At 44.1% G+C, this 113,574-nt stretch overlaps 1 protein-coding gene across 2 annotated transcripts; it reads right to left on the bottom strand.

Annotated features, from left to right (window-relative positions):
- Positions 1-12,243: 12,243 nt before the first annotated feature.
- LOC129327117 (neurogenic locus notch homolog protein 2-like) lies at positions 12,244-93,311 on the bottom strand. Of its 2 annotated transcripts, XM_054975557.1 has the most exons (34): positions 93,129-93,311; positions 80,624-80,705; positions 65,528-65,670; positions 64,984-65,319; positions 64,278-64,400; positions 63,634-63,867; positions 63,207-63,362; positions 62,760-62,945; positions 58,540-58,653; positions 57,072-57,185; positions 55,455-55,688; positions 55,113-55,223; positions 54,658-54,850; positions 54,280-54,425; positions 53,313-53,426; positions 51,909-52,028; positions 51,513-51,665; positions 50,622-50,850; positions 48,968-49,169; positions 48,543-48,696; positions 47,714-47,898; positions 45,971-46,103; positions 44,704-44,955; positions 42,969-43,081; positions 41,683-42,209; positions 40,970-41,290; positions 39,900-40,048; positions 34,284-34,500; positions 33,773-33,857; positions 33,381-33,543; positions 32,846-33,150; positions 32,391-32,538; positions 31,354-31,451; positions 28,523-31,121 (listed from the first exon to the last, which is right to left on the bottom strand). In XM_054975557.1, the coding sequence occupies exons 1-34, from the start codon at positions 93,223-93,225 to the stop codon at positions 29,877-29,879; spliced, it is 7,182 nt and encodes a 2,393-aa protein (XP_054831532.1). In that variant the 5' UTR covers positions 93,226-93,311; the 3' UTR covers positions 28,523-29,876. The 2 variants fall into 2 exon arrangements, with proteins under 2 accessions (XP_054831533.1, XP_054831532.1); XM_054975558.1 differs by lacking the exons at positions 28,523-31,121; positions 31,354-31,451; positions 32,391-32,538; ... (2 more) ...; positions 33,773-33,857; positions 34,284-34,500 and adding an exon at positions 12,244-12,579.
- Between the last annotated feature and the right edge of the window lie 20,263 nt (positions 93,312-113,574).

Genomic DNA, 113,574 nt, shown 5'->3' with positions numbered 1-113,574 from the left:
TGAGGTCAGGAAAAAAATGAGGAGGAGAGACGTAAATACTAGACAGTGCGGGGGGAAGTAGATACCCCCCCCATATTACATTTAAGGGTTACCCTATGAAGGGGTTGGCAGCAGATTCGGAGACAAACAAAAGAAAGTACTGCACGCAATGCAGAATTCACAGATGCTTCCACCAGATGTGGTGGTGATGGCTCCTAGCTCAGACATGACTGTATAGCTGCGACAAACCCGGTCCTTCGGATTCGTATAAAGCAGACGATGGAGGAAATGTGTAAAATGCAGCAGAGCTGAGCCTGTACAGCTTCATTATCTCCTACTGGGCCTCCCAGAAGCAATGGGCTAGGCACTGTTGGAAATAAGATGCTAAGCTAGATAGTACAGTGGTCTGACCCTCTTACGTTCATATTACTGTCAAAATGAAGTTGCTAGTGGTAGGGTGGGAAGGTTTGAACCCAGAACTGGGGCTTTCTCCTGTCCTGGATGGAGGTTTGTAGTTTGGGAGTGCTACTAGACACAAACCTCAGTTAAACAGGTGGCAGTGATGACCTGGGGCACCTTTCACCAGTTGTGGCTGCTGAGCCAGCTACAGCCCTCCCTGTACCAGAAAGATCTTGTAGCGGTGGTGCATGCCCTGATAACATATAGATTAGATTGCTGCAATGTGCTCTGCATGGGGCTGCCCTTGAAGAGTGTCTGGAAGCTGCAATAGGTACAGAATGCTGTGGTGAGACTGTTGACTGGAGTGGGTTGCAAGGACCATGTCACTTCAGTCTTACTCCATCCACACTGGCTCCCAATTTGCTTCTGGGCCCAGTTCAAGGTGCTGATACTGATCTTTAAAGCCCTATATGGCTTGGGGCTAGCATACTTTAAGAACTTCCTTCTCCTATATGAACCTACCCTTCAACTCCAGTCATCTTCAAAGGCCTTGCTTCTAGTTCCATCTGAGGCCAAACATGTAGTAACCTGAGAAAGGGCTGCCTTTGTTGAGACACCAAAACTTTCATACTCCCCTCTGTCCCCCCCCCCCCCCCCCGTCCTTGTTTTCTGCCAGCAGGTCAAGACTTTTCTGTTTTGTTTGGCTTACCCCCAGTGAACACTTACTGGCCCTCCTGCCTGGTTGTGTTTGTTTCTATGTTGGTGTGTTTTTATTGTCTATATATATATATGTGCTGTTTTAATGTTTTTAAAGCCCATAATGCCTTGATATTTGCTGCCTTGTGGACCCTATTTGGGGGAAAGGTGGCATAAAAATATTTTAAGTTGATTAATAGCTTAATAATTTGGGATTTGGAAGACTATGTATGTGGCATCACCGTCTTCAAATCAGACAGATGACTTTGAACCTGTAGACAATACTACTGTGCTATCTGTTGGTGTAGATGTGCTCCTACTGGGAGTTTTCGCACCATTTAGTATGTTCATGTCAAATTACTTATGTTTTGTTTCTGCAATGCTTCATATCTGTATTTGATTTTTTTAAATTTCTGCAATCCATACCCCATTGTATTTTTAATTGGATGTACCAGCCGTTGATTGTATTGACTTACTGTGTAATCTGCCTTTAGTCTCAGTGGGAAAGTGAGACTATAAATAACAAATAAAATGGGATTTGAGAGAAAATTCCCATTGCCTTCGTGTGCGGAAATTATGCGTTTGCACGGCCTATTCTGTAGCATTCTGTGTCATCATTTCTGAGTAGGGAACACTGGGCCTGTCAGAAAGAAGTGTACTTAGCATCCACTAATATATTACAATATTATTTTTGAATAACTAAACTAAAATAAGGCATTTGTCTTGTTACGTGAAAACTCGTAGCAAGCTAGACGCATATTAAGAGTAGTTGTTGGAATGCCTGGTGTATATTTTTATTTTTCTGTGTAATACCAGATCGAACAATGAAAAAGGACCCACAGCCCTTTTGGCCTCGGAAAACATAGTAAAGATGAAGGCATGAAGTTTTTGCAGCCCAGTCCTATTCTTGTTACTCATAAGAAACTTCTGCTGCATTCAGTGGGATTTACTCCCACATAAGTGAACGTAAGATTACAGATTACCTCTCATCCATTGCCATGGGGAAAGGATACTATGAAAGTTCTGTTATAAGGCTGCTTTATATGCTACATTATATTGTTCTGCTTTGGAAATAATGTTTACGTTATTACATGTACTGATTGCACCTGCACATACTTATGTTATTGACATATGGGAGGAAGCTGTGGTAAACTGCACATGCACGCTATGTGTATATACAACAAAATGCATGTGAATGTCACTGCGAAGCCTGCATTTTATTTCCTGCACAAAACCAGTGCTTTCCATGTAGGAAAAGTATAAATTATGAAAAGAAACTGAGAAATCACTAAAAACAGATCTTCATTCCACAGCATCGGTCATCAATACCACGGCCCAACCCTGGAACATATACAGTAATAATGATTGTTGCATCTGAGTCTGTGCAGAAGGATCAAATGGCCATTACTGACCTATGAGGAGGTCAGGCTTCCATGCAGGTCTGTATTACCTATGCTGGGGAGTGTAACTGAGAGCATAAGCAACTGATGCTTTGAAAACTCGTTGATACTTTAAAGACCGTTAAAACTTCTTAAGAAGCAACTTTTGCATTTAATGTGTTGATTCCCTTTGTACTAGCCAAGTGGGAGAAGTAACCATCAGATTCTCTTGGGTCACAAGTACTGGGAAGGAGGAGAGGCTGATAATATTTTCAGGATTGCTTTACCTGCTTGTATGTACATGTGCATAGATTTTAGGGTTTTTCAAATTCAGTTCGGACATCGCACACACAAATATTCTAAGAAAACGCCCATGGCACACCTTCTTTTCTGTCCCTCCCCTTAACCCACCCAATGCCTGGAGCACTGTGAGGCCTACCAACCCACCCTGTTCACCACAGGATAAACATCCTCTGCTATCAGATGTTTTAAAAATTGAGAATGTATTTTGAGACCTACCACGTTTCCATTAGGTGGGTTTGTTTCCCATTTGGGACCGAAGGCATGTTTTCCAGATGTCTTTATTTTATAGGACTTTCCATATGTCAGAGTCCAAAAAACAAACTGTTCAATAAATGGTCCCAAGAAATAGGCAATTCTGAAATTACTGTGGATATGAAACCTCATACTTCCAGCTCTGTGGAGACACAAAGATTAAGCACACTATCTCCCCCCCCCCAAACCACCACCACATTTGATCCTTTGGAGTCCTCATCTTTGATACTGGCCTAGATCCAACCACATTCCAAAAATGGAAGAGTACTTAAATCTTCTTAAACGAGGGTGGTAATTTCTGCTTACTCCCTCTTCCCACTACAGATCTCCACTATGCAGTTCCTAAAAGTCTATTGGCCCCTTCCTCAAAACAAAATTTCAAGGAGCTCAATGGGCTGCAGCAGGAAGAAGGAAGTGGTGGAAATCACTGCTCTCTAACGACACTGAATTCAAGCCAATAATTTTGAATGTATGGTTTTGCCATGTTAAAATTGAGTATAAAGAGACCACTGAATTTAAGCAGAAATTTAAGACTTAAGTTTATTTCCAGTGATCTTGCATTGCAGCGGTCAGTTGGACCTGGGCTTTTTAACAGTGCAGTCCTAAGCAGAGTTACTATCTAGAAGGGTGCTACTCTGTTTAGGATTGCACTGCAAGTTATGTATATCTTTAAGCACATTTACTTGGAAACATTCCCTTGATTGCACTAATTTCCAGCTGTGCATAAGATTATCCACCATGGAGGACTCCTAAAATTACAAGTAATCTCAAGAAGACTGCAGAGATCTGTTCCCAGGAGAAAATGGCAGAATCTTTGGCATTGCAACCCTGCTGAGCTCCCTCCCTTCCACAGACTCTGCGTTGCCCTTAAATGTCCAGGAATTTCCCATGCCACAGTTGGCAACCCTAGCTGTGCATCATCATAGACACTCAGGCAATCCAGTTGAATTTAAACCAATGGGTTAGTAGACCATGCTGATGAATCTGGAATTTGGCCAGTGGTATTTAGCTTCTAGCAGGCTTGCAATCCCCAAAAACTGAGGAGGAAAAGATCAGCTTTTGATTGAATTTTAAAGGAAATGGATTCTAATTTTCTGGATAATCACTAAATTACTTGTTTATATAGATTGCTAAAGTGCAGAATAATTCACGTCTTTTACACAAGAGCTTAAAAAAGACCTGTGGGATATGATCAGGGTTCTAACTCAGAGCACAGGGATTCCACTTAGTTGTCATGGCTAACAGCCATTAATGGATCGCGCCTCCATAGATTTGCTTAATATCGCCATCTCTAACAACATAGTCCTAAGCAGAGTTACATTCTTCTAACTGAAGTCAGTGGTCTTTGAAGGGTGTAACTATGCTTTGGACTGACTGGTCTCTACGTAAATGAGGAGAGCAGCCAAACCAGTCCACCTGCTGACAAGGGGGGGCTTTACATAATTGGATATCTATTCAGGTATACAGGAAATATAGTAAAAACCAACCTAATAAGAAGTGAAAATTGTTCCAGAAGCAATGGCATGTTTACAGATGCTGAACATCAGCAAAAGGGATGGAAGCAAGCAGCCTGCTTAAGTCCCTGAGAAATCATAGAGGGGATGAGACAGTCCTAGAATTGATTGTTTTGCTTCAGTATCTGTGCTATGTCTTGGATCCTTGCTAATGCTATGTCTTTAAACTTGTATATGTTTATCTTATGGTATTGTATTGAAATGTACTTACTTGATACTGATTGTATTAACCTCATACTGTGTAATCCGCCTTGAGTCTCAGTGAGAAAGGCGGTCTATAAATGACGTAAATAAATAAATAAATTGGGGAAGTGCAGGGGGAATTTCCACACTGTTTTCCCTTCTGGGTTTCCAGAGACTCCCAGCGTGTGCCCTTTTAAAACCATCTAAACCAGTGGCCACCACCACATTTTGTGGCAGCGAGTTCTGTATGTTAATCATGCCTTGTGCAAAGGAATGTTTTGTGTGTCCTCTCCAGTAAAAAAGTACAGAGACTCAGAGTGTAATATTATTTTTTTTTAAATCAGCAACAATAATAGACAACCTTTTATTTGGACTAACTAAACATTGTCAATGAGTGAGCAAAGCTTCTGAGTTCCCCAGAACTCTTTTACAAGCTAGATATTAAAAAAATAAAAGACTGGTGGTTTGGGTGCAATGGGAAAGCTCCATAGTCTGCAGTTTTTAACAGTCGTACGATTGAGTTACAAGAATTATGCACTTTATGGGTTGACTGTTAATATGTGATGATCGCTTTTTATAGAAGTGTGTATTAAGTACATTTGTAAAAAGCAATATTATAATTTTTAAAATTAATAGTTTAAAAATAAGATGAAGTACAGGAGGAGGAGTTATGCAGGCTTAATTAGTTTAGACTGTACTACTAAGTCCAAGACATGTTTCAGGTTGCACCAAGGGCATTTAGGACAGAGGAGCAAACAGTGGCTTTCTCCCTTTGGAGATGTATTGCAAGCAATAACTAAATCTACTGCCAAACAACGTCAGAGTTTTGACTGATTTCTAGTACCATGACATAGGAAGATCAATTTGAAAAAAATCTAATTCAACCAAGATGTAGATATCAAGGACTTGCTTCAACCAACTAGATTCTATTCTCTTTATATATGCCTGCATTTTTACCACCTGCCTTTATCTCATTCCTTAAGTCTTTTAAGTTTTCTGGTGAAGTTTGACTTCATCACTTTTTAAAGGCCTGAGTCCAACCACCTGTAAGAACTTGGTTTTTGAAATAGAAAAAGGAACCTACATCTGTTTTATGGATTTAATCTTATAGACGTATGCAGTTGGTTTCCATTCTCATAGGCTGAATCAAAAAGGTGCGGATTTTCATGTTGCAGGGCAAAGTCTTGTATTGGCACTGTGGTGGAATGTAGTGCAAACCTCCTGTTTGTAAATCATTAATAGATTTGTGAAATAAGTAGCCAAAATAAGCTCCAAGAGCCTTTGGTCACCTCCAAAGCAAGTAAGCCTGTCCTCTGGAACACTTTGACAGGTGCATTTATAAATGCTTTAGAAAAGAGCACTTCTAGCTAAGAGCATGCGAAGGAGACCTTATTTCACATCCTTCCCATGCTCTGGGGGTCCCTTAGCAAAGAAGTTGATAGACTAGCTTTAATGTAGAAGATTTTTACCTCTTTGTATTAGTATCGTTTCAGTTCTCCTTTCTGAATCAGTTGTCTGGGCCAGAAGACATAGCTTATCCTTCACAAGGCAAATGTGAACTGATTGAGACTGCGGGGCAAAAGAGTTCCCAAAGAATAAGACTCCACCACCCCACCCATCCACAACTAATTAGCCATGGTACTATTCCATAAGCTCTTGAGACCCTCCCCATGTCATGTCGCAAACTTGAGTCATAGGTAGTGGTCCTCCTATCTATACTTTTTTGAGAAAAAAATCAATTGAAATCAACTAGTCTTCCTTTCAAGTAAAAAGAGCGTAGGGATCTTGTTGTGGATGCCTATTTCAGAAGTAGCTATGCTGTGAAGGTCAGTTTTGCATATCCCTTACCATAAAACAGACCGTAGCACCAGATCTTTAGTGTACCGATGAAGATAGTTTCAGGTGGATAGCTGTGTTGGTCTGTTGAAGAGCAAGATCCAGGTCCAACAGCACCGTAAAGGACAACTAGGTTTCCAAGGTATGAGCTTTCAAGAATCAAAGCTCCCTTTCCTCATATCTCTGAAATCTAGTTAGTCTTTAAGAAGCTAGTGTACCTGTAATTTTTCCTCAGTAGGGCCAAAAAGCAGGTGCGGGGACAGGGTTGACTTTGAAAGAGGAAAGGTGGTTAGTAGAAGGGAATGAATCTCTTCACACACTAGTCTTCTCCTGTAAATCATAGCTCCAGTAGCTACACATAACATATAGTTAGAATAGCTGTACTGAATACCAAGAGCAGCTAAGGGCCACCTGTTCTCTGGAAAGGGACACAGATCCAAGTTCTATAGACAAGAGACCATACAGTTCTTGTAGAACTCAAGAAGAGTTCTCAGGAAAAGGAGATATCAATGTGCCTGAATGACCACCATCACCATTTAAATTGTGCCAGTCTGTCTCACATATAGAACAGATCACCTTTCTATTACATTATCTCACAATTTCTCCACAAAGTCGAGCATAGAATCCGTGGCTCTCCCTTTCTCCATTTTATCTTCACACCAACCGTGTGAGGTAGGGTACAATGAAGGAGTGATTAGGCCAGGGTCACTCGATGAGTTTCATGACTGAGTGGCAATTTAAACTTAGCTCTCTCTCTCATCCTAGTTGTTTACTGTAAGCTAAACTATGCAATCCAGTCAGTGAAGGCTGGAACACAATAGACAATCTCTCCATTTCTTCACATAATTGAGGGGTTGGAGAGTATGTTTGGCACAGAGAAGAGTGCCCCCTGCTGACTGAATTCCCTTGCAGTCTTTTATGCATCCCCCACCCTCCCCTCCCTATGCCAGCTCAGACATGAAGCTGTTTATCCTGAAATCTGCCATGGAAGCAGCTCATGGAATATTGCCAGCTATTTTACTGAGGCAAGTACAACTGCCAAAGTATGTCTGTCTCATATTTGTACACTGTTCTGTTATTATAGCTGAGCAGTGGTACAGGTATACTTTAAAGAAGGAAAACAATGCTCTTTAGAGTAGGGATGACTGAATAGAGGAAAATACAGCACAGTTTCAGCCTTTTTTTTAAATGATAGGAATGTCTGTGTTATCAGTTGACTAAGTGGTTTATGCTGCAATCCTAAGAACACTTTCCTGGAAGCAAACCTTATTCAATAAAATGGGACTTATTTCTGTGTAGAAGCGTTTAGGATTATTTCCTTTGTTACCACTGAATTGCGTCCACACTTCCCCAAATATAATCATTCCTTCCAAGAGAGTTTGCTAATGCCACATTATCTGGTGTTAATAGTTCTTGTCCAGCCGCCCACCCCCACCCCCATATAAGGACAGCATCAGAAATTACTTGCCTCCTCAACAAAGAATAGGGCTGAACCAGGGGCCTACAGTAGTTTGAGACAGAAAATCAGTCTTTAGCCCAGATAATGGTTAAGGTAGAAGATGTATTTCTACTAATGAAGACATGCGGATCTGGCTCCTTTAGCTGTCTCAGCAGAAGACTGCACAGGAACTGTATGTAAGCTGCTCTTTGGAGGAAAAATGGGAGATAACAGTAATCAATGATCTGAACATGGAACAAGTAATCAGCTCAATTGTTTTTACTTTATATACCCAAACCTGCCTTCTTCTCCTTGTCTCTTTCCCTTCCCCACCAGTCTTTTTCTCCTCTTCCTCCCACGTCCCTCTCTTTCTCATCCCTCCAAAATAATTTGTGATGCCCTCATTGACCCATCTGGGCAAGATGACCCAGTTGAAGATCCAATGGGCTACAGCAGAGATGACCAACTTTAGTCTCAGAAACCAGAATCCCACCCATTGAGCTGTAAAGTCTTATTGTTGCAAGGAGAAAAGAAAATCAAAACACCTTGCAGCTGCTGTAAGACCTAGTTGCTGAGCCTCTGCCTCGTGCCTTTCTTGAAGAAAACCTCTTTTGGTTCTTAGCCTGAGGATCCTAACATAGAACTGTGAGGAAGAATTGTTGGCAGAGATGGAAAGACTATAAAACAGAAGCCTTTCCCCCCTCCTGTTTGTTTATTTACATTGTATTCTTGTATTGTAAGCTGGTTTGGGTCCTCATCTGGAACTCCAGATGTATATGTGATAGGGTTGCCAAGTCCAGGCTGTGAAATTCCTGGAGATTTGGGGGGTGAAGCCTGGAGAGGGTGGGGTTTGGGGAGGGGAGTGGCCTCAGTGGGGTATATTTCCATAGAGTCCACCCTTCAAAGCTGCCATTTTCTCCAGGGGAACTGATCTCTGCTGCCTGGAGATCAGTTGTAATTCCAGGAGATCTCCAGCTATCACCTGGAGGCTGGCAAACCTAATATTTGACCTAAAGAACCACTGCAAGAAGAGGCAATGTGGATCCAGACCATCGTGCTGGGAATGAGGATCAGTCACACACTCTCAGCCTAACCTACCTCACAGGGTTGTTGTGAGAATAAAATGGAGGAGAGGAGAACAATATCAACTGCTTTGTGCCCCCAACTAGGGAGAGAGCCAGGGTATAAATGAAGTAAAAAATAATAAAATAAAAATTTCTCTCCAGTTCCTTAGATGAAACTCTTCAGGTTCTGGAGTACGGGTCTCAGTTTCTGAACAGTTACAGAACATCATGGAGGTCAGGAGAGCCCCCACTCTCCTGGCTTTCTGCAAATGATGCAAAACCAGATTATTCAAAAAGGCTTTCTACTCAAACAGGAGAGCTGTATTGTAGGGAGGGGGTCTCAGATGCTTCACTAATGAGTTAGGGACCATAGGCTTCACCACTATGTTTCCTTGCATATTATCTGTTGCTTTAAATATGTACTATCTGTGCTTTATGTTGTTTAATGTCAGTCCTAGAATTGCTTATATTCTGTTTCAGCATTTCTTCAAGTCTTATTGGATTCTTGCTAATGCTATGTCTCTGTAAACCTGTTATTTATTTACCCGACGGCATTGTTTATGGAAATGTCCTTGACGCTGTATGGAAATGTCCTTGATACTGTATGGAAATGTCCTTGATACTGGTTGTACTAATCCCACACTGTGTAATCTGCCTTGAGTCTCAGGGAGAAAGGCTGACTATAAATAAATAAAATTAAGTAACACTAAATGCTGAATGGAAGTTTGCCAGCCTCTTTCCCACCCAATCTCTTCCTCTGTAGTTCGGCTGAATTCCCCTTTCCTCCATTCTTCTGTAGCATGAAACAAGAACATATGTGAAGGGGTGAGAGAATGAATGGACTATAGCAGTACCTCTTTGGGAAGAGGTCAGGGAATACTGTTTGGCACTCAATTTTCCCACCACAGGGCCCTCAAGGTATTAGATCATAAAAGATCAGTTAATGTACAGTCCCAGGAACAATGAGATAAGAGTAAATGCTAAGAAGTGGGGATTTTGACTGTTAAGGTTGGCATGTGGGGACTTTTTCATTACTTGACCTCTCTTCTGACCTTGTGGCTGCATCAACACAGTTCCCTCATTACCATTTCCCACGTTTTGTTTTACCTTTTCCAGCCTCCCTGTTTGCTATTTATACATTTTACAGCACCTTCTCAGTTTCATTCTCAGCTGAGAACAACCACCCAGAAGTATCAGCACTGAAACCAAGCAAATGTGCTTAAGGGTGGAGAGGATTTGGGAAGTATTCTCAAGGGATGAAGGGATCAAGAGAAAGAATGAGATTGAATGTCATTGTTTTTATGCTAGTGTGGTGAATCTAGGTTATGTAGGAGTATAAAATGTGTTAATTAAATACATCTATGAAACAATATAGGTTTTAAATGCTTCATGATCTAATAGACATTCTGTCCAGGATTCCAGTTTGATGTTGTATCTGGAAGCAGTGTAGGATAATGGTTAGACTATCAGAGTAGGGCTGGAAAGGCCCGTGTTCAAGTTCTCATTCAGCCATGGAATCACTGAATAATCTCAAGACCAGACATTCTCTCTGCCTAACCTACATCACAAATTTGGCATAAGGATAACATGGAGGACAGGAAAAGCATGTATGCTTCCTTAGAGGAAGGGCAGGGTAAGATGTTATACGCGCATGATTGACAGATTATAACTTTTTACTCCTTCATGCTTGTAGAAGCTCTTTCATTAGGGAAGGCTAGATCCTGCAAAACAACTGAGCAAACAGCTGTGCATTTTCTTGTGCTTTAAAGTGATTTCTGGAAAGCCTGCAATAGCTCTGGGCTGGAAAGGACATAGTGTTGCCTATAAACTCCACCCAATAAATTGCCGAGGTATAAAGAATCATTCTGGTCCCAGTAGCTGAAAAGTCTGTGTTGCTTTGGACTATTTATGCAATTCTTGTAATACACAGAGACTGCTTGGTGGTACTCTTGGTTTTTGATTAAAGAATTGTTCTGCAAATTGAAGAAATGTGGATAGACGGCTCATTTTGCAAGTGAGCTGATATTGAGGCAAGACTAGATAACAGGAACAGGCCTACAATGTGGGTGAGAAGATGAAAAGTACCTGGCACAGCAACCCTCCACTTTGTTGTGCATTCTGGTCTGAAAAGAGACAGGTGATGAATTGCAAGTGGATAAATTAAAAAAAACCCTCTAATCATATACTCTTCTGGGAGTGGGAGAAGTACCTTACAGGCCTAGAAGTTACTACTGAATAGACTTTAAAAAGGAATGGCTTTGCCTTAATTTCTAATGGAAATGTTATGTTAAGTTTGAAGAGAGGCAACTGGCATGTTGGGAAGGAAGAGGCTTCAACAAACGGTATAAAATCTATTGTACAAGAGTTCAGAACATTACATGTTCTGAATGCTTACATTTCCATCAGGGCTCATTTCAAGGGGGAACGTGCAGGAACACAGTACCAGCAGTTCCCCAAAGAGGTCACATCAGGTGGCCCAGCCCACCTAACTCTCAGCCATTTGGGCCCGTTTCAGCCTGGATTGGGGCCGAAACAGCCCAGATTGGGCCTCTTAACAGGTGGTGGATCACTCTCCCACTCAGCAGCAGCCTGATCCTGACCATTTTGGGCCCCTTTTCAGCCATTTTCAGCCCCTTTTTGCCATTTTGGGCCCAATTTTGGCCCTGAATGGCCAGGATTGGGTCCAAAACAGCCAGGATAGGTGATGTCAGGGGGTGTGGCATATGCAAATCAGTTATGCTAATACACTTCTGGTGCTGTCAAGGGGCATGGCATATGCTAATGAGTTCCTCCAGCTCTTTTTCTACAAAATGACCCCTTGATATCATTGTAATAGGTCTATCATTGTAATAGAAACAGAGCTGGAAGGGATCCCAAGGGTCATCTAGTTCAACCCCCTGCACAATGCAGGAAATTCAGTTACTGCCCCACCCATCCCCAGTGACCCCTGCTCTATGCCCAGAGGAAGGCAAAACCCCTCCAGGATCCCTGGACCAGTCTGGCCTGGAGAAAAATTCCTTCCTAACCCCAAAGTGGTGATTGGCATTACCTTGGGCATATAAGAAATGGCCACGAGAGCCAAGCACTGGCTCATCCCTTCATGCCCTCCCATTCACAATCTGCCTAAATTCATACTGGGTCATAGAATCAGCATTGCTGTCAGATGACCATCTAGCCTCTTCTTTAAAACCTCCAGAGGACGAGAGCCTACCACCTCAGGAGAAAGCCTGTTCCACCGAGGACCCACTCTAACTGACAGGAAGTTCTTCCTAATGCTTAGCCAAAAACTTTTTTGATTTAATTTGAACCCATTGGTTCTCATCCTACCTTCTGGGGCAACAGAAAACAACAACACTCCATCCTCTATGTGACACCCCTTCAAATACTTGAAAATGGCTATCATACCACCTCTCAGTCATCTTCTATCAGCTCTTTCAACCTTTCTTCATAGGACTTGGTCTCCAGATCCCTCACCATCTTTGTTGCCCTTCTTTGAACGAGCTCCAGCTGTTCACATCCTTCTTGAACTGTGGTGCCTAAAAGTGAACACAGTACTCCAAGTGAGGTCTTACCTTCATGGCTGGTTGTATCATTTAAGCAAGCAAAAAATAAGGAAGATTTTGATCACAGGAAGTTTGGCTGTCCTGGGAAGTCCTGGGCTTAGAGCAGGCTGTCTACTGTAGGTAGTAAAGAAAGCAGGCCTGAGAGAAATTGGTTGTTGCTAAGAAGCAGTGAGGCAGCGTTTGTGATGTTTAGATAAGGAGCAATTGGAGCTCATTCATACCAGCTTGGGAGGACAGGCCAAGATGCACAATTGACTTGCCTGATATTTTAGTTAGAAAACATGTAGTTAACCTGAGAAAACACACACCTGTGTATTATCAAATTTATATGCAATTTCTTAAAGTGAAAAGAATAGAAATGTTGCTCTAATGTACATATGTCAGGAGCAGCAGTTAAATAAAAATAGCCGCATACAGAAAAGAAAATGGGGAAGTTCACTCACAAATGATCAAATCCAGACTGTATTTGGATTACTCTGTCAGCCACAACTCTTGAAGTCAAATTTTCCACAAAAACTAAAATGTCGTTATGGCTTCCACTAGTTCAGTGAATAAGAAGGCACCAGAATTCTGTTTGTGCTTCTTCCCACCTCCAATGCTTTCCCTACAATTCAACACATCTGTCAGCCATCATAAGACAGACTATGTTGTACCACTTTCATGGAAGTCTTCCTCTGCCTGCTACAAGTGTACGTAGTTAATATAAATGTGCACAAAATACCGCAAAGTTATATATCTCTGGAAATAGCTGCCTCTTTGTAGGGTTATAGGATAGCAAACAGATGTGCTTAGTGTAGCTGATTAGATGCAATGGCAGTAAGAGGGGGGTGGGTAAGAGAGAATCCTTGGCTGTGCTATTTACAAGAAACATGGAAACTATTGTACAAAGAGGAACGGAGAGTCAAAGGTGTTTTCTTTATTTTTTATTTTGGGACTTTTTGCATTGCTCTCTCTCCTCCAACTTACAGTCAAAACAACAACTTTTTGAGGTTAGGTTTGGCTGAGAGATTAAGACAGGCCCAGAGTCTCCTGATGAACTTCCATGGCAGAGCAGGGGTTCAAACCTGATCATCCCCGGTCCTAGTCCAACACTCTAACCACCACACTACACCTACTCACATGGGGACAGGGCTGTGTGATTTTCCCATTGCTGCTGCAGCTATTGATACAGGACAGCAGCAATGAGGCTTCCACATTTTCCCTGCTTCAGGCTCCCAGCAGCAGCTATTTCCCTATACCAGTAGGGCTTTTCCCCCAGTTTGTTTAATCAACAGTTTACTATAATTATATTGATATACAAATCTGTATACCAGGTTCTTTGAATTCCCAGCTTTCATTTTTTTAAAAAAAGTAAGTCTCTATCCTCTATCATTGCAGATATATGCCTTTCCTCTTATATCTCCACGACAAAAAGGGCTAGAGATTTACTTTTTCAAAATGAACTGGGAATTCCAATTATCTGATATACTTATTGTTATAAAGATAATGAATAGTCAATTTTCAAAAAGCCCCCTGGGAGAGGAGGAGGAGGGAAAATGGTTGCCATGTGGGCAGGAGTGAGAAAATCTGCATTTCTCACTCACACAGCAGCCAACCAGATTTTTCTGCAGTCTTTCCCAAAACTTCACAATAAAGCAGGATTGAGAAAAGCTGGGGAGACCCTGGGAGCCGGAGGGGTGCACAAATTCACCACAATGCTGTAGGTAAGTGGGTATAAGCCACTTCTCAACAGCATCAAACTCAGGGAAAATGTAGAAATGGCCATAGTCTCTTTCTTCCCCCTCCCCATCTGGTGCCTGCATGAACTATGGTAAAGTGGAGCTGCTACAGATCCCTGAAAATATGTTCACAATGCTGTTTTTGAATAGCTTGAAAGAAAGTTTTCTTACAAATTGTATGTGTCTTTGGCTCTACTTGGTATTCCTATCTTTGCAAATCAGTATATGAAGGTATCCACCTAAGTAATCTTACATTTTAATATTTTAAGCTGTTTGCCACCTTTAAAGAAAACCTATATAAAATGTTTTATAGGTGGTATGTGACATCAGAAAAATTAGCAAAGATGTATCCTGAAGTACCCAATAAGTGCTGGAAGAGTAAAGAGAAAATGGGCACCTTTTTCCATATATGGTAGCTATGTAAAAAAGCAAATAAATACTGGAAAGGGATACATGAATTGTTGCAAGAGGTGCTAGAAACAAATATACCCTTTAAACCGGAAATGCTCCTACTAAATATAATACCGGAGGAGTTAAATAGGGAAAACAGATATTTGATAATCCATATAATAACAGCAGCAAGAATAGTATACCGGGCTGGAACTAGGGTTGCCAGCGCCCAGGGCAACCCTTGTCCAAGACCCTCGCACGCGTGTGCAGAGCACTTGCGCTCCCGGTGCTGCGTGATGACATTTCGGTGACGTCATCATGCAGGGCAGAGTGGTGGAGGCAGCGTGCGGGGCTGGGAAGCCACCCGTGCCTTTCGCCTCCCCACAGGCAAATGGCACAGGAGGCCTCACAGCCCCCTGTACTGCCTTTCGCCTGCCCTGCAGGACAGGGGGCGGCCGGCTTGCCTCGCACCCCCTGTCCTACAGGGCAGGCAAAAGGCAGCACAGGCGTCCGCGCTGCCTTTTGCCTGCCCTGCAGGACAGGGGTGAATGGCACGGGCAGCTGCAGTGCCTTCTGCCTGCCCTGCAGGACAGGGGGCGCATGGCAAGCCGGCTGCCCCCTATCCTGCGAGGCAGGCGAAAGGCAGCGTGGGGGGCTGCGAGGCTGCCTGTGCTGCTGTCCGCTCACTCCCAGCAGCTGCAAGGCTGCCCGCACGCTCCGGGGGGGGGCTGTGAGGCTGCCCGCGCTGCTGCCTGCGCGCTCCTGGCAGCTGCTCCCAGCGCCCCCTCCCTGGCAGCGTTGGGGGAAGACTACCCCCTGCCCCTCCCCTCGATCCAGCCCTGATAGTATATGCCAGATACTGGAAAAACACAGATATACCAACTAAAGAAGAATTGATAGAGAAAATCTTAGAGATGGCAGAAATGGACACACTGACAGAATTAATAAAAGAAAAAAACAGACTTGATGGGAAACAAAAATGGACCCCGTTTTATTGATGGGTTAAACAGAAGCATAAAATAGAGACACAACTATATGTTAGCAAAGCACAATCAAATGAATAAGGAGAGTAAAGAAGTATTAGAATTTTAAAAAGCAGACTTATAGTGATAATAGCTTAGTGGAAAATAATATAATTATGATGGAACTTGTAGAGATGAAATGAAATGTATAATATATAACGTATCCAAAGAATGTAAGACGTTTGATCAACTTCATTATCAGAGCAAGATGGAACTAAAACAAATAAAAAATATATTAAAAATATATTTTAAGCTGTTCAGTTTGCTTTTGTACAACACACATTTATTTTAATACAAGTATTTCTGTTTGCAATGACAAACCACCGCGGCTTCTTACTTGTCATGAAAGTTTGTTGCTGTGGTCACCATAAGTTGGTTGTGACTTGATGGCATTTCTGTTTGCACCCATCTTTTCAAAAGATCCAGCCTCCATCACTTTCTAGAAGCCTGCTTCATGTTCAGATTACCTCAGGGAATTTAGAACTTTGAATAAGGCAGACGGGGGTGGGAGAGTGGGCCTTAATTTTTTTCCATATTACCTGCGTTAATTTTGTGGTTTCTCTGTTAGTTCTAAGCAGTTAGGTAATGAGAGTTAGGAAACATTAGCCCTTGTCAGTAAATTAAAATTGTCTACAGGCTTGGGTGAGTACTTTACTCTCACATACATATGTGTGGGAGGAGTATTAAAAGCTATCCAAACAATACCTCCCCCCACCCCCAAAAAACCAACCTATGCATGCTCCATCCAGGAAGGTGAACAATGTGGTTTACCTGGCTGTTCTAAAGCTGAGCTGTTCGTTCCTCCAGCTTTTACTTGGAAGTCTCTGCTCTGGATTTTCCAAAAGAGAAAAAGCTTCTACGTGGCTGCTGCGTGGCTTTCGGCAACAGGGTCCCAGATTTGTAACCCTTGACGATGAGTCTCGGGCAACACTCCAGGGTATCTTACCCCACACTTTGTGAACCTCCCCTTTACAGACACTTGTGGGTTTTTGTGTAAGCAAGGTCTCTGGGGAAATTGAGGGACTCTCCAAGTATCATTTTTGTGACAGTTTATGGTGCTGTGGATGACTTTTTTTTAATAAAACACAAGTAATTCAAAATATCAGTTTTCTAATAACTCTGCATTCCATTGCTGGACTAGTGTGAAGCCTGACTGGTCCTTTCAAAGGGAAAGAGCCATAGCCATGGGAGAGTAAACCCAGTGTACTGTAAGGAAGCAGGGGCTGAATGCAGAGCCTTTCCTGCTATTGGTACCAGGCTCTTGAAGGTATTTGGGCTTCCTTGCCCTATAATATTCCTGTTGTGACAGCAAAGTCTGGATTTGGCTGAGCAAAGAGTTCTTTCATTGCTCATTTGACAAACACGAAGCAGATATCCCGTTAAGTTGCAGGCAAATTCTGAAAATGATGAACACATAAAGGATGAACTGATGGGACACTGGAGCAGCTTACAAATAGTATTGAAATCAGGAACATCTGTGACAAGGGATAATAACACTGACTTTGTTCATCGCTCTGGGTGGGCACTAATCTTTCCAGAAGAGTGATATACAAATGACCTGTTGTTATTATTTTGTGGATTCACTGTATGATGATAACTACAACTATACAGGGGAAGGAGCCACTCACCTGCAGAATCCAGTCTGCCACATTTCCACATCTAATCATAAGTATAGGGTGGTTGTAAAGCTCATCTTGCCAGTTCACTGCATGACTAGTTAGTAACCTACAGCAAGTTGCAAAAACTAACACAGTAGATAGCCATTTATACCCGGTTACTACATAGCCTCTCTCTTGGAAAACAAAGCTATCACATAAGCCTGTTAAGGGGCATCCCTAAGCATCTTCATGGGAACTTCCGCTTGTCCTTACAAGCCTGCAATTGCAAGAGTTGCTTGCATTTATCCAGATGTAAAGTGCAATGTTCATATGCTTTATGCAAACACTCTGAGTGCTTAAATAGGGGGAGGGAGGCAAGGTAGAAGAGGGCTTCTGACAGAAGGCACTCTTACACTTGTAGAAAATAACAGGGGGTTGAAGATCAGTAGGATGCAATGGGGACTCTTAGGTCATGGCACTGGCTTTGCCTGAACCTCCAACCCAAACTCCTCCCTGCTGTAGTTGCTTCAAAGACAAAACCAGGTTGCCTTTCCCCTTCTTAACCACTTTCCACTGAAACACCATGGTGGGAGGGGGGGATTGGGCTCAAAGGAAGCTTTCCTTAGCCCAGCCTTCCTTCTACTTGCGGCAGGAGAGAAAGGGGGACAAACTGTTTGCCCCCTCCCCTTCCTTTGCCAGCTCCTTCTGGTTCCCAGTTGTATACTCTGACAGTTGCCTAGTCTTGAAGGAGGAACTGCACTCTTGCACAAGTTCCCTACTGCAGTGTTAATTGCTCATCTAATGAGGCCACTCATTTGTGCAGATTCTTTGCTTCTTAGAACTTGGGAATTGTCAGAGTGAGAGTGACAGCTTAAAACAATTGGAAACAGAGCCAAAATTGACTGACCCGGCTGAAAAATATTGCTCCCACCAACCCCCAACCCCCAACAGATGTGCCAATGGTCCAAACATAGATTCCACTGATCACCACTACTGCATCTTGATGAGTGCTGATTCTAACCCTTCCTTCCCAGAAGAGGTGCAGAGAAGCATCTAGGCGCACATTTGACCTATTTCCTGAGCTGGATGAGGTTGGTGGGCAGCTCTGTGCTTCTGTGCAACTCTTGAGTTTGTGTTTAGTAAGCTCAGTAGAGGTTTTGATGGAATGTTCCCTTAAAATAAGGATATCTGGCAAGACTACTGAGATCAGGATTCTTTTTACGCTATGACACATTTGCCAACATGCGCGGCTTAACCCCACCCCAGTATGCACACAGGCACATCCACTGTGAAGGCACCAGGGCCATACAGGCCTCAGCAGGCCCTGGCAGCCAGCATCTCTCCCACCCCGAAACACATGTTGGCACACCCTTGGCTTGTTTCCCAAAGTCTGTCTCCTAGGGGCTACTGCCTACTCCACCTCCCAACAGACAGGCTTGTCAGGTGTGCCACTGTTGTCCGACAAGATGCTCCAACAGAGTCATGGCCCGTCAGCTGCCTAGTGCAGTCCGGCATCCTCAGATGACCTGAAATACAAGCATCAAGAAACACTCGTTCCCTGGATTATGGCAACAGCATTGCTGTTTGGAGTATCATACTGTTACATTGGCATTATATGTCTACAAAGATGTCACAGATAATGTAGCATCTCCCCCTCCCATGTCCTATCCTAAATCCAGTTTTGCATGATCCTGTCCTGTGTTTCATGAAACTCTCGTAGGCATGCAATCTAATTTAATCAGACTGCAGGGGGCAGAGAAAGTTAATCCCCTGGCATGGGGTTCGCATTCCCCAAAGGCTCTGTACCAGCCATGTGATATACACACCCCCGTCTAAAAGGTAAGAGGATTAAATGGCCCAGACATGTCCAATTAAAGCTCTATGAGCAGAGATGGAAAAGGTCTCCCAGAAGGCTGTAACCTGGATTGTTCCTTACGGGACAAACAGGACTGTAAAACCTCAAAGCCCAATACTCAGATCTTGACAAAACAAAAAAAAACCCTCTCTTCAACCTATTTTTTCCGAGTACTGCAAAAACAGACAGCATAGTGCCAGAGCTCTCTCCTTGGTTGGCTGTATTGCAATCTGCAAGTTGGATGAAAAAATTCTCCTTTCAGGACACTGACTCTGATGTTAATAAAGCATTTTATACACGCATATCCTCATTTCTTCTCTCCCACCCCTCCTTTGTACATACATCATTAAACTTTATTATGCTAGTTTAAAGCTTTGTAAGTTGTGATCACCAGCTCTTGCTGAAACTGGCTGACTTGTACAAGTTGTGCGGACAGGTAGCCACCCTGGTAGATGAACTTAAAGAGTTTTTACATGTATGAGTTGCCAGATTTCAATTATCTTTCCACCCTCTTTTTGTGTGTGTGGTCGGGGTATGAAATGCTTGCACACATTTATCATGTGTGAACAACCAGCCCTCTAAACCTAATCTGAGAGGAATTTGAAGGTCACCATATCCCTGTGGAGACAAAAGCGATCCTCTGGGAAGGTTCTGCAGTCCAGTTATACAGACTTCTATGAGTTAGAGAGAAAGGAGTGAATGAAGGACCTCCACCCAAAGGCCTCTTTGCATCCTTGCAAATGACAGCGCTTACCACTCAAGAAGCCATTAAGCAGCTTGTATATTTTTTTACAGTAGAACAGGTCAAAAAGTACATTTGTGTACTCAGTGCTTGTTAATTTGTATCTTGCTAATGTTGTGTCCTGCTAATGCTGTGGTTTTATTTTTAGAAGAAAGTCCCAGTACTAAGTTCATGGCTGAAAGCAAGCTCCTTTATGCACCTCCTTTATATGTCTCTCACCCCAAAATGTTATCTGGTTGGATTTATTTATTTAAAACATGTATCTTCTTAATTTTATTATTCAGTCACACAACAGATACATATTACTGTACATTAACAAAATGAAACATACAAAGAAAAACCAAAAAAGCAAATACAAATGAAATTTAAATAAAATAATTAAAAAGCAAAAAGGAACTAAATTAAAAATATTGTTAATATACAAATGTGTTGCCTAGCAACTCCCAAAATGGCCGAGATCTCAGAACATAGTTTCAGCAGGTGTTCTTTCCTCAAAGCTATGGGCATTTTTTTCTATTATTTTGGGAAGTTTCAATCCCTCAACTTTTTTTTTAAGATTTCACATTTTTCTGCAAGCTTGGGGCATCCTTCAAGTTCGTAGAGAAATTTCCCATCTGACCCTGGCTCCATTTGTGGATTTTTTGATCCACACACTGTGGCCCAGTTTGGCATTAGATATATGATCGTTTGTTTTATAGTTTTACTGTGATATTTTTGTAGCTTTATCAACTGTGTACGCAATATTTATTAAATCACATCTTTCTATAAATTTCTAGGACTAAGTAGATGATGAAAAGTTGTTTAGACTGGCAAAAGATATAAATGGATTCCAAACAGCATAAAAGGATCTGCAGCAACTCAATTAAAACATTTCTAAACTCATCATTTCTCCAATCTAGTCTGAAATCAAGTTGAGTAACAACGTAAAATTTAAAAAATAGATCAAAAACTAATACTTAAAAAAATCTACCAGAAACAAACTTTCAGAAAACCTAGAAGCAGGGAGTCTTCTAGGGTTCAGTCTCAAAAAATGCTGTGTGGCCTTAGTTTTCTTACGTACCGAGCCTCAAAGGGTTCTGGGCCTAGAATTAGGCAGTTCCATTGCTCCTCAGAAAACAGAGGCAGGCTGATAAAAGTCTTGATACAGGGACTTGAAGCACTGCTGTTACAAACCAAGTAAACAGAGAGAAGTTTGCTTGTTGCAGTTTATGGAGCAGCAGGACCAAACCCAACAGGCCACAAAAAGGTTCTGTAACCTAAGTTCTGGAGGATTTATACTGCCTGGTTGGGGATTTCGACCATGGATAATCACTCTCCCTGTAAAGAACTGCGAAGACCAGTTTACACAAGAGAGCCAGTGGGGGAAAACACTTTGAACTGCTGCACCCAACAATGGTTACTCATAGGGGAACAGTGTGTGTGCAATAGAGTTTCCAGCACAAGACTGGCAGCTGGTATGAGAGTAACCTATATTGCTGATGATGTACTGACACTCTAGCATTGACTAAACTCTGTGCTTTAACCATTTTGAATTTTGACAGAATGCTACAGCATTGCTGGCAACACAATAACAGCACTTCCAGGACACTGAGGATTGGGCTCCCTACCCCACCCACATTTTCCTCCTGCTGCCCAGCAGAGTAGTGGTAGAAATGACAAGCCGGGGGCAGGATGTCTCCTACCTGAAGCAGGAGCCTTATTGTGTGATTTGGGTTACTCTCACCCTGTAATCACAAATTTTTTTTCACTGTGGATAGTGTCTAGCTTATGAGATATAGCATATGAGATACAATCACTTTCCCAAGGCCAGTTCCAAATGTCACCAAATTAATCTGTGTTCATGGCAGCAAAATGAGTGTTTCACAATAACCAAACTTGAAACACTATATTAGAAAACTAACATAGGTACCTTCCTATGATGAAGTCAAAACTCTGTGGTTTTCTCATTGTGCTGTTCCTGTCAATTCAGAGCAGAACCACAAGTGACAAAAGGCACAGGTTGGACACTTGTCAGCTTCCCTCAAGTTTTGATGGGAAATGTAGGCATCCTAGTCTTGCAGCTTGGCTCTCTGACTGCTGTCCAATGGACTTTTCAACTGTCACTTGTCCAACATTCCGCCAAGCTGCCTACATTTCCCATCAAAACTTGAGGGAAGCTGACAAGTGTCCAATCTGTGCCTTTTGTCACTTGTGGTTCTGCTCTCAGTCAGGCAGCAATGGACCTTCCGCATTGCAGGTTTTCTTGTATCCCCCACCCCCGCTCTAGTCCTCTGTGGTGTCCATTCCCCCCTACACCACCATAGTTGTTTGTTTTTAAATCAGTAATTGATATAGCCCTATAACGATCTATCTCTGAGGTCTTCTGAATTCCCAGCTTTTTAAAAACTATGTCTCTAACCATTTCATTCCAAAGATTTCTCCACACTGAAAAGGAGTCTTTTTTTAATGAAAGCTGAGAATTCAGAGGTTGAGATACAGAATGTAACACTAAAATCAGTAACTGATAAATTGTTATAAAAACCCTGAAAACCCTCTAGTGACATAGGGAGGAAATGGATACCACAGGGGACTAGGGCAGGGGAAATAGCACCAATATTATTGGGACCCGGAAAGATCAAGACGTTTTCATCCATACAGCAGCCATCTTGGGTTTGCTGCAATCTTTCCTAAATTATCATAGTAGAGCAGGTTTTAGGGAAGATTTCAGGAAAGCTGGAAGGAGCATGAGAGTACCACAATGTTTTGTGGAAGGGGGCAGCGGGGGCAGTGAGGAAGAAGCCTTAAATTGTAAAGGAAAACATCATTATTAATTATTAAAATGGTTGATATGTGGGAGTTACTTTTCTACACTAGTAGATATGCCTATGAGGAGGTAAATAGTCTCCTGAGAAATCTCATTATTTGTGCCATCCTATTGACAACTATAACACTTTACTTCAGTTCTTCCTTGGATCAGTTTTCCTTTGCAGAGATACATTTTTACCTCAGTATGTTAGATTGGCTGGGCTAAGAAGGTATCCCAATGGCAAAAATGAGCAGATTTCTAGATATATTTTTTTAAAATATACTTTTCTGTTTACAGGAAAATTGGTTACTAAAGTGCAGGTGACAATGTCCTAAAAGGACACAGTTGTTGAACCCCTTCTCTAAGCAAAAAACAAAAAAACTTGCAACCAGGCTGGAATTTCCCCCCAGCTTATTTCCAGAGAGATTTTTAATATTTTCCCTAGCTCCTGCACAACCTTTCTGTCAGGGAGGCTATTTTACATTTGGTACGTTTCCCTGTTCCATTTCTTTGCTGTAGCTTGCTTTCTGAGAGTGATTACATTCACAGGAGTAGCCATGATTGTGTGTGTGTTATGTGCTGTCAAGTCGCCCCCAACCTATGGCAACCCTATGAATGAAAGATCTCCAAAACGTCCTATCATTAACACACTTGCTCAGATCTTGCCAACTGGAGGAGGTTGTTTCTTTTATTGAGTCAAGCCATCTCATTTTGCGTCTTCCTCTTTTCCTACGGCCTTCTACTTTTCCTAGCATTATTGACTTTTCCAGAGAATCTTGTCTTCTCGTGTTTTTACAATCTAAATATTGTAGTAGTCCAAAGACTAACCAGTTTATTGTGACATAATCTTGTGAAGGCCAGAGCCAACTTGATCATACACAAATGCACTCACCTAAGAGGTAGGTTTATATACTCTGTATTTCTCCTGTTGTTCAGCATTAAGGCCCCTAACTCTCTGAAATCAGGATTTATTTACCTACATGGCTGGTTCAAAAACAGACATGAAACAGATCACAGAACTCTGTCAATCTTAAAAGGCAAATTGTGTGCCCGTGCATCTACAGTCTGGACATGGGCCACACAGGAAGGGAAGAGGGGGATCTAACCCTTCATTTCTAGCTTGATTTCACTAATAGAAACCAAAGTTTTCTGTTTTGTGATTGCCATTTTAAAGAGATTAGCTTTAAAAAGGCACATCATCACCCCCTTTGAAACCACTGAAAATGGTGTAGGGAGCCGTTTAGATTTGTGAAACTGAGCAGAGGTTGAAGGGATAAATCCCTTCTTATCTGCTTGTGCAGCCTTGCTGCAAATCGTGGCCATGTGTGCCGTTCCATTTTTGCAGACTGATGGTTATCTGACCTGTGCAATGTCTGTTTTGGTCCTTATGACAGCCCCTTCATGCATCTCCAAAAGTAAATTCTGTCCCACAAAACTGTATACCACAATAAATGGTACAATACAATATTTTGTATTGTATTGTATTTATGTATTGTATTACTTAAGAAAGTAATAGAAGAGTCAGTAGTTTAGAACAATTGGTGGTGGAAATTTTATTATCTCTGCTGCCACACAGTGGTAAGCAGTGCTGTCAGCAGCAGGGGGGAAATTAACAAAGGAGGAACTAAAAAGACCAGGGAATGGTTGACGGAAGTAGATTAATAGCAGGCCTAAAGGAAAAGCAGAATTTTGCACTTTTCTTGAAGCATGATTATTCTTTAACCACAAAGAGCATTTTTAAAATGGACAAGGTATATTAAAGTAACTTCATGGACATTTCTTAGTATAGCCTTTCCCAGATGGTGCCGTATACCACAGAGGAACAACCCACTATATTCTTGCATTCATAACTGATGCAGACAATAAAAGAACTGTGTTCTTTGGGTGGAGATTGTCTACAAAAGGTTTTACAAAAGGCCACTAGTAGCCATGATGTCAAGGAGGAGCAGCCTAAATATAGGTTTAGAAAATCTCTTACCATCTTATTTGGGTATATTATCCCACTTCTTTCCAAGGTACCTTTTTTCCTTGAAACAACAGGTGTGGGCCATTAATAGGAAATGGACCCATCCTTGCATCCACTGCCAATCTTCAGGGTCAGGTGGCATAGTTCATTCTTCAGAACTGTCCAGAGGATTGGCTTGCAATGTCCCCAGGTGAGGACTGCAGATCTTGGCCTTGGCATCCTATCCAGGACCTCCGGAACCCCCTCCTCCACTACTCCTGAGTTGGAAATGCTTAAATGGCATAAATTGCAACAACAAAAAGGGTCTGTATTCAAATAGTGGTCATGCTACCTCCCACATCTAGAGTCATGGGGGGGGGCATCCTTGATGCAAGTTGTACATTGCAAAACCTTTTCAACATTACTAATAAAAAGTTGGGAGCTAGAGACAACTGTATAATGCCAGCTAGAGTGCATTGTACTTACAAAGCAGGGTTTGACATCGTGGAGACCCTGTGCTACCCAATCAGGCTGCAAAGACTAGCAGCCTGTAGCTCATGAATAGCTGTTGCTCTATACAAAGTATCTACTTTATTCCTCAGAGGTTACCTAGAGATGTCCCTCACCCATCCAAACACATTCCACATTCAAATCAACCACTGGATGGTATAATCAGCAACGAGGATACAAAACGGCTCCTCATTCTGCAGCAAGCTGTGAGAGTTGAAAGCTGCCATGTTTTTAATATATGCACATGCAAATCATATACAGGAGAATTTCCGTATCCTGCTATGACTTAAGTATCTGAAAGAAAACAGTAGAATAGTAGAATTCTTAAGATGAAGCTGTTCTGATGGTCCCTCCTTTAAAGCCTCAAGGGACTGAGCTAAGCCCCACTATCAGCAAGCAGACCACTGGAACAACAGATTGGAAGGTGTCCCTTGTGTTTACTCTCTTGCTGCCTCGCAATTTCAAATGCCACACAAAGTCTCCAGAGTGAGACTCAATGACCTTATTTCCTTGTTGCCTTCTATGCAAACAGCAGTTGTGAGAATTATAGTGATAACATGAAGTACTTTGAACATTATAAAGCGCTATATTAATTTTATTATCGTTTCTCCTTTTTTCTAGTATCTTAAGCATGGGTGTGCACACGCGCAGGCGCAAACACACTCAGCCACATTCGTCCAGGTTAATTAGCTGTCATGCTGGGTAATTGATGTTTGAATGGTAGGTACGTAAAGGTAGTCCCCTGTGCAAGCACAGAGTTATTACTGACCTATGGGGGGACGTCATATCATGTCACTTTCTTGGCAGACTTTTTACGGGGTGGTTTGCCATTGCCTTCCTCAGTCATCTACACTTTACCCTCAAGAAACTGGGTACTCATTTTACTGACCTTGGAAGGATGGAAGGCTGAGTCAGTCTTGAGCTGCCTACGTGAACCTGGCTTCCGCCAGGATCAAACTCAGGTCATGAGCAGAACTTGGGCTGCAGTACTGCAGCTTACCACTTTGCGCCACGGGGCTCCATGTCTGAATGGTATTTGCTTATTAATCACTTCACTAAACTAACAACAACAACAAAGGCTTGTCATGGGAAAATTTTGCAGTTCTCTGCATTTGAAAAAATCAGACTGGCATCTTGATGGCAAATGGTCAGTAGGGCTAAAACTAATGCAAAAAATGAGGGAGGGGAAACCAGTAGCCAGATGGAAGGCAAGGTCAGCAAGGAGGAAGGGGCACAAGTCAGGAGACAGGCACGAAAAGGCCTAAGGATTTGACCAATTCAAACCTCTGCAACGCTAGACCTCTTGTTTAAGGCAGGTCTTTACTCGACAAGAGATTTTGCTGTTGTTAAAATACATTATTTTCCAATGTGGTATCAGGGCTATTCCAGTTCCTACGTCTTCATTTGGTAGGACCCCACAAGACTACCATATATTCACTTAACTCAGGTTTAAACTTGGCAAACGGCAAGTGCACACACGCTCCAATTTTGACCGTATTAGGATAGTTTCTCCAACAGCAACAAAAATCTACTGGTTTATATTAAATGAACCACCCATGGAACAATATTTTCTCTGCATTTCTCCCCCTCCCACCCCCACCCCCACCCCCAGCAGTCCCTTTTGACCCCAGGAAGATTATTCTGAAGTTACAGGACCCAGCAGGGCATCCACGGGAGTCAGGTAGCGTGCTATGAGGATGGGGGGAAGGGGAGGAATGTGGAAAGAATCCATACACTTTCTGTCTGGTATTTCATTGGATACAAGCCTCTGTTCATTTGAAAATGAAGTTTAGATTTCTGGTATCTTTCATTGGTTCAAGGATCCTGATAAAGAAACAGAAGTTTGTGAGGGATTCATAAGGTTACTTCCACACAAGCCATTTATTCTGGAATTGTCATCATTTGTTCACTCAACAGAGAATGTAGACAGCACTGCTGGCGATCTGCTGTATTCCAGCGTTTTCTTTATAGTCTTCCCGGTTTCATAAATGATTTGTGGCAGTTTTTTTTACATACACAATTGTAGGTTTGGATTATCCAATGAGGACAAAACACTACTCAGGTTTCTCAGAGTTAATGAACACATTAAAATTTTCCTCCTGCTTCCAGCTTAATTAATTCTCTCCAAGCATGGCATTCATTATTAATTATCGGTCCTGTTTGAGCGACAGTGCTTCTCCCTGATGGGGACCTAAAGCACCTTGCATCAGCCTCCTCTCCTCTATTTTATCCTCACAACAACCCTGTGAGGTAAGTTAGGCTGAGAGTAGCTTCCCTGGCACAGCAGGGATTTGAACCTGGGTTTTCCAGATCCTAGTCTGACACTCTAACCACTACATCACACTGGATCTCTGCTTTTCACCTTGCTGGGGGAAAAACATTATTTTTAAAAAAAGTATGGAATTATAATGAAAACACTTGCAATTGAATTGACTGATAAAAGTGAAAAGCCCGTTCTTAAAGCCCCTCCCTCCAAAACAAGAACTGATTCAGGGTGGTGCAGGCAGGCAAAGTACTTAATGAGGCTGTAATCAAAGCAGTAAAAGGAAAATTGCAGATAGAATGGAAGTTTCACTGAGAGAGTTACTTCTAAGAATGCATATAGTCCCATCTTCCTCATAGGAACAGATGCTGGATTTTTATCGGAAATACAGAACTAATATTGTGCCATTCTGTTTGCACTGAATGTGGAAAAAGATTAACTGGTGAAGGTCCCCAGTGTGAAAGCAGTGCAATCTTATGCAGTTACACTAGTTAAGCTAATGGACTTAAGCCTCAGTAACTCTACATAAGATTGGCACCGTCAGCACAACTTCAGTCTTTTGTAGGGGTAATAGTAATGTAACTTTTTCAATATTGCATCTGGCTTATAAAATCTTTAAAGCCCTGGAGTTCCTTAGAAGCGTATCAGAGGCCCCTCAATAAAAGTCTGGAGAAATGAAGGACAAAATCCCCGAAAACAAAGCTCGTCCACTACTGTCAACTTTCCACTCCAAAGTTCAGGTGCAGAGGATATATCTGGAACTGTGGCTGGTGTGTTCTGGGCTCATGTGGAACAGCAGCAAAGCTAGGAAGGCCTGGCCAGCACTGCACATGAACTGTGCATGTGTGCTTTCGTTCTCATGATGAGTCAAAGATGTGAAAAAGACCATCTGAAGGAAAGGATCTAAAGACCACCAACACAGATTGCACAGGCCTGTCCATCCATCTCAGCAATCCTCATTTGGTTCTTTTCTGAATTCCACTTGCATATAGTGGAATATTTGTTTACATTTTTCATATAACAGTCCCAGCCCCAATGTTTGAATAAATCGATAAAATAAAACAAATGACACATGGAGGAAGCAGAGGCCGTTTCCTTATTAGCTATGTTTATTATGCCGCGGCTCAAGCCGCTCTGTACACAAAGCACCCAGCTGCTTTAAAGCTACTTGGTATACACTGGATTTTTTTTAAAAAAAAAGTTTTAAAATGAGCTAGAAATGGTCCTTCTATGGCCGAGGGGTGACTGACACAGGGCCACTCCCCTACTATGCTACACAGCATGGGAAGGGAGGAGGGAGCAGCACTCCACACGGGACCAAGGTCCTGCGCCTAGCCGCTGCTCCCAACTGCAGTATTTACAGCCAGGAATAGCTGGAATGTACAGGGGATGGGGGGAGAGGCAGGGAGTGAGGAAAGTAGGTAGTTGACTGCTGGGCCAGAAGTCTTGGGCAGAACAACAGGAGAAATATTTTGCATTCTCTCAGTACCTTTCATGCCAAAACAAGACACTTGGTGTCGGTGGCTGCCCCCAAGAACCCATAGTACCACAGGGCAAGGAACTTGCCATACAGGAAACACAGCTAACCTAAGCTGAATGTAGATTCAGAACAGAGAGAATATAGGTAGGGGCCAGGCATGAAAACACACACACACACACACACACACACACACGCACACAAAGTGGCTCAGAATACCCTGGAGACTGGAAAATCCCCATGACCATGGCTAGCATTAGCTGAAGCAACTCCCCAAATGTAGGAGTTCAAGGGGACTTGGAGGAAGGGGAATGCTGAAGAATTTAAGATGAATAAATTAACCTGGAATGTGATGAAGTGCCAAGTGTGGAGGGGGGGGGGGGGCGAGGGGCACGTTTAGGGCTCAGCCCTCTGCATGGCAGTGCCAGTCTGGGCTAATGCTGCGTACCCAGTACACAAATACAATGAGCAGAATCCCACCCCAACATGGTGATGGGGAAGCAGGTGCTCGACCCAAGAGGCAGCCCCATGCAGAGGGAGGAGCAAGGGATGCAGTTCTCTCTCTGGTCCTCACTGCTCAAGACCCACCGAGAGAGGAGTGGCACAAGGCATGACATTGAATACATTGTAAAAAATAAAGCGTTTGGAGTAAATGCAAAGTTTATACAAAACTGATTTACTTTTATTTATTTATTTTTTTAAAAAACTCCCCAGAAACCTAGTTGCCAGGGCACTAGGGGACGGGGCAGAGAGCCGGCCTGGACTCTGTGGCAGTGAGGGAATGGGGAGGCCATGCCTTCCCCCTCCCAGAGCAGGCACGTTTTTTTAAAAAAATCTTTTTACACTTAAGTTTTTTCTTATAAAAACACAATTTGGGGAACAACAGATCCCCTGAGGCAGGCACAGGCCCCAATGGGGGCCACAGAGGGACACAGGCCCTGGGATCTGCTCCACCATCCAGCTTCTCATGCAAACACTTGCATCTTAGTGGATGTCTCAGCCGCAGGAAGCTGGGTGTGGCTGGGCCCCAGCACAGAAGGGCTGGGAGTAGATTCTGACCAATCAGATAAGGAGTGAGGAGAGGGGCTGCTCCACTGCTCTGGCGACTCTGGAGAGGGAGTCAGGTAGGGGTGCTCGCTAGGCGGGTGGAGGAAGTGCTTGGGTGTTGCATCTTGCCCCTGTGTGTAACTATGTTGAGAAGGTGGGGTTGGGTAATCCTCCACCCCTGCTGCTTTTAAGTACTGTGGGGGCCCTGCACGTGGTGCCCCCTGGCCCTGGCCCTCCTGGGGTGAGACAGGTTGGTTGGTACGCATGGTGGTTGATGGTGGGGGCATGGGTTGGGTTGGCTCCTTGGTTGGTGCAGGAGGCGGGTTGGGCAATCCCTGGGAGCTGTGCCCCATGGCCATATGGCTAGGCAAAATAAGGCCTGGTGGGAAAGCCTGCCCTGGCTGGTGCAAGTTGGGATGAGAGGCAGCAGGATGCACTACTCCAATGATTGGCTGGCACTGGGAAGTGGGCACACGGGCATGCCAGTCAAACGGCATTGCCACAGGGCTTACCATCCCCAGGCTGAGCCCCATGCGGCCAGGTGGCACCGAGAGGCGGTTCATGGAGAGAAGAGTGCCATCTCCTAGATCACTGAGGCGTGCCAAACTGACAGCAAAGGGTGCCTCCATCATGCCATGGACCATGGGAGTGGAGGGCACTGACAATGAGGCACTGGCCGTGTGGAAGACCCCGGGCGAGGCAGGATTGGGCACATATGGGGAGTCCAGTGAGTCAACAGGGGACAAGGTGACAGAGCTCTCCAGGAGAGTACCTTGGCACTCGAGGTTGAGCTTCTTGCCACGTGCCTTGGCCTCTTTGCTCTCTCGTGCCAGGCTGGCACTGCTGCCTGCTGCTGCATTCTTGGCACTAGGCCGTCGGCTCTTCTTGCCCTGGGGAGTGGGCTTGAGACTGGGTAAAAAGCTATTAGGAGGGCACATGAGAGGGGAGAGGGTGTGACCAGTAGGTAGTGCCCCCTGTGGGCTGCGCACAGTGTTGTAGTCATCCAACAGCCGGACAATGTCATGGTGCAGGCGCTCCTGAGCTACGTCACGTGGCAGCCGATCCATGTGGTCAGTGATCTCACGGTTGGCAAAGTGATCCAGCAGAATTTTGGCTGCCTCATAGCTGCCTTCACGAGCCGCCAGGAACAGTGGTGTTTCCTCCTATTGCAAAGACGACAGATTGATGGGCACATACCACAAGTGTTCTAGAGCAGGGGAAGTGACGGAGCTTGTACAGCTTGCCCTTCTTCCCCAAAACCTTACCATTAGGGCTAGCAGGAACACATTCACAACCATAGAAAGAACCCGTCCTAAGGGCAGGAACAAGCAGGGCTCTCCTAGCTACTGGGGGCACTCGAAGGTGGGAAGGGAATGAGTGCAATCAAGAACTTACTTTGCTGTCCTGCATATCCTTGTTGGCCCCATTCTTCAACAGTGCAATTGTGGCCTCTACATTGTTGACTGCTGCCGCCCAGTGCAGGGCTGATTTACCTGAGATAGAAAGAACATGGTAACTAGTTCCTTGCTGATGATTCTCAAACCCCACCAGAAGCCTTCAACTCTCCTAACACTCCTCACTCTTAAATTACTACCTCCCTCCCTTTTTTCATGCCAAATAGTCTCCTTCCATGCCTCCCATCAACATCAGATCTTCTCCAGACTAGAATCACCTTCCCAACAAATCAACTGTCCTACCATTGAGAGACATATCCAAGCAAACCTCAAGCAGTTACCAAGTTCCCAGCAGCAGCAAGGGGACCAGGCCCAAAGGATCCTGCACATTACGGCTTCCTAGTATGAGCCTCCTAGCCTAGAAGCCTATCCAATTAACTGAACATGAAATACCAAGTCATTATGTAACAAAAAAAAAATTCCATGTTGCCCTCCTGCCTCCTGTGGGGATGTACATAGGGCCGGTCAACCACAGCGGCTGTGGCCAAGCAGGACCCTCACTATCGCCCAAATACGCCAAAGCAAGAAGCAGATAATGGTCAAGTAAATTCCTGCTGTGGACTAGGGAGCTACGATTGGATCTAGATTGTTTTCTGCTACCTGAATTTCCCACTAATTCTCTCTTCTGGCTGCAGGCCTCCAATCTGCCTATCATGCTGTTCCTGAGAGTCCCCTGACCCCCAGGAGCAGCATTTCAAGGACATAAATGGGCTACAGCAGGAAGGGGGAGTAGGAGCCGTGTTCTGCTAACAGAAGAAGTGCCTTGCATGAGTGGAGATTCTGGTCGAGCTCTAATTGCTAGGAAATAAGTTTGGGTGCATGAAAGTATGGCATCACTGGGACAGAAGCCTGTTGTAGCAAATGTAGTTCAGAGGAGGTCTCCTGAAAGCTTATAGTAGAAGATGTTAATATAGAACAGCCAAGCAAAGGGCTGTGTCTGATTGCTATCCAGGCTCTGGAATAAGCCATTTTACATACCCAACTCATCCACAGCGTTGACATCAGCGTGGCAGGCAATCAACTCCTCCACCATGCCTTCTACAGCCAGTCTGGCTGCCAGGATCAGTGCAGTTGAACCATCCCCCATCCGGGCATCCAAGTCTGTAGATCGATTCCGAATCAAGATCTGGCAACAACAGTGAGGCATTAGATAGGAGAGGTGCTAAAATATCCCCTCAAGGGGATGCAACCATGCACACACACGCTGAGTGCTATTAGCCCCACTACAATTCAGATCTCCTCAGCTGCTCTCGCAGTAAGAAGTACAGCCTCTCATTTTCTGTGGGGCCCACAGAAAAAAAACCGATGGGTGACACAGAAAACAACTCCAAGGTGTTAGCAAGACAGGCAAAGTAATGAGAGAGAGATAAATCCCAGACTTAAGCCCCCTCTGATCCAGAGTGTGGAAAGGATATAGTGCAAGGATGGCTCACCTGGAAAACTCCCTGGGCATCAGCAGTCACAGCGGCATGCAGCGGTGTACGCCCAGTGTTGTCCTGCGCATTGGTATCGGCACCAGCATCAAGCAAACGCTTGGCAGCATCTGCCCGTGCATATCTGGCAGCCAAATGTAGTGCAGTCTCGCCTGTGCGATCAGTCTGAGCACTCAGGTTAGCCCCCTGGCAAATTAGGTCGGAGATTATATTGGCAGAGGAGTCATCTGCTTCTTCTTCTTCAGCCAGGTCACTCTCCATGCCGCCACCACAAAAGGAGGCCAACATAAGAGGGGTGAAACCATCTGAAAAAGGAGATCTCAATAAGGGGATGTGGGGAAAAGGAGACCCACACTCTTCTTCCTACAATATTATATATCTAGTCTGGAGCAATTCATGCTGGACTTCTTGCACAAGCAAGGAAGTCAAGCCTATTATATATCCTCTACAAAGACTACATTCCTCAGCGCTTCACACCAATTGCAGTGCAAACTGTACCTTGTGGTCTCATGCTACACCTGCTGTTCCCAATTACCTGGCCCGCGAACATTGACATCCATGCAATCTGTATCGAACTCGCCCTGGGGCGGTGTTAGGGCCATAGAAGGTGGCATGCGGATGTCTGCTGCTACTAAGTGGTGCTGTGTCCACTGACGGCAGTCCACTGGGTCTTCACAATCCATGGCTGGTTCTTCCACCTGGCAGGAAAGAACACAGGTATCCATTTGCCATGGAAAGGCTTCTATTCACCTGCTGCATCAAACTACTTGTGCCGTCCTCAAATAAGCCTGGTCCAAGGCAGCACGCTGAAAGGAACAGTAAAAATGCTAGTGCATGGACGAGAACAGGAAAAGAGAAGCGGGCCAGCTCCAAAGATGAACTGGAATCCCTTTGTGATTCATATTTTCAGTCCAAAATAGGCAATACCTTCAGTCGCTTGACCTCAGGGCATTCTGCTTCTAGCCAGTCTTCTGAGTTATCCCCTATTAGGTTCTCCTCTTTGCCAATATTCCTGAAGGGGAAAGAGGATACCGAATGAACCCGAGCAGTTCAGGACATACACTGGGGAATTTTGGTCTACACCTCCTTCCAAGATTCCACCCATGGATTGGAGGGGAACAGTTCTCGCACCACTACAATAAAAGAAAGCTGTGGCTATCTGTTCTTTGAACACTGGATGCCATCTTATACCAAGCCACACCACCGGTCCACCAAGGTCAGTACTGCCTACTCTGGCAACAGCACTCCAGAGCCTCAGGCAGAGCTCTTTCCCATCACCTACTACCTCATTTTAACTTGAGCTGCCAGGGTCTGGAACTGGGACCTTCTGCAGGCAAAGCAGATATTCTACCACAGCCCCTCCCCAAAGCCCATGCAAACCACCCGAGTGACCATGGAGAGATTTTGGGCAGCACCTCAGTATATAAGAGCTCCTTACTTCATGCCCAAGGCATCCTGGCCCACAGGTTCACGCCGGTTCTTGTTGCTACTCTCTTTCTTCAGGCCGAAACCCTCAGGAAACCAAAGGGTGCTGTGCTCTCTTTTGCGCCGTGCCACCAACACACCCAGCACAAGGATCACCAGGAGGATGAGAGCTGCTACCACCAACAATGGCACTAGCTTGACAGAATCATCCTCGACTGGCAGCCTTTCACCTGCAGCAATAATTTCACCAAATTAAAAGAATGTCAACCGCTTGCTATAACTTCCACTGGGTATCCCATTTTCAACTCAGGGCAGAAGGATCCAACACTAGACTCACCGTGAGGGTTTCTTCTCACCTGCGGATTGGAAGGTATCTTTGAATGGGCTATGTCTCCTACCTACTCTATATACAGGGTTAATGCCAACTTAATTGCAAAGATTTCCACATTCAGCTGGAGGCAGACCCCCAGTTCATGGCTTGTTAAATTGTTGAGGTATATACACTGAAGAAAAAAAACCCTCAGTGCGATAGTAGACATGACACTGGAAGAAGCCAACACCGTTATAGAAAGCAAGAAGTGTTAAGTGAAAGGCATGTAAAGAAGTCTGTAAATAACCCCTCATCTGAACACCTGATAGTCTGACAGTTGAAAAGCAGGAGGGAAAGGTTACCTCCCAATCCACTAATGAGAAGAAACACTCACAATGAGATCAATGTTTTGTTCTCCATTAGCAGAAGGTATCCTTGAACGGGATGTTGAAAAACTGTTTCTTCCCAGGTAGGGGCCATCAAAGGACTACGGGGTGAAATTGGTTGGAGTACGTATCTGCCAAAGGCAGGTTTACTAGAAACACAAAAATCTGACATGTAATGCCTCATGAAAGCTGAAGTAGATGCCCAGGTAGCTGTCTACATATCTCCCCCAGAGGTGCATTTATGAAAAGGGTAGCTGAAGCAGCGGCTTCCATACCAGAATGTGAGATAATTCTTAAAGGAGACAAAATGGTAAGTTTTGAGAAAAATTCCTGTCATGGCAGTAGGATTGTAGGAGACAAAATGAGTGTTCTTCTGAAAGCAACTGTACACCCTAAGTTAATTTTGAAGGCCTGTTGACTGGAATTTGAACAACTTCTGCTTTTGAAGTGTGGGAATATATCTTGGTTTCTGTGGAACCAAGACTTTACTTTTTGGGATGGAAGTTGGATCGGTTCCTAGATTGAGTCCTTTAAGAAGACACAAAGCTCTTTCCTTGCTGAGAGAGCATCCAGCTTTGATGTCCTCTTAGGTATAGTGAGGTGGATCCTACCCCGATCCTACCACTCCACTGAACAAAGTTCATTAAAATATTTATAACCCTACCTTTCCTTTTGGTACAAGTTTGAAACCTTCCTTCAATATAAGAAGCTTAACTCCAAATTAAGTGGTTCTTCAATTGGAGTAAGAACCACTTAATTTGGAAGAAGACTCCTTAGGCAGGAGAAAGGCTACATGGAACATGGTTGGCCCCACCCTATTGATAGCCATTAGGAATGCCACCTTGAGGGACAGTATTCCTTTTTTTTTTTTAATTAAAGGCTGTTTAACTTCAACTCCTACCTATGGACTCTGAGCAAGATTCAGAGACTAAATCCCCCTGATGTCCACTAGGGGCAAAGCTACTGGAACAAGTCTCCACAATATGGCGATTCATGGAACCTTAGGGAGGGGGGGGGGCTGGCACAATAAAAACAAGATGAGTGAAGTGTCTTCTGGAGCCCCTGCTGTGTGCAGTGGCTGGGGGAAGTGATGTGGGTTTTCTGGGAAAATCTGAACAGGAAAACTTTTCAACGTGCCCTAGTTTTTTGTTAGCTTTTTGTTGTTGTTTGCATTGTTTTCCGATTTTGTAATCTTAATTCTACTCCATTGTTTACTGAGGGTCTTTGCTACATAATTTTTTTTAAAAAAAAATTGTAAGCCTCCTTCAATTTCAGGAAGTAAATAAAATAAATCTGATCTAGCATGTTTATTCTGATTTATGTTTAACAAACAGAATTTAAAAGTTTTCCCTATACTGATTTGATGCCCCTAAACTTGAACAGAAATATCTGATTAGGAAAAAAATTAATCAAGTATGGTTAGGGTTAGCTGTGCGAAAAAGTGTGCTTTAAACACCCTATTCAAACATATTTAAAGCTTTATGTGGAAAATATTTTACTGGAATAATGCTTGTAAAAAAATTAAGGCACCATAGCATGTTCTTTCCTTACATTATTTACAGTTAAGAAAATAAGCAGGGAACTCACAAGGATTTGTTGGGGTCATTTCATTTTCTCCAGTATTCTCTTCCTTCTACTATGTTATTTTTCTCTCCTCCTGGTACCCCTATATCCTCTCCCTTTTCCTTGAGTCTTTCTCTCCTTGCTACTTACCAGCCAACCTTTATTTTATCTCCTGCCCCAGTCTTCAGTTTTATTTATTATTTATTTCATTTATACACTGCCTTTCTCCCCACTGGGAACCCAAAGCAACCTACATAATTCTCTTCTCCTCTACTTTATCCTCACAACAACCTTGTGAGGTAGATTAGGTTGAGAGAGAGTGACTGGCCCAAGGTCACCCAGTGACCTTCCATGGCAAAATGGGGATCTGAAGCGGAGTCTCCTACATTCTAGTTTGACACATTAACCATTATAACACACTGACTCTTAAGCTTTCCCTTCTTCCCTCCCCCTGGCAGTTTCTCTCTGGGACAAGTCTGGCCATGGTGCAAAAGCAGCAAGTCCCTCAGGTGAGTTAAGGTGTAGCCTCTGCCAGGCCCAGCCAAATTGCAGAAGTTGTAGAGGCGGCAGTTGCGTGGCATCAAGTTGTCTGGTAGCCACTGCTGCACTTGGGTGAGTTGCGCAAATTGCTTGGTTCAAGTTGCTGGCTGCAATGAATCCTCAAGACCAGGAGTAGACTGGGAGGTCAAAACAGTCCTGGAAAAGCCCTTCTGTTGACTAACAGGAACCAAGGATTGATGGTTGGTGATACTGTTGTGCTTGGCAAACTTCATGTCTTATAGATACAGGTACATTGTGGGGTGTTTTAACCCCTAATGCATCATTTTATTTCAGATTCTTCTGCAAATCTGCAGCTTTTCTCAGGTTTGTAGAAAGACCTGTCCTGTCGGTTCATGGCTCTAGTCACCTGATTTAAGTATCCACAGATGCGGACACATTAAGTTATATTGATGAAAGCAGTAAAACTACTGACACACAAATTTCAGCACAACCCAAGAATTGTGCATGATATGCCATGGACATGGTTGTCTTCTCATCTATTTCAACAAAATGTAACTCTTCCACAGAAGCCACTGGGGCACTTCAACACTTCCATTAGTTTCATATCAGATATAAATCTGATCCAGACCTTTTTGAACCACATTCTCTTTCACCAAACAGTGGTTTTATCAGCAAGCCTACGGGCACAGGAAACTTATCAAATTCTGGGTTTTTTCGCTAATTGTGCTTGTGACTGATTCTCCAGAAGCAAGAGAGTTTGAGAAACAGAAACAAGCTTAGCAGCAGAGTCATTTGTTAATCTGTTACTCCTTTTTGTTGTCTCAATTGAGCTGAAAGCTTTCCAGTTCCATTCACAAGTGTCTTATGCATACCCGTCCAACTTCCACAGCTCAAGAAAGGAACACTGCTATGTCCATGCGGAAAGTGAAACAAAAATTAACCAAATTAAAATTTGGTTTGCTTTCACTGGTAGATAGGGATGCCAAGCTGTTGCCTGGCACCACTTGGGAGCTTTGGGGACGAGGGTGGGGTGGACACAATGTCACACTACATGCCGGTGTCACGACGAGGTGAAAATCCAGATATGACATCAGTGCATTGGCCAAAACCCTGGTTTTCACCCAGATGTGATAATGGCACATAGTGTGACATCATGGCTACCCCCTGTTCTTTCTCTCTTCAACCCAAAAGGCAAGGGAGGGTGTGGGGCCATCCACAGAAGAATGTCCACCCAAAGCTTGCACTTGGCATCCCTAACTGTAGATAAAACAAGAATTTTAACTTTGGTTTTGATTTGACCTGCACAGCCAATCAGGTGAATTCATAAATGGATTTTTATTAGGATCATTTTATGTATCTGTGGGTTTATCCCCCTCCATTTTACAAATCAATAAAACGTGCACACACAGTTTCACACATTTCCTAGGGATAACTGCCTGAAAAAAGTTAACTATAACTTTGCAACAGCATAAAACAATGAATCTTTAGACATGGAAATTTTCTATGGAAAAATTTCCGTGGAAAAATTAAGCACCCACATATCTGGCTAGGGATACAGAGAATGTTCATCAGACTCTATAAAGGAATGGGGCCAAGACTAATGGGACCTCCCAGAACCCCTCCTATGCTCATTAAGACCTGAGAGGAGAGAAGGATGAAGACAACTTTTCTCGCTGCCTTATCTTTTGTTGCTTCTCTTAGTGCCTTTTTCTGTTAAAATCCTCTTTTCCATCCTTAACAACTGCTCACTTTATCCGGATGAATAAATTAGGGTCAAGAAAAGCCCTATCAAAAATAATGGAACAGACTGGGAGGAGAAAAGGGAGATGGGATTGCAGCTGGACCTCTCTCTGGAAAGATTCACTGACTGCCCCATGGGGTCCAACAGTGACTATTCACTGCAGCTAATGAAGATCCTCTTTCTGCTTTGCCACATGCTCTCAAGTCCACCAAAGCCTTGTTTGTGCCTAGGAGTGACACATTCAGGCCCTGACATTGCCAGAGTGTCAGTCTATGGAAGACAGGATACGTTGAAGCTGACTCTAAACCCTTGCAGCAAGAAATCCAGGCTCTTGGGTTTTATTTAGGTATCTTGGCTTCGCCATACATATGTCCATAGGATACACAGAAGCAAACTAAAAGCGTCTGGCTGTACACAGGCTCCTTGTTAAGAATGACGCATTGAGTACATGATACATTATATCTACCCCTCTACATGTTCCCCACCCTCGTAGCCCATCCAGCAGAACCTAATCAGTAGCGGGACGGAAGGAGCTGTCCCAAGGCTGCTGCGGCGAGCCATCCGAGATAAGGGCTCTGCCGTACTGGAATCTGGAAGGCAACAAGGGAACAGGTGCACAAGGCTATTGCAACATATATCTAAAGCTGAGTAACAGTATGGAGGGACTGTGGACAATGGACCTGACACAGAGCCTTGGTGGTGGGGGGAGTAGACTCAGTACCTATTGCCACTGAGGAACAGAGAAAGAGCCCCCAGAGGAAAAAGGATCTCTGCTTACAACACCAGCCCATGGCATTGGAGAGTGAGAGGGTGGTACCATCTAGCTGTGACCTGCACAGCAGTTAGTGCTTCACAAAAGCCACTGGGAAGAGTGCTTGTAGTGTTTCACCATCCTAGAGGCAGACAAGACAGGAGAAGAGAAAGAGACAGGAGGTCTAAGTAACAGCAAGCTCTGGAAGAAAGTTCATGTCACGGAGCAGACAGGATATGCAATTAAATTTGCAATATGCTATCTGTGGAAAGAGTAGAGGGCATAACCCATTCAAGGCATAACCCATTCAAGAGATCCCCTTGTAAAGATACTGCTTTCTCCAACTGTCCCACCCACCCACCAGAAAGTAATTTCACCTTTCACAGACTTGAGGGGATATGGGAACTCCAGGCGCTCAACAGCTGAGAGGGCAGCAAGGTAGTCAGCAGCACTGACTGCATCAGGGAAGCACTTGTCTGAAGCCCGGTAGCAGAGGCGGTTATCGATCTCCAAAGTAACCACAGACCTGGGGGGCGGGCAGTAAATGTTATATGAACTTCCTCTTTGAGCTTCACACTTCTTTGAGCTTTTAGCCACCTCAACAAAATCAACATTCCCAATTCAGCCCCTATTTCACTGACGTCTAGCTTTTCGCATTGATGTTTATTAAGACTTTTTAAGTAAAAGGTTCTTAAGGGGAAATTTTAAATAGCATATCACAGAAAAGATTACTTATCTCAGATTTATCAATCACTTTTAAAGCTCCACTGAATGTGTGTGTCATGATTTCCCATTGCAAAAAGCTTGTTGAGGCTTCCTTTAACTTATTAGAGGTATCCCATTCATTCTAACTACGCTTGCAATGCAGTTGCTTGGCTTTAATTCCAGGTTTTGCGGCTTCCACTGATTACAGAACATCTCAGGAACACCCCCCACACACTTTTTTTTTAAATGGAGTACTCCAGTATCACTGCCTCCAGTATCCTATGAAGGCGATGAATTACACACAATGAAAAGTACTTGGGTGATATCATATCAGAGTTCTTTGAGAATTTGTGGTTCAAAACCCATCTCATTTTGGCAATTTCTCTCTTTCTAACCCCCCTATTTAATCCTAAAACCTCTTTTTTAATTACAAATTTATTAAAATAAACAGGTTACAATCCTAAAACCTCTTCTGGGGTCACTTTTGATTTGTGGCATTTCCTCTGGAATGTCAGATAAATAGCTCAATTCTGTCCTTTCACAGGTATCTTCTTTTGTGAAGACAACTAAGAATAATTTAACTAGACCCCCAAGCCCAATTGCCTTGCGTTGCCACTGAAGGCCCTCCACAAATCCTTCTTGGTGTTTGTTCTTTGAGCCTAAAGAAGAAGACATCACAGCAGCTTGCCTGGTCACCTCTCAAAATGTGTCCTTAAACCTTTGGCTCATCTGTTTTACTCACCCAATAATCTCTCGCTCCAGCTCCCGGCGGTGTCGACCACCTGACCCATAGTACGGCTTAATCATGTAGTTGCCATTCTCATCAAGGCGGAAGCGCAAGGAAGTTCTCAAGATGGCACTAAGCTTCTGGAGGAAGATGGTGCTTGTGCGCAGCAGCTGGTCAGGGTGTAGCAACACAGTGATGACCAACACACCATTAGCCAAGTTCTCAGGCACTTCCTTGGCACAGTCTAACCCATCCCAGCCACATTCTTCGTTGTTACAGCCCTGGTCACAACGCCCATCAGCAAAGTGGTCCGAGCAATATTTCTCATAAACGGGGCTGTGGAAGAGAAAGATGGAAATGTATCACTCCTGAGCCAAAGCTATCCTGTCCTAAGCCACAGTACAGTCCGCTTGTGCATTGTCTGTGAGGCGGCACAACAAGACACTGTGGGTCTGCAAAAGGAGTCCTTCTACAAAAATTCCACAAAGCTAACTACAGAAACTCAACCATTTTTTAGTTGAGAGTTGAGTCTCAAGAAACATCAGTGACTTCCCAGAAGGAAATTAGGCTTGTGTACTACACCCCCAAAACACATATAAAGAGTGTGTCCCATTTTGTTAACCAAAGGTAAGACCCAACATTCTATGGCAATTCTTTACTTAAGCTACATAGGTACAATATATACAGCCAGGGCCTTCCCCATCTCAGGCTAGAGAGCAGTAACTCACTTGCAAGTGTGATAACGTGTCTTGCAGTCAAAGTTGTCATAGAGGCACTCAACACTATTGCAGAGCTCATCACACTGGCTGTTGTTGAAGAACTGCCAACACTGACGAATCTTGCACTGCTTCCAGGGGTCATCAACCAACAAAGAACAGTCGCCCCCATCCCAGTGACAGGCTGGGGTGTTGCACATTTTGTCACAATAGGAATCCCCAGCCCTTGCAGCACATTCCTCCAGGGGGCAATGGGGTTCAGGGGGCATGCGTGGACTCTGGCAACGGGAGCCAGTGAAGTCACCGATACAAATGCACTGGAAGTAGGGAGGCCTAGAAATCTCATGGCAGGCAGCCCCATTTTGGCAGGGCAAGCCAGCACAGCTACTGTTGGCACGGAGGCGGCAGTCAGGTCCAGCCCACCCAGGAGAGCAGAAGCAGCGAGCACCCAGCTGTGTGGTCCGGCAGCTGCCACCATTGAAGCAGAAAAGTTCCCGGCAGGAGAGCATGCTGCGTTCACAGTTGATACCTGAATAGCTCTGGGGAAGGACAATGCTTAGGGTTAAAACAGGAAGCCAGTCAAGCTCAAAAACCTCTTCCATCACTGACCTAGCAACAGAAATTGCTAACATAACCTTCTTACAATGGTCAGCCTGGTAAGAAAACTCTTCTTTCCTCAACAAGCCCTTGTACCTGTGTCTTAGTTCAGAAAGGAGAACTTATATTCCCAGCACTTATAAACGGGATTCTTCTTCTAGGCTCACCAGCATAGTATCTCTTTATCCCTTTAGAAATGCCATTTTTGCTGCCTTTTGTAAGGAACTGTTGTGTAGAGCGCAAATACACCAGCCCTTCTGCTTCTATTTGCATGCTCGAAGAGTAGCAAGACAGTAAGATGAGGTCATAATGTAGACAAAGCTGGTCCATGGCTCTGATCCTTAATTTATTCCTCATATGTTATACCTCCCAGTACTCTATTTCTGTATCTTGTCACCAGCTCTCCAGATCTGCTGCCCATAATCCTGCCCTTGAGACTGGTGAGGTTATAACTCTAGCTCCCCTCTTCCTATCACATGACTTCCTGTTATATAGTTGCAGCTCAATGGTTCCCATGCTCAGTGGATCCCAGATCTTGAATGATCTTCCAAGCAGGTACTGAAAACTATTAACCTTGCATCAAATCTGCTATGTGGGTCCCCCACGAACCTTGTCATTATTACCCTGGCCTAACTCCATAAATTAACGTCTTGTGATGAACTGATCTCTTGTTCTGCATACTTGTGCTACATGACACTTACCGGGAGGCAGTGGCAGGTATATCCTAGAGGCAAATTAACTGCCAGTTTACACTGCCCACCATTCTGGCAAGGCTGAGACTCACACACATTCACAATGTTCTTGCAGTGGCGGCCTGAGGAGAAGAAATACAGAGCATCAATGGTGGAGACTTGCCAATAAACTCTCTTTCCTTCTGCACACACTACATCAAAAGCATGGCAAAGAACACCACCACCTTGCCATGCTGCATCTTAATACCCACTCTTGTAGTTGGCAGATTCTCCTTTCACATAATGGCCAAAGTCCACCTTTTCTTACATTTATTACCCTCTTGCATATTCTTCTTATATGAAGCCCAACTTAAGTCACACATTCAAGACCAAGGGGACAATTCCTTTGCTCCTTGTCCAGCTTGTACAAACACAGCTGAACAGCCATACTCTCTTGCCTGACCTACCTATTACAAGGTTACCTGGTTATATGAAGAAAGGCTCCCCTAATTGTAATGACCATAAGAATATAGTTACGGACAACTGTAAAACACACTAAGCGAGATTCTAGATGAAAACAGATAAGCTGAAGCTGTGAATAACGTTGCAATGCTGTAATAATTATGTTAGTTTATTTATTTTATTTATTCCAAATTTCTATTCCTCCCTCCCTACGAGCGGGCTCAGGGCGGATAACAACATATTAAAATACAATAAAAATTCATCTACATTAAAACATCAGTGTATTTCTATTAACACACATTTAAAACAGGATAGTGGACAGTTGCAAAAAATGTTTTAAAAAGTATAGCAAGTTGAATTCCTACCCAGGACAAAGAATGCAATGCATCCATTGCAAGAAGATTAACAGGATGGCATACAATATCATTTTGGTGCTATGGACCAGTTTTATTATAAGAGACAGACTAAATGGAAAAGCAAATAAACCACACAGGATGTGCAAAGATCAAAGAAACTTCGGTTTTACAGTAATTCATTTCACAGAAGCAGTAGCTGGTCATGAAAAATATGAAAGGCAGAACAATTCAAATAGCATCTTCCAAGCAGACACATATGTTAATCTCCTTCCATTATACTGAGATAAACGGGTCACACTCAAAACCTTGTCTAGGCAACCAAGTCATAGCTGGCATCCTGGTATGATTCAGTCTGTTGCTGCAACAATTAAACTCTAGAGTAACAAGAACTTTATTCTACCACGGTTCCCTTAACAGAAAACCCAGATACTCGTTCTGGAGCTGCTTGCTAAACCAAATCTGTTTTTTTTTAAAAAAAGATTACAGACAGTAATAAGTATAGATGCAGAGGAGTTAGCCGTGTTAGTCTGTGGTAGCAAAATCAAAAAGAGTCCAGTAGCACCTTTAAGACTAACCAATTTTATTGTAGCATAAGCTTTCGAGAATCAAGTTCTCTTCATCAGATGCATGGTTCAGAGACTGGTCAGTCTCTGAACTATGCATCTGACGAAGAGAACTTGATTCTCGAAAGCTTATGCTACAATAAAATTGGTTAGTCTTAAAGGTGCTACTGGACTCTTTTTGATTTTGCTACCACAGACTAACACGGCTAATAAGTATGCCACAGCTTAAGAATAATCGCCATAAAGTCTTCACAAACGTAACGATTTTACCCAATATACTCTTCCTCCTACCACGCTCACCATTGTAGTCCACCTCACATTTTCTTCCCTGAATCCTGCACATATTACACCTCATTTGCACATTTCAATTTTTCATATACTCACCAGTATAACCTGGCTTGCAAATGCACTGGTAATCACTGGCCTCCTGTACACAGTCAAGTGTATTGCGTGGGAGGCAGTGGTTTGACTGGCACTCATTTATGTCCCCCTCACAGCGCTCGCCCGTAAAGCCTGGGGGGCAGCTGCATCCGTAGCCACCCACTCGGTCCACGCACGTCCCATTGTTGAGGCATTTGGGGACCCGGCTGCTAGGATTCACAGCGCAATCATCCTCATTTATTTCACACAGGACACCTAGGATGACAATAAAGTCATCACACCAAAATCTTACAATCTAGAAAGCCCAAGCCATTTCCTCCCATCCAACTGCCTCCCTGGAAAGGCAGACAAACCAAAACAAACCAACCCCATCCCTTTATGAATGGATTACAGATTCTTCTTCCACTACCTGCCCTACAAGAACTAATTCTGAGACTGTATCCCTTCAGAAGTTGCCTTGGGCAAGCCCGTTTTCTCTAACCTGTGCCTTAAGGGAAAATCCAGAGCTCTTCCCCCTGATAACTCAAGAAGAACGTCTACTCAGAACCTAACTAGAAGAGACACTGGGAAATATGTCATCAGATCTTCCCAGAATGTTTTTCTTAAGTCAGGCAGTATCTATGCTGGGCCCCATCTCAGATGGAAGTAGTGGTGGCGGCTTTCATGTTTGCAAAGCATTGCAGATCAAAACCAACAGCCACCGCCATCCACTCCCACACACATTGTTATTAACCCTGAAATAGAAGAAAGACAGGTAAAGAAAGGATGCCTTCCAAGGCAAACAACTGCAGGAGGAGGGATTTGTTTTGACTGACGATACCATTAATCCCTCTCTTAGCCTGAGCCACTGGATTTGAATATTGTGTTTATTTATTTAGACATTTATACTCCTTCTATCCAATGGGACTCACAGCTGTTTACAACATTGTTCTTCCCGCTGCTATTTTCTCCACACAACTACCACCTTGTGAATGAGGTTAGGTTGAGAGAGGGTGTTGATCCCAGGGCAATGCAGCAAGTGTCCCTGGAAGAGTGGGGATTTGAATCTGGGTCTCCCAGATCCCAGTCTGGCACTATAACCACTACACTACACTGGCTTTCTACTCTAGGAACATCTGATCAAAGATCTCCCGTTTAGAGTTTAACAATGCCTTCATCAGTAGAATCCAAAGCTGCTTCCCTTATTCTGGCACTGTCCTAAAATGCGGAATAAAAAATACACACTTTCCATAGCAGAGATCTCCTTACTTAGGTGCCAGTAAGCACTTACCCAGAGTCCCTGGAGGGCAAGAACAAATGTAGCGGCCAATAAGGTCAATGCAAGTCCCGCCATTCTGACAGGGGTGTGACTGGCACTCATCAATATCATATTCACAATTTTCCCCTTTAAAGCCGAGTGGGCACTGGGGTAAAAGAGAAAGAGACAAGTGAAAAAGACAAGTAGGACTCTGAAGTCAGATTTCTGAAAGGAATCTATTAAAATAACGTTTCTTCAAAATACTTAAGAACAGGTAAAAATAATACTAATTCATAAGGTTAGGAAAGATCTTTCAAGTCTTATCCTGTTTCTTTAATAAATTTATGCTTATTCAGGTTAAAATAAAATCATACCAAGGTATGTGTATACTGGTCTACTTTTATAAAGGCAAGGAAAAGATCAAATTCCATAGAGAAAACATTAAAATCTTTTTGAATGCGGTACCGATTTCTTTAATTTTAGCTACAACTTTAAAAAATGAGTGAGTATCCATCCCCCTTTGGTGAGAAGTTTTCCTCAGTGGCTTAAAATAGGAAAAACTTGTTATGACTACAAGATGGAACTGTTTGCAAGTACCACTTGTATTTGTTCCAGTAACAGAATTTCTGGCAAGAGCAAGAAGGCCATTTTGAGTAAAAGGGGATTCGGATGAAGAAAATATCAAAACAATCCATTACATAGATGACATCATGATTTTCGCTATCAACTCATTAAAATCTACAGAGAGATTACTGCATATAACTGCAGCTTATAGCATGGTTTCAAGAAATAAGGTAAAAAACAATAAATTAGAACAATTAAGAATTCAAAATCCAAAACGAAGTGCACATATACTACTAGAGGACCACAGAAGAGATGAATAAAAACCTCATTCATTGTTTTAACACTGCCCTGGATTAAGAAGGGAAATATTGGACTTGGATCCTTCAACCCAGATACAATTTTTTTTGTCTTAATGAATTGTTCTTTTTTAAGGTGAAAACAATGTTTTTAACCATCCAAGAAAAGATGACAGAATGCTAGATAACACTGAAATCTGTGAGAAAGAGGATGGCCAACAGTCCCTGTTTTGCTAATAACTGCATTAATGTCTCCTTTTCCAACAGAAATTCAAGCGTATTTAAGAATTGTTATTACAATTTGATCTGGAGATGTAAAAAGCACAACTAGCCCAATTTATCATTTATTTGAAGGGATTTTACCCATGTTTTACAACGTTGTTATGAGTCTGAATGTCCAAGTACAGCTGTACAAAGCTAAAACAATATTGTATTTTGATAGTGAGTTGCCAAAGATATGAAATTATGAAAGGGTTTTAACCGAGAGAAACCTAGCAAGCAAATGAGTCTCTTTAATCTTAGATTAAGTGTTTCTTATCTCTTATGCAGATTGAATTGGTTTTAAACAAGAAAAATATGTTTATCATGTAAATGAGAATGATTGTAAGCATATTGGTCCAATCCAGATTGCAGCAGGGACAGAAAAATTGAGAAAAATAAAGGTATCGTATCACTGGTGTTTGACTCAATGAAAGAAATGGCCAAATAATTGTATTACTGAAAAAACAGAGAAATGAAATATTGCCAATTTAAAACTCCCCTCTCCCCACACAAATGTATCATTTTTCATTGGCCAGCCTGCAAATTGGAACAATTATAATAGTGAAACAAGGCCAATGAACCTAACTCCCCTTCTAGCACTTTGGCAAGAAGCCAGGAGCCCTGGCCTATTACAGCCCCGTGAGTCCTTCCTTACCTCACAAACGTAGCCTCCAACAAAACTGCGACAGGTGCCCCCATTCCGACACAGGCTGTGTTGGCAGTGATTAACTTCACTCTCACAGTAGCTTCCCGTGTAGCTCTTTTTGCAAATGCAATAGTGAGTATTACCAGCATCCACACAACGGCCACCATAATGACACACCTGCTCCTTGGTCACACCTATCCCACAGAAAAGAGAATTACACACTTCATGTCCAACCACATACTTTGCACTTTGCTTCCACAGAAATAATGGAATATGTCACTAAGAACAGGCTGGAAGGAGACAAGCAGTACGGTAAGCTGCAGGGGGAAATACCCCGTCTCTTGCTGCAAGTCCTTTGTCCTCAGTACTATAAACAATTCCCTATCCAAAGTAAAACGAAAAGAAATTATTTCCTTCAGTAAATGTTTCCCAGGCTTCAATGCAGAGACTATTCTCTGTATACTTCTTGCTGCTGTGAATGCAGAAGCATTCATGGGGCAAGAGAGCAGCCGCACAGCAGATTTTCCAAACTGTTCTTTGCCTCAGGCCTGTGTGGCTGAGCATTTGGGCATTTTTTAAAAATATTATTAGAGGACTAAAGACTCAAGAACACTGACCCACCATCACCAAAGGCACAATCAGTGTTGCTTCCTATCTTGTTCACCTCTACAAGAGGGTGCAAACTGATGATGGTAGAGGGGAAGGGGGGGAGACTCTGGGTAGATCCACATGTTCAAGCTTGCTGCATACAGGGAACCCAAGGTAAGATTAACATGCATGAGACCTTTTTAGCACAGGCCTTTGATTTTATTCGCCCAAGAGCAGAGGGCACTCTTACCTCTGTTTCTAGCCACTACTTCACAAGAAACATTTGGGATGTCACAGTAACGACCAGTCCAGCCTCCCGGGCAGTCACAAGACAACATAGTGCCTCTCTGTATGCAGCGGCCTCCATTCTGACAAGGGGAAGGACTACACAAATCAAGCAGAGTCTGGGGTAGCAGGAGAAAGCAAGAGAGTCAGGGGCAGAACCCATGGTAAAAAAAACCCACCCTGCCCCTACCATTAGAGAAACTCAGGCCCCTTCCCACTCCATCCACACTGCAGGCTTCTGTACTATGTCTCCCATGCTCCCCCACGATTGGGACCACAGCCCATCCAGCCCAAAGAGACCAGGGTGTCTTAAAGATGTTAAAGTAAAACAAGAAAGACCGACATTCTAAATAACCTGCATCCCCTTCCAATGAAGCTTGTTACAGTCACCTGACACTGAGGACCTGTGTAGCCCTGAGGGCAGACACAGCGATAGGACTGCACACCATCCTGGCACACGCCACCATTGAGGCAAGGCTGAGACTGGCATTCATTGATCTCATGCTGGCAGTGGGAGCCTGTAAAGCCAGCAAGGCAGTGGCACGTGTACGAATTCACTCCATCCTTGCATGTGCCACCATTGAAACAGGAGCTGCCAATACATGGGCAAGAAAATCAGAAGTCAAGAAAACAATGAGACTACCCACCTTGGCCTTCATCTATCACAGGCTAACATATCCCCGCTAGCAAGTGTTTAGCTAAACACACTATGTAGTGATTATCACTAAGAACTATCTTAGGGAAGTTTTGATCTGAAAGTGGCAACTGTTGGAAGAACCCTTTAACATCGCCCATCTCACATCCCCTGAAACTCCTATAGATTGTTTTCCATGATCGGTCACCACACAGACACCCCAGCTTGCTCAATACAGGGGCATTATTTCCAACCGGACTGTTTGGTCAAAACTGATAGCCAGCATAACTTTCAATCTGCATCTCGGTATTCTTTTAGTATCTAATGGCACTGCAGACTCAGGACATGCCTACATAAACACTTAATTCAGTATAGTTACCTTGTGCTGTTTTTTGCTAAAAGAGGCATAAAAAAGAGGAAACGATAGAAGTATAAACTTTTTTTTAAAAAAGAGGTCTTTATATACTCCGGACTCATTTCTTTACACATATATTACTAGAATGGGGCCCACTCCACCTCTTGCCACAGTGTCATTGTCCCCAAGTTCCTTTTTTTCTTAAATATCATGTTTCTTACCTCTGTCTCCACATGACTTCATTAAACTCAATGCTCCTTAAGAGAGACATGTGGGGAATGCACACTTGCATCCAAAGCATGAGAACAGTGCAACGTAACCCCCACAAGGTACTTTGTGGCTCTGTCCTTTGGAATGGTCCTTGTGCCATTCTGCCAGTTGGCCCTGCTAAGCAACCTGCCAGGGCACAGAACAAGCCACTTTCCCAGGCTGCGCTTGCAATGCACTCAGGGCCACCTGGTCCCACGTGAACCTACTCGACCGTCCTCAGGGGCCCTGCTTTGGGTGCCCCCACCATCTGAGATTAGGCACATGTGGCAACCTGGGAAAGGGCATTCTCAGCTGTGACATCGAACCTTTGGAGCTCCCTCCCAGGGAGATTCACCTGTGTCCCTCTATCGTTGTCTTCCACCAGCAGGTGAAGACTTGTTTGTTTTGTTTGGCATTTCCTCACTAACTCTTATTAATCTTCTTCCCTGTTCAGGTGTCTTTCTGTGTTTATATTTTTATCATATTATGTTTAATATATGCTATATATGTGCTTTTTAATGTCTGAAGAGTTTTAATGTTCAGCACCTCAGGGACTCCAAACTGAGGGGGAAGGTGGCATAGAAATGTTTTAAATAAATAAGACTAACCAAGTTTATTGTAGCATAAGCTTTCAAGAACCACAGCTCTCTTCGTCAGATGCCTCTGTGGTTCTCGAAAGCTTATGCTACAATAAAATTGGTTAGTTTAAAGGTGCTACTGGACTCTTTGCTATTTTGCAACTACAGACTAACATGGCTAACTCTTCTGGTTAAATAAATAAATCATCTCGGTGCAGTTTGGCTCACCTGTCAGTGCAGTCCTGCACATTGTGCTCACAGTGTAAACCAGCCCAGCCTGGTGCACAAGTACAAGTGTAGCTGTTGACATAATCTGTACAGGTGGCCTCATTGTGGCAAGGGTTGCTCAGGCACTCGTTGATCTCACTGGCACAGTGCAGGCCTGTGAAGCCGGGCAGGCAGGTGCACTTGAAGGAGCTGATGCCGTCCTGGCAGGAGCCTCCGTTCAAGCAAGGATCTGTTGGCAGGGGAAAGCATATTCAAAGTGATCTGGGTAAGCTGTCTACAAGCAACTCCTAATACAAACAAGTTAAGTTCTTTGTCTCTGGCAATTCTATACATTAAAAATTACATACACAAAGAGAGTCTGGAAGTCAAGAGTGAGGAGGCAAGCTACTGAAATCCCATAAGCAATGAGCACAGAACATAAAAAGACATTTCCAAATTTCATTTAAATTAATAGTATATGACATTTAAGCCCCAATGTGACTTACACCCGCCTAACCTATTCTTCATCGCAGGCTCTCTCAACAAATCTCACAACCATACCATTTCTAGCCAAAATAAAATCCAAAACTTGTAACCAGTTCATGCTTGTACAAAATAAACAAGCTTGCGCAAAATCTTACTAGTTTATAACCATTTAACTTTAATTAAAATTCAACTACAACCAACCAATGCACAGACCAGAAGAAAACAATCTTTTGCAAGATTAATAGACTTGGAATCCAGCTTGGAAAGTCAGATGACTGTATTTCCCATCCCATTAATTTTGGCACAACATTTCCTACTGAACTACTGCCCAGTTTTCCTTGCAATATAGTCTTAACAAAATAGTCAGCAGTAGCTTCAACAGTAGTTCTCAATCCAATGTCCCCTCTTGTTCCTCAGTGAACTCACTAGGTGTGCAGTCATCAACATCTATCTCGCAGTTGGTGCCAGTGTAGCCAGGTCGGCATGCACATCTGTAACTGCCAAGTGTGTTGGTGCAAGTGCCCCGGTTTCGACACGGGTTCTGGTCACACTCGTTAATGTCTTTGTGGCATCGCTGCCCTATTGAGATAAGGAAAAAAATTACAGTTTTTTAAATTTTACTTCTGCAACTTCTGTACCACAATTCCATCCAGTGCCAGCCCAGATAGTATATACAATTTGAGGTTTCATTGCTATAAGTGATGCACAAAAACTACCACTATTATTACAAAACTAAAATATTGAACAAGTATGTAGACAAATAGAGTTGAACTCCCAAATATGGAGGAGGGAAAGAGGAAAGGGGTGCACACTTTACAGCACCTTGCCAGCCTGGTGCACAACCGCAGGTAAAACCCTCGTAGTCAGGTGTGTGGTCACAGACACCATTGTTCTCACATGGATTGGGGAAACAGGGAGCCAGCACATTCTCGCAGTTCCGGCCTGTAGGGAGAAAGACAGGCCCACTATGTAATATAGGTTTCCACTTGCCCATCAGCCAGAACCAAATATTCCCAGTTAGTAATATTCATTCAAAAGTACATACATATGAAGTTCAACAGCACAAAACCTAGCCGCATGCTAGTATCAACAGGAATTCTGCTTTGACACAATTCAAGGGCTTTTCCAAACAGTTTATAGAGCAATAAATGCTAAATTGTTGTACAAGATCCAAATGCCTTTCCTCAATTAAGCACTTCCATTTGTGCCACATTTTCCCCAGCACACAAACAACAATAGACTGCTCCTTGGAAAATGCAGCTCTTTCCTCATCAGTGGATGCCACTGTAATCTGCAATATAATGTTGCCAAATGACACAGAAACGTATTGAATGGTCTGTGACGTCATTGATGGGAATGGGTGATTCAGGGTTCTGCCGCATCCCTGTTGCAGTCAGCACTCAGCCTGCACAGAGAACGGACCTTTATCGCTCATTTACTCTCAACATGATTCTTGAGACTTTGCTTTGATGCTAGTTAGTTTCAGTTTCTCTCTGAGCACTTCCCCTCTCAGACACCTGAACACACATTAACCTTGATGGGAAAAGAAACAGCAGCACAAGTACTTTCTCTTCTCTCTTATGAGAAGCCCTGTTCTCACAGCACTGCCTTTCAGTCAGAACCTGCAGAACTAACCCACAAATGGCAAAAACGCCAGAATACCAGCAAAGGCCCTGCAAAATAGCCATCCATATAGAATGGTCGCCGTTCATCGGTTCTCCCTTTCCCACTTACAGTTCTGGAAGGAGGCCACCTACCCAGCCAAGGTGGGCTTGGTTCCTTTGCTTGTTTACCTTCCTTCAAGGTTCTTTTTTATTTCAACAGGTTAGTCACAGGTTATACTGAACAAATATGAAAAATCTCTCACGTTAAGAAAGTCAACTGTCCTAACTTCTAGCAACACAATGATATAATTACAATAAAATCTATGAACAGACCCATCGCAGTTACAACAGAGACCACTAACTTATTGTTACGACACAACTGTTCATAATAAAGTTTAGCTACAAAGAGAGCAAAATACGGTGCTCCACGCATGAGTTTTAAATTGCATTTTGTTTGGTTTTGCTTAGATCAACATTTAAATCACGATTCAGCATGAAGAATGGATCCACTTTTCAGGCAGGGTTTTTTATTGATACCACTACACTGGAATTTTTTTTTTTTAGCAAACCCCAGGCACATCCCACCTGACCACCAACTCCACCACAGGAAACTTTCACTTACCAGTGTAAGGCAAGTCACAGAGGCAGGCATAGTTGGCAATACCATCAATGCAGGTACCCTTATTGAGACAGGGGTTGGAGGCACAGTCATTTATGTTGGTTTGGCAATAAGTCCCTACAGAAGAGAGGGAGAAAAATCTTAGGGCCCCAGTAAGCACAGAGAGCCAAGGTCAGGGGCGTTCCACCAGCTTTTGATGCAGAAAAAGCTGAAATCTTTACAAAAAATACACTGGTGGGGTTAAACCCTCCCAATTGACAGAAGCAGCACCTGTCGCTTTAAGAAAGGAATTTGCACAATGGCTGTTACTAAGCAATCACAACAGCATTGCCAGCCTTCAAGCCTGATTTCTGTCAATAAAAGGCAGGGGGAGTAGGGACAGGGAGGGCTCATTGGGGCCAGGCCTGACAGCAACCACCCAGTCATTTGCTACCATGGATCTTGCATAACTCAACCAAGCCTGGCTGCTTGGCTACTGTTCAGCAGCAACCAACCCATGATAGCTGGAATGGTGTAGTGGTTAGAGTTTCAGATTAGGATCTGGAGAGGCTACGCTGGTTTTCAGGAATAGGAAAGAGAAAATAGTGGGGGAGGAAGAAATGAGTTGCCCCCTGCCAAGTTCTTGTGGGTCCCTGCTTGTTCCTTCTTCCTAATCCCATGTAAAAAATGTGAACACAAAATTCAAAGTGCAAATGCCTGCCATTCATTTTAGAACTAAATAATGATCAAACATGCAGGGCTATGAATGTTAAAGGGATGGCATAGTTACGAACAGCAGGCCAAGTATGAACCAGAAGGGTTGGGATCATCACATGGGTAGTAGTAGTAGTAGTAGTAGTAGTAGTAGTAGTAGTAGTAGTAGTAGTAGTAGTAGTAGTAGTAGTAGTACCCTGGAGTAGAAGAACACTAGATGGAACTTAGGTGTGACATAAGGTTCAGGAATAGGCATGAAAGATGCAGGTGAGCATACCCTGGAAGCCCTCTTTACACTTGCAACGATAGCCATTGACATAGTCAGTGCAAGTGCCTCCATGCTGGCATGGATTTGATTCGCACTCGTTGCGGTTCACGTCACAGTTGGTGCCTGCCCAGCCTGGCTCACACTCACATCTGTAGCTATAAAGAAAGGCAGGAGAAAGCACAGGACTGAAATTTCTTATAAATTCCAAAAATCTCTACCTACTGTTTACCCAAGCCCATTTGACTGGCCTATAAGGACTGGCTTAACAATCTCTTGTCTTCACAGCTGTTTCAAGATAACAGCAGGAGATCATCCTGCCTACTGCAGGTCCAGCAGCCCATCTGAAAGTCATCCTGCTGTGAAACACACTCTGGGGACCAGCCTTACCCATTGATGTCATCGTGGCACATGCCATGCACACAGGGGCTGCTGCTGCACTCGTCCACTTCTGAATAGCAATGTGGATCGTGGAAACCCTCAGGGCAGAGACAAGAGAAGCCATCTTCACCATCCACACAGGTGCCACCGTTCTTGCAGGGATTGGATGCACATTCATTGATCTCTACGTTGCACAAGGGACCTAAAGGAGATTGGGGACTGCTCAGCCATGGAACAGCAAAGGGCGACTTTCTCTGCTCTGAAGGCAGTTGGACCAGCATAACTTTGCCTCTTACGCCAGACCTATGCTCGGTTCCCATTTGAGCAGCACCACCTCGAGTTCTGCCTTACATGCAAGTTCAAATATGACACTGCTTCTTGAGCAAGCGCTGCAAATGTTGAACCACGCTCTCCTCTCTGCTTCCTCTCTCCACCCCCATCAATAAACTCTAACCAGCCATCACCTGTGAAGCCTGGCTTGCAGATGCAGTCATAACGGTTGATGCCGTCACGGCAGATGCCATAATCACAGGGGTTGCTGGCACAGTCGTCGAAGTTCATCTCACAGTTCACACCTTAGGGAGAAAGACACATCAGAAGCCTGGGCAACACTACAGGCACATCATCAGAATCCTCCACGGGAGAGAGGGAACTCCTTCCTGCAAGGTGTGCTGAGCTGACCATGGAAGAGAACACTAGGAAGGGGAGGTTGCCATGGCTCATCATCTACCGCCTGGCAATGCGGCACGTACTGCAATGATCCGCAACAGATAGGACACAACCAAAAAGAAGAAACGATGTCCTACCTGAGGTTCCTGGCTGGCAGTGGCACAAGTATTTATTGACCAAATCAATGCACTTGCCACCGTGCTGACAGGGATTGCTGTGGCATTCATTGATCTGGTTCTCACAACGGTAACCGGTGTAACCAGCTGCACATATGCAGGTGAAGCTTGCGATACCATCCACACACAAGCCATGGTGACAGGGATCTGGTGAGCAGTCATCGATGTTCCTCTCACACAGAGGCCCCTCAAAACCTGCGCAGGGAAAGCAGCATCAGTATGGTTCAAAGCAATCTGCACACCCAGGACACCAGGAAAGGTCCGCTCCTCCATTTTTCAAAAGACAAGATCCACTGATCCACATAATCCCAAAGTCTGCTGTTTCAGATGCTGCCTCTCTGAAAAGATGTGTCCAAACACCTAAATTGAGTCCGCCAAATGTATGTCTTCTTTCTAATATTTTTTTGTCCTGGATTACTTTACAAACTTTTTGTTAAGAGACTTGAAGTTTCCAAAGATTGATAGCAAATTGTCGGACAAAAAGCAAAACAGATACTGATCTATAACTTGTCAGATAAAAGAAACTCTTCACTCTTATCAAACCAGTCAGGAAGAGTAATTAAGAAACTTGTCTGAAACACTACCTCAGTCACTGAACAGTCTTGTCAACACCCTTAGCTTTCCCTCCCCTCAAGGGTACATTCAGACATACATAGTTTCTATGGACCCATACCCTCACCTTTTTGGCCAGACTTGTAATCTTCTTCAGAGAGAGGTGCTCAAAATCAACCATTTTTCCTGCTTCCAGGAGAAGCCAGACATGCAAACTGGTTGTTTTACCTTGTGACAACCCCCTCCCCCACATCTGTACATATCCCTAAACTGTGGTTGCATGTAGGGTTTTTTTACAGTCAGTTCGATAATATTACTATGCAGAATTCTGCCTTCTAACCTTGAACTGAACTTGGATATGGAAAAGAAAATGGAAAGCCTGCAAGTACTAACTTGCTCATCCTTGGGATCAGGAATACAGAAGCCTCACCCAGTGCCGAAACCAAATAAAAGAGATGAATGGTCATGAATCAGGCTCTGCCCACCTACTACTTTCCCTCATGCTTCAGATATCCTTCCCTGAAAAGTACTCAAGCAAAGGCTTGGGAAAGGATCATGGCCGACAAAGCCTGAGCTTTTTATGGCTAGACCAAGCATGCCTTTTAAGAAAGTCAGGTGTTAAGGAGGATTTAGGCAAAGCTTCCCATTGCTGTGTCAGGATCTAACAGTTCTTGGACACACATCACCACACAATTTTCTCCTCGCTCGAATCGGCTTCATTCCACCAGTACAGGAGGAGATTGCCAGACACGTGATTTGACACATAAAGCTGCCTTATAGAGAGTCAAACCACTGATTCGTATAGCTCACTCTTGTTTGCTCTGACTGTCAGAGGTTTTCCAGGGCCTTCGGCAGAGGATCCAAAAACTTGTTACCTGAGATATTTTAGTAGGAGATGCTGGAGATTATGCAAAGAAGCTTCTGCATGCAAAGCATGTGCTCTATCACTGGGCTCTAGCACCATCCCTAAGCTACAGTCCTGTCTTCGTGTATCAAATACCATAAATTACTACACCCCCAAGTCACCTTCTGTACAACGGCACTCATAGGCATTGGGCCGATCCACGCACTTGGCACCGTTCTGGCAGGGTGTACTGGCGCACTCATCAATGTCAATCTGGCACATAGAACCGGAGAAGCCTGAATTCAGAGAGAGAAAAGAGGAATAAACATATAAAATGGACCAATGAAACAACAAATGTGCACCAATTCTGACAAGGTTTACATACATACCCCACCTAGCCCAATACGGGGGGTGGAAACAGCCTGCTGACAAGTATGGAAACACTGCTACTATTTATCCACTTTGATACACAAAATCCAGAACCATCTGTACCATATGTACAAAGGAGCTGCTGAGTGGGTCAGTACTGTTCTAGAAATACTGCCTCTATAGCTATCCCTGTTTCCCCAGCTGGGCTCCTCATAGGACTATGTAAGAAAAACCAATGAACTCAGAAGCCCCCAGCTGTTACCAAAAGAGAAAAGCAGTTTGAAGACGAGACAAGTACAGTCTGGGGGGGAAAAACCTAACTAGGCTGGCAAAAGGGCTGGTGCATGTCCAGGCAAAGTGTCCAAAATAGGTACGTGGCTAGACCAAGCCTGGCATAAAATTGACACTTTGGGCTGGAACCTCCAGCTACAGGGAAGAAAAGTGGGCTCACACCGGCAGGAAGAATTCTGTGGAACAGATAACCCCTCAAGCTCCAGCTGGCTTGCACAGCTCAGCCCTACCACCAGAGCCCATAGCAAGGGCTGTCAATGCTCCCTCCCCACTCTCCACAGGGGGCTTTGCGGTGTCTGCCCCACATGTAAATTGGGTTCAGGGGCCTGTGTGACAGCCTGGGGAACAAAGATGCCATTGTCCCGGCTCCCACACAGCACGCTATAGGCCTGTCTGTCAATCAACCCTAGAAGCTAGTGAATGGAGGACAGGGCCCCCCACCCGCTCAGTAGCAGAGAGGCTGGGCAGGGCCTGGGGAATGAACTGAATGCACCTCCTAAGGCCTCGGCTGTGTCCCAAACACCAACAACTGCACGCCAGACTTCTAGCTCTGCAAACGACTCCTCAGCAAACTTCCCCACAATGCAAGGGATGAGAGGAAGCACAAGGGGCAGTGTGAGCATATGAAAATGACTTCACAAGTCTGTTACGAGGCTCAGATTCAGCACACCCTGCTGAGTTCATGCCAGAGGCAGACACACCCTGACTTCAAGAGAAAAAAAAATGGGTGGGAAGAAAGAATAGAAATTAGGCTCCCTACAAAAGGGCAGATCTTTCCCGACCTTCTAAAAGTGAAGACTGGATGAGCTTCAGGTGTGTATACACCCTGCCTTATACACATGCACAACACACACGCATACACACACAAAACACAACACTTTCAGGCAAGTAGGGTTCAAGCTTACCCAAGGGCATCTCTAGTGCTATGGGGTCCTGATTCTTTTCCTGGTCAAAAGATGAATGTCCTGTTGGCAAAATGCCTAGGCTTACCTGAGGGACAGGTGCAGCTGAATCCATTGACAATATCCTTGCAGACACCCCCATTGACACAGGGGTTACTCTCACATTCGTTGATGTTGATTTCACAGTAGGTTCCACTGAAACCTGCAGTCCGAAGAAACCGTGTTACAAAGCCCAGCCCCATCCCGACTGGGACTCTTCCAGCCTACGCCATACACGTGGCATGTCTACTGCACACAGCAACAATGCTGCAAGGGCCCAGCCGTCCTGGCAGGGTCATGGCCAGGAACACTAGCTTACCACATGAATACAGGTGCACCCCAAACTGTGACAATTTACTTCCAGTGCAAAACCCAAGGCATGCATTAAATCCTGGAAAAATCTACGTATTCCTCCCCCCCCCCCCCCCGCGCAGAGCAATGGTTAACCCTCATGATTCCCAAGACAAGTTTTAAAAGGTGAATACAGTTTTCACCATTAGAAGGTTATGAATATAAATGGGCAGAAACACTGTTCCCATTTTACCTAATTCCCTGACCTTATCTACGACTTCCCAATTCCATCTTCCCCATCACTATCTTCTCTGCTCCTGTGCTCTGTCTTCTCCTCTAGGCTATCACCATGTCTCCATTTTGTAATCAGGGCACATTTAACTGAACAGAACTGTGTCAAGGAAGCTGTTGCCACTTTTACTGACGATGAATGGAGCTTCCATCATTATATTTGTCCAATTAATTTCTAAGAGCCTGCATAATCTATGTCACTGCTTTGTTTATTCTGGATTTTAGTTTCAGACTTGCACTAAAACAAAGGTCCTGTTGATGCTCCTTCAATGAGAGAACCAATCAAAGAACAGAAGGCACAACCTTCTGTTCAGTGATAGAAAAGGAAACTAGCAGTGCCATGCTAGAAAGTTATACTTTTAAGCCCATCGGCTTCAGTGGGCTTAGAAAGGTGTAACTCTGTTTGGATGGCACAGTAAAAAAACAGTATCTTCTATCTCACACATACTGAACATTATACACATGCATTTCATATGTCTTGTACTGAATCAGACTACTGTAGTTCGCATTGTCTATTCTAATTACCTTCTAGCTCTCAAAAGTCATCTCTCTGTCATCCATTTCTAACTGGAGAAGACTGAACATGCAAGCAAAGCATGTATGCTAATGACCTACTGGCATGCTTCCTTCTGAAGAGGCAACAAGATGCTATGGAGATGACAAAGGCAACTGCAGTCCAAAAGGGGCAAATCACAAGAGAGAGACTCTAGACGTCCTATACATTAGGACAGCACGGGAGAAGTGAGGGCCTCACTACAGAAGAATGGAAGCCTTATGTCCAGGTTGTGTTGCTAAACTTGTCCACCTGCTTGTTTCTTCTTATACCAGGCAGGACCGTTCCAAAGTGACAAGTGCTGCTTTAAGGCACAGTGATACATCTCAAGCTTTGACCTTCCTAGATACCATAAAAACATTATGTATATTTCTGTTTTGAGTCCCAACCAGGGAGAAAAGCAGAAGACAAAGTAATAAATTAAAATAAATAGGAAGAGTCTGCTGCTAAGCAGTACTGCAGGCATCTATTGAGATACAATCATTTTCCTTGGATACTTGAGACGGATCATGGCTGATAACAGTCTTGTAATATCAATCTCAGCTTCTGTGTGGGGCACACTCACACACCCATGTACACTTCTTTCCATGTTTAGGACTATCAAAGTGAAGTTACAGAATCTTCTCACTTGGAAAATGGGTAAAGATTGCACTGAGATGCACAAAGCTTGCTCAAAAATTACAGCCATTAAAATGCTGCATTCTTCGGCTATTCCCTCAGAGACTGATATATGACCTGGCTTCTAGGGCCACTGTATGCATTATTTTTTTCCAACCTGAGATGCTCTCATGCAAGAAAAAACAAACAAATCAATACCATACATAGTGCCAATATTTGAAGTTAAAACTTTTGCTATAGTTATACATACCTAGAAACTAATGTGCAGAACAGCTTCCAAACATGGGATGAGAACAAATTAAATGTTCTGGCTTACCTCCAAACATGATAATGTATGTACTTCTTTCTCACTTGGATTTAGTGAATTAAAAATTGCACAATATATACTCCCGATTTGCACAAGATATACTCCTGAATAGCACAAACAGCAGCCCCATTCCACCTGTTCTAGACTATCAGAGCCATGTTCCCCAAAGTCCAAAAACCTAAATGATGGTGATATAATGTCACTACATAGCATGTAATCTGTAATCCCACAGCCTAGAATCTTCTTGATGAGAACACCTACTTGCACACACTCCCTGCCCTTTCCGGAGGCATTTGGAAGAGTGAATGAGATAGAAAGAGAAGCCCCTGGGCAACTTCTCAGCGACTTCCCCCATTGACAAAATAACCAGAGCTGGGAATTGTGTCAGAGGTTGCAGTGACCACAGGAGGGAGGCAGGAGGTGAGTCCTAAAGGGTCATACAGGTCTAGGGTTTGCATCAGTGAAAACAGGGGAGAAGGGGCCAAATAGAGGAGCTTGGGACAGACGGGTGACATTTTTGTTTGTCTTGATTAACAGAGTTGAGATTTCAGACAGATAGAGGAGAGAACAAGTGGAACTGCAGGGACCTGCAGACTGTGAGGACCGTAGTTCACACCACAGGAGACTGAGACTCAAAGACAAGGCACTAATGCATGTGGATTCAAGAAATCAGGAGTATATTCACAAGGATATATGGTTTGAGAAAAGTGCTGCAACAGGAACAGTGCAATCCTATACAGACTTGCTCCAATCAAGCCCACTGATTTCAAAAAGTTCAGGCTGGAATAACACCGCTAATGCCTCAGTCAAAAACCTCTCAGCTTATGGCTGCAGGAAAGGATTTGCTAGGAGAGAACACTGTGATGTTCTTGCCTATCAGCTCCTCATTTCTTAAGCCTCTTGTCAAGGATCTAGACCAAGCGCGCCAAATCTACCACTGCATTCTAATCAGAACAGTTTGCAGGGCTGACTCCCAGCAGAAAAGCTACGCTAAACCAAATTTCCTAACCCCCTAGTCCAAAGCCATTCCCAGTGAGAAGGACCCTCCCCTCCCCCAGGTTTTCACAAAACAGCAAGCATTAGCCAATGAGTGAGCAAGCAAGGAGAATGTTCCTCCCCATATGGGGTAACGGAAGCACAAAGCACAGCCAATTCACAGTGCCCGCCAGGCCAGCCCTACCATTAATATTCCAGGCACAATGCTGCACTCCCACTGTCTGTACGAACACTGCACTGATTTGCACAGCACCCCAGTCCTACCGCACAGCCACAATGGGGACAGCCATTCAGCCATCCCTCACTTTCCAAGAATTCCTTCGTATAGTTCTGAATACTTGCCTCAGCTCCATAACCGCACCTGAGGATCTCTGAAAGGCTGTGAGGCTAAGGTCAGGACAAGTATCACAACAACTGGTACAGTGGAGGGAAACAGAATGCCAGCAGTATATTCATCCCAAGCTCTATGTGAATAGCTCAGTATTCACCATGCTAGTTTCCTCCATGACACAGCCCTTCCGCACAGACTACATTTTCCATCTAAACTGGAAGTGCTAACCAACCTGCACTGTTTTCCCAATGACAGCAAACACAAGCATACGAAGGAGCTGAAGAGACTCAGGTTAGACCATTTCTAATCACCATAGCCATCACCATGACAATCTAGCCATCGACCCTGTTTCAGTTATGTCCCCAAAGGTTGGGAATCTTACTGAAAAGTAAGATTCTGAAAAGGCTGTGGAACTGAAAAGTATCCAGCTCTGAGCTAGGAAGGAGAAGCAGTATGCTCTAAAAAATGCTCTAATTATATACACCAAAAGAAGCAACAGGCACAGCTAGTGTGACTCAGGAGTGCCAGTTTCCAAAAAACATACCTGTTCCATTACCTGAAATGAGTGAAAAACAAAAGATAGTTCTTCAAATAATCAGAGATGAGACCTCTTGGTATCTCAGTGTACATTACTAGAGCATGCCTATAGAAAGCAGCCAACTACCTGGGCAAAGAGTGTCAGTTACTGTATATCATTTTACAAAGCACATTTAGGCAGCTAGTCTGCCTCCAGCAGGGATCTGACCCCCAGACTTCCACACCCACGTTCAGCTACCTGCCCATCCTTTCCACCCATATTGTTCCTCCCTCCCTCCAGCCGCACACAAAATCAGGGACTGCCTCTCAGACGCTGCTTCAGTAGCTGATGATGTGGGAACCCACCTGACATGCAGATGCAAGTAAATTCACCAATGCGGTCAAGGCAGGTAGCATCATTCTGGCAAGGCATGGAGAGGCACTCATTGATATCTGTTTCACATCGTGGGCCTGTGTAGCCCCGCCCACATTGGCACTGGAAGGACCCCTGAGTATTCACACACTTCCCAAAGTGCTCACACGGATTGGCTCCTGGAGATGGTAAAGGCACACAAAGTGAACGTGGCTGTACTAAAATGGTATCCCCTCAATGTTAATTTCAAGGATAAACGCAGCCGAGGAACAAGAAAGGCATTCCAGCTAAGGCCAGCCACTGTAAAATTCTTTTCCTTGCCAATATGTCAAAGTTAGTCAGGGCCCGATTTAATAACCCATTGAACACCCAATAATAGAGTGGTATTCCTATCTCTCCCCTTTCACTTTGCAAAAATAAGAGTGGTGCAATATTCTCACCAATGGAACACTCATCTACATCTTGGTCACAAGCGCCTCCTGTGAAACCTGGTGGGCAGGTACAGATGGCACGGCCATTCATTGGGTTGGTGTCACAGATGGCATCTTCGTGGCAAGGGTTGCTGACACAGGCATCATCCAAGTGACAGAGAAGGCCTAGAAGTAAAGCAAAGCCATGACAGGCAACCACCATGATAGCAGCAAGCAGAAAGGTGTAGGAATTCAAGGGAGAAGCAATACTGACTTCTGCACTCTCCATTGCAATCTCTTTCCATTCTAGAAAAACACTCCGTTCATGTTACCCAATATCCCATCCACCCATTCTATTACTTTCAGAACCCTGCCCAAACTTTCTAAATTCTGCACACATCTGCTGAACAGAACAATACACAACGTTGGAGCATTATGGAAGGTAGAAGCTAGCTACCTGTCTTGCCCATTGGGCACGCACAGTAGAAGGAAGCCACACGATCATGGCAGGTAGCACCATGAAAGCAGACAGCTGTCTGACAGTCATCAATGTTCTCACTGCAGCTCTCCCCTGTCCAGCCATTGACGCAGACACAGGAGTGACCTCCATCTGTATTGAAGCAAGTGCCTCCATTGTGGCATGCATTGGGCTGCAGTTGGCATTCATCCACATCTTCAGTGCAAAACTGACCTAGGATTCCAAACAGAGGATAAGTCTGTCTGTGCTAAAAACCTTACAAACCAGGGCCACCTTCTCTCCCTCCCTCCTACTCCCAACTCCAAGCCACTTTGCTCTTCTTTCCCCTGAAATACCCAAGGCTAGAGTCGGCACAAATGGTTTTCGTTTCATCAAATTACAAAGTACCCTTACAAAAGACATGTGCTCTCATTCACAGGCAGGACAAAGTTAATATCTTCCAAAACCGGAGTGAGGAAAGGTTTTATTCTATACTCTAGCCAGACCCTCTGACATTTATTTAGCCAACACCCCATGGGCAAGAAAAACAAATGATCACATACACTACAAACGGTAACACCCTTTCCCCCATTTCAGCACTGTAAATAGCATGAATCAAGTTCAGGCTCTCAGACGGCTATTACCTGTCCACTCTGGAGGGCACTGGCAGTTGTAGGTGTTGACGCCATCCACACATGTGCCTCCATTCATGCACATGTGGTCTGGACAGTCATCAATGTTGATCTCACAGTTGTGGCCCTCAAAGCCTGAGGATAGAGAAGAGAAGACTTTAGCCAGGTTGGCAACCATAGAAAGGCAAATGCCACAAACTCCCACCTATAATGTTCAACCAAGGTTTCAAGGTTTCTGAAATTATAGGTCCAAGTTTTCCCACCAACTCAACTGTACCGGCATCAATTCATAAATCCAATTTAGACAGAGCTCATAAGCTTCCCTCCCCTCTTCTGAGACCCATTTTCTCGTCAGATCTCAGAATAAAAAAGGAGAAAGAAGTAGCCACGTATGCCTCTGCATTCTGGATCACACAGGCAAAGCTGTAGTTTCAGCAGCAACAACTGCTGTCTGCCAATTCTTCCCACCTCCCCCTGGATTGTTTCCTTCCTGCCCCACCAAAGCCCTCAACAGCTTCCCATGAGCTTCCTGTTAGGAGAAGAGAAAAATAAAACACAGCGCAGCCTAAGATCTGAACAGGTTCTAGGCTTATGTTCCAAGTGCCATTCAACATCCCCTACCCTAACCGTCCTGAGGGGTCTTTTCATCCTGGATCTGCCTGCCCAGCACATCCTTACAGTAACATCAAATAACCAATTCCACAAGCTGCTCACTCACCAGGCAAGCATGCGCACTCATAGCTGAGTTCCCCTGTCTGGCGGCAGGTGCCCCCATTGAGACACTGAGAAGGTGCACAGGGGGTAGAGATGCTTTCACAGAGCTGCCCTGTATAGCCAGCCTGGCACTGGCAACGGAAGGAGCCTGGGGTGTTGAGGCAAGTACCCCCATGCTGGCACAGACCAGGCACTCGACATTCATCCACATCGTTCCGGCAGTTCCGGCCTTGGTAGCCAAGAAGACATGTACAGTTGTAGCGGCCGTTCCAGTTGGTACAGCGGCCACCATTGACACAAGGCTTGCTCGCACAAGCATCAAGAAGGGAGCAGTCCTGACCTGTAAAAGGAAGACAGATGACCTAATGAAGCTGGGGTCTGAAAGGATGTTTGGTCTTCCTTGGAAAGCTCAGTTCTCACAAACAATCTGCAGGGGCTCACGCTGGAGATCTCCCACCCTTGTGGCTCAGTATTCCACCAGGGGGGGAAAAGCCTCTAGAACTTCTGCAGGCAATCCTTTCTGCCAATACACCACACTGTGTTCTTACCTCGGAAACCCTTGGGACAGGTGCACTGGTAATGCACAGTGCCATCACGCAGGGTGCTTTCACACGAGCCCCCGTTGGCACAAGTTGACTGGTGGCAAGGGTCCTGAAACTGACAGTGCTCTCCAATCAGTCCAGGCTGGCAGCTGGCAAAAGAAAGAGAGTTTACAGTTGACATCAGACATTCACCATATGATCACAGTACACTGAAGCCAGTCTAGAATCTGAAGTCCCACATCTTACAATTATCAGGAAAGGTGCACAGGGAAAACAGGACAGCAAGGTGCAACAAGATGATAACTTCTGTACAGAAGTTATATACAGGATAGTGGAGGACTGCAGTTAGAACATGCTCAGGCAACCACCTAATACTCTCAGAGCGGAACTACAAGTGACAAAAGGCACAGATTGGACACTTGTCAGCTTCCCTCAAGTTTTGATGGGAAATGTAGGCAGCTTGGCGGAATGTTGGACAACTGACAGTTGAAAAGTCCATTGGACAGCAGTCAGAGAGCCAAACTGCAAGACTAGGATGCCTACATTTCCCATCAAAACTTGAGGGAAGCTGACAAGTGTCCAACCTGTGCCTTTTGTCACTTATAGTTCCGCTCTCAGACTGCATTCAAATTTCCCTGGCTGCACACTGCCTGTTATTTACCTCTCCAGGAGACAGCAGGCAACAAAATTAAATTTCAAAGCTCTTGCTGGAGCATAGGCCAAACGAAATTAGGAGAAAAGGCATGGAAAGAAGAGGACTGTGCAGAGATACATCTCCCATGGACTCCCGAAACTACACCAGCACAAGTAATTCTAAAAATAACTGTCACAAGAAGCCCCGAACACCCATGGTCCTCAGAACAAGGTCACAGCTTCTTGATACAAGGAGTGGTGAGTGTACTCTTCTGTCATACCTAGGTGATGAACTAATGCAATGAGCAGTTAGCCTGAACTTTCACCGGGCTCCATGCTCCCCTTTCCAATACATCTAATATATCAGGAGCTCCACTCAAGCAACTTAAGAGCTCTACACAGTGACCCACTTTTTCCTCTGCTGAGAAACTATTCCCAAAAACAACTTTCTAACTAATGCACTCCACTTGTGCATGTCATCTGCAAATGTATCTGCCCACTGTCACCCCATGCCAAGCTGAAAATAGGGATCTTAAACACTGGCCTTCGGTCAGGTTCCTACCCAACCATTTCCTTTTACCAGCAAATTCTAGGCAGATCTAAGAAAGGAATACTTCCCACCCAGTATAAGATTTCATCAGCAGAGTTCACCACAAAACATTGGGTGAAGGCAGGAATTGAGTGTGGCTGAAGGAAGGACCAGATGTTTATACATATAACAAGCAACTCAGCTCTCCGCTATTGAGCGCTGCCAGCATGCTGAGAATGCATACGCCCTTAAGGCAGGACTGAAGGCTAGCTTGGAGTGAGATGGTCATTGTGACTAATTTATCTGTAACTGCTGCCTATTGGCTCAGGCACCTTCTTTATAGCATACAGTACTGTTAAAGGACAGAATGCAATGTATGTAGGAGCCTACACAATTCTTATATCCAAACCTGCAGTAAAACTACAAATACTGCATCTGACAGCAGTTAGAGATTCCTTTTTTAAAAAGGCCTAACCCCCAAAGCGCTGAAGAAAACTTTGAATGTGTCTTTCCAGGGAATGAGAGTAGAGATTCCAGTAACTGGGGATGAGTTCCTAATTGTTCCTCATAACTGCTGATTCCTCCATTCAACTATTTCTACCTACCCACTAAGAATCCTTTCAATGCCAATCTTCATTCCTACAGCAAGCCTAGTTTTCTCATTCCAAGCTCCCCACCGCCCATAAAACTCAGTTCAGGAACCCAGGCAAGCTGCATAGAGTGGACTATGAACAAGAATCAAGAATTTGTAACCGGCCAGCTCTTCCTGGAAACAAACAGTTGGAACTTGGGGGCATCCCTTTGGTTGCTGGAAAGTGCAGTTGCGTCAGCTGCTTCTCACCCAGCAGAATATTCTCAGTATCTAGAATGGTAGGTAGAAAGAATTTCCCACTGGCCTACACATAAAAAATACAGCAAGGCTCATCAGGGGAAATGCTGCCTGACCCTGGAAGGGTAATCCATTTTTAATTAAACCAGTTACCACCACCACCCCCAACTTGCACAGATCTATGGAAGCAGGAAGAACAATGGATATAGGTGTACTTTTCTCTCATCCTTCCTCTACAAATCTCAAGTTCACTCTGGAAGGATGCAGCAGGTTGTGGCAAACAGGCTCATCCTGCCACTCAAAAGACACTAATGGTTCCGAGAGTGACAGGAAGGAGTTGGGTGGCACAAGGGGTGCTGGTGTGTGGATTACACAGCTCCACTCTTTAATCCCTAGCCATCCTAGAGTCTTTCAAAGCATCTCCCGATCCAGACTCGGCAGGCGGCCCCTGTAAATACCATCCCCGACCCCTCTCCCCCACCCTCTGCCCACAGCTTGCCATTGCCATGGCAACACAAAAAGCCTGTTTGTTCTTCTGCCCAAGCCTGAACAGCAAGTCCCAGGCACCGGCTGAGACAACAGCCAGGGCCTTACAGTCCAAAGAGGGATCAGGCAAGGAATGGGAATGTCCAACATGACACCTCTTTGCTGTCACATGAGACAGACAGCTCCCTGGGCAAAAACTCAAGCCATGCTGTGGGGATTTGTCAACTGACCAAAGTTTCTCAGCAGCCTAAATCTAAGTATATGTTGGGAATTTTGTGTGAGAAGTGGCCAACTAAAAGTTAACCCAGGCTTATCAGCAGACTGCTGACTAGTCCCCGTTGCTATGGGAACTAGAGAGAGAAAAAGTGAAAGGGGGACAATTGAAAACTGTTAGCTGTGGAGAGATTTGTCTGAAAGCAGTGGAGGCTCTGTCTGAAAGATGAGAAAGTCCTTCCTGAAAATCCAGAGGAAGGCCTGCAGAAAGATCGAAGCCATCTGCCTGCAGAAGCCCAGGAAGAGGGCCCAACATCTACACACAGCCTGGCTGGTAAGGGCCCTCATCAGAATCCAGAAGTAGTAAAAGGGACTGTCACCAAGACAGAAGGGTACCAGCTAGGGTTACCAGTACCCCAGTGGGAGCGGGGACCCCCTGCTCCCAGCCTCCACCCCCTGCCACCAATCACCTGGCTGGCGGGGGGGGGGGGAGTACAGGGAATGGACCCAGGAGTTCCAGAGCTTGCGACAGCACACTCCAAAGCACTTCCTTGCCATGCTGGGAAAGACGGCATTCTTGGCACAAGGAAGTGAAGGCCCCCCGACCCTCCCCCTGGTTTGGGCTCCAGGGGACCTGGCAACCCTAGTATCAGCACAGCCCACCACTTGGGAGGAACCCCCCCCCTGCAAAAAGAACCACCAGAAACAGCTACAGCTCGTCTTTGTGTATATAAAATAGTGCGACTGCAGAGTCTATTATGATTTTATTTCACCCTTTTGTTAGGCAAATTGATTGGCTAACATATTAGCCACAATACATAATTGATCCAGCTTTTTAGCTACAGAATTACTATACTGTTTATTTATCCAAATTCAGAATTCTGATGTCAAAATAAATCTAACCCCTATTTAGTTCTGGTTGAAATCTGTTAAAAAACAGAAAAATGAAAGAAATCCATATAGTGACTATTTTACCTGAGGAACTAGTATCAACAAAAATATCACACACACATATTTTTTCCACAAGCCTTGCACCCACTCATACAATGAAACTGCTTTTTAATCCAGCATTCGGTTTCTCCACTCAGCTATACTACACAGTCAGCCTCCCCCAAGTCTGTGCAAATCATGGTAGGACTGGATCTCCAAGTCATATTCAAATCCCTCCCTTACATACACCCTTAGAGCCAGACAAAATGCAATAGCTATGCCTGACTCACCAGCAGTCTGGTAGTTCCCTTCCCCCTTCATGCACCCTACCCCTAATTTGCCATGAATTGTAATTATACCTGAGGTTTTATTGATAGGTATAGAAGGTCCATTTGGAACAAGGGCAGCGACGCCATAGTGTAGCAACTGCCTTGACTTCTATCAAGCAATGCAACCCATCTCATAGTTCCCTGCCAGGTCACGTACATTTAAAAGCATTTGGCAATATAGCCATAAATAAGGATCAAAGAAGGCATGCATGAGCCCAGAAAACCCTCCGCCATTTTATCTACGGCTATGCTAACTGAATCGTAAAGAATCCAGTAGCACCTTTAAGACTAACCAACTTTATTGTAACATAAGCTTTCGAGAGCCACAGCTCTCTTCGTCAGATGCGTCCTTTCTGCTTCATCTGCATCTGACGAAGAGAGCTGTGGCTCTCAAAAGCTTTTGCAACAATAAAGTTGGTTAGCCTTGTGCTACTGGACTCTTTACTATTTTGCTACTACAGACTAACTCGGCAAACTCCTCTGGATCTGAAACAAGCACCCATACGTTTACAGGCCAGAAAGCCACAGCATCAGCTTAATGGCTGGTTCACCGGCTGCCTGCTTTCCTCTTCCAGATGGGGTGAATTTATAGTTCTTAAAAATGAAGCCTCATGGGTACAAGATGCTTTTAAGACAACTGGATTCTATGAAACCAGACCAGAGATACTTGGCACAGTTCCTTGTAGCCTAAGCAGATGATGTTTTCACTGGGAAGACGCGTCATTCTCCAAAACAGAATGGCCGGGGAAGAAGAATCTTCCTCTTGAAAATGAGACTCAATACGGTTGCTCAAGTCATCAATAGCTATTTGCAATGTTGGCACAACCCCATGGGACACCTGCTCTCTGTTTATAGCACCCCAAATGACCAAGTATGACTACAAGGGAGGGGTGTGTGCTGGGAAATAGAGCAAACCATGTATAGTACAGGATATATTGACGGCAGGAAAAAAACAAACAGTCCTTGGCAAGCCAAATATGTGTCTCAGGATGAGCATACATAATACATTTGTTCATGTTTGTCTGTCTGTCCAGAAATGGACTGTAATCAATGGAGATTCTTTGCATCCTACAGGACAATATCAATGGTACAAAGGAAGTACATACATCTTCAGCAAAACATCACCCTACACTAACAAGTAAAGCCCTGTTCATCTATTAAACACTCCCTTTTGCCCTTGGGCAGTATGAGGGCAATCTCACTTACCAACTTGGGGTAGCTAGCTGTCCCAAAAAAGAAAGCCTCCTCTTTCAGCACTAGGAGCCAAGCCCTGGCACTGTTTCCCTGCGTGCTTACATCCGGGGAGGAAAACTTAGTTTCTATATCTCTCTCCTGAAGCAGTGAATCATCAACTTTGTCTGCGCACGTCACTTAACACTCTGTGACTCAACCCTCACCCCAGGGCTGCGCAGGCGGCAATAGCAGGCCTACAACCATATGCCAAAATCGAATGTCTAAAGTCTGCTTCAGGCACTAGAGAAAGAAGACATTCACACACCCATCCAAGCAAAGAAGACAGCAGTTTTTCCCAGCACAGCTCATTGAAGAGAATTTGAATAAAGTCATCAGCACAGAACAGCCACGGGGAAGAGGAGAATGCAGGGAATCTTCCAGCCTCCCATATTCCTTCCCTGGGCTCCTGGGTTTATTCCTAGTACTGATGGGTTCCTGTGTTCTCTTCCCAGGCACGACACCTTCACAGTTTCTACAGCCCTGCTTTGCTGTGTCTGGCATGGAAGACACCAGGACTCTTCCCTATCACGCCATGAGCTAGAAACATTTACTGTTTTATCTACAAGCAAAATTAGACCAGCACCTGGAATACATTCAGGCCTCCACTAATACCATTTCCACAATGAGCGACTTGCCCCAGATGTAATGCCAATGGGACGTGGTGGTTTTCCCACAATACTGTGTTGCTTCCATGCACAATTGAGTTCTCCTTGACCTTTCTGCAATCTTTCCCAAACTTGCTATACTGCAGGGTTTAAGGAAAGAACAAAGCCAGGTTGGCTGCCGTGCAAGTGGGAAAGTCTGGATTTTCCTGGTCCTACCAACAAAGCAGCAATTTTCCCTGCTCCAATTGTCAGAGCAGTGATCCTGCTCCCCCATAAGCCACAAGGGGGCTTTGGTTTTTTTTTATTATTAAATTGGCATATTGATATACTGATATATCGGTATGCCACTACAGGTTTAAAACAGTCCTCAGAAAAAGTCTCTCCTAGTATATGTGTGGGTGGGTGGAGAAGATAAAATGTGGGGAATGCTGCATTGGCAGCTACAGCAACACGGGGACTCCCATAGGAAAGTGATGCAGTGTAGAAAAGACCTAAATAATCAAACACAACACATGCACACCCCCTCTCAATCAAAATGCAATCCCTATGGGCAAAGGATAGTTGCTATATAACCCCAAACAAATATGGAAAATGAAAAAATATAAAACCAATGGCAAATAGTAACAATTCATCAGAGGAGTAAAAAAAATATTGCCCCTACAACACTTGGTGGGGAAGGGGTTGCAGTGTTCCCTTCTCTTTCTCCTCCTTTCAAAGCCGGCTGTAGCAATTCCCAGTGTTAGATCTACAAATATTACTCCAACAATAAGAATGATGGCCTGGCACTGCCTGTTGCCATTATACCAGACAAAGGAGTAGAGAGAGAAATGTGAGGTCAGGGTTCTCTTATTTCTAGGAACAGAAAAAACTCCTTGCAACTTATACATGTTTTTAAGCCTGCCTACACACCCAGATTCCCAGTAAAAGGAGCAAGCAAGCAAACTAGGTGCTATTTCAGATGCAGCAGGGCAAGGAGTAACTCACAGTGCCATCCTAAACAGAGTTACATACTTATAAGTCCATTGAAGACAGTACGCTTAGAAGGGCGTAACTCTGCTTAGGATGGCATTGTCACTCTTTTTTTGTGCTTACTGTGTACATTCAAAGGGGAAACTTGCATCTCTCTTTACAATGAAGTATCTGAGCTCCACATGCATGCAGAATGTATGCTTCTCATCACAGGGGCAATGCGTAAATTTCCCTTTCACATGTTAAACAGGAAGCATGGACAAGAAGAGCGTAAGTGACTCACTCACCCTCTGAGTTATGCCTGAAACTGAACCAAACCTCCACACTGTATAACTGCTGTTTTAGACGGAGATATAAATAAAGGAGCAACTTGCCTTTTCATTGCTTCTCGACTCTCCTGCAATCTGTCACCTTCTAGCATCAATAATCAGGGCAGGAAGAAACAGCAAGGAAGTGCCAACAAGGATTCTGACAATAAAACCCCCTAGCATATAAAATTTGGGTTTGGGGCTCCACATTGACACTAAGGCCCCTTCGGTAGTATTGCCCTTTAGTGTTGCTTCAGCCTCCTAAAAGTGAGTTTTGGGGGGCAGAGTGTCTAAGCATTTGCTTACTATTTTTATATGAATGCATTTGTATTATAGCAATTTTTTTTTAAATAGCAAGTGCCAGCGGTTAAAAAGGTGAAGGTTCTGTACTGCAGGCCTGTACTGTACTGTACTGTACTGTACTGTACTGTAATGTCACAGCTGCAAGCAGCCAATGCAGGTTTAAATATGACGGATCAGATTAGTGGAGGGGGAGGTGTTGAATTTAGACCACAGTTTCATCTCCTGAACAGCTGGCCAGAGAATTTTAACCTTTCTGAAAGATCTCTGAAGATACAGAACACCTAGCAGTGGTAACGTAACAGACTGGGAAATGCAAGATAAGCAATACAGAAAGGGTTGGCAAAGCCTCCTATGTCATGAACTGCTTCACAGGCTACTCCTCCGTACCGAGTGAGTCAATAGCGCTTCGCCAGACTATACATAAAAAGGTGACACTGCAATTGTATTGCAAGTCAAAAAGACAAGTCACAAGCTGCAAATCTGTCATAAATCGGGCCTTCAGAAAGATGGGAGGACAACAAGTACACACTAAAATGCAACTGTTCAGCAGCAATGCTACCTGAAGCCTATAAAAAAATCTGACTATGTCCATCCTAGAGAAAATGGGTAGTATGGATGCTACTGCTTCACAAATTAGTAACAAAAGCAAGAACTCCAAGAAACACAGTCCCAGCTCTAACCACAAAGCAATGACAAGACAGGTACATAAATAGCTGCCCCCTTGTACTCCAATACAAACAGGAATTCTATGTTTTGAAGCATAAAGCGGCACTTGTGCAAAATCCTGCTGTTTGCAATCGTAGGTCTGAAAAAAAGAGACATCAAAGACTGCAGCAACTGCTGGACCAATTTATTAATTTTCCATGCAAGCAAAGTGATGCTTAATTTTTTACAACAAAAACTTATCATATACAGAACAAAATGGGTCTTCAAACTGGATTCAGAAAAGGAAGAGGCATTAGAGATCATATTACAATTTTATGATAATTACTGGAGCACACCAAAGAATTTCAGAAAGAAAATTAGTTTGTGTTTGATAGATTACAGCAAAGATTTTGACTGAGTGGATCATGGAAAACTATAAACACTTTTAAAAGAAATGGGTGTGCCACAACATTTGATTTTTAATGCACACCCTGTATTTCAGACAAGAGGCAGAATAAGATCAGAATAAGGAGAAACAGAATGATTTCCAACTGGCAAAGGTGCCAGACAAGGATGTATACTATCTCCCTATCTCATCATTCTATATGCAAAACAAACTGGATTAGATTTAGATTGAGGGGGAGTGAAAATTGGTGGAAGGAATATTAACAATTGGAGATATGCAGATGACATACAAAAAATACTAAAGACCTGAAACAACTACTGATGAAGGTTAAAGGAGAAAGTGCCAAAGCAGGATTACAGCTGAATATCAAGAAGACAAAAGTACTATTGAGGAATTACAGATGTTTAAGGTTGACAATGAAGAAACTGAAATTGTTAAAGAAGGGCAGACATGAACAAACTAGAAATTAATCCTTAAGGATAAGGATATTGCTGGAGACCAAGATCAAAATAATTCATACTATGGTATTTCACATTACTATGTATGAATGTGAATGCTGGACAATGAAGAAAACTGAAAGGAAGAAAATAGATTCATTTGAATTGTAGTTTTCTGCACAGGTTTATAAGTGTTGGCCCCACACGACTTCATTTTATCCTGATTTCTGCAGTCAATTTTTTTGCCTTTAGTTTTTGCTCTTTTTTACTGTTCTTGTTGTTCCCTATTTTTCCTAGTTCTTTTGAGACCACTTTACCTCATGTTTTCTGGAAGCAGATTTTGAATTGATTTTTTTCCCTTCTGCAAATGTTTCTTTCAGTTTTGTTTGTCCCACTCACTCTCCCCTACTCTAACCCACTTTTCAATGAATGGTCATTCATCATCGAATCACTCCTCCCTACCTCCCTCACCCCCGGTTTTATTTTCTATCTTTTAATTGTTATTTTTATGGCAGTGTATCATTGTAATAATGCATGCAGCAGATTTTCTAAATTCTCAGCTCTCATTTGAAAAAAAAAAAACCTCACAAGCCCCTTCCCATGCAGAGATATAAGGGAAAAGGCATATCTCCATAAAGGAACAGGCTAGAGACTTACTTTTTTAAAATGAGAGCTGGGAATTCAGAAAATCTGCTGCATGTAATTTTTATGGTAGGTTGTTATAATGCTATGAAAATGATTATTTGTTTTAAAAAAATTGCAAAAACCCTGGGGATTTGGGGGTGGCCGCTTCCAGTGCCAGAAAAAGCAGCATCATTTGAAAAGCATGTCGTTGCTGTTGCTCCAGGCTCCATCCCAACAGAGGTTAGTTTGCCCCGCCAGTACCAGTCTCCATCTCCTAGCTCTGGGTCAGCCCGGATGGGGCTCTCTGGTTTGGACTGCGAGGGGGAGCTCAGGTTTTTTAAAAGCACTCTCCCTTGAAAAACCTGGTTATTCAAGGCACATGCATATCAAAATAAACCAACTCCACAACTATAACAATGCAAAGGGAAGACAGACATGCAGAGTAACTGTACCCAAACCGATTCCAATGCTTGGGGATCAACTGCTATGGAAATCAGGAGTAAGTCGAGTATGCAGAAAAGCTCATAGTATTGGAAGAGAGTTTTGTTACCAATACCATGGACTGCTGGAAAGACTAATAACTCGGTTCTAGATCAAATCAAGCCTGAATTTTCCTTAGAAGTGAAAATTGTACTTTGGTCACATCATGAGAAGACAAGACTCAATGGAAAGGGCAATAATGCTATGAAAAGTTGAAGGCAGTAGGAAAAGAGGAACACCCAAAATGAGATGGCTTGACTCAAAAAACAAAGCCACTGGCCTTCAGTTAGCAAAATGTGAGCCAGGCTGTTAATGACAGGATGTTTTGGAGGTCATTAACTCGTAGGATAACTCATAACTTGGAAGCAACTTGACAGCACATAACACACACAATCATATGAACCGGCTTGAAATTTACTGTTGAGAGAAACTCAAGACAGGCTCTTATATGAATGATATCTGTGGTCAAGTCCTCTCACTGGTTAATGATTTTAATGCCGGGCTTTGGGTTTTTGTTTTTCTTACAATTTACCATTGTCTGCTGTTTTTATCTGCCTTGTTTTAATCTTTACATTGAGTGATTTTATAAAGGGCTGAAGTTTTCATCTTAAGGTTACTTGCTAATGTTATCTTGTATTGCTTTGTGTTACTTTGTATTTTTAATTTTATTTCTGCAGAGATCTTGTAAGTTGCCCTGAGTAACAGTAGAAGGGTGGAGTATGAATATAGCAAATAAATGAATCTTTACCTTGAAACAAGAGATGAAAGCCCAGAAGCAGGAAGCAAGCTTTGAGCCCAAATATTGAAGCTGATTACAGAGGCATTTCAGGATCCTCAATGAAAAGCAAGTATAAAAAAGATACTTTCCCAACAATTAACCATCAGTCATCAGAAATTACAAAGAAACTGTACCTGATGCAGGAGGCTACAGCTATGGCATCCATGCAAGGGTGCTGTCTGGCTCTGGATAATGAATCCATTGTTATAGCCAATGGATGCAGGGTTTCAAACCTCAATCTTGGAATATCTATTTACTATATTTCCTACATTTATAGTCTGCCTAGAATAGTCTGCCTATCTCAATTGAAATAGTCTGCCTGTCTCAATTGAAATTCAATGAACTTCAAATTGGATTACACAGTGCAAGTAAATAAATCAGTAAAAAGCAATACAGCAACAATAGTCCAAACAGCAGTAATATGCCCTAAAACATGGTGGCATGGTCAGCAATCCCTTTCTCTTTATAAAGTGCCTTCCTGAACCATTCTAAAGCCTACAGAATACTCTATAGCCCAACAGAAAAGCCTTACTGAGCAACTCCGTTTTACAAAGTCTTCAGAATGACAGACAGAAGCACAGGAATCCTCTTGACCTCCTCAGACAGACCATTCCACAAGGTGGGGGTAACAACAAAGAATGCATGTGTACGAGTGGTTGTTGATACCGCCTAATTGCAGGGCAGCACCCACAGAAGGCTCTGATCAGATGAGCAAAGCTGCTGCGGCACAACATAGGAGGAGAGATGGTCCTGCAGATATAAGGGTCCAAGGCCATACAGGGCTTTGTATGTAATAGACAGTACCTTAAACTGAACCCAGTAGCTGATGGGCAGCTGGTGGAGTGATGGCAGAATGTTGTTGCCAGACTCGCACATGCTCCTTGCTCCTCTTTTCTCACTCAGAGTGTAATCAAGGAATCCAGGTTTAAAACTAACTCTATTTTAATCTCAGCTTTGGGGAGGAGAGAAAACTAACTTTTTTGTTAAAGCACACTTCTGCTTTTGTACATCGTGGCTAATCAGATTAAATTTTCAGCCAGGATTCCTTCACTGCCCTCTGCCCAAAAAGGGAGCAGGGGCAGACACAACAACCCAGCAACAAGCCAGGTTTGAACACATGCAGACTTAATGTCAGCTTGCCAGGGCAACAGAATGCAATTCAAATCAAGAAATCGAGTTTGTTCGGTGCACCAAGTTATTTTAAATTCTATTTTTATTTTATGTCAGCAGTTACTGTAGGCAGACTCTGGAGAATGAGGGAGTATAAATATTTTAAATAAGCCAATAAGAAACAAGCTAACATGTGGAGGAGAAGAGAAACTTGTTTCATTCTGGACCATGGAGATAAAAATGAAAGCTCAGAATTAGGCACTACTATCTTCCTGAAGAAAGTGATTCTGATTGGAGAAAGATCCAGAGGAATTAGTCGTGTTAGTCTGTAATTGCAAAATAGTAAAGAGTCCAGTAGCACCTTTAAGACTACCTAACTTTATTGTAGCATAAGCTTCTGAGAACCACAGCTCTCTTCGTCAGATGCATCTGACGAAGAGAGCTGTAGTTCTCGAAAGCTTATGCTACAATAAAGTTCATTAGTCTTAAAGGTGCTACTGGACTCTTTACTGATTGGAGAAAGTAACTTGAGATAGTATTATTTTGAAGGATATATTATGTATTGTTTAAATGAAATGGGGCTAAATCCATCCACAGCTACTATGGCATTTACACGATTGAACAAGATGGATGTTGTTATAAAGCAAACTGGAGTGAAACATTTTCAAAGAGCAGGAAGCAGCTGGAAAGTGGAACTGTTCCTTGTGTTATGTACAACAACCCCACTGTTGCCTCAGGTAAGCAATGGTGCAGGTTTTCATATTGTGTTCCTCAGTAAAAATGCAGTGTGTATGGAAACAATCCAGATTATAAAAACTTATTCTCAACTGGCACAAATTAAGGCACACCTAAACTTGTTGCTGTATTTCCAAGGATGGGTATAGTAATTAATGTCTGAATAAAACTAAGACGTTTACATGGTTTATATATTGTTGTGCATAATATATTTTATGTTCTTCATATAATGAAGTAAGAAAATAAGTAGTGAACGTGTTCTAGTTTCCCAAAATCTCTCCACTCCCGCTTTTCCCACAGCTTCAAGGTATCCAGGAATTTTTCATGTATGTTCCTCTAACACTCCACGAGGATCAGAAACACGAAGGAAAACAGAGAGGAGGACAAGAATCCTGTACCTTTAACTCCTATGCAACAGAGGGAATTTTATCAAATGCAGTTTCCCTTGCTCCTGTGTGATACTGCAGTTGTTAAAATTATCGGTAAAGACACAGGAGCCCTGTCCTGCTTTGCATCTGTCAACTTTTCAAACAGACATACACTTCAAAAAATATATAAGCCAAGAAGCTCGAATGCCTATAGTGTATGTCAAATTCAGTAGTAGAATCTGTATTTTCTGTTTCATGGCCATATATGTTTCCACCCCATCTGTACTTCATCTCTTCCCTACCACAAGGTCCAGAAGCATTCAGTTTTCCTCCTTACACTCCCTTTGTGCTAGCTACACCTCCTGTTTATCAAGCAGGCCTATTCACATCCCCTGAAACAAGTGTAACAAGCCCTAATCCAAGCCCCACCCCTTCTTTACCAAGACACAAGAAAAGAGAGGAGGCAAAACCAAAATTGGAACCACCCATTGTCCACTTCTTGGGATTATAGAGCCCACAAGAGCCAAAAAGTGACCGCCCCTGTAAGAGGCCTCTCTGCAGGTGTTTTAGTTGGGGGGGGGGGAAGAGTGTTTTTTCCCCCTTCAGCTCTGGGCACTCCTAGGTCTCCCCACCCAACCTGTCCAACAGGTTTCAGACCACACTGCCAAGAGCTCCCTTCCCTTTTCTTCCTCTCACCTAAATCTCTTGCAGAACACATTCAAAATTCCCCAGAACCCCCACTAACACTGCTGAGCCCTGGCAGGCTTAGCTAAATGCCCATCTCTGTGCTGGACGGTGGCGCGTTGGCTACGGACTCCAGAACAGGGCTTACAGCTGACTGGAAGTGTATTCATGTCCTATCACATCCCATCCAGGGATCCAGGCCAGGCATTGGGCCTCCCGGTGATTCACCTGTTCGGGGTGTGGCAGCTGCAGGCAGATCCACCTGTCCTGGATTCCAGCACAGGCAGCTAGGAACTTGCTGCATTAGTTCTTACACCTGCTAGTTTAAAAAGGCAACTGAAGGAAGCAGGAGCAGCCCCGTACTCACTGAATGCAGTAGAACTAGAAAATGTCATGCCATATGACTCAAGCAGCAGCACCTTGGGCACAAATGCAATCTGGTGCTTAAATCATCATTTTGCCATAAGCACAATGAAATGGAGAGACTGCCCAGGCCGTCTCGCCATTTCAATCTCTGCCTATGTAGCATGTCACCGAAACACAAAAAAGCATTAACTATACTGCCAAAATCAGTTCTGAACACTACTAGCAGCAGCCGCAACTCACCTGTTCCCCCCACCCTTTAGAACTTTACCTGCCAAAAAATATTAGTGGCAAGTAGACCTAAGGGATTTCACATTTATGAAGACAACAAACATCCATGTAGACAGATCCTGATTACAACTTCCCAACAAGAGAAGTGAGTTCTTTCTCGGGCAATGTTTCTTAGCTCACAATGGGCCTGTATTAAGATGGTCACAGTCACCTGGAAGTCACTTTTAACTTATCCTTCCAGGTCAGCTTTCACGGGGGTTCTCCTTCTTTAGCCTCTTAACAATCCTACAGGACAGTTCAGGCCAAGAGATGCTGACTGGCTAACAGTCAGCTAATTAACTTTATGGCTGATGAGAAAGTCAAATCTACATCCCCACAGTCCAAGTCCAGTACTCTACCCACTACACCACACTGGTTGTAGTTGAATCGCACGATCAAGTTATTCAAAGGGCCCGTAGCAAACAGTGTCACGGCCATCAGAAGTACACTGAAGAAGCTAAATGTGCAGCCGTCAGCAGGAACCACTCCCCATCTCCACAGGTCCAGACATGCAGTAGCTGAGAAGGGTGCTTCAGTCTTTGCTTACTCTGGTGCCTGACACAGCATCTTGACCTTGGCAATAGTAGGACAGTGTATACCCCTTTCCTCAAATGCTACTAACACTCACCTCACAATATAGCCTATCAAGAGCTTCCAGGCCCCACATTCCTCCACTATCCTGTCACCTGCTCTCTTATCCAAACAATATTTCACAACGAAAACATGCTGCTCCCAAACTGCACTGTTCTCTCAAGCAATGACCCCACCCCAAAGAGATTCAAGGCACTAGATGTTATTGAGCCTGCAGCTCAAACTGTAAGGAAGCACTACTTACATGCAGGCAGCAATCCCATTGGAGTAAACAACACAGGTCCCACCATTCTCACAGGGCTTGTCACCATCCAAGCACTGTACAGCTGTAAGGAGAGGAGAAGAAGAAGCTCAGTTAGTGTGTGTGCAACAGTGAAGATGGCAAAAATAATACTCAAGGCCACAGACAGAGCTCTCAACAGCTATGAGCCATGACAGATCAATTAAACCCTATTTGCCCCAGCTGCTGACAGGGAGAGGGGGGGCTGTTAGCTTCATGCTATGAGCTTGCAGAGGCACCTGGCTTGCCACCCTTGGAAACAGAACACTGACCTGGATGGTGTAAGTCCAGGAAGGTAATGCTTACGTCTAATGTTCAAGCCCACCCTTTATCCCAGAATAAAAGGAGTCGCCTCATGTTGATCCTTTTGCCTTTTCATTCCTCAAACACAGTTGTTTGTTCTCTCTTTTCCTTTATGGCAAGGCCAGTATGTGTTTTATTCAAAAATAACGACAGAGACTGAGGGGCAATGCCATGAAAAACTCATTGGTCCCACAATCTTTCTTAATAACAATCAGCTATGGAACCATTAACAGTTGTTAGCGTCAGGTGTCAGAATGCACACACCACACGCACATGCTTATGAGATGGGGGGGGGGGGGAATGATGAGTAGCTGGATCTCTGAGCAGCTCTGAGCAGCTAAAGCTACAGAGACTCCTTTGATTGAAAGGATGAGACAGACCAGAATTCTCACAAGGATGTTCTGCACTGGCTTAGTTAACACAACCTTTTCCTATCTGGAACTTCGGCCCTGTATCAAAGGGAATTGTGTTGCTAATCTAAAAGTTACTCTCCTCAGACAAGGAACTTCAAAAGAGAAATCCAAGGCTTTGAAATCTGTAACTTCCTATTGTACCCACGTATCTCGCATTAGAATTTATGTCACTCCTACTTTGCCTATCTAACAACAATTGAAGGTGGCCCTCACCCACTCTGACTGAACTGATTACTCTTCTGATTGGATCTTCATTTCAAACCAGCCTCTCTTTATAACATCTGTGCTCCTCCCTGCCCTTCTGTTGTGAATATAAAAGCATCACTCTAATGGATATGCACTTCCACGCATCTGATGAAGTGAGGTCTGAGTCACAAAAGATTGTGGAGGGATAAAGATGTGATTAGTCTTTCAGGTGCCACTGGATCTGTTTTATTTTATATCTACAGACTGGTTTCATTGCACAAAATGGAAACTATGTCTTAGCAGATTCTATTGTCTCCTCTCGTTTCACACGGTTAGGGACACCCACCAGGATTTGGAACCCCATGGAATGCACCCTTTCTACCTAAGTTGTTCAGGAACAATGAGGACATCAGTAACAAAAGAAGGGGTCCAGTCCCTAAGCAAGGTGGATTAAGACAGTCTATATCTCCAGCTAAGAGAGTTCCCCGTCTCTGATCTACAACTGCCAGGCCTCACTAGAACTGTATTCCCTCACAACAGAAGCACATTTGAATCCATTTCAAAACCCTGTCCCAGTGCCACACAAGCAGGACTTCACACCACATACAAGCAGAAGAGGAAATAGTACTTCACAGAAGGAACACCGGGCATTTCTGTATAGCCATGAAGGGTTTGACAAGTGCAGGAGCTACTCAATGTGCCTGATCACTATTCACTCCATACCACAGCTCCCAATACCCAGAAGTCAGAGAAACTTATTAGTAGGATCATGGAATTGCCCTAGAGCTTCACTAACCCTATCACCTGTCACTGACAAGGGCCCACAGCTCTTCACAGATCAGTGCAGACATCCCTGTTTGATCAAAGGGAAACTATTATGTTAGGACAACCCTCAGGAAGCCTTACTCTATCCCATCTACTAATGAAAAGATGAGAGTCTAACAGCACAGAGAAGAGAGGAAACTCCGCTGCCTGTAGTTTCTCCTCCATACACAGTGTGTCGGCATGAGTGGGTGGGAGGAGCTGAAGTAAATTACTCAAACTGAGTCAAGCCAAGCACGTTTCTCGATGGGGCCCAGGCTAGGGGAAATAAATTGCAGGTACCCATCTCTGCCAGCCGTATAAGTGGGGTGCTCAAGCGCCTTCTGAAATAAAGGCAATTAAGAAATCCATTCCCAAAGAAACTCCTTCTGGCTCAAGGGATGCTCTTGGTGCTCTGGGCCTTCGGAAGAATGAAAACGCAGCGGAGGACAAGGACACGGGCTGAAACCCCTCCTCTCTCAGAGCAGAGGGAAGATGGAAGGAGCTGGGGCCCAGGCATTTCACTCACTCTCAGCCATTTTCTAGAGACCCACTTGCAACAGAGTGCGTGCCCAGCACACAGATCAGCCCCAGACAATGCCTCTCTCCCCTCCCCCGCCACCCCTTACTCTGTCGGCACACAGAGCCAGCTACAGGACTGCCGCAAAATGCATTCCCACTGCCCAGTAAACCCCTGCATGCACACTATATTAATATACACACTCTAAGCGTACCTGTGGTGCTGTGGTTTACATCATCCCCACAATTTTGAAAAGATAACCAAAGGCTACTCAAGAATGGAGTCTCCTGACCTTCCCGAGTACACACACAACCCTTTCTAAAATGTATCGACCATAGTCACATGCACAGAATGAAGCAGCATTCCCACACAGCCAGCAAGCACAGTAACAAAAGATATTCCAAACACACTTGCATATGCATGCATGGACACCCACTGCATCAGGATTTCATAAAGGCTGAGATCCCTAAGGAGCCCCAGGTCACAGATGAAATTCCAAAATGCTCATCACCCTGCAACTTCCAGTGTGCTGACATATACAAAATACTTTGCATGTTAATAGGTACACACACCGTCTCACAAAAGCACAAAAGACACATGCAAGCAAAAAAAAAACCAGTAAGAAAGAACTCCATCAGAATGCATTCCTGACACACTCAACAAAAATCCCACAATTTCCTCTTTTCCAATGTGCAGAGCCAAGTTTGAGCCAGTGGAATGCACTCTCATATCCCGTTACACTCACAAAATCTGCAGTCCGTATCCCTGAACACACTCAAGAATCTCTGCAGCCAACATTCCAACATATATACACTTTTCAACACCCATGCAAAATCACCCACATGTAGAGGGCCTCGCTTCCACAGCATGGAGTTCAGCTTACCTCTCATCTCCTAATCTGGACAGAGGCAGGCCCATCTAGAACTAGACAGCTGAAAGAGTGTAGAAAAGCAAGGAAAGCTGCTTTCAGGCCTTCCCTTTAGCTGATTGAAGTGCAAAGCAAAGAGAATACATTCCCAATCCAACTCACCTACTTTCTCCCAATACACAGCATGGGAAGAGATGGCTCCTCAAATCATAAAGCGTTCTGATTTCCCACCTCCCCAAAAGAAGGGCAAAACCTGCACTCAAGCAACTGACAAAAGTTCCCTAATCAATCAGTGCTGAAGGCTGGCCTAAATTTGCTGTTTTAATGTGTTAAATAATGCATATCTTGACATGTGGTGTCTCATTTTTTAATAGAAGGAGTTTGGCTTTATGGTGCTATTATGCTCACTGTATCTATATTTCTAAACTGTACTGAAAGGCGGTATACATTTTAAAAAAATAAATAGCCACCAGCCCCCCAAAAGGCTCAGCTCTGGAAGGATCTGGTATTCTACCAGACTGTTCAGAAACAAATTGGAAGACAAATTGGTTTCAGATGGTTTAAACAGTGACCAGGAAAAAGAAGTAGCAAAAGTCAGCCATCAAGTCAGTGGCAATCCAGAAGCCCTAGCTAGCTCCCAGTGCCTTGGCCACTCAACCTCTGCGTTCTTTGCAGGGACAGACTAGAAACCAAAGGGCTCTCTCTCCCTTCCCCACCAGCAAGCAGCCTTAACCTGGCCACAGTAACTTCTTTTTAAAGTATCTAACTCTTGGACTTGGAAGTGCCTAGTGGAATCTTAACAGCCATGAAGGTTAGACAAGAATTCCTTATCCCTCTCCACAGCTAGCAGAAAAACTAAGGAAAGTTACCAATTCTACATAAATATGCACTTATGTCATTTACACAGCATGCAAGTCTTTGTTTTTCAGGGCACAGAATGAACTGTCTCAGTGCACAGTTCTGCATATACACCTGCCATAATGTGAAAGGAAGGGCACTCTTCTTAAATGCCAGATGCTATAATTAAGACCTGATTTTCTAGATTCAGTGTATTATTTGTGACATGTTGGTCCACAGTGTAATACTTTCTCTTACAAGAGTTTTTAATCAGATATCTAGTAATACTTTGTTTCAGAATTTCTTCAGCTCTGTATTGGATTTCTGCTGGTTTTAAATCTTTGCAAATGTGCATGTATATACCCTATGACATGTTTATTGAAATGACTCTGAAACGGACTATACCGCCTTGAGTCTCAGTGAGAAAGGTAGACTATAAATAATGTAAATAAAATAAAATAAAAGCAACCCTGTAGTCTGAAGCAATGTAGACACTTCTTCAGTCATTTAGAAAACTCTTCCCTGACTCAGTGATTTCTGTTTCTCTAACCATGCCAACGTTCCTCTCTAAATCAGAAACCCCTGATCTGCATTTTGTGTTCACACAAGAACTCAGAAAGAATCTAATTTCACTCCAAATATTTTACCTTGTCAAAAATGCTGTTTTAACAGTTTCTTCCTTCAACAAGATCAGAAGCAACCTAACTAATTTTTTGGTTCACTGTGCAACAGTTGGCATCTTTGCTAGTAAGTTACTGGTATCTGAATCTCTTGGAAATTCATTTTGCTAGCCAAATATTTGTAGCCCCAGAAACAACCAGGCAGCAATGGATGCTTTAAAGTGGGTTCAGGATTAACTCTCAAGAGGAAAGTGGATTAGCCACTTTCAGCGTTGGAAATACCAACGGCAAAGCAAATTACATTTTTTTTTACTCCCAGTACAATTATACCAGAAAATTAGCAGTACAATCCCAGTGTTACACCTTCTAAACCCATTGATTTCAGTGGATTTAGAAGGGTGCAAGGATGGATTAGATACAGTGGATACTTGCAATGCCAGTTTCTAGGTCAGTTTCAACGTAGCTAGTAGGTCACACTGTTAGTGCTAGGAAGACCTAAATCTCAATTTCATAAAGTAATCTGTAGCAAACTTTGGTCATTTCAAGACTCTCTATCAGGCATATGCATTTTTGGCATTAGGACTGTATGACCCTGAACGCTGTAAGTTGTTTCTAAACAGGACAAGCAGTTCCGCAGTGCCTTATGCATGCATTTTTGTACAGCAAAATCATTACCAGACAGATTCATATGATCTCAGCCATTTCACACGAGTGAAACCGAACAAATGTGTGTCCCACTTACCACACTTGTACAATCTCTTACATGTATGTCAAACCACCACACATTGTTCCATGCTTTTATGTGGCAGACATTTCCTGAGTCTACACTCAGAGTAGAATTACACATGTAGTTTTGGGATTCTTTCTTCCTAAATAAATACATACACGATGCAGAAACTGCATTTCTAAGGGCAAGAATGGCACAGAGAAAGTGAGGGGCTATTTAGCTTGTCCCTCTTGTGCCATTTCCAGAACCCATATATCAGAACTCTAAGCTGCTTTTATCTCAACTGGGGGAAAACCAATAAATGCCCATAAGTTTTTCCCAGCAACTTGAAGAATTTTGGCAACAGACAGTGTGAAGGAAAATAATGTCATAGCCCTGTAGCAGCCTCCCCCTTTAAGTCACAGTACTAGCAGTTGCAATGTTTAAAAAAAGAAACAGTTTGGGGGGAAAGAATTAGAAGTACAGACAATATGAAGTTGCATCCAGAGTGAACATTATAACACCCGAGGGAGACTCGTATGCCTTTGAAGACACATGGTGGACAACTGCTAAAGAGATGCACCCAATCACAGCTCCCTTGTGCCTAAGCGGTGCATGTCCCATGTGCTTATGGACAGGCATCACATCAACCACATTGTGGTATTTGCCATAAGACAAACTCTTGCCACATAAAAAGTAAAGCGGCCTTTATTGAGCTGGAGGCCTGCAGCTGCTGCTAACAGAGAGGGTCCATTCTATATGTTTACCAACTAGGCAAACACCTCTTAGTCTGGAAGGTCAATGAAATACTCCATTGATCAAGGCACAAGTGTGAATGGGGCAACAGGAATAAAGCAAGACTCATACTCGCCTAAGCAGACCCCAATTACAACCTGTCATGATGTCCAGTGCCATGTTAATGACAAGATCAGCACAACAGGGTATCTGTGGTACCACAACAGACATAGGCTGCATCCACGCACAACTGAACATCATTCTCAAATGGACTGTCTTGTAAACACAGGAATATTCAGTGGCAAATTATTGTTATAGCACAATCTCCAATGACTTGAGGAGACAGCCATAGTATGTCACGCTGAGTTCCTTTGAGATCTGACATGCTCCTGATGAGGCATCATGGTGTAGCCAATAATATTCTTGATGTACCATTTGTGTTTGGCAAATTCCTTCCTTTGCAAAGATGGATGCCAACCAAATGGCCCAGGAATAAATCCTTCCTGATAGCAACACATTTGTGTGAATACATTTCTGGACACTGTTTATTACATTTGTATTCTAACCTTCCTCCAGAGGTGTGTTTCTCCTCAAAACCATGAAGTCTTTGGTCAACTTCTGTATACTGCAGAGGCATTCTGTCACCCAGGTATTAGCTGGGGGCTGGAAAAATCCACTAAAGAGGGTCAGACTCCACCATGAAGCAGTTAAGAACTTCACAAATATAGAACACTTGCTGAGGAACAAGGTGTTTCCTGAAAAGGTCACATTGGCAGCAAGCCATTTCTTGTACTGCTATCAATACAATCACATTTCTAAGAAATACGTACGGAGTCTCACTGCTTCTTTTTCTAACAAATTAAACCAAAGTATGGTTGAAATTTAGTAAAGCCTCCAGGTGGTAGCTAAAGCTAAAACTGCTTTAGAGGCAGGAGTCTTAATACAGCCCTTACACTTGGGACACTTCTTCTGAAGAAAGAACACCTCCTTCTCCACAGATATCCGATCTGGGCAAGTTCCTTGACATGAGATTCCGTTATAAGCCAGCATTCCCATCACTCAAGCAAGAGGGAGAATCGTTATCTATCTATCCATCCCCTTCCTCCAAGGAACTCAGGTCAGTGTAAAATGCTTCTCTTGTCCTTCATTTTACCTTCACAACAACTCTGTGAAGCTGCTGTGAAAGAGTGACTGACCCAAGGTCACCCAGTAAGGCTTACAGATGAGTTGGGATTTCAATCTGGACCTTCTTTATACAACAGTCTAACTAGTTAACCATTATGGCTCTCAACCCTGTAAGGATAACATGAAACATTGGAGAAAATAAGAATGAGATAATATCTTCGGAAGGTTATGCATTTACACAACTCAAACTTGGATAAACTTCTTACCCTTCTAAGGGACAGCAGCTATACAGGTTCCAGCCGAGGGGCAGGATCACAATTGTTCCACACTCTAGGAAGAGTTAATGCCAGTGTGGGAGGGAGGGTCAACTTCCCCGGAGAACAACTTCCAGGGACCATCAAGCCACTCTGGATATTCACGAGATCAGTAATGGTGCACTAATTTCCCTGAAAGACAGCTTGCGCACCAACTACTAATTTTGCCTGCAGTGGCACATTGCAGTTGAGTGCTGGCATTTCAGTTGTCAGTGGGTTGATAATGAGACTCAACAGGCTTGGCCAGTGTCCCGTGTGAACAAAGTGTGCATCCTCTAGAACACACCTCCTCTGTAGCTTTCCTGGGTTCCCTGGCAGAGGCAGGGGGTTCTTCAGCAGGCAAGTCAATATGGAAATGAGGACTTGAAGGTAGAAAATTTTGAAAGCTATTGCCCTACGGCGATAACACCTATTTTGGAAGCTCACCTGCACCATCCAAAAGACATCAAGACCTACAGGATCATTTCACAAAATAACAACACCAATGTGAGAGTCTCATGGGAAAACCTTCCACGACTCCTCATGTTACTTTAACACAGACCACACAAGACATGCGTGCCACCCACATATCTTGGCTACCACGAAGGGTGAGGCTGACTGATTTCAGGTCCTTTCAGCGAGCTGCATACATTTTTTTTTAAATCAAAGTTATATGCCAAGGTATATTGAATTCTGAGCCCAGAAAAGTGAAAATCAAAAACCCATGCAACTTATGCAAACTGAGCAAATTTGCATAAGTGCAGTGCAGTCCTAAGTAGAGTCATACCTTTCTAAGTCCACAGAAATAAATGAGGTTAGAAGGGTGTAACTCTGTTTAGGACTGTACTGACAGTCTTCCTTCGTTAGTCATGGGAAGAGGCAAACAGTAAAGCAAAATTAAACCTCTATTCCCAGACCAGTGGAAGTTCTGCTCAACCTCTTCTGTGGTTTTGACATTTCATCAGGCTTTGTCCAACCCTACAAGTTTTCAAACCTATCTTTGCAGGACTATTGTTTCAAAACTTAGTAATGGATCCAAAAGATGCTAATTCAACACCCAATATCCATTTTTATGCTCATACAGTACATTCACAGAAAGCACCTAAGGGGGGCAGCAGGACCAATCCTCTGTTAGTCACCATTATACAGTCCAAGTACAATTCAGGCTAGGAAAGGAGCCAGTGATGCAAGTCGGAAGAGTGATTGCCCAAGTGTCAAGGACAGCAGGATGCCTTTCCCAGCAGTTCCATGCGCATTTCCAAAGACGCCTGCCATCTTTCAGGCCAATGCAAGAATGAGGGCTTATTTCAGCTTAAGGCGCAAGTCACATGCCCAAATTTGAACTTATTTTTCTGTCCATTCTGGCTTCATCACCAGGACTGAACGCACACATGGGAGTTCCATAGCGCACACCAATTTTGATCCCACTACATCCATTGCTCACACTTCAAGAAATTATTTGTAGTTGCACGTAGGAATCCTTAATGAAACCACCAGACTGCTTTTGTCACAAGCATATTCAGTACAAGATGATTAAAAAATGTGCGTATATATGGAAAAAAATAAGCCCTCAAAGTGGCTGCTTGTAATAAGACTGTGGAGAGGCTCCAAGCTCTCGCCAGCTGCCTTTGCAGTGTCTTTGTTAACTGGCTAGCAATGTGGGCAGAATAAAGGGGCAGAGAATTGAATGGCCTGCCGGCTGGCCCGCTATTGCATCTGGAGGAGCTGCAGCAGGGAGGCAGCTGCTGTATCTCAACAACCCTCCGCTTTGAGCACAGGCTGCTTCACCTAATCGAAACTGCAAGGGGGGGGCACTGTGCCCAGGAAAAAGCCCCAAGGAAACTAGTAGGATTAGATTCATTCCATTACTGCTTGGTCAGACAAGGTCTCCGCATCTCAAAATTCCCCCCTACACAATGCTAAGGGAATACCGAGACAAACCTCCCAAACTAGCACCAATACTAAGCGCTAGAAGCTGGGTCAATGTTTTCTTGGTTCCAGAAGGAACATTTTCACACTCGGATGTCATCACAAAGGCTGAGAAAATAAGGGAAGAATTTCATACCTACACAAGGGGCGTCTGTAATAGTAAAGTTGTGTTGCATCACGGACCTGTAGGCTGGGGAAGACATGGCTCCTTTTAAACCTGAGACTGTGAAGGGAATCATCGAGCCAAAATGGATCTGGCTAGAGTTAATGACCAAGGTGAATTCAACAAATGGGTTTCACCAATGCATCTCCACATTCAACACAGTACTGTAGGTCAAGTAATTAACTGCATAGCTGAAGAATTGTTTCAAAAACAAAGTTACACATGTTTAAATGCTAACAGTGGAGTTCCTGCTCCTTCCAATCAAACAGCAGAGTTCTGATTGATTTTTTTTTAAGATCTAGATTTATACTTTTCATCAGCGGACTACACCTGTTTCAGAGAGGACAGACTTTTTCCACAGTAGAGCACAATTCATATGGTATAAAATTCCTATACATTTATGCACAGGAATTAACGTGAAACATGAATATCCTGACTGAGCATGCAGATTTTTCATGGCATCAGCATGTGGTGCACATTGCTGGAAAGCCAAGACCAATTACTACCGGGGGGGGGGGGGGGCTCTTCTGCGTCTGGTCATGTGAAGCGGCCCTCAGATGGAGGGCTTCATCAAGCCAGGCACTTTACTACAGGTCATCACATTGTTATCAGTGCAGCCAGGCAGAAAAGAATGAACAGCCCTGGAAGAGACAAAATGTCTGGTTTGCAGACATTAATCTGGATGAGAGTTAAGTGTTTGGCCCAAAGCTTCATACCCAAAGTATAGCAGAACTAACAGCAGAACCCAGGGCTATTTCTCTCCCACGCAGGGCCCTTCCCACTAAAGAGACTTCCAGCCCTTGTGTGACCCTCATCTGGCACAGCCCGCACCAACCAGAACTGCATCCTGCCAATTCAAGCCCAGGAAACGGAGCCAGATTTGGTCTCCTATCCTCCATTTCCTAGCCTTCAAGGCTCTCCAAGCCGCTGTTCTGGAAGGTTTAAAGGAACACATCCCCAGTCACTTTGCACTATTTATTCTCAAATACTCTGGTGGTATTCAAACTTTTCGAGTACGGCTCAAAGCAACAGCTTCAAGCCCCTGTCTGGCGCAAGACCGCCAAGGTTTCAGCAGCACTGCGGTGGAATTGCTCAACCAAGAACAATGCCCTGTCTATGTCCAGCCAAGCAGCAAGCTGGCGGGGAGGGGAGGAGGGGATTCATATTCCCGGGCATCCACAATTCACAGCATCCCAGCCTCATGCATAGGACTGGCTTCACATTCCCACAGCGCCACAGAACCCACTGGCTGGGAACGGTTTAAGAAGCAAGGCCAAATCCACTAAACCAGTCAGATGGCTTCATGGGAGAGTGAAACCCATGCTGAATAATAGCTCTACGTTCTATTTACCTTTTGCAGCAATTATCTCATCCCTGGCATACTGCTGCACGTTTCACTGGGCAAAGCAAGTTGCTGCATGACACCCAATTAAATCATCTTATCTCCTGCTTGCATCTACTTTTCTTCCCAGCGCACAAATGGGAAAAGCCGGCTATGTGGGGGAAGCATGTTTCATAGTAGGCTGAGCCACTCTGAGTCTCCAGAGCCTGGGAACCGGCTGGCCCAGTTGCTGAGCTGTGCACTCCCTAGCAGAGCTTCAAGATGAGTTTCTTGTTTCACAAGCAAGGATCTCCAACTTCAAGGCAAGGCAGAAACCTGGTACGTTAGCCTCTGGATCAACCATGCCTGGTTTGTAACGCACAGTGAAAGGGCATTGGCTTGGAGGGCACTTGGACAGCTTCATGGGAGTCAACCGCAATAAAAGTTTGTACATCTAGCAGAATGTGAAGGGGGGGGGAGAGGGCCAACAGCTGCTGCCACATCTGTCCAGATCATCAACACCCTTCTCTGGCTGTTCAATGCACAACAAAAGCACCATCAAATTCAATGCCAATGCACAGGTTAGCCTTCAAAGGAAGACATTTTCATAGTAATCATAGAGGAAAACATCAGACACAAAGCACAAATTTATCAGCCACTCTTCTCATCCTTATGCATGCCTCTTGTAAGCATTCAATACCCAACTATTATGAGCCATCTCTCCTGTAGAAACAGACCAGGCATGCCTTACATATTTACACATTTCAAAAGTGCCTTGTCTGTACAATGCACACATCATGTGTGCATTGTACATTTTAAACACACCAGTACATTCCAGTACATTTTAAACACACCAGATGCTTACATTTCAGCACAACTGGCATATCCCAACTGCTTCCCTTGTCCTCTGCTACACAAGCATATACGGCATAGCACACTACAGCACAACCATACTTCACACTCCGTGAATGACAACTGTGTTTTACAGAAAGCTGTACATTTTTCTCTCCCATAGCGAGGTCGAGCTAAAGATTTCATGTGCAGAGGCAGAGAAAAAAGGCTACAGAGAAGCCAGATCCTTCCGAAATCCACTCTCCAGGTTTTCCAGCTGCGCCGGGCTGGGAAGCTGGAACTGGATGGCGAAGAAAGTTTGCTTCAAGTAAATAAAAAGTGTTAAGATTGTTTCTCCTGTATCGCAAATCAGTGCCGGTGATTTACCCTCCTCCCCCCCCCCCCCGCCACCAGTCTAATCGCTGGTTCCTCTCCCCCTTCTCTCAATGTGGACTCAAACAACGATCATTTATTTTCTTTGTGGTCGGACTCCGGTTCAGCAACCCTTTTCTACCCCCTCCTTCTCAAGGGTGGGGGGAGAGAAAAGGCAAGGAATAAGCCTAGGCGAAACCAAGAAAATAACTTCAGTGCCTGAATCGGGGGCTCAAAGCACCGCGGAGAGCCACGAAACGGGGAAGACAATGTCCCTGCGAAGTTTTCAGAAGTTTGCAAAGTTCAGAAGTTTGCAAAGAGGAAACGGAGAGGCCACAGCCCGTCCCAATGCCGCCCGAGGCGGGTAAGCCTCTCGCCACGCACTCCCCAGCCCTCCCAAACCTTGGGGTCTCACCCCCCCACGCGACATCCCCGAAGCGCCCTACCTGCTCCCAGCGTCAGCCGCGCCACCAGCGCCATGCCCAGAAGGCTGCAGCCCAGCCATGCCCGCCACGGGCCCCCGAGCCGGGACGCCAAGCCCATGCCCCCCAGTCCTGCTGCCACCCTATAGATCCATGGAAGGGGCCGAGCTCGAGCTCCAGCCAGACACCCGAAAGCGCGGCGGCGCCTCCTCCCGCTCCCGGACCCTGGGAAACTTCTCGGAGTTGAGAGCGGGGCGGGGCGACCCCGCTGCCCGGGGGCGGGGTCCGCACCCAGCCCGCCCGGCCTGGCCCGGCTCGGCTCCCACGCTCCCTCCTTCCCTCCCTCCCTCCTTCTCTGGCGGCTCCCGCGCTGCCTTCGCCCCCACCCCGCTTTCCGCCTCATCGGCCCCCTCCGCCCGCGCCGGGATGGGACGAGTGCGTGAAGTTAGAGAGGGCGCCCGGCTGAGAGGGCGCCTTCCCAGTCCTGCGGGCCTCCCCGCCCGTGGGGGGATCGCGAGGGGGAAGGGTCTCTCCCAGAACCGACCCCCCTCCCTTTACGCATGCATATTTGCACACGCGCCCCCGTAAATGTGAGCGGGCTTGTGGGGGGGGGGGCTTGAAGTTTTGCGGCCGGGAACACTGCGGAGCGTCGGTTCTTTGGTGCCACCGGGGGGGGGGGGGGTGTTCGGAAGAGAGGGCGAAAGGGGATGGAAGTACAACGGGGGGAGTGGAAAAAATAGCCTCGCCCGGGAAAATCGCGGGATGGCTTGGCTGGGGTCATCCCTCGAGCCACCAGGCCGCTTTGCATTTTCCCACACGCGATCCACTAAACCTCTCCAAACGTGACCAAAAAAGTTGCTGTTTTCATGAGCATCCAAATTCCCCAAGGAGAGAAAAAGTTTCCGTCCGTCCCCCAGATGACGGGCGGAGGGAGCAGCCCAGAGCAGCGTCTCCTGTTTCCAGTGGCACAAACCCAGGAGCCTGGGTTCGTTGCTGCAGACGGAGGGGGGGCACAAAGAACACTCTGAGCCCCTTCCAGAAATTTAGTATTTCTTAATCTTTTGAAATCTCTGGATAGTTAAATATATTTATATTGATCTATCATGAAAAAATCCATTGTACAAACCTTTCCTAAAAGGAGAGGTAGTGATTTAACACTGTAATAGATCACAGGGGTCCCAACATGGCACCTGTGGGCGCCATGACACCCACCAGTGGCTTTATGTAAAGTAAACCTGTACAAAAATCGAGTGGTATTCTAAAAACACAGTAGGACTGGATTCCATCTAAACACCACCAACTGCAAGGCTAAAATGTTTGATGCACTTATTGGGCCTTGAAGTCATAAGATCTTTCCAATATTTTTATAACTCAAATGGAAGTTGATCATGACATCAAGTTTTGTTCACTTTTCAAAAATCATTTTAAGTCCCTGTGAAAATCTGGCCAGAATTTCTCTTATTGTAAAAATGTGAAAGAGCTCTCACCACTTCTTCAGCACTGTCATTGTTGCAAGTAATAGTGCAGATTTAAAATGGCTGCATGCCTGAGGGCTTATAGGAAGGGGATAGCCAAGAAAAGAAGCATCTTTCCCTTTTTCTTTTGCATGAGTGTGTTAGATGTCTGCAAAATTAAAACATATACTGCCAGATGGGGGTTTCTTAGCTAGCTCAATATGTATCCTGATTTTATAGTAGTAAAAAAATTAACCCTATTATAGTAAAACAGAATTTCTGCCTGAAATATTGAAGAGCTATCAGTGTTATGCATAATTCACCTCCCAGACATTTTGTGGTTGACTCCGCCTCCTATGGCAGCCATTTTGTAGTTGTACCCACTACTCTGTGTCAGAATTGTGAAGGTGCCTGCAGGCTGAAAAAAATCTGTGTTCCAGAAATGAAGCTACAAATTATTGCTGGCAATTCCCTGAAAAATACAGTATCAGGTAGTTGTAGTGAAAAAGCAACCCAAGACATTATGGATAATTAGGAATAGATATATGATACTGGGAAGGGGTGCTAGCTAAATTAATGGTTTGCCATACCATAGGTAATTTCTGGTAACCACCTCAAGTAACATTGATGAAGTTTAGAAGTTCACACAGCTGATCACTGTCACAGCATGTAGGTTGATAACAGACAGTTTAAAGGACTTGGTAAATCAGTGGTTAGAATGAATAAAGTAGTATCCACCTATCCAAAAGAGGGAAAAAACAGATGGCATGGAGAATCTCCAGTGAGAAAGGCTACACAAGACCTTCAGCCTCTTGTTTGTGAGGATCATTTGATTGTTAGATAACTCACAGGGAATTCAATAACTCAGGGGGAGTCTGATAACTCTGGGATAATGACAAAGTAGCTCTGCTCTGGAGGAGACTTCACCTGGCATTCCCTCGGTAGCCATGGGCAATTTCAGCTGCTATAAAGTACTTGCAGTTGGTGCGAGGTCTCTGTAATTTACTCAGAGCCTGTAGCTCCCTAAACCTTAAGGGATAACTGGGTGAGACTCTAGGATCCATAACCAGGTGAACTATTACTCTTCCAGCGTATCTCCTCTCCCCACCCCAACCCGCTCCAATTCTTGCCTTCCTTTTCAGGCAAATAGCTGAGCAGGGCCCCAATTCAGTTTGCAGCTATTGGAGGGAGAGGGGAGTTGAAAGTGTTAAATCCTCTCACCATCACCTCCATGCTGTTGTCACTCTAAACCATCACCACCATCCTATTAGCTCTGGAATATCAGATTAATAACACGTCATATGTTCCAAGTGCTTTACATGCATTAGTAATACTTGAACACCTAAATCTTACTACCCCACCTTGGTTAATTTTGCTGTGAGTCCTATGACCGAAAAAGGGTATCATATATCAAAGACAAGAGTACCTGTTTTGATGCACTGGGGCAGAGAAATCCAACCATGGGCAAAAAATAGCAAAAATGGTCCAACCATGAAATGTGCAGACTTTTGAGTTTCATAGAACTATTCCCTGGCCAGAATGTTTGTTAAACATCATGCCTGAGGAAGAAATCTGTGACACTTGAAAGCTCATACATCTTGGTTGACCCTAACAAAGTTATTATGTTTTGTTAAGTCCAAATGCTTGCAGTTCTGCCTAGTTCTCTGAGATGTCTATCTGCAGGACGCCCTGAGCCAATGGCCAATGATGGGAGAAGGGATGGTGCCCGAGTTTTAGCAGTGGAACCAGCCTCAGCCAGGCCTATTCCCTGCTACAGGCAAGTTACTTACATCTGGCTGCCTGGCTGCTTTCCATAGGAATGATCAGAGAGCTGAGGCCAGGGACTTTCAGGAATGTTCAGGCTGCCACTTTATGCATACAGGGTTCCCACTCATCCTTTGCCAAGGCTCTCAGAGGGGAAGAGAAGCAGATCAACCCCCTCCCCTGAGCTGGGACTCTTGACCAAACAGATCCTGTTTCTGGACTTTTGTTCTTCCCAGTCCCAGTATGTGACAATACCAGTCTTAATTCCCAAGACTCCTTACGCTGATTCTCAACACCATATGAGACATAGATTCCATGCAGAGCTGGTTATCAGTGGCTGGCATTGATGGATGGGCAGCTGTTGGCTGGGAGGGCAAGCAGCAATGGTGGCTCCAAGCAGCAAGAGCCACTGCCCTGTTGCCTGCTTTCTGTTTCTGTCTGAATGAGGAGGAGAGAAGGACAAGGCGATGGTGGTGGTGGGGCACCCCTGGCCCTACCGTTTGTATAACCTACTGTTTGTGTCCAGGGTAATCTTGGATCCACATTGAAGCAGCGTGAAGAGTACCTCACTCTTTACCCCCACATCAAGATTTGAAAGCATATTGATAGTAGTGCAGTAACATTTATATGTTCATTTAAATAATTTGAGTCCCACCACTTTATCAATTTAAAAATACACACACAATATGGAAATGCAGTAAAATAACTGGATTTGGTGATAATGTGAAAGCATTACTTGACCCCTACAGCAAGACTCCATCATGTATAGAATTACAGAATGAAAGCAGCCCTGGCTGGCTATAGACACCAACTCAAAAGAAACATGTAAGAGTACCTTTTTAGAGAAGGAGTTCAGGTCACATGTCCCCACTTGTGAAATCACTGAGGTTAGGTTTGTGTTTGTGAGCAAAAAAGACTGAGAAGCAAGAGTTCCTGACTCCACTCTGATGTAGCTTGCGTAATTCTAGTCAGCTCCAACACAATAACACCACCTACTCCTGCCACCTGTATTTGGATGCTAGTGAGCTACAAAGGAAAGATAAGACTTGGAAAGAGATTGAGCTGGATTAATTAGGAGCCTTTGATTGTCTTGAAAAACCAAAGAAAGGACCTAACCATGCACGATTCCATGTTCAAAACAAAGATCAAAACTACTGGGCAAATTAAAAATAAGTTGTTTTAGAAATGCTTTAGAAGTAAGAGAAAACAAGGCCGATTACAAACGCAGATGGGTAGCGATATTGGTCTACAGCAATAAAATAAACAGGCAACTTAGACTAACAACATTTATTCTAGCATGAGCTTTTGTGAGTCAGGGCTCACTTCAGTGCGTCTGATGAAGTGAGCTCTAACTCATGAAATGCTGGAATAAATGTTGGTAGTTTTTAAGGTGCCACTGGGCTCCTGTTTTATAAAACTGAGCACAAAAACTACTTTGAGGCTTTGTTTTGATGTTCTTTATTTAAATAATAACAATTTGTGATTTGGAGTGGGCTAAAATTTCATCTAAAAACAAAGAAAAAGTTTCTACTGGAGTTTCCGTGTGTCATAAGATGCACGTTTAAGTCAATATTCAACAGCAACATTGGCAGTGGAAGCAGGAATGTGTCGATGGATTTCCTGATATTAACCGAGAATTTGAAATACTGAGAACAAGAATCTACATGAAGACTGCAAAATCATAGAATTTAATAGCCCCATGAGTTTGAATAACAGAAATAGGATTACACTAGGCTGCCTCCAGATCAGCGCTTATTTAATTTCACTTCTGTTTTGCTTTTCATCACCCTAGACTAACCCTTTACCCACTTTCCATACATGCAAACTTCCTACATTTCTTAGATTTTTAATTTTTCTTAATACTGAGTTGCATCTGCATGCACATATAGCTATGTGCCCATTGTATTGCATGTAGTATCCCAGAAAAGGAAAAGAAACCATGACAGATATGTAACGTAGCTGAGTTCAGACAGAGACTATATATCAGCCAGGATTTAACTTCTACTAAAATAACTTGTCTAAGAGCCAGTTTGCATCTACTGCAGCAGCTGGGTTTGCCATTCATCCACTATGTCTTCCCAGCAACAACCCAAAGGAGACAGGTATGTTTGCCATGTTTTCTCAGTGTGTTCACAGATCTGTTTCCTATTGACTCATTAAACTGGACAAACAGCAAATTCATTGTGTGAACTGGCCCTAAAGTGAATGGATGGAAGAATGCAAATTTACCATACAAAAAATTTAAAAGGTTCCAACAATGAAGGAAGAAGGATAGGGTAAAGACCAGAAAGAGGAATAGCACAACACTTCTGTCCAGACCAATTTCTGGCAGGTTTGTTCCTCTTTAAATAATAAAAAGTTGCACCCAAATCAGGAAGTGGTGCACAGTGTGACAGATCACAGAACAATGCTGCAGACGGGGGCCTCTCCTTGTATCATTTTCTATAGTAGATTTTCTCTCTCGCACACATGTAGAATGCTGGTCTAAGTTTCTCCAATAGTAGAAAATAAAAAGCCATGTGCTTCATGACTAATAGTAAATAGTTCGGCTATCTTGAGTCAGAAAGGTCAAACAAGGAAAAAGACTTTCAGGTGTGGGTCAATTGTGATTGTTGTGGTCACAGACCAGGCAGATTACACTGTTTGGATCTTGCATTTCTAGAAGGAAACATGACATATTAGCATTATTATTCAGTGCCCTGTAAAAGAGCATTGATCAATGAAATCACAGAATTTGCAAACAGGAGTATGCAAGGCAACACATCCTAAATCTGACCATGAGGACCGTAAGAAGGATTTCATTGGGAAGCATTGGGAGAGTGATTATTAGACCATGAAAGTAGTCTTCCTAAAAAGGAGCATACAGTTTTCAGATTCTGAAAAGACAAATCTTCAAACTAAGATAGCCGTCTTGTTTTACTGGCCTTACTCCTGTGCCTTTAATAGCATAGCAACAGAGAAGCTTAGCAGATGAAACTTTTCCAATCACTTTATTTCTATGCTAGGAAAAACTTAATCTGCTAACTCTCTCCATGGCAGGTTGCTATTGAAGAGGAGGGACAGTTTTAAAAAGTGGCAGCTTTAACCCCAATGTGTCTCTGTTGCACAAGGCAACTGTGACAACCCACCACTCAGCTTGGCCCGTCACAAGCAGTACAATGCAAAATACTGTGCATTAATTACTGCTAGCCTTAGGGATACTTGTGGCAACCCTCACTATTTTGCTAGGTTGTTTTGTTTTTGTTTTGCTGCTTCACAGGTTTTCCTCCCTGCAAGCCCAGATAAAGGCCTGCTCCTTCCTTTTTGCTTTGATCCGCCTGCCCCAAGGCCAGGGCAAGAACGAACATTGTCAGCTGAACAAGTTTTTGTTTTGTCTTGCATTCTGATCCTAAACAGACTTGCATGGAAGTTTCACTGAAATCAGTACAGATTACTTCCACATAACTGCTCCAAAAGTATCTCCAAGGACATCTTTTTACTTTATCCTATTTGAGAGAGGTGGAGGAAAACCTTGCACCCTGCCCTAACACAACAGTAGCTCAGTATCCATGGAGGGATTTCCCCTGGGGCATAATGTATGTCTGTGAGAAAACTACATTGAAACACATTGCTCCTCACAATAGGGTTCCCCCTTGCTCATGCCTTCTCTCTGCCCCCACCCCATCATTATAGGCATTTGGCTAGCACAAAACAGTGAGCAGAAAGAGTGAGGAAGGGGCCATTTTTAGTTTGAAGTAATTATAGAGGCCATCAACCATGTTCCCCTCTGGTCCTGTAAATCCTGGTAGGACCCCTGCATGAGAGCTTGAGTGAGCCCTCACATTATCTCCAGGGTGCCAGGAGACTGTAACTTCAGCTAAGTGAATGTTTATTCCCTTGTCCTTACAGTCACATCTGGCATTGGTGTACTTTGGTCCGGAGCTCACATGCTGCAGCTATAGGTTAATTTGTAAAAGGAAACATTGGGACTTAAAATATGTCTCAAAGTCACCTATCTCAACGGAGAAGGCCTGTCCTTAATTCCAGATGCATAGCAAACTAGTTGTCTAATCTGTACATTCTAAGAGAGATTCTTGGTCATTCTGTCATGTGGTTCAGAGCTAAACAATTCCTCCTACAATACATGTAGACTAGGCACTTGGGGTACATATCTGTACAAAACAAAAAGTGGATTAACTATCCTCCAGGTCCTTAGTCGCTTGTACCAGAATTCTAAAGTTCTTTGCAGAGCTTAGCAGGGAGAAATTTATGGATAAGACAGTGTGGCTGGAGATGTTGTGGCAGGACAAAAGTGATACATATATCTGGGGCTCCTTGTTAGAAAAGTTCACCTGGCACACTGTATAACTTAAGATTTCAACTGTATTATTTGTGCCCAGAAGTCCAAATTCTAAGCCAATGGCATTCACATTCCACATTTATTATAACATGTATTTTAAACAAATTTGCTTAGTCACTTCATTTGCATAATGGTTTATTCTGATTGTAAATTTTTGGTTGCTGGGGCATTTAGAGGATTTCCCCTCCAACAATTTAAGAGGATGAGTAAATTTGTGGGGGCAGCAACAGCACAGAGCAGAGGAGCAAGATAGACAGCTTCTACCAGATCAGACCCCTTTTAGAAGATTCCTCCACCACCACCTCACCATACTTCAGCACGTTTTCAGGATCATGTTCTCAATCATGAAGGCTAGAAACTCTTGTTTAAAGGAAAACTGATCCTCAGGAATCCTCGTCCTGTGCCAAAGCCTAGATTCAAAGTTTCACTGAGCACATACAAAAGCACAGACACAAACAATAAATGTTCACGGCCATGTGTTGCTGTCTTTCATTATGCCAGGTGTTCCATAATGGACAGCTATGCTAGTTTTTGTCCCGTGCCTAGACACCTATGCCATGGACACTCTGTTGCTGTTACAGGATCTCAATGCTGTGGCTTCTCCCACCCATCTTTCCCAGCCCACCCCCAAACCACCCAGTCTATAGCTCCTTCTTTTTTCTAGCGGTAACAAGCAGCAGAAACAGACATAGAATACCAACAAAATGTCATGGAGTTCTTACAGAATATTCCCTCCACGGTCATCATTACTGGATTTAGAACACCAGTATAGCATTATGGGAGTTCCAAGGAAGAAAAAACAAATGTAAACCACTCTCATCATTCCATCCTGCTCTCAGTTTCGTCCAGGCTCTGCCCTCTGCTCCTCTGGGCATCCTGCCCAGATCTGTTTGTTTTTCTTTGTCATTTGCACCAAGAAGGGGACCCGCATAAAAGTGTTGGGGAGACTGCAAGGGAAAGCACCTATAATGCCCAGAAATGGAAATCAAGAAAAAATTAGAAAGGGGGATGTATAGAGTGCTTGTGCCCCAATTGTGGGTGTAAGGGACTGGCTTCAGGAGTGACGGGCAGAGGCATGCTTTGGTATGAGTGAAGCAGGCTATTGGCACTGGAGGCAGACAATGACCATACACAGGCTACCAAATATTCTGGAGTGACTGAGGTAGTCCCCAGTCATTATTGTTTTGAGTCTGTGTCCCCCAGTATATATCAGGGCTCAAGCTTGCCTGAAAATGCTACTCTAACATGAAAGCTCTATGCTTTAATCAGAACGTATCCAGGTGGTCTATGGTAAGGAAGAGGCACTTTGCCCATGCACAGAGACATTCTCTTTCATTTATATTATTTCATATTATCCACAACTGAGCTCTGGCACTAAAAACTCCTCTGGGGCTAAGAGCCCTGTTGAACCTTAACACAGAATAAGACAAGGGAAAGTTGACCAGTTGCTAGGCACAGCAGGGGCAAGCTTTGCCTGTGCCAGTCCAGGTAGAGTAGGCAGAGGCATGAAAGCTTTGGAGGCCCCAGTCAAGGTCTCCACATGCCTGCTTTTATGTTTAACACCCTCTCCCCACATGCTGGTCCCAGCTCAGCAGGGCTTTGGCTGGAGCTGCTGCAGCTGTTTCCCATTTAGGCACGGATGAAAAAGATGCATCTTTCAACTTTAAACACACTCCCCTCCCCACCAGGCCTGGCTTCTGGCCCATCCAAAGTCTAAATTCCTCCCCCCTCAAAACCTGCATTACTGTAAGGCCATTCAACTCTCTCCAAATCAATGGCAGTTGGGTGGCATAATGATTTTTGAGATTTGCCAGGATATACAGGGACATAGCCCTCTGGTAGCTGACAAAGGAAGTACGCAGTGTCACCCAGAACATTGCTCTTGGGGTTAATTCTTTTGTCAGATGGACCATAGTCCATCCTTGATCTGGAGTTTTATCCTGGCAATTAGTCGAAGTCTCCAAACCCATGTTTACCAAGATAACACAAATGGGGAAGTGGTAGGAGCACATGCTGGGAAAAGGGTAGCAGGGGTGCTTAACTCCTTCCACATCCACAAATTCAACTCTGCAGTGATCCTTCGAATGTCCTTTTTCTCCTGGGCAATTTCCAAGCTAAACAGTAAGCCTAAGTTGGATTTAAAAAATGTTTAAAAATAGCTGGAGGAGGGGATAGTTTAGGGAATAACTGGCAGGTAAACGACAAGTGAAGTGCCTTCCTCCTGCCCACTGATTCTCTCCTATAAACATTGCCCCTTACTTATGCATTGTAGCATTGTGAGGAAAATAATGGGGCGGCAAGCCTCATAATATGTACTCTTTTTTTACGCCTGAAGGAATTAGGTGTTTTAGAGCCAAGCTACAAGTGATGCCTTACACAGGTTGGACACTTGTCAGCTTACCTCATGTTTTGATGGGAAATGTAGGCACAGAGAAAAGAAGGTGTTTCCCATACAGGGGCAGGCTTATGTAGTTTCTTTGTTGCTGCTGCGGCTGCTGATACAGCACAGTAGCAATGGAGCATCCACATGGCGGGTTTCTCCTCAGGCTCCCTGCTCCAATCCTCAGGCAGCAGCCTTTTCTCCCCTTAAACCCTGGCAATGACAGGGTCTAAAGACTGACTTTAAAAAAACAATAAAGCTGGAAATTCAAGCATAAATGACACCTTAGGACTTTTAACAAATCATATCTGGGTTCCTTGGACCCAACCCACATTCCCTGCAATCACACAGCAGCTGCAGGGACCTGATTCTGTTTAGGATTAGGGGAGGGGGGGCTCCTGTTTCCTCCATGCTGTCTGCTTGAGCCAAAACAGAATGGGGGGGTGTTATTTGCCCCATTTACTTAGGGCTCTAAAAAAGGGATAAACAATGCCCCCCCCCGGACTGTTTGGGCTTGGGAAAATTGTGTGTGGGGGGGGTGAAACAAGAGCCTCTCCTTCTCTCATGCTGCAATCCTGAGCATAATTGGGCTCCTGCGGCTCTTTAAAAGGTAGTTTTCTCTAGCTTCTGTGAGACTGTGGGGAACACAAGTTGGTCTAGTTTAAGCCAGAGCCTAATACACATCATAGTGATATTCAATTGCCAATTAAAAAAACAAGAAAGCCCCTTAGCAACTCGCAGGGAGGGCAGGATAGAAATCTAATCAATCAATCAGCAGGGGCAGGGAACAGCCACTGCAGAAGCAGGGGAAATGGCTGCTGTTGGGGGGGGGAACCAGGAAACCTGAATTTTCCTACCCACACAACAGCCATCCAGGCTTTGCTGTGATCATTCCCAAAATCTTACAGCAAAGCAGGACTGCGAAAGACTGAAGAAAAGCTGAGAAAAACTTGTGAGGTGAACAAATGCATCATAATGCTGTGGGACTGCTTCCCAAAAGCACAGAACCCAGGACAAACAACCTATGGGGAAAAGGTGGAAAATTAATTAGGTTGAGGGAGAGATATGCTGACACTTCCAAATGTTTTTAAAAGTGAGACAGCTCCTTATATCCTCTGAGGCTAGGACAAAAAGCAAGGATTTTACATACAAGGAGGTACATTTAGGATGCCTTTAACCAGGGCTTTACAACTTACTGGTTCTCCCAAGACAGAAATGCTTTCTACTAACCATGGATGGTTGGGTCCCACCAGGAGTTTGGCGAGGCTCCCACTTTTGCTGCCTGCCTGCACCTGCAAAAACAGGGTGGGGTGTCAATAACCTGCCAGGCTACAGTGCACAGCTACTGTGTGGCGGGGTGGGGGGGGGAGTGTTTGGCATAGCAGATCACACACAAGTTACACAGGCCTCTATTAAATGTCACAAACATTTCAGCAGTAGAATGAACTTCTGGTGGAGGCTGCAGTATCACTTTCCTTGAAGGTTTTTGAGAGTATTCAAATCCCAAATATATGTGATGGGAAATTTAATTAATCTTCCTTTTTTTTTTTTTTTTAAGGAAAGCAGTTTCAGGAGGCTGAAATTGAGAGTAGAGGATCAGTGGGGGCTGCTTAATTCTTTTTCTGCCTGTAATCTATTTGCTTTAAACAACCTTCTTTCCTACTTATGGAGGGTGTTGAGCCATGCTTTTCTTTCAAAGGGAAAGCAGTAGAGGAAGGGCAATTTTGAATAGACAAATGGCAGGAGACAAATGAGTTCCACACTTGCTGTTGGTCTTCTGTTTCTCTTTTCAGCCTTATGTGGCTGCTTTTCATTTAAAAAAGAAGAAGGAAGAATCACATTCCTGTCTATCATCTCCAGTTTGGACCTCAAGGCAGATTAATAAACCTTTACTATTTTTCTTAATTATTAGTTTTTTACAGAATGCAGCCCCAGGGACATGAAACGTGTCAGTGTGTGTTCGTCAAGTGTAGGGCAACGCTATGTTAGCCAGGAAGGGTAGTTTAAAAAGACAGAGCCAGTGGAGATTGCTCCTCAGAGTTAATTTCATCTTCGCCTCTCCCAAGTTTCTGTCAATTTCACCTCTCTAGTCTAAAACTGTATGAGATCACAGGGAAGAATGGAAATGGGCTGGAGCTGCCTTCCAGAGCCAGGCTTGGACGTGGAGAGTTTATAATGGGCTGAAATTTCTCTTCTGGCATTTCACAGCCCCCTCACATAGCTCCAGTGTATAGCAAAGCCTTTGCCCTGCCACCAGCTGTGTCTTTTTAAACTACCCTTCCCGGCTAAGAATGCATCTCCCAACATGTGTTCTTCATGTGTCAGATGTCTCATGTAGAAAGACTCTAACACATACCAATACACAGAGAGAAAAAAAACTAGAGGCAGGCTGAACTGCAAGAGAAAACATTCAATAAACTCTAAATGCTAAAGCTGCCCCTAGGCTACAAGTGGACCAAACTACCTTTTCAGCAGTATTCACAGTAACTAGACTCTTAACAGGCTGTCACTTCTTCAGCATGTCAGCGATTCTTTTTTTCAGGGCCCTAGAAATTTATGCCATGAGCAGACTGATAGGAAGAGTCCTTGGCAAGCCAGGTGTTATTACTGCTGTCAATTAAAAATAGATCCTACTGTATCACTTTATTTATTAAAAATATTTGTATTCCACTTGTCTCAAAAGAAGGCAGCTTTCAATGTGCTGAAGCAAAATCCAGCATCTAAAAGCAAACAACACAGACCCATTCAACTGGTGCTGTTAAGAAGACAATAAAACCCCCAAACAAGAAGCACAGCACAAATTATGCTTGCCAGTTATGAGATGATGCCCTACGGAAAACTTCCATCCTACACACCTTTCTCCCACTTAAAGCAAGAGTCCCTTGCATTTCTCCTGGCAAGATTTTCCAACATGTTGGGCTGATGACTGAAAATATGTTCAAGCAGAAGCAAATCAAATCATTCTTTGGGAAGCGATGCAAAGAAGACAGTAGTCAGCAAAATCTGGCTCCAATTCAGCCATTCCCAGTACCCTAACTTGACCCATCACTTACGTGGCAAACATTCCTCCACACTTGCTCTGTGTATTAATTCTGTTTTCTCTTTTGACTATAGAACAGACTTGTTTGCACACAAAACCATATTTGTCTGCAAAACTACCCAGAACACACCTGCAGCCTGCCAAACTGTGCTTTTAAAACCAGATTCACATTTTTACTATTTAGGTTCTATATCCATTGTATTTTGCTGTTAAGTACAGGTCCAGCCTGTGCAAACTTACTAATAAATTTTAACTAACCCTATGAATGTAATTGCACTTCTTCTTGCTCATAATGACTCATTCTAAAGAAATTTGGCTGAACTTCATAATTTGAAAAGGGGACTAAACAAATTCATGGAGAATATATCTATCAATAAATATTTATCAGCTATGGTTAAATAGGACCTCCATATTCAGAGGCAGGACACATTTGAAATATCCACTGCTAGTAAGGAACAGCGAGAGAGGGCTGTTGGCGTCATGCCCTGCGTGTGGGCTTCCCAGAGGCATCTGGTTCACCACTTTAGGATAGGAAACAGGATGCAGAGCGAGGTGAACCTTCAGTCTTATCCAGCAGGGCTCTTCTTATGTTGATTCTCATAATTTCACTAGGCTCTCAATCCCAGAATCCCTTTTCCTGTTATAGGGTTATTCCTCTTGTTATGTTTTGTCTATTATATGTGGGAATTGAGGGATCAAAATGTTCTGGAACAGGCTTATTTTACTCTTTAGGCTAAGAATGGGGGATAAAAGCCCAGGGCTGACCCTTAGGGCTTCACTGCCTGCTGCTGATCTGTTCCAGCAATCAACAAGGAAGCATAGTGTGGGTACACCTGCAAGATGTTGTGTCTTGGACCCTTCTGTGGTATATGTACTATCAGCCTGGGAAAAGCCAAGCGATTGCTTGAAGCTTCTATTCGTTGCAGCTCCTCTTTTGCCTCCTTGGTGTGTGTGAGAGTTTGTAACTACTAATACAGGCACATAGCAAAGCCTTGGCCACTAAATGTCAATACAACATCAGAGATTCCAAGACACCCCTCCCATCTCACACGTATAGATATAGAGCTGGAATTTTCAGTGTCTGAAAATTGTTCCCTGTAGTCCTCATGGTCTCAGAGCCCAGTTCTCCCCATCTGTGCCTCAGTCCTGACCTTCGGCTCTGTGCTATGCTAGTCGCCTTGCCCGTTTTCTCTGGGCATAAAATTCCCATGCCCTTCAGAGGTCTCTGATATCAACAGCCCTTTTTTTCTCCAACAGAAGCTCTAAGCTCTTACAGCCACAGCATTTGCTTCTCTACAGAAGCAACCTTTCCATGAGACAATGTACAGTCAATGGCTTCCGTAGGTGCCATTTTTTTTAAAAAAAAAAGCAGACCACATCTGTTGTGCTTAACCAAAAAAGCTTCAGGGTTTTTTTTCTGGGAAAGGTGGTGGAACTCTCAAGAGGGAAATGAGGAAGAAACACATGGGATTCTTTGAAATAATATTATTTTCATGCGCTATTGCCGAGTTTTTTCAAGAGGTGCCGGAACTCTGTTCCACCGCGTTCCTGCTGAAAAAAAAGCCCTGCTAGTAGGGTAATGTTGTATGAGTGTTGTGTGAATAGGGGGCATGGTACTATCTCAAAGATGACGGCAGGCACACACTTTAAGCACAAGTTTGCTAGAGTGTTTAGGCTGCATAATTTTGTCCTGCTTCAGGACACTGCTAAAGGTAGCCTGTGCATAATGGACAAGCTGGGTGCTATTTTGGCAGATGCTTCTGCACTACTGAAGGAGGAAAATGATTTCTGATGAGATTCATGGGTTGGGAGCAGAGAAGAACAAAATGCAAGCTTCAAACTGATTCCCAAAAGGCTATTCATAAGATATACATCCAACAAGTGCATCAGCAATGCCCATTACTGGTTCAATCAGAACTAGGCACAGTGATCCATGCCTTAGTTACATCTCAACTGGACTATTGCAATGAGTTCTACTTGGGGCTACCCTTGAAGAGTGTTTGGAAACTGCAGCTAATGCAGAATGTTGCAGCTCAACAACTGGTTGGGGCTTGCTACTGGGAACATGTGACCCCAATATTACAGCAATTACACTAGCTACCGATTTGCTCCCAAGCCCAATTCAAGGTGTTAGTGTTGTCCTTTCAAGTTATATATGGCTTGGGACCAGGGTATCAGAAGGGCCGTCTTCTCCCATATGTTCCTGCCTGGGAGTTCAGATCACAGAGATCGGTCATCCTGACTGTTCCATTGGGGAAAGAAGAGAAGGTCTTTTTGATGGTAGCCCCATGATTATGGAATCACCTCTCCTGAAAGGTACACCTAGACCCCACACTTTTCATCTTTAGGAGGTGGCTGAAGACAGTTTCATTTAGAATGGCATCTGATTGATAATTTTAGGTTGTGATTTTAAATTGAGTTTTTAATTTTTTAGTATCTGTTGTAAGCTGCCTTGAGTGGGGTATGGTAGAAAGGCAGCTAATAAATGTTTTACAAAATTACTAATAAATCAGCCATTATTTATTTAAAATATTACATTTTTATCCTGTCCTTCCTCCCAGAAACTGAGTGTCATTGTACATGATCCTCCACTCCCTCATTTCATCCTCAAAACAGTCCTCTGAGGTATGGTTGCCAACTCCAGATTGGGAAATTCTTGGAGGTATGGGAGAGGAGACTGGGGAAAAGAGAGACCTCAACAGGTTATAATGCTATATAATCTAGCCTCAAGAGCTGCCATTTCCTCTGGGGAAACTTATGTCTGTTGTCTGGAAATCAGTTGTGGTTCCAGGAGTTCTCCAGGGTCATCCTGCAGGTTGGTAATCCTACTCTGAGTTCAGCTAGCCTGAGGCTGAGTGACTGACTATTTGAATCTGGGAGCTAAACTACAAGAGACGAATTACACGAGGATGCTCACATGAAGGGAGTCGCAATGTTAGCCGGAAGCTGAGTTTTAAAAGAGATCAGTAGGCTCTGTCAATTTCCCCTTTTTACAGAGCCAGCAAAGATGGCTCCTCAGAAGGTTTGTTTATTTCCTCTTAGCCTCCTAGAAGGGGAGGTGAAACTGACAGAGCTTTTGGGAGGCAAAGAGGAAATTAGCAAACCTTCTGACATGCGATCTTTGATGGCTCTGTAGAGAGGGGAAATTGACAAAGCCTTCCAATCTCTTTTAAAACTCAGCTTCTCAGCTAACATTGAGACTCCCTTCACACATATTCTCATGTAATTCATCTCTTATAGTTTAGCTCTGAGTGACTGACTATTTGAATCTGGGTCTGCCCTTTTCACCATTTTGGGGTGAAAAACATAAAATATTTTGTAAGAAAATACCTTCACGCTTCTTTATCCAGGGAGTAATTGAGAGAAGCTTTCACTAGAGAAAGGATCTTGAGAGGGTTGCCTACCTATAATTTTATTAAATTATGATGAGCATTTTACATTATGAGACTGAATCCTTTCTTGAGTAGCCGATGGAGACATGCCTTTCAGGTCTGTTTGTTTCACCTTCTGGTGCTGCCCCTCCTCCACTTTTGCTTCTGGGGGCAGAGAAGGCTTATGTAAAAAAGGGGAGGGTGGTGGAAGGTGACAGAAAGGGCGTGATGACTGGAAACTAATAGCCAGGCTTCTCTGGTACAAGGAGGAGTGACTAGGTTAGACAGAGCCACTGCGGAATACCTTTTTCAGAATGTGGATTACAGGTTTCTGCTCAGCCTCCTATCAGCCCAGGCACTGTGAACAAGGAAGCCCAGGCATCCTCGACTGTGCAGTCATCCTCCACACTCGGCTCTCTTGCTTCTCTTCTTCCTTATCTAGCCACACATGAGGAAGTTAAGCAATACTAGCAGTAACTTCGTAGCAGCCAGGGTTGTTGAATAATGTCTCCAGTGGGAACAAGTGTTAATGAGGATATGACCTCAGACACTGAGTTGGTTCTAGCTTACAGATCCCAGAGCAGCGCCATTTTAAAAATATCACACATTCCAGAGCTGTGGTGTTCACCCAGAGAGCAGCAATGTTCTAAAGTGCTCAAGGGGTCTAGCAATTTTTGGAACCATCCTTTAAAATAAGAGATTTAGCAACACTGCACTCCACTGACCCATATTTTTTTTAATGTTGCTAAGGCTGCTTTGAGTATTTAAATATTTGTATCAGCATCACCACCACCACCATCATTATTAGCAACATTACTTCATGTTTTACAGATCTCTAAGCACTTCCCATGCATTACTTTAGTAAGGGAAGAGGCCGATATTTAAAATTATTGTCCTACTGCCTACAGTGGGTAGCTGAGTTAGTCTGCAGCAGGAAAATAAAACAGGAATTCAGTGACACCTTAAAGATGAACAAAATTTATAAGGTTTTATGAGTTAGAGCCCACAGATGCACAACATGTATCTCTTCCACACACAAGTATTTATACAAAAAGCTGCAGATAACAGAAAGGTGGGAAGGGGAGAGACGTTACAAAGAAAAGGCAGTTTAAAACAATATCCAGTCCAAAGAGTAATCACTCCATTTGGCATGAATGAGGAGGACTGCTCCCAACAGTTAACAGATAGGCAGAATAGTAAGGTTGCCAGCTCCAGGATGGGAAATTCCTGGAGATTTGGGGGGTGGAGCCTGGAAAGGGCAGGGTTTGGGGAGAAGAGGGACCTCGGTCGATTATAATGCCATAGAGTCTACTCTCCAAAATAGCTATTTTCTCTAGGGGAACTAATGTTTGTGGCCTGGAGATCAGTTGTAATCTCAGGAGATCTGTATCTTGGAAACCCTAAAGAAACAACAGTACTAGGGGTGTGCAAGGAAAAAACTTTCGGCTTTCTTGTTTCGGGATTACCCGAAACAAGATTCTCTACCGTCATTAGCCGAAAGCCGAAACAAGAATCTCTTTCGGGATTCGGGATTCGGCATTATTTCGGCATTCTTTCGGGATTCTTTCGGGTTTTTTTGCTGGGAAAATGCCTCCGTCTTTCAGGACGCCTGGAGGAGGCATTTTCCCACCAAATAAGCCCAAAATTGGTGGGGACCTTCTTCTAACCCTTCTCTAACAACTACCCAAGTTTCAGACAGATTGGACTTTGGGGGGCCATGTTATGGCCCCCCAAAGCAGGTCCCCCCATCCTCCCCATAAGAAAGCAAAGGAGCAGCATATTGTTAGCATGCTGCTGCTGATCTCTCTTCATTATTTCCTATGGGGAAAAAATGAAGAGGCAGGCTTCCTTTGCCAGGGGTGGCATTTTGCATGCAAAATGCCCCCCAGCCCTCAGGGGCCCTTCTACCACCCCTCCTCCCACCCCCCACCAAGGCTCAGCCTGCTCCCACTTGGGGGGGCCATTTCATGGCCTCCCCAAGTAGGTGCTCTAATCTCTACCACTGACAGCTGGGGGAGGCTTGTGTTGCCAGGGGTGGCATTTTGCATGCAAAATGCCCCCCAACCCTCTGGGGCCCTTCTCCCACCCCTCCTCCCACCCCCCACCAAGGCTCAGCCTGCTCCCACTTGGGGGGGCCATTTCATGGCCTCCCCAAGTAGGTGCTCTCAGCCCCTAAAGTCCACCCCTCACAGCCCCACACAAACCCAGTTCCCCCACCCCAGCTGCCACACACAGACCCAAATCCCCCCAGTAGCCCCTCACAGACCCAAATCCACCCCCACCTGCCCCACACCCACCATAACCCCAGGAACAGGCTGGCCTGCCCTCCCCTTTTGGGAACCCCTAAACTCTCTTTCCCAGGGCAGTTCTGCACAGACAAGGGGTGCCACAATGGTGGCAGTGCCAAATCGTCCCTGGGAAAGAGCACCTGCCCTGGCACACAGACAACCACCCCCCTGACCCCCCCACCACCCGCAGAGAAGGCTGGCCAGCCTGCCCCATTGTTCCCTATGCTGGGAACCAACCTCCCATCAAAGAAGGGAACACAGACACACAATCATTAAGTTTAAAAAACCTTTATTTTCTCATTTTCAAATTACAAGTGGTCAACAAATCACAACATATTACACTTATTGTCCCTCATAGCACAACACAACACAATTAACTACACATCAGAGAATCTTAAACACAATTTTTTTTTTGAAATGGACAAACAGTAAAGTTTTGAACATTACAACAGGTCACATAGTGAGCGGGCACAACAGGGCATGGAAACAGAAGATGATCATAATAACTACCAGCCTAATACAACTCTCCCTCCATAACATGACTTAATGGGGGGGAACCACAGCAACAAAATCCCCCCCCAACCCTCTGGGGCCCTTCTCCCACCCTTCCTCCCATCCCCCCACCAAGGCTCAGCCTGCTCCCACTTGGGGGGGCCATTTCATGGCCTCCCCAAGTGGGTGCTCTGCTCTCATCTCTACCACTGACAGCTGGGAGAGGCTTGTCTTGCCAGGGGTGGCATTTTGCATGCCAAATGCCACCCTCACCCTCAGGTGCCCTTCTCCCACCCTTCCCCCCACCCCCCACCACATGCATTCCTTGACAATCAAGAAATCTGGAGTTAAATATAATGTGCATGTAAGTCCCTCAAAGACAGAAGCAATATGGAGGTAATGACCCATTTGATTTCCACAACCTCAGACACAATTAGGGATCCGTTTCCCCTTGGTGGGGGATCCCCCACTCTCACCTATCACCCCGAAGGGGGAAAGTCAGTGAATGAGCCTTCAAGGTACGCTCCAGGGGCTGCTGCCGTGATGTCACTGATGTCATCTGGCTGCCCTGAGAGTATGCCTGTGCTTTGCAGTGGGCTGATTTGGGCCCTACAGGCCAAAGCAGGATCCCTTGTGGCCCAAATCTGCCTGCTGTGAATTGTGCGTGCTCCCCAGCCTTGTGTGATGATCACATCACCTCCTAGAACAGACATCATCATGCCAGAGCATTGCCATTAAATGATCATGCGTGTGTGAACAGACCCTAAGTATCCTGTAGGCTTCAGTGATGGTATAGTAATGTTTTCACTCACATTATAGAGAGAGAGAGAGACAGAGAAGGGGGGGAGGCACTGAAGCTAGATTATTTCTTCTATTTTACTGTCCCCTTCCAAAGCCAGGGTGGCATTGGCACAATGCCCCCCTCCCCCCGGCCAGAGCCTTAGTACCAGTATGCATTGACAGGCCCATGCATCATAGTCCTTTTTGAGACCCAGCCAAGTTGTGCCTTTTGGAGAAAAATGTTCAAGTTGCTGGTGGGGGTATGAACAATTTTTAGATATCCACTGTAGTGCAATGGCTAGAGAGTTGGTCTAGAATCTGGCAGACTCTGATTCTGTGCCTTGTAGGCTTGATGGATGTTCTTGGCTCAGCCTAAGTAAACAATTGTGTTGTGTTTTCCAGAGGCAGTCTACGTGATTTTGGGGCCCTGGACAAATGTTCTGGACGGGGCCCCAGAACCAGTGCCGCCCCACCACTGGCTCCTTGCCAAGGCCAAGCAATTTGGTCACCTAGGCCCCAGATAGAGTGGGCAGGAGTGCGTTGTTTCCTTCCTCCCCCCCCC

This window comes from Eublepharis macularius, chromosome 4 (genome assembly GCF_028583425.1).
Source record: "Eublepharis macularius isolate TG4126 chromosome 4, MPM_Emac_v1.0, whole genome shotgun sequence".
NCBI lineage: Eukaryota > Metazoa > Chordata > Lepidosauria > Squamata > Eublepharidae > Eublepharis > Eublepharis macularius.
The sequence above is the reverse complement of the archived record's forward strand: the minus strand, read 5'-3'. Positions and strand labels throughout refer to the sequence as shown.

Coding starts and splice junctions, on each gene's coding strand:
- LOC129327117 (XM_054975557.1), bottom strand. CDS start 93,225: ATGGGCTTGGCGTCCCGGCTCGGGGGCCCGTGGCGGGCATGGCTGGGC. Junction 54,426..54,657: donor TGCCACGATGACATCAATGG/GTAAGGCTGGTC, acceptor CTTTCTTTATAG/CTACAGATGTGAGTGTGAGC. Junction 53,427..54,279: donor GTGTAAAGAGGGCTTCCAGG/GTATGCTCACCT, acceptor TCTCTTCTGTAG/GGACTTATTGCCAAACCAAC.